Raw genomic sequence first — 107,500 nt, forward strand, 5'->3', positions numbered from 1 at the left:
CATGAAAAAATAAATAAATAACATCTCACCATAGCAAAAGTTTCTGAGATTATAGAAGGCTGTCTCGGTCATCTTGCTAATGTGGGGCTTTAGAAAGTTATTTTTCATCAATTTAATAACAGCTGATAGTTGTAGCAATGTTGAGGAGTACATCTCTTGATTGTGTGCAATGCTGTTATAGCTTTTTGAAAATGACTGTTTATGCATGGTCAAACCCCAATAAAGGAAGCAAAAATAATGCGATTACAAAATAAGATGTTTATGATGCATCATTGACATGGGATGCACAACAAATGTTACCGAAATGTTTACTTTACCAAGACAGAAGCAAATAAAAACGTACTTTGCACCAAACAGAACTTAGGAGGAACCCTTGTGTGGCCTGCCATGGCTCTAGCAGCAGAACTGACATTTTGAATCCTTGTCAGACACCATCAAAATGTATTTCAGCCCCCAATCACAGCCTTTAGCTGCAAAGCAACATCTTCCATCCATGAACATAGTAGATCTACAAGCTCACAACGCGACGCATTGTGAACTTGTAGATCGGCTGAAGTAATAGCTGAAGTAGTTCATGTATGTTTTGTAATAATAATCAAAATCTTCAAATTAACTAGAATTGTCGTGGAGTAAAAGTACAATATTTGCCTCTGAGATGTAGCGTGTAGAAGTAAAAGTATTGAGAATTGGATATACTCCAGTAAAGTAAAAATGGATCAAAATGGTACTTAAGTACAATACTTGAGTAAATGTACTTAGTTACTTTCCACCACTGCTGGCAATCATCCAAACCCAAGCAGAAATGACCTGGCCTGCTATTAGGATGTGTTGTGTCAGGAATCAATTTCAAATTGGAACAACGCGGGCAACATACCAGTGGGATAAAGTGGTAAGTGTGGTTTCTCCTATCAGGTCAAAGTCAAGCAGCATAATTAAATTGAAAATAATGATGCAAGTCATTAGACCTTTTTATGCAATTGAACTACATGACAAAGGGAGCACTCTTTGTACTTGAGAAGTTGGGGTGAATGCAGTATTGGCTGCATCAGTTGTAGGGAAGACTTTATATGTCAGTGGTTCTCTGGCATTTTCAGGTCAAGGACCCCCAAATTAACATGTATTTGGCCATGGACCCCCATCTTAAATATGTTGTGGTAATTGCAATTAAAGTAATCTGTGCAAACACTGGACCTTGTATGTCCAAAACTGTTACTTTTCAGGAAATGGGGAAAAAAAAACTGTGTTCCAATGGATCCAATGTAGCTATTATTTTAATCACAAGCTCTTGTTAATACGTTGGTTCAATATTTATAAGAACCCCACACACACACACACAAATAAAAACAATAAAAACAATTGAAAAACAGCAAAAAATAGGAGATCTACAAGCTCACAACACATTTTTGTGTGACACTGTAGAATGACAAAGTAGGGCATTAATTTAACAACAAAGCAGCAAAGAAGCACATTCATATCAGAAAGTTTAGGTGCAGAATGTTATTTAAAATTCCACCGGAGATATTCAAGCTTCTACTGCGTACAGTAGCTATAGTGTCGCTAATCAAATCCATAAATATCAATTCAGCCTTCATAACTTCAAGGTAATGTGTACAGATTATACCACTAGAGAAAGCACGTTTCTATGGAAAGATCCTGAAGTGATGATGAAATAAGGGCCACAACAAAAATCGCGCACAAATGATGAACTGTTTTGCTCATTGCCAAATGGGGACTTAGTCATTAGTATGCATGTTCCTTGTCACTGTGCATTTCGGGGGGAAATGTCTGCTAATGACCAGAAATAAACTTCAGGGGACTGTATGATGATTCATATAGGCTTCCTAAACACAAATGTGCTTTCACTTTACTTTATAAGCACAGGAATACTTTCAGATTATCAAATACAGAATGACAGGTTTAGTATGAAATGGACTGGTGGGGTGGGGAGTAGTATTATGTGTTTTGTGGAAAAAAAAACTATTCTAAATTCTAATTCGACTGCAACTTAAGTAAAATAATAATAACAATAATAAATAAATAGTTTTGAAAGACCTCAAGGAAACAGTTGGCATTCTCCAGTCTCCTCATTTGAGTTTTTTTGTAAAAACTCAATAAAATAAGACTGACTCAGACTGCAACTGTGGTGTATTCAGGACTGAAGGCCACTATTAAACATGAACTTATGAAAAGTCATTTTGACACTATAAGCACATTGGCTTATTATGATATAGCAAAGCCTAAAAACATGGAGACTTGAAGTCTCAGTCAAGGAGACTGAGTTTGCGTAACAAAGGGCATTCAGCCCTCAAATAGGCTCTATGCACAGCAGCCATATTGGAAAGAAATTGGGCCTCTTCCTTATTTCCTTCACAGGTTTTACCAATTGATACTAATTAAGGCACTGTTCCATTTAGTGTAGCACAGTGGACCCCCATAACTCTGAGAGTGTACAAATGGAACCAAATGGACCATTACGGGTCCATTTGGTTCCATTTGTACACTCTCAGAGTTACACACCTGTAAAGGGCCATTTGGGACCCCCTCAAGGAACCATGAGGGTCCCTGGACCACACTTTGAGACCCACTGGTGTTGCAGAGTGTTTCCAGTGAGCCAACATGCACAATATCAGCACCCTGACTCTGTTTGACCAGAATGGAACAGAGCCTTCATTGGTATCTGGTAACACCTGTGAAGGAAGTATGGAAGCGGCCCAATTTCTTTCCAATATGGCTGCTGTGCATAGAGCCTATTAGCATTGAATCAGGGTATGGTGAATGTTTCACACAGAGAGCCTCAACCACTCTGAGAAGATAGACAAAATGGTTAGTACCAATTTAAATATAGTATAATCACTCATGTGAGACCCTCTTTCTTACTAAATTCCCAGGATAATAAACCATTTGAAGTAGACAGCTGCTAGGAGTCATAAAACCAGGTCTATAAGTAACATAAATAAAATATCAAGTATTGGGCTACAGTGATTTCAGGACAGGAAGCAACTTAAGTTAAAAAAAGAAGAGAAAGAAATAGTTTTGAAAGACCTCAAAGAAACAGTTAGCATTCTCCAGTCTCCTCATTTGAGTCAGTGCACCTTTTAACTTGTTCAGGGAGGATGTTAGCACGGCTTTGTTCATGGAACAGTCCTTTGGGCATTTTAACATGAATCGTTCTTTTCTCTCTCTCTCTCTCTCTCTCTCTCTCTCAACATGGGAGATGGTTAGGTATTTATTTTGGTTGTTATTTCTCCTCTAGCTTGCTCATCCAAAGCACCTGCAGCAGAGAGCAGGATGGGGGACGAAGTGAAGGAGAGCGATGCAAACAATGTTGCACCCCAGTTAGAGAACCACAGCCCTATAGGAGGGAGGAGGTCAGAGCAATGATCCATCCCTGCTCCACAGTTGGTTGTCAGTGCTGGCCCCGCTTCACATCTGATCAATCTAAATGGAGCAAGATGGAGCACTTCAACTCCTTATGGAATGCAGTGTAGCACATGCCTGTTTCAATGAAATCGGTGTAGCTGTGTCGGGTAGACAGCATGATGCATGGTTGGTTCTGAGTCTAACACAGTGTTTGACGTGCTGCCCTTCTCGTCTGATAAATATGGCTTTGCTTATCCACCAATACCCACAATGCAGTGAGTTCCATGAAATATCCCTTTAATTGTCTCTGCCAGACCTGTCCGTCCGTCCGTCCGCCCTCCGTCCGTCCGCCCTCCGTCCGTCCGTCCGTGTGTCATTCTGTGTACAGCTAATGTCCGGCACCTGGATGCCAATTCAGAACCTCTGCCTCAAATTTTTCACATGGGCCTTTTATAGCGCCACCAGGAGGCCGATTTGTGCAAAAGCATTCTTTGACAGCACTCCTACAGATTTTGTCCAAAAATCCCGCAAATGGGTAGACAGTGTCTCTATAGTCATTAAACGAAATGGGTCTTTCAGATTTTTCATATTCCATCCTGATTGGCTAAAATTGTCTCCTAAAGTTTGCAGGAGTGCTCCATTTTGAGCAAAATGCCGCAAATCATGAACACAGCATGCAATTTCCGTGAAATTTTGCACGCACATTCCCACTAGGAAATGCCATTTGAAAAGGTTCAAATCAGCCCCAAGGTGGTGCCAGAACAGGCTGATTTGTGTTTTTACCTATAACAGCACCGATCTGTGTAAAACTTTGTATGCGCACTCCCAGGCCAAGGGAAAACTTTTGCCTTGCATTTTTCACATCTGTCTCCACCAGGAGGCCGACTTATGTAAAAAAAATATATATATATATTAACACATTGTGTGCCAAAAACGGTCCGGACCGTTTTTGAGAATCCATGCGTCATGTGCCACAAACGGTCCGGACCGTTTTTGGCCCATTTTTTTTTTATACGTGGGGCGCTCTAACAACATTTTGGGATCATCCAAGGAGTCTCTGAGAAGGAGAGGCCGGATGTGGATCCATGTAAAAGAATCCTTCCGGTCGGCCGCTCCAATGTTAACTCCTTGACTAAAAGCTTAACATCTCCATTTCTTTTTAACGTGGTGGAAGTGAGCCGTTTTCGATCGGCGATCACTCTGCATTGGAGGATCGCGTTAGAAATATTATTGTTCCAGGCGTTAGTCGGGACCCTCCGCCGTCTCGCACGCACGCTTTGTTTACATACACTTTTTCATATTGCATCCTGATTGGCGAATTCCGAACATTGCTGGCCCACAATAACCAACCTGACCTGGCGGAGACCTGTGCTCCGAGGAGCACTTTTTCTAATTGTATCTGAAGTGGAAATGCTGGTTCTTTGCAATTCGAGAGATTTATGCCTTCACTCAAATCACACGGCCGCCAATACATCACAGCAGATAGACACTCATGCAATTCATATCTTGTTTTTGTGTTTTGTTTGGCATGAATTGTTTTACAAAGAAAAAGATCTTGCATCTTACAGGATTTAGATATCCAGGTAAATCCTGTTGAGATGCAAGACTTTTATTCGAGGGATCTCTATCCCTGCCGAAGATATCTGAAAATGCACACGGCCCACGGTCACCTATTTCACCATTTAACACAGCAGCTGAATGGCTGCCATGTTAAGTGGTCAGACGGGTGGGCTGCATACACTTTCGAGGTTTAATCCAGGGCCCAGGCGCGACATCTCTGTACGTACCTGTACGTATGTCTGTAGTTCATGCATCTCCAGAACCCTTTGACCGACCGCCTTCCAATTCGGCACTCAGGTCGCAGGCAACCCGAGAAAGAGATGTGCACGGCGTCGAGTCGGTCGGATAGGTGGTTGTCCAGAACCGGTAGAAAAGGCTCTGGCCGTGGCCCAAATGAGCCTCTATGCACAGCAGCCATATTGTAAAGAAATTGGGCCTCTTCCTTGCTTCCTTCACAGGTGTTACCAATGATACTAATGAAGGATCTGTTCCATTTAGTGTAGCACAGTGGTTCTCAAACCTTTTAATTTCAAGGACCACCATAATTCTGAGAATTACACACCCGTAAGGGTAATGTGTTAATTATCTAATTGTATATTATAGGCATTAGTTTTTGTTTAAGAATTGTCATGGCTTTGGTTACTTTCATTCACCATTATGTATGATGGTGAATGAAAGTAATATTCAATGTTGGTGTGAAGGTGCCATTACGGCTAAATGTTATTAAAGATATTTATTATATTATTATACTAATTATACCATTTTCCCTTGGACATATATGTACATTTTTACAAAGTATTAATTTTACAGGAAACGTTGAAACGTATTCTTCTGTCAAAAGTGCAGCATTTTATAACTTCTATAATTGTAAAATGCATCTATACAATAACATTCATATAACAATTTTAAAGAAATGAAAACATGTTTCTTAAATAACTGTTTATTTATAAATAATAAAATGACAGAAAACAACAAAAAACAATTGTATTTGATATGATATAGACGTATTCATCCTCCTCCTCCTCGTGTATTGTCGCCATATCGTCACCTTATTAAACTAATGGCCCAAGTCATTTTTTCAAGGTTTTCAGGAAAAAAAAAAACTGATCCAGAACAAAACTATGATATTTCTTAATCATTTCACCCAAAATGTTTATAACAAATTATGACTATTTAAATAGAAATAACACTGTCTGTCAGTTATGTAACATAAGAGATTGAAATAGGTTTAAATAGGAACCTGACTTAGGCCAAAATAAAAAGCAAAACAAATTAACAAATGGCCTAAATCAGTAAATAATTTGGCTTAAGTCACAAAAACATGTGACTTAGGCCAAACAAAAGGCCTATTTTGTCCTAAGTCACACTAGGGAGTTAGGCCATTATACTAAAAGGGGCGTGAACAGCATGATCCTTTTCAATTAGGAGATGGGCCATTTTACCAGAGGTGGCCAGTGTCATGAGGACCTGACTTAGGCAAAAATATCATTTCCTCAAAAAATGACTTAGGCCATTAGTTTGATAAGGTGACGATATGCAGGTCCAGTTTGCGGTCTTCATCTGATAACTGTGGTGAATGGTTTGATGATCCTTGTGGAGCGGTAGAGGGGATTATAGAGGTGATTATGAAGTTTGATGTATGTTGAAATGTTCTGTGCCCAAGAGGTGCTCTTCAATCGTGTCGGAGTTGGTGAGTGTGCGTGCGAGGTGTTGTTGTGATGATAAATACTTGGTGACGGTGGAGTGAGGGAAAGTGAGTTGTTGTTCTGATGATTGTGTTTTTATTACAATAGTGCCTGATGTGAGTGCTTTGTAAGTGTTTTGTTTTTAGTTTTTTTACACATTGTGCAATTAGTGCATTTGTTTGTGGGGTTGTTAGGTAGAAAAGTGTCTATACATTTGTGGCAGTGTGAACATTCCATCTGTGTACTAAGGGTGCATGCAGTGATAGGTGCGGTGACGGTGGTGGTGATATTTGGTGGGGGAGTGGCTAATCGTGATGATAATTCTGATTGGGGAATGTGAATATTGGTGCTCTGTGCAGTGATGGTGCTCTCTGGGGTGGTGCTTAATGATGGATGGGAAAAGTTTTTGTATGTAACATGGGTGATGGTGTATGATGATCCTTCTTGCACTTGTTCTATTGCAGTTCCCCAGATGGTTAAGTGACATTTCCCTGTGGGGTCGGCTAGTTCGGCATTGTGTAAGTTAACGGGTCCTCTTGAAGTATGGGCAGGTTTCTTCCGTGTAGATGTGTAGAATTCTGCACTTGATTTCTCCAATCTTATGACAAAAGACAAAAGAAAAGACAAGATATTAGGTTATATTAAGTTATTTCCGATGCATTACTGATAGATGATCTTCAAAATACTTGCTGCACCGTCTCCTATTTTGATCTGTAGACCAGTGGTTCTCAAGCTTTTTCATGTCAAGGACCCCCAAATGGACACTTATTAGCCCGCGGACCCCCATTTGAAAAGACACATTTTAAGGACCCCCAGTTTGACATGCATTAGGGCTACGGACCCCCATTTAATGGCATTTCTATCTCTGGGACCCCAATTCGTGTTATAAAATCAATGTTATTTTAACTCTGAGAGTGTACAAATGGAACCAAATGGACCCGGGTCCATTTGGTTCCATTTGTACACTCTCAGAGTTACAGACCCATAAGGGTCCATTTGGTTCCTGTCCATCATTTAGCTGGGGACCCCCTGGAACCCCCTCAAGTACCCCTGGGGGTCCCCGGACCCCACTTTGAGAACCAATGCTGTAGACTACATCTACATACTAATAATACATGCTCACAGTCTCACAGATGTTACAATTGTGTATACGGCTTTCAGAAGTATCCATATATTTGATATTGTTGGATAAAAAAGTATTTGAATCCTATTAGTGGCCATTTCTCCACGATGCTTTCAAGTAAAACACCTTATTGGTTAGAAGATGTACTGCATTGTGATTGTATGAGAAAATTCCCACTGATCGGATTATAATGCTTTTTAGAACAATACGGAATATATAGTTACATCTGGGGGATCGGATTTAACTATAACACATGCGCTATGGAGTAAGCACTTTATATTTGAAATCGGAACGTTTATGTAGATACAAATGGGAAAAGTGCAAATACTATTAAACACATCTTTTTCCACACAAATTACAAACATTACTATAGGGCGTGGTCACACCAAACTGCAGTTACATTCTCATTGAAGAGCAATTGTTAGCAGAACATTGAAGTTAAACTTCTACGACAAGTGCGTTCTCTAATAAGTCTAATGATGAAGCATGAATTCAATACTTACACTGTACTTTTTGATTTATTTGCAGGTTTCCAATGTCCATGATATTGAATGGTTCGTCCTCGGTTCTCGGGTTCATTCTTAGAAAGGTGGCTGTTAAAACTTGGCTGTATGAGTTGAGTAGTTGTGTGTCTGTAATACAAATATTAGATAAAGACATTTAGTTCTTATGGTAATATTATGTAGGAAGAAAAGAAACAGAACAATGGGATTAAAAGTGATTTAACTGGTCAGGCAAATGAGATATCAGCATATAAGTGATCTTGCATTAACTGTAGGCCTACATCTGTTATTGAAATGTGTTTATCCCTTAAAATCACGCAGGCTAATTTGACCTTTGAGATACACAAATAAGTCGGTGTGTCCAAAAACGTAGTTATACTGCTTAGTAAGGCTGCTTTGTATAGGGCAGTAGTACAGGCCCAAACCATATGAAATAGCATTAATAAAAGATCAATGAAAATCATCAAAACACACACACACACACGGGTAAACTTACGTTTGTTGTATTGCTTCTTAATATTTCCCAGTTTTACGGCATGTCAAATGATACTCCATCTATGGTTTTCGGCTGTTTGAAATTGAAATGTGTTTCCATGCACAACATCACCCTGACTCTGTTTGGCCCGAATGGAACAGAGCCTTCATTAGTATCATTGGTAACACCTGTGAAGGAAGCAAGGAGAGGCCCAAATTCCATCCAATATGGCTGCTGTGCATAGAGCCTATAGATTGCCATGGAAACCCCAGCCTAAGCTTGATTTGCCAAATTCCCCACACCTGTCGAATTCCCCACACCTGCCATTTGATTGCTTAGTCAGCCCACTCTCCACAGTCAGTTTGCACTCTTCAGACATTCTCCAGACTACACACTCTCCACAGACTTTTACCACTGCACAAGGACTTTCCAGAACCGCTGATCCCCCCCCATAAGCCCATATATGGGTATGCCCATATATGGCCATATACTGATAACATAACAGGTAGACAGACAGAAACAGAGATATCCACCAGGGTTGCCAGATCTGCTTATTATAATTTCCCCGCAATATTTTTTTTGGAAAATAGCCGATCTACAAGCTCACAACGCGTCGCATCGCGACGCGTTGTGAGCTTGTAGATCTGCTATTTTCAAATAGCTGATGTATATGTCAAAGTGCTCGTTGGGGCCCATAGTCGCTTCTTTTGGGCTGGTTTTCCTAGACCTGGTTGCTTGTTTCTCTCAGAGAATCTGGCAACACTGATATCCATATATGGCTACAAAAGGCACACAGACAGATAGACAGTTATAACGGGTACTCGGTCTGGTATTATTTAAGAGACCTCAACGAGAACGAGAATACATCCCAAAAGTGCATTTGCTATACGAGTATAAGAAAAATTAAATGGATCTTCCAGGGGGCATTTGGTTACATTCGATTTTACTGTGCATGACACTGATTTAAATTAACACCTTTGGTTAAGAACAAAAGGGAGCTTTGTGATTGCCGTCAACTAGAAAGGTGCGTTAACTCCACCTGTGCATAATTCCATTGTCTCTGTGTGCAATCACGTCTCTCTGTGCATTGAAATGACAGCCAGTCTTTATCATGTCTTTACTGTCATTGACAGTGCTATAATTTCATTCATTCCTGTAGAATTCCACCTCAAAGGCAGACCCTCGGTCTGCAGATAGACAGCTTTGAGAGACAGGAGTTGCATTTGGTGTGTGATTCAAAGGGGGAAAAGGAAACGAAAATAAGGGGAGAATGTAATTAAATGATGCACAGTAACATGAGCCTCATTAGAGGTACTGAAATTGCCCGGGTTGGAAAAACGGATACACATGACAGTGCTCAAATACAAACTCGGGATTTTACAGTGTATACGTACATACACATAAAGATACATTTTAGTGAACATTTTAGAGAGATATGGAAATTTAGATAGTGTGCATGTGTGTTTTTCTACATGTGTCCACGTGACATGTGTTTGTGTGTGTTTGTGAGAAGGCAGGGAGTTGGGAATACAGTAGAGAGCCGGCACACCTGGCTGGTATCGTATACACGCGCATTATCGTCTTTTCGTCAATGTATGGGCGCACAGGGCGACGTGTGTGTATGCTCTCTTAGATCTTCAGATGCACAGATTGCACGTTCCCATCTGTCCTTTCCCATCTGCTGCACCCTCGTCTCTTTGCAAGTCTGCAAAATAATGCCCGCCTGTTCTTTAATGTTGTTGGTTTGCTGCTAGCCCAGTCTTTCTGTCTCCCCATGACACCCCGTTTTCCATCTATTGCTGCTCTATAATCGTACCGACCCGTGCATATCCACCAAGCCTGCAGCTATACTCTAGCTACGGGGTCATGACCTTTGGAGTGACACCCACTCCGGATCACCGATGGCGAGTATAGCAACTTGTCTTGGACTTGTCTCATTTCCAGTGGTGTAATGTAACAAAGTACAGTACATTTACTCGAGTACTGTACTTAAGTAAAATGTTGAGGTATTTCTACTTTACTTACAATGTTACTTCACTACATCTCAGAGGAAAATATTGTGCTTTTCTTCTCCACGACAATTATATGAAAACTTTAGTTATTACTTTACTTTGTAGATCTGTATTATTATTTCAAAACATACATTAACCACTTCAGCCCTGTATTCTGGCTACTTTCAAAAGATGTGTATACATCTTGAACATGTGAAATGGGACATGCTGCACAATGACTAGCCTACTATTACTTTTGTACTTTAAGTATATTTTGATGCCAATACATTTGTACTTTTTGACTCGAGCACATTTTTAATACAGGACTTTTACTCGTTACAGAGTAAATCTACTTTGCAGTATTGATCCTTTGACTTAAAGTAAAACATGTGAGTACTTCTTTCTCCCATCATCGCTGCTCATTTCCAGGGAGGGGAGGAGGAGGAGTGGTGGTGTGGGGGCCGTTTCCATGGCAACAGCTCATCTCTTCCCGTCTTGTCTGTACAATCTGATCTTGTTTATCGAGTCCTTCCAGAAGCAGCTGGATCCATGGAAACAACCCCTGCTGTCCCCCCTCCCTTAAGGAAGCGCTATTGTTGTCTACTTCCTTTCAAATCGGTCATATTCATGTCGTTCCTTTCTTTCTTTAAAAAAAATCCGTTATCTCATTTGATAAATGACTTGTGATTTGCGTTTTTGACTATTGTTCTGTGTAATACATTGAGAATGTAAGGTTCTCTTTTTTTTGTATATTATATAACTGTTAATGTATATGTTGTCTTGGACCTAACAACTAAGGGGATCCATTAAAAAAAAACTATTTAACAAATAAACAAATGAACCGCAGACGGATCTGAATAGAATTTGATCACAAAGGTAACGATTTATTATTTTATTCTCAAACAGTTTTCTTGTGGAATAGGCTCTATGCACAGCAGCCATATTGTGAAGAAATGCACAGGTGTTGCCAATGATACTAATGAAGGCTCCGTTCCATTCTGCTCAAACAGAGTCAGGGTGCTGATGTTGTGCATGTTGGCTCGCTGGAAACACTCTGCTACACCAGTGGGTCTAACGTTGGGGTTCAGGGACCCTCATGGTTCCTTGAGGGGGTTCCAAATGGCCTCTTACGGGTGTGTCACTCTGAGAGTGTACAAATGGAACCAAATGGACCCGTAAGGGTGCATTTGGTTCCATTTGTACACTCTCAGAGTTAGGGTCGTGGACATTACTGTGCTACTCTAAATGGAACAGAGCCTTCGTTAGTATCATTGGTAACACCTGTGAAGGAAGTGATGATATGGCTGCTGTGCATAGAGCCTATTCTGCATGGGCAAAGTAGATAAATACTTTGCCCTGTTCTTCATTGTTGTCGCCCTGCCAGGCATTAGCTATATACCCTTTTTCACCTGTCTCTGGCAACGTGCCCTCAGCTCTACGGTACCTGCTTCTGTAAGCAGTATTCACACCAGGACTCCCCAACTCTTACCCTGGACAGGGAGATTGTAACGATTTTCTGTCTAGGTCCATCGATGACACATCATATTTGGATGATCGGAAGATAGCAATGCTCTGGCGTTGGACCAACAAAATGGGGAGAACTATTGGCTACCATGACGGGAGCAAGGTTAAAGGAGACACACCATGAATTTAAAAAAAATATTTGATATTTAATATCATATGGTGTATGTCCCTCAAACCATTTTCAAAAGGTTTGAGCCTAAATCAACACTCAGATATACTCATCCCAAGTCAATTCTCTCAGGCTTATAAAGCACTTTCAGCTGCAATACCAAAACGTCCTGTTGGGCAGAGGGGTGCTACTGAGCAGAAGTTCTCAGTAGCACCCTGTCAAAATACATGGGCAGAAAGTTTCGTGATGTAAGCAAACTTGCCATTCTGAGATGGCCTGTTCAGACACGCCCATTCTGAAAATCTCTGAAATGAGAATGAATGACTGAATGTTAAAACAAAATATTTTTTGGGGTACAAGAGACACTGGGGAGCCCAAAAAATATATATATATATATAAAAAAAAAAGTGAAATTCATGGTGTGTCTCCTTTAAGCTCGCTTTGTCTCTCCACTTCCACTCGTCCGGCTAGGATGCTGCTCTGCATACCAAGCTTTTACCAAGCTATACACCTCGCAAACACATCCATTTATATTTGTCATGGCACATTACGGTGTTAAATCTGATAGGATAAATGCATGAATGACCGTGAGTGGAAAATAACAAGCTATGTGGCCTGTTTATTGGCCTGCATTAACGCGACCCATTTCCACTGTGTAATAGTTATATCTGTTCCCATGTTATCAAACTGTCATTGACACCATTGCTCAAGATATCAAACTGTTATTTTACAGGGTCTGTTTCCCATACTGTAAAGAAGAAACGGTCCAATTTGATGGTAATTGTCATGCCAGTGGCTGGCTTGATTGGCGTCAATGTAAGTCCAAGTACATTGAGTCCAATGTAAACAGGGCTCATAGCAATCAGTGTCATGCTGTCAGTAATTCCCTCACTGTAAGCTACACCTGGAACACAAACAAACAACATTTGTTTGCGGACATGCTGCTATAACCCGTCTCCTATACAAGGGCTGAATTCATTATGGGAGAGATAGCGGGCATTAATGGAAATTCATAATGCAAGTGTCGAGGGCATACGAAGTTAGCTGAGGTTAATTTCATTCTCTCCCCGCCTCTCTGGCAGCGAAATGCTATCTCCGCTTGCACACTTAAAAGGTGGAGTAAATTGAATCATTTGTGTATAGCAAAGGCATTTGAAGGCCACAAATCTGACAACCAAAGCGCTTAGTAACTTCTGCGAGAGAGACTCGGGGAGTTTGCTTCGGCTGCATTGTACAGAACACAGTTGTATAATTGACCATGATGTTAATGATTGTATTTTGTGCCTGAAAGGGGACCAAACAGCGCCCATTCCTATCTTTTCCCTACTTGTGATAAGTTTAGTGCTACTGCAGATTATTGTTTTGTGGTCTAGTCCATCCATGGGCAACTGGCGGCCCGGGGGCCCCCACCTTCACTTAATGCGGCCCTTAGGTTAATATCGGAATACTGACATATTATTGATTTCAGCTGTAACATGACCCGCTTTAATGACTTCAGTCTATATTAGTAGCTTAATGACTAGTATAACAATTCTATTGTCTTTTCTATGTCCAATGTATTTAAAGTTAACATAAGTATAACTAAATGCATATGAAACTAGAAAAAGTGCTCCTCGGAGCACAGGTCTCCGCCAGGTCAGGTAGGTTATTGTGGCTTCCTGTTGGCGCTATAATAGGCCAATGTGAAAAGGGTGGCATTTCTTCTTAGGCCTTGCATGGCAATCGGACACTGCATTCATGTTTTTAGGCATTTTGTTAAAAAAATGTGTTTTGCTAAATTCGACCTGCTGGTGGCGCTATAACAGGCAAATGTTAAAAGGGTAGTATTTGTTCCTCAACATAGTGTGAATGTGTGTGCAAAGTTTGACCGCAATCGGACGTTGCGTTCATGATTTGCGGCATTTTGTTCAAAACGGGCCACTCCTGCAAACTTTAGATGTGAATTTTAGCCAATCGGGATAGAATATAAAACATCTAACTGATCCGTATTGATCACATGACTATAGAGATCATGTGTGCCGATTTGTGTGAAATTTGGATCAAATCAGAAGGAGTAATGTAAAGAAATATGTTTTACATAAGTCGGCCACCTGGTGGCGCTATAAACGGCATATGTGAAAAATGCAGGGCAAAGGGTTTTCCTTGACCTCTAGGGAGTGCGCATACAAAGTTTTACACAGATTGGTGCAGTTATAGGTGAAAACACAAATGAGGCTGTTATAGCGCCACCATGAGGCTGATTTGAAAAATCTCAAGTGGTATTTCTTCCTCGGCCTAGTGGGAATGTGCGTGCAAAGTTTCACGGAAATTACATGCTGTGTTCATAATTTGAGGCATTTTGTTCAAAACGGAGCAGTCCTGCAAACTTTGGAAGCCATTTTTAGCCAATCCGGATGGAATATGAGAAATCTGAAAGACCCGTTTTGTTTAATGACTATAATAATAATAATAAACTTTATTTGTATAGCACCTTTCATGACATGAAATGCAGCGCAAAGTGCTTTACAGAGCAAGAATACAGTTACAGTTACAACCAATTTAACAATAAAGCAAACAAAAAATAAAATAAAATAAAAGCAAAAGCATAAAACATTAAAATAGGCAATACAGTGAGGACTTAAAAATCAACCAAAGAGTCAGCTAAAAGCAAGAGTGAAGAAATAGGTCTTGAGCTGTGCTTTAAAGCTATCGACAGAGGCTGCCTGTTTTAGGTGTAATGGGAGTTTATTCCACACTGTTGGTCCGTAAAAGCAGAATGCTGCTTCACCGTATTTTTTATATGTCATTTTAGGCACCTCGAGTAGGTCAGCACTTGAAGACCTGAGGGTCCGGTTTGGATCATGTCTCTCTAGGCAGTCATAGAGGTAGGAAGGTGCCAGACCATTTAGAGCTTTATAAACTATTAAAAGAATTTTAAAATCAATCCTAAAAACAACCGGGAGCCAGTGTAGTGAAGCTAGAACTGGAGTGATATGTTCTCTCATTCTAGTTTTAGTTAAAATTCTGGCTGCCGCATTTTGAACAAGTTGTAATCTGTCAGTTGTTTTCTTAGGCAGGCCAGAGTAGAGTGCATTGCAGTAATCAAGCCGAGAGAAAACAAAAGCGTGGATCAGCGTTTTTGCGTATAGAGATACTGTGTACCGATTTGTGTGACGTTTGGACAAAATCTGTAGGAGTACTGTCATAAAATGTGTTTTGGCAAAAGCGGCCTCCTGGTGGCGCTATAACAAGCCCATCTGAACATTTTGGGGCAGAGGGTCTGAATTGGCATCCAGGGAGTGTGTGTGCACAGTTTCGCTGCGATCAAGCCAACGGTGGCAGAGATTAGCTGTCCACAGACGGACGGACAGACAGACAGACGGACGGACGGACGGACGGACGGACGGACGGACGGACGGACGGACGGACGGAGGGTAAAACATACTCTCTCGCCATGCCTTCGGCCTGGCGGAGACAATTAAATAAAAATATTACTTTTCAGGATACCAATTCAAAAGTAGCAAAATAAAAATCAGGATTCCAATTCAAAAATAGCAAAAATAGCTTGTAGATTGGCTATTTTTGCTACTTTTGTGTGACAAAGATTGGCAGTAAAGTAAACCTTCTCTCCATATTCAATGTTTGCACATACATCCAATAGACCCCTGTGCTTTGGAACTATAGACTACAAAAAATATGATTATCAACCCAAGTTAGCAAGCGTGCGATCCTCCTTTGCCATCAGTTCTTGTATTTGAATGGAGCGGTTTTGCAACAACCTAACATTTTGTTCGACAGTTTTGGAGAAAATACAAATAGTACAAAAAGCAGGCATGATAGAATAGTGTCACGGAAATCAAACAGGGAACACGGAGGCCTGGAGCCCAAGCTGTGGCGCCGTTCACTGCCATCCATTCCGCCGCACACTCAAGTTTTCAAATGCTCACAGTATTTTTGACAGTTTGGGTAGAATTGCCAACAGATAGGGAGACGCCATGGAGTCGTGTATACTGTATACACAAAGCAACATGGTGGCCTTATCAAAGTGTCAGTTGCACAATAGCCATGTCCCCAACCAGTGTTGCCAGATTCTGTGAGAGAGAAACAAGCAACCAGGTCTAGGAAAACCAGCCCAAAAGAAGCGACAATAGGCCACATGAGCACTTTACCATGTACATCAGCTATTTGAAAATAAAATCTTGCGGGGAAATTAGGATAAGCAGATCTGGCAACCCTGTCTCCAACGCTGCTCATAACGCTGTGTCCAGTGGTGGAAAATAACTAAATACATTTACTCAAGTACTGCACTTAAGTACACTTTTTGAGGTACTTTACTTGTTAGTATTTCCTGTTTATGTACTCTATGTTTCTATCTTCACTACGTCTCAGAGGCAAATATTTTACTTTTTTACTCAACTACAACTATTTTGTATTTTTATTATTATTAAACGTTTAGTTTTAATAAGGCTGGGTGAGCAGAAAGAACTGCATTTGTCACAGACTGTCCTGGGGGCCAGTAGGCTACTGGATGGCCCGACATTACCAACAGAAATACTATTACTCCTAAATAGTATACCCAGGATAGTTGTGACTAAATACATTTACTCAAGTACTGTGCTTAAGTATGCTTTTGAGGTACTTCTACTTTCCTTGAGTATTTCCATTTTATGTACCCTATTTCTTCACTACATCTCAGAGGCAAATAATATGACGTGTTGTGAGCTTGTAGATTGGCCATTAAAAAAAAAGATATTGTATTTTGAGTATAGTTTGGTGCCAATACCTTTGTACCTTTACTAAAGTACAATTTAAAAAAAATCTGAGTACTTCTTCCACCACTGACAGTGTGTCAGGCATTATGCACTCCATCACAGTACTGGCTTGGCCCTACATTACCAACACGAACACAGTATGCCCCGGATTCCACCACCTGTTCCAGAAAATTAGAAGCAGAATTAAGGTCTCCTGTGCTTTCCATCAAGTTATAATACTATGCTTTTGAATTCACTTTTTTGCTTTTTAAAGGAAGGCCGACGCACACCTCAAAGGTTAGTGACAAGTGCGTAGGACAACCAGGATGGTCCAGATGTTCAGAAAGGGATCTTTCATATCAAATCAAAGAAAGAGGTCACGCACACCATCTGGAACTTGCAAAAAGGATGCTTTTTATAAAATCGATGTTTTGGGTCGTTAGACTTTCATCAGGACAAACAAGTTGCAAGTTCCAGACAGTGTGCCGGACCTCTTTCTTTGATTTGATATCAAAGATCCCTTTCTGAGACTTTACTATTGATGAATTTTCATCAGACACTACTGAATCAGCTCTTTAAGGGGGACTTAAAAGTGACATTTGAGCCAGTAGACTTTAGGTAAGCAGGTAGAGCATTCCACAGTAGCACAGCAGAATAATCTGAATGTATTTTTTCCTACACATGTTTTGTATCTGCATGGCACCAAGTCGGTGGGGCTCCCTCTGGTGGCGTGACTGTGAACATCTCTGACCTTTGTGAGGTAATCGCAGAGATAGTTGCTGAACTGAGTTGTTGACCATCTTCTGCACAACTTAATTAGTGACACCCTCTCTTCTACCCTGAGCCACTTGAGCTGACCACTTGAGCTGACCACTTGAGCTGACCACTTGAGCTGACCACTTGAGCTGGGAGGAGGTGAATCCTGGGATGGAGATGTAAAGTCAACCTGACTCATTTTTTTTTGTGCAGTTTGGAGTATATTTTTGAGGCACCTGGTTATGCGGTTATGCCTGTGTACCATGCATAGCCAAAATGCCATTGAACCAGGGCCTGGTTCACATAGTTGGGCATTCTCACTAGAAACTTCACTGTCTGGTTTATCTTAGAGATAACTTCTCACCTGACAACTTGTTGCCTTGGATATAGGCAAAGTAAGTTAATCTCCTCCTTTGCTGCGACCTCGAAGTCCCCCATGCAGAGGCAAATATTGCACTTTTACTCCACTACAATTATTTGAAAGCTTTACTGTAGTTACTAGTTACTTTTCGGATATAAATTATGATATTATGAAACATGCATTAACCACTTTAGCCCTATTTTATACCTAGGCTATTTGAAAATAGCCGATCTACAAGCTCACAACGCGTCGCGATGCGACGCGTTGTGAGCTTTTACTTGTAACAGAGTAGGCCTATTTCTATATAGTATTGGTACTTTTACTTAAGTAAATAATTTGAGTACTTTTTCCACCACTGACTGTTGATGGGGTGGGGAGGGATCATCGAGGGGCACCGTATGATACCGATACCATCAGCTAAAGTGCTTTCAGCACCTTGACGATGTGAATACATTAAACACAGCCATATCAGTTGTGGTGGAATGGAATAAGAAAGGGGTAGTGCTATTTTTATGTATTCATGCCGGCTCTTCAGGCATAATCCTAAATTGATTATCCTATCCCTTTGCTGCAATGACAAATACGAGACAAACCACCTTCTCAAAGACTCCACCAAGGCTAGAGAGACACACACACACACACTCAGTCTGTCTGTCTGTCTGTCTGTCTGTCTGTCTGTCTGTCTGTCTGTCTGTCTGTCTGTCTGTCTGTCTGTCTGTCTGTCTGTCTGTCTGTCTGTCTGTCTGTCTGTCTGTCTGTCTGTCTGTCTGTCTGTCTGTCTGTCTGTCTGTCTGTCTGTCTGTCTGTCTGTCTGTCTGTCTGTCTGTCTGTCTGTCTGTCTGTCTGTCTGTCTGTCTGTCTGTCTGTCTGTCTGTCTGTCTGTCTGTCTGTCTGTCTGTCTGTCTGTCTGTCTGTCTGTCTGTCTGTCTGTCTGTCTGTCTGTCTGTCTGTCTGTCTGTCTGTCTGTCTGTCTGTCTGTCTGTCTGTCTGTCTGTCTGTCTGTCTGTCTGTCTGTCTGTCTGTCTGTCTGTCTGTCTGTCTGTCTGTCTGTCTGTCTGTCTGTCTGTCTGTCTGTCTGTCTGTCTGTGTGTGTGTGTGTGTGTGTGTGTGTGTGTGTGTGTGTGTGTGTGTGTGTGAGAGAGCTTATTTTCTAACCAAGACATTCAGGAAACAGCAATGCAGTTCAATGCAATGTGGACATGAGGATATAGTTCCCCCAATGCATCCACTCAGGATCCATAACATTCCATGTTATGGGTGCTTGTGGTGTTGATGATTTGTGAAATACCCCCACAGCTTTTTTTGTGATTCTGTAAAACTTGCTCAGAGGCATATAGGGAGTATCTGCTGAAAATACATACAATTTAATGTGCTGGCCGGTTGTCACAGGATGTGTGAAGCACAATACTGCCATCTGATGGAAAAAGGATGTATATGGATGCTGGGAGAAATTAAATTAGCAAAGATGGGCATCATTTTGATGGTTGTTTTATACCTGGAATGGGAATGGATCATCTTTCAGTATCCACTGTTATTAAGTCCACAGGAGGTGGTTTGATATGAGAGATTTCTGTGGTGGTCTGGTCTATTAACCACAAAAAGCAGTTTGAATACACAATCCCCTCTTTTCTACCAGTTTGGTTTAGAACTCAAGCCTTCTCAAAATGCTTTAAAGCAGTGTTTCTCAAACTTTTATATTTCAAGGACCCACCCTAACCCTGACAGCATACAAATGGAATATGTATATGTATGTATGGGTATTCATGGGGAATACCCATATTAATAAGACATACCGGTATATGTTGCAGAGAATTGTAAGGACTGTATGATGAAACTTTGATGATGGAGAGGGCCACTATATTTCCACACTCACTCCAGAGGGCCACATTGCATATTACTGTCGGGCAGACACCTCTTATCTCCGTATTTAAACTTTTTTCGTAAATGAATGCTGTGCTTCGCCATTCTATGTCAAACTAAAGTAGCAAAAGTAGCCGACACGTTTTGAGCTTGTAGATCTGCTATTTTTGCTACTTTTGAATTGGAATCCGGATTTTTATTTTGCTATTTTTGAATTGGAATCCTGAAAAGTAATATTTTGTATTTAATTTCATATGCATTTAGTTATACTTATGTTAACTTTATGAACTTAAATACAAATACATTGGACATAAAAAAAGACAAGTCACTAGTCATTAAGCTACTAATATAGACTGAAGTAATTAAAGCGGGTCATGTTACAGCTGAAATCAATATGTCAGTATTCCGATATTAACCTGCGGGCCGCATTAAGTGAAGGTGGGGGCTGCATGTGGCCCCCGGGCCACCAGTTGCCCATGTATGCTCTAGAGACTCATCTTGGCTGAATTTCACAAGGCCACAATAAATCTTCCCTCACTTTACCCATTATGTATTTATAGTTATAGTTAGTTAGTTAGTTAGACATTTGCAAATAGACAAAACGGAAGAAATAAAATCTGGAATGATGACATTTAGGTTTTTCATGGGTGCCCTACCTTATTCAATCAAGTGACTGGCATAATGTATACTAACATTCATATATATTAACCATAAACTCCATCAACTTAAATCTCAGCAGTAGTATAGGGACTAAAGCCAGGTTTTAGACTTTCCACATTGCAAAGTTATTCAATTTGCGAGTCATTTTCCTCCCACCATCCCATTGTCCCAATCACATTAAGTTTGTCATGTCAAATAAAACACATCTTGACAATTTTGTAATTACACTTTTCTCCCCCAGCGCAGAGCACCTCGAAGGCTGTTGAGAGAGGCTCACGTTGTTCCTCTTGACACGTCACAGCATGATTATACAGCTAAGTTGTGACAAAAAAAAGAGAAATTACAGGTCAGGGTTCAGGGACTCAACACTTTTGATTAAGACTCAAAGGGGCCCCAGGGCCAAATATCTTTTTGACTTCATTGTACATGAGTGCGATGAGAAAATAGCCAATCTATATCTTTTTTGTCTCAGCCAGACCGAAAGGCATGGCGAGAGAGTATGTTTTACCCCCTGTCCGTCCGTCCGTGTGTCCTGTCCGTCTGCGACCAGCTAATCTCCGGCACTGTTGGCCCGGTCGCTGCGAAACTGTGCACACACACTCCCTGGATGCCAAATCAGAACCTCTGCCCCAATTTTTTCACATGGGCCTGTTATAGCGCCACCAGGAGACCGATTTGTGCGAAACCCATTTTTTTTATATTACTCCTACAGATTTTATCGAAACGTCATGCAACGTCATGCAAATCGGTACACAGTACCTCTATAGTGATCAACACGGATCTGTCCGATTTCCCATATTCCATGCTGATTGGCTAAGGTTGGCTTCCAAAGTTTGCAGGATTGGTCCGTTTTGAACGAAATGCCTCAAATTATGCACGCAGCTTGCGATTTCCGTGAATTTTCACACACACATTCCCACTAGGCCGAAGAAGAAATGCCACCCTTTTCACATTGGCCTGTTATAGCGCCACCAGCAGGTCTAATTTAGCAAAACACATTTTGGAACAAAATGCCTCAAATCATGAATGCAGTGTCCGAAGAAATGCCACCCTATTCACATTGGCGTCCGCCACCAGGAGGCCACAATAACCTACCTGACCTGGCGGAGACCTGTGCTCCGAGGAGCACTTTTTCTAGTTCCCCCTTATTTTTTTTGGGGGGGGGGGCTATAATGACGAGCCCAAAATAGAGATGCAAGGTTGAAAGTGGAAGATTCATATCTGTAATCAAGCAGGCACGATGACAGTCATAATCTGAATCCACGGTAGACCTGACTACAGCGGAACAGTTTTGTCTGTAAAGTTATTGCTATTATTATCCCAATGTGGCCACTTCCACATGGGACACGACAGTTAAGATTTTGCCCAAATGCTGTACCTGAAAGCAAGTGTCTGGTGTCAACTGAGTATCAGCTAGTTTCCAGGTGGCATATGGACAATCACCTGACTATTTGCGGAAACAAAAGAGGCGCGGAAGAAACTCGCATGCATTCAAGCTTGCTCATTTAGCATGCAAATGTATGCGTACTGTAATTAATTTGCCATTAATCCATTTAGACCGGGAACGCAGCTGTGTGGCATTTTAAGATTTCTTTGGGCTATTCAAAAATAGCAGATATACAAGCTCATAGCGCAGCACAGTGTGCCGCGCTATGAGCTTGTAGATCTGCTATTTTTGAAAAATTGTGAACACTTTGTGCAAATCTTTGAATATATGTATTTTTTTTTAAAGCGAACATTAACTAAAATCTTTGCTTCTGGTGATCTCTGGAACAAGATATTTTGAGATATATATATATTTTTTTAATATTCTAAATATTTTTCATGTAAAAAAAAACAAAAAAGGATTTAGAAAACATTTTTAGAATCGGCCTCAGGTCTTAATGGGTTAAGTCTGAATTGATGTCCCCTTTCTGATGCAGACAGCCGAGCTATAATTGCCCATGGACTTGCGTTCGCAGCTCTGCTTCATTACAGCAACAGATGCTCATTCAGCAGAGCAGCGTCAGGTTGACAGGTGTCAAGTGCGTCTCCAAAAGTGGCAGCCTGGTGTTCTACTGTTGTGATGATGTAAAGATTAGTGCAGGGGATTGTTGTGTCATCGTCAGTAGACGACCACAACAGGAATAAATGGGGATAACCATGTTGTGTGATAAACAAAGCAATCTGTTCAAATAAGTAAACTATGAAGCAGTGGTGGAAAAAGTACTACATTTCTTTACTTAAGTAAAACTACCAATGCTGCAATATAAAAATACTCCGTTACAGGTAAAAGTCCAGAATTCAAAATGTACTTGAGTAAAAGTACAAAAGTATTGGCATCAAAATGTACTTAACGTATCAAAAGTAAAAGTACTAAATATTTGAAAATAGCAGATCTACAAGCTCACAACGCGTCGCGATGCGACGCCTTGTGAGCTTGTAGATCGGCTATTTTCATGTATAAAATAGGGCTGAAGTGGTTAATGTATGTTTTATAATGTAATCATTTATATCTGAAAAGTAACTAAAGTTTTCAAATACATGTAGTGGAGTAAAAGTACAAATTTGCCTCTGAGATGTAGTGGAGTAGCAATAAAAGTATTGGAAATTGGAAATACTCAAATAAAGTACAGATACCTCAACATTTTAATTAAGTACAGTACTTAAGTAAATGTACTTAGTTAATTTCCAACACTGCTATGAAGTAACCGAATGCTTTGATTTCCCAGGGCAGCAATACTCTTTGTACTGTAGTTTTAGGCTCGTAGTTCTAAAAGATGTAGTCAAACCACACCTTACCAAAAATCACCAATACCTCAAATGTATATGTGACTGACAAAAAGAGGATATTTTAATTTGACATTGAATCATATTCATATCTTCAGTGAAAACATTATAAAGTAAAGATACAAATTGTTACTCTTTTATATAAATCACAAACAAAACTAAATGCATTCATTCAGTTCTTTCGTCTCATTAGCGGCCCTGTTCGGCATATTGTATGGTTGACGAGCATCTGTGGCCAGACTTATTACAATATACTCCTCAAGCCCATCTGCTGGATCTAGGATGGAGTTATGCACAGCGATTTAATGCAGGGCCAGTGGATGAAGCCACATCCTAGATGTTACAACAGCTGTGCAAGCTTTGTGTATGGCTTTTTGTTTTGTAATAGAGCACCGAAGTCTGACGTAATTTACTCATCCTACCTGGTTTGCGGTTTATTTCCCCCATTCAGAATCCCCATAGACTTGTTTAATATCGATATCCAATGAAATCGACAGGAAGTGGAAAACACACAGCCTAGGAAACAGGCCTATGCACAGCAGCCATATTGGAAAGAAATCGGGCCTCTTCATACTTCCTTCACAGGTGTTACCAATGATACTAATGAAGGCTCTGTTCCATTCTGCTCAAACAGAGACAGGGTGCTGATAGTGTGCATGTTGGCTCACTGGAAACATTATGCTACACCAGTGGGTCTCAAAGTGTGGTCCAGGGTCCCTCATGGTTCCTTGAGGGGGTTATAAATGGGCCCTTGCAGGTGTGTAACTCTGAGAGTTATGGGGGTCCTTGAAATTAAAAGGTCTGAGAACCACTGTGCTACACTAAATGGAACAGAGCCTTCATTAGTATCATTGGTAACACCTGTGAAGGAAGTGATAACACGGCTGCTGTGCATATAGAGCCTATAGTGGGGGTTCACATTTTCTTCACACGTTTCCTGGGTCTCTGGTTGAAGACGGGCGAGGTGCCTATCAGGGAGTCGGGCGAGTGCGAGGCGGAGCTGGCGTCTGACGCCGCGCCTCCAGGAGACGGCGCCATGGCTCCTCCCGACTCGCTCATGGTGGACATGGGACCCCCTTCCTCGAACACGTCGCCCCCGAGGACCCCGTGGTGGTGGTGGTGGTGGTGCCCTGAGCCTTGGCCCTCCTCCCCATCTTGAGGCTCCATTTTCACATGTGGCCACAAGGGAGAATTAGTGCCCGCGCCGCCACCTTGATGAGAGTGGGGAAAAGAGAGAGAGACGCAAGAGTAGAATTAATATGAATGAAGAGTGAAAATAAATGTGCCAACTTATCAATGGGCCACTTAAAGGGATAGTTCACCCCCAAAATGACTTTTTTTTTGTTTAGTCACTCGATGGAGACTTGAATTCATGGATATTTTTTTGTTTTTGTCGCATTCCTAAGCCAATAATTTGATGACCGGCAGCGGTTCCGGATGTCTTTGTGTCTCCTACCAGAACCACTGCCAACCGGTCCACTGGTCATTCAATTATTGGCATAGGAATGCGACAAAAAAAAAGAAATACCCATGAAGCCAAGTCTCCATGTTGTGACTAACGATAGAAAAAAAAGTATTTTTTTGGGTGAACTATCCCTTTAATATAGAATATATATTAAATTATTGGTCAGGCTCACGAACACCTCTTGCATAATTAGTGTAAATTATGAATGAATCTTAATGTAAAGGCTGGTCTAACCAGAGGCATGTGGCGATTGGTCAGCCTCCAGACCAGAGGCAAGTCTCTCGCCGTGGGCCCCCAGAACCCCCATGGGAAGGGCCTGATCACCGGAGGCCAGGTCTGCTTCGGGCTCCTCGCTGATGGGGAAGGAGATGTCGCTCATGGGCTCCTCTTTGATCTTTGGGGGCTTTGAGTCCTCCAGGGCCTTCTCTGGGTTCACCAGACGCTCGTATTCTTCCGACAGATCCTTGCTGACCTGAAGATGGACAATTACTACAGTATTATAATCAAAAAGGTACCCGTCTCGTAGGTAGGGTCTGGTGAACACAGAAAGGTTGATTCCTAGCTGATTAACTCAATGACGTATTTGTTTCAAGCATTTTTTGACTATTATGTGGTTTACACTATACATTTACAAAGTTTGTCTTTCCGTCTTCAATTACAGGCAATGTAAGGAATGAACATACCAAGTGCCGCGCTACGAGCTTGTAGATCTGCTATTTTAGAAAAATTGTGAAAATGTGTGCAAATATTTGAATATATATATTCTTTTAAAGCAAACATTAACTCAAATCTTTGCTTCTGGGGGTCCCTGGAACAAAATATTTTGAGATGGGGGTCTGCGGCCACTGATATAGAAACATACGTTTTTGCAGAATCGGAACCTCAGGCCTCAATGATGGGTTAAATAAATTCAGATCATTTGCTTTCTTTCCGAATGCAAAAGATATTTGGGAGCAGGAACAAGTACAAGACGGAAGACAAACCAGAGATCGACAATCTGAGAAGAAACTCCGTTTCAGGTGGCATTTCTACTCAAAAATAAATATTGATTCACGTAAAAGAAATCAAATGAAGCGTTGGTTCTCAAAGTGGGGTCCGGGGACCCCCAGGGGTACTTGAGGGGGTTCCAGGGGGTCCCCAGCAAAATGTCTTAATATAGCATCACAATAATTATGACCTTTTATACTTTGGCTATTCAAAAATAGCAGATCTACAAGCTCATAGCGCGGCACCGAGTGCCGCGCTACGAGCTTGTAGATCTGCTATTTTTGAAAAATCGTGAAAACGTGTGCAAACCTTTGAATATATATATATTTTAAAGCGAACATTTGTAACTCAAATCTTTGCTTCTGGGGGGGTCCCTGGAACAACATATTTTGAGATGGGGTCCGCGGCCAGATACATATCATTTTGGGGGTCCTTGACATGAAAAAGTTTGAGAACCACTGAAATGAAGAACCAAAAGAAAAAACAAAACAAAGATCCTCACCTGGAGCATGTAGCTGTGGTAGTCTTTGATGCGAACCTGCCAGAAGCGCTGCAGGGCCAGGACGCTGCCGATGCCCACCTCGTGGAACACCTGCTCCATCACGTCCGGGAAGGGGCTGGCGCCGAGGCGCGCCTCCCGGTCCACGGCCACGCGCAGCAGGCGGCTGAGGCGCAGGTAGTGCTCGTGGACCAGGTCGGTCAGGGTCTCCAGCACGCTCTCCTGGGCCGACTCGAAGCCGGCGTGGGCCAGGACGGTGGCCACCGACTGGTACAGGAGCTGCCTGCAGGACGGCCAGCTCAGCTCGGTGACCGGCTCGCCTTTACCCCTTTTAGGAGGGAGGAGCGATGAGGGCAGACGTTAACTTAAAACAGAAATTATAGCAGTGACATTAAAAAGGGATAGTTCACCCCCAAAATGACTTTTTTTTCCTATCGATTAGTCACCCCATGGAGACTTGAATTCATGGATATTTTTTTTTTGTCGCATTCCTAAGCCAATTATTTGATGACCGGCAGCGGTTCTGGTAAGAGACACAAAGAGTCTCCTTTGTTTCTCCTATCGGAACCGCTGCCTACCGGTCGGCTAGTCATCAAATTATTGGCTTAGGAATGCAACAAAAACAAACAAATACACATGAATTCAAGTTTTTTGGGTGAACTACATACGGAAATGTATATAGGGCTGAAGTGGTTAATGTATGTTTTGTGATAATAATCTAATTCTGCAAAGTAACTAAAGCTAAAAAAATCAAATAATTGTAGTGGAGTAAAAGTACAATATTTGCCTCTGAGATGTATTGAAGTCGAAGTAAAAGTATTGAAAATGGGAAACGCTCCAGTAAAGTAAAAATTCCTCAAAAGTGTACTTAAAGCACGGTACTTGAGTAAATGTACTCAGTCACTTTACACCACTACTCACTTATAGAAGTCGCTCTCGGGGTCGCTGTGGCGAAGCTGAAAGGGCTGGCGCGGCGCCTTGCTGTCCAGGGGCAACAGGTCGTCGGGCATGGCGGGCGGCGTCGGGGGTCGCAGGGGCAAGTTGGCCTCCGCCTCCTCCGTCTTGCCCCCGCCCCCTTCGGAGGAGGGCGGCGCCGCCGCCGCCGCGCCCTGACCCTGGCCGGCGCCGGCCAGCAGGCCGCGGAGGCGGCGGGCGTGCTGGCACAGCTGCACCGTGTGGATGGTGAGGCTGCAGGGCTCCGAGGGGATGTCCAGCATGGTGGTGGGCCGCGGGCGCTGCGCCGACGGCTGGTGCAGAGGCGGGTCCTGCATCTCCACCGAGCGGAACTCCCGCTGGAGCAGGTCGAAGGAGCTGCCGCGGCTCGGCGGGGCGCACCCCGCCGGCCCCGGGATCTCACCCCAGTATCGCATCATGATGTTGTTGATGTTGTTGTTGGCCGCCGCGGGTCGCCCATACGCGTTCGGGTCTGGGATATATGAGGAAGGCAGTGTGTGAGCACATAAACTAGCATTTGTTTTAAATTGTTCTATTGTGTTTTTTATTTCTTGCTTTAACCCATTTTACCCTTTAAGACCTGAGGTGATTCTTTAAAAAAAATCTAAATCCTAACAGTTTTTTTTCTCCAAGATTTTTCAAAAATAGCAGATCTACAAGCTCATAGCGCGGCACTCGGTGCCGCGCTATGAGCTTGTAGATCTGCTATTTTTGAATGGCCAAATAAATCTAAAGCGACACAGATGCGTTCCAGGTCTTAATGGGTTAAGACCTGGAACGCATCTGTGTCACTTTTTCATTTCGTATATATATATGATGTTTTTGCATATTATTAGTTTGTCTTTAAATGTTTCGATGAATTGAATACACAGGACCCCAACGGAAACAAGCCATATAGTGCTTTCTTGGGTTTAATACTTTTAGCATACTTATGTATGGAACTGTACCTATGTGCTTTTGCAAACTGTTAAGTATTCAATCAATCAATCAATCAATCTGTGGGACAAGTCCCAACATTTCACTGCTTGTAAAACGTCTTGAATCTTGAAAAGCATCAGAACCTGATGTGAGTTTTGCATTTCAAATATGACGACCTTTTTATGTTTTTGATCAGCATTCAGTCAACTATATTTAATTGAATATAAAGTTTAATCATGCTATAAACTGTCGGATTGTCGGCTGTCAAAAACGAATTATAAACCAGACTCGATTACACTTCAGCTGGACAATTTCCACGTCAAACCAAAGTTATACACTCTAATTAGCCGCAAGCCCCTATTTTTAATATCTGGAACGTAGTTGCAATACAAAACATATATGAAAAATATATAATAGACATAGCTCATAACATGTCTATGGTGGATTTTTATGAAACAAAAACGTTGCAGATAGAAAGAGGATAATTCAAGCTTTCCGTACAGCTGCAATGTTGGTGAGTTTAACGTCTTCTAATACATTGGTTCTCAAAGTGGGGTCTGGGGACCCCCAGGGGTCCTTAAGGGGGTTCCAGGGGGTCCCCAGCTAAATGATGGACAGGAACCAAATGGACCCTTATGGGTCTGTAACTCTGAGAGTGTACAAATGGAACCAAATGGACCCTTATGGGTCTGTAACTCTGAGAGTGTAAAAATGGAACCAAATGGACGGGTCCATTTGGTTCCATTTGTACACTCTCAGAGTTACATTAACATTGATTTTACAATATAAATTGGGGTCCCAGAGGTATAAATGCCATTAAATGGGGGTCTGTAGCCCTAATGCATGTTAAACTGGGGGTCCTTGAAATTAAAAATTGAGAATCACTGCTAGAGAGCCGTAAAAACCTTCTCTTATGGGGGTCCCTGGCTTATCTTTTCAAATGGGGATAATAAGAGTCAATTTGGGGGTCCTTGACATGAAAAAGGGTTAAGGGTTGGTATTGCAACTCTAGATTCCAGATATTAAAAATAGGAGAGTTGCTTGCGGCTACACTCTACTAGCCTTGGATCAAGATGTATTTGATCGATTTGGACATTTTATGTCAAAATCGATTGAAAAATAGTCTTGGTTCAAGGCTAATACTGTATAAAATGCACATATAGGCCTAAACGTAGAAGAATTAAACACTCACATTATTGCAGAGGGAAATCAAACGATATGCATCCATAAATAGCTTTCCGATCAGAAAGAGACTCCGTGATGACACATGAACGACTTGTAAACGTTCCGTAGCAAACGAAGTACTTAGCCATGGATCCAAGACGGTCCGTCGTGGATGAACTTCAAAATAGTGTTTGCACTTTATTCCATTTTGGCCCGTACATCTACATCAACGTTCAAATTTCAAATATATAGTACTTACTCCATGGACACGGATGTTATGATTATGTACGGGCCCTCATAAGTGCCCGTATCTTCCGTATTGTTTAATAAAAAGCATTTTCTCGTAGAGTTATAATGTACCATAGTGCAATACACCTCCCAACCAATAGGGTCGCATAGTTGAAAGAATATGGAGGAAATACGAAGAAAATGGCCACCGATTAGATTAACATGTTTTGTATTGAACAATACGGAAGATACGGGTACTTCTGAGGGCCCGTACATAATTGTAACATTTGTGGCCATTAATTAAGCACTTTATATTTGAAATTTGAATGTATATGTAGATGTACGGACTACGGACTAAAAAGGGCAAACATTATGTTGAAGTTCATCCATGACTGTCATATAGAACATCATGTATCAGGGCTAACAAAGTACATGCAGGCGGTCGTTGAATTAGAACAATGTTGTGCGTTTTATTTCAGGGAAAGCTTTAACCACAGACACTCTAACATACAAAATAATGTAAAATACATTTGTGTGTTTTGCAGTCTTTAAAAAAAAAACTTTCGCAATGCGATTGCTTTTGGAAGCAGCGTTGCCATGTCCGCTTATTATAAGCGACTTTGGGCTTCTTTTTCTGTGAAGTTGCTTGTAAATATTGATAGTTGCGGGTTGCGTTTTTTTTGGCTTGTTTCCTAATTTTGTTTAAACCAGTGGTTCTCGAACATTTTCATATCAAATATTTATTTGGGCTTGTTTTCCTAGACCTGGTTTTCTTATTTCTCTCACACAATCTGGCAACACTGTTTGGAAGAAGAGCCCCGGCCGGTCGGTCAGATTTAACGGTTACACCAAATAATAAATAAACATGGCAGCCTCCTCCTCGCCGCCAGAGTGTGAGATATTGATAAACAACACGGATCAAGAAGAGATGGACACAGACGTGATGATCAACAACACTGGCGACTCTGATCGTAGCGGCGATCTAAAGGAAGACAAAGCTGTGAACAACAGCGAGGTGGATCAAGGAGAAAAAGAAGATCCTTTCAAGAAACCAGCGCTGTTTGCAGCTCCTTCCAGACAGCGCGCTCCGTCCAAGAAGACACTAGTCACGGGTAGGGCCTGTACTGTCACAAGAATGATCACATAATCGTCTAATCCAGTGGGTTTCAAGTTCAACCAGGACCCCCAAATTGACACATATTTAGCCCACGGACCCCCATTTGAAAAGATATGCCAGGGACTCAACCATTTTTGATTTACTGGGGGTCCCAATCTATACTGTATCATCAATCATTTGTGTTCATTTAACTCTGAGAGTGTACAAATGGAATGGTTCCATTCACTACCCTCAGAGTTATAGACACATAAGGGTCAATTTGGTTCCTAACTATTCATTTGGCTGGGGGACCCCCTGGAACCCCCTGAAGGACCACTGGTTAAGAACCACTGGTCTAATTGCAACTATTTGGCAATTTTTTTTTGTAATTGACATATCATAATCGTTTGAATGTCACCTTCTTAAACTAATGGCCTAAGCCAAGGGTCTTCAACGTCTTCAGACCAAGGACCCCCCTAGCTAAGATGAAGCAGGGACCTGCTCTTTGTTCCCTCTTACACCTCTTTGCCAAAAATAGCCGATCTACAAGTGGGCTTGTAGATCGGCTATTTTTGGCTAAAGTTCTCCTCAGGAAAAGGGATGCTAGGGTTCAAGTGGTTAAGGTAAAACATAAAAATCATATCACACAAAGATTTGGCGGACCCCCTGTAGTAACTCTGAGGACCCCCTAGGGGTCCCGGAACCCCTGGGACCCCTGGTAATTTTTTGAGGAAAATTATATTTTTGCCCAAGCCAGCTCCTCATGACACTTCAATCTCCTAATTGAAAGGGATCATGTTGTTCCCTCCCCTAGTGTGACTTGGGCCAAAATAGGCTTTTTTTTGTTGGCCTAACTAAGTCACATGTTTGTGTGACTAAGTATGGAGTAAATCAGTAAATCATTTGGCCTAAGTCAGGTTTAATCCTATTTAAACCTATTTAAATCTCTTATGTTACATAACTGACAGTGTTATTTTTATGTTAATAGTCATAATTTGTTATAAAAGTTTTGGGTGAAATGATTAAGAAATATCATTTAGTTTTTTTTTTTAATTTGGATCAGTTTTGATTTTTATCTGCCCCTGTGCTTTTTTTTTATTACGAGGCAAACAGAAATGTGTTTTTTTGTATTCATATTATGTTCCGATGTTCAATGCCAAAAACACAAATTAAATCGTTAAACGCAATTATCAGTGTGACAATTAATCGTCAACTTGAATTTGTGATCGTGACAGCTGCCCTAGCCACGGGCTCTTCAGCGGAACCGATCCGTGCGACAACAGAGCCGCAAGCATCTCAGCAGGCGCCACCCGAGGTTCCTGCGAGTTCGGACGAGAGGGACACTTCTGAAGAGGGCAACAACGATGGGGAGGAACACCCCGACAAAGCGAAGGTAGTGTAGATTTCGTCGACTAAAACTATGACGAAAAATGTTCGTCGACTACCTTTTTTCACTGAGAAAACTAAATAAAGACAAAGCTACGATGACTAAATATATTGACAATTTTGTCAGCAAATAAAAACTAGACCAAAATGTTAGTGGGGGACTAGTGGAGAAGACATCCAATAGAACTAAGACAAGTTATTTTATGTTTGGTTGCGCTCGGGTGTTACGCTCTGAAAATAGCCGCTGTGAGCTTGTAGATCGGCTATTTTCAGCATGCAACCAAGTGTAAAATCAGCCATTACGACGCCATCAAGGCACCGCCAAAATACATTTTAGTCGACTAAATCAACTGTAGATTTAGTCGACTATAATCTTACGATATTTAGACGACTAAAACGAGACAAAAACGCATTTCAGACGACTCAAATATGACTGAAACTAAACAGAATTGTATTCAAAAGGCTTTGACTAAAACTGAATCGACACTGTCAAAATCAACACTAGGTGAAGGACGACGACGGAGCCGTCAGGAAGACCCGACAACAAGAGGCCAAACCCAGGGTCTCCCTTCCCGTCAGAGCAGTACCGTCCGCCACGGCGGCAGGGTTCAAAGCCCACCCCCCTGTCCCGTACACGGAGCCGCCGTGGGGCGGGCTGGCGGCGGAGGAAACCATGCCCTACGCCCTGGAGATCCTCAAGAACGGCACCATCGTGGACACGGTCCCGCTGGCGCAGAAGAGCTACTTCGTGGTGGGGCGGCTGCCCGTGTGCGACGTCTCTCTGGAGCATCCCTCCATCTCCAGGTATCCACGTGGTGTGAAATAACTAAGTACATTTACTCAAGTTACAATTTTGAGGTACTTTTACTTTGCTGAAGTATTTTCCAATTGTCTGATACTTTTACTTCTACTCCACTACATCTCAGAGGCAAATATTGTACTTTTTACTCCACTACAGTTATTTGAAAACTTTAGTTACTAGTTACTTTGCAGGTATAAATGATTACATTATAAAACATACATTAACCACTTCAGCCCTGTTTTATACCGAGGCTATTTGAAAATAGCCGATCTACAAGCTCACAACGCGTCGCGATGCGACGCGTTGTGAGCTTGTAGATCTGCTATTTTCATACATTATAGTACTTTTACTTTTTGGAACTTTTAAGTGCATTTTGATACCAATACTTTTCTACTTTTACACCAATACTTTGCTACTTTGACTCAAGTAAATTTTGAATTCCGGACTTTTTTACAGAGTACTTCTACATTGCGGTGTTGATACTTTTACTTAAGTAAAACATTTGAGTACTTTTCCCACCACCGCAGGTATCACGCGGTGATCCAGTACCGCGGACAGTCCGGCGAGGACGAGTGCGTCGGCGAGGAGAGAGGGTTTTATGTCCACGACTTGGGCAGCACGCACGGCACCGTTGTGAATAAAAGCAAGATTCCCCCCAAAACCTATGTCCGACTCCGAGTCGGGCACGTTTTGAAGTTCGGAGGGAGCACTAGGCTTTTTATTCTACAGGTAAAACATATTATTGTACTATTGTTGATCTGCTATTTTCTAAAGATTTGAAAACGTGTGAAATGGGACATTCTGCCTAATGAGTACTATCTACTTTTGGTACTTTTGAGTACATTTTGAGACCAATACTTGTGAACCTTTACTCAAGTAAATGTTGAATTCCGGACACTTGCGTATAACAGAGTATTTCTACATTGCAGTATTGAGACTTTTACTTAACCCTTTAAGACCGGGAAAGCATCATTTGTGTCATTTTAAGATTTCTTTGGCTATTGAAAAATAGCAGATATACAAGCTCATAGCGCGGCACCGAGTGCCGCGCTATGAGCTTGTAGATCTGCTATTTTTTTTAAATCATAAAAATGTGTGCATATATTTGATTTTTATTAAATTTTTTTCATACATTTTTAACTCAAACTTTGCTTCTGGGGGTCCCTGGTACTAGATATTTCACAAATGTTCGCTTTAAAAAATATATATTGCAAGATTTGTACACATTTTCAAGATTAGAAAAAAAAATAGCCAAAGACATCTCAAAATGACACAAATGATGCTTTCCCGGTCTTAAAGGGTTAAGTTCAGGGCATCACCTCCAATGCTCCCCGATCCACATTTTCTCCACAGGGTCCAGAATTCGACGAGGAGGAGGAGTCTGAACTGTCGGTCACACAGCTGAGGGAGCGCGCCCAGAAGCAGAGAGCAGAGCTGGAGAAGAGGATGATGGGGGAAGGCTCCGACGGCGACGACGACGAGGACGCCGCCGAGGGAGAGGGACGCGGCGACAAGGGCGAGAGGAAAGCGGCGAGCGCGGACTCTGGCTGCTCTTGGGGAATGGGTAAGCTCTATGTCCATGACTGGAAATGATCTGCCAGATTGTACTGCTCGCGGTATTTAGCTAGTTAGATCGGTGGTTCTCAACCTGTGGGTGATTTTGGAGGGTTCCCCAGATGGCAGTTAAGTGCAATTTAAAGGGATAGTTCACCCCCAAAATGACTTTTTTTTCTGTCGATTAGTCACCCCATGGTGACTTGAATTCATGGATATTTTTTTGTTTTTGTCGCATTCCTAAGACAATAATTTGATGACCGGCAGCGGTTCCGGTAGGAGACACAAAGAGTCTCCTTTGTGTGTCCAAAACCGCTGCGTACCGGTCCGCCGGTCATCAAATTATCCCTTTAAGGACTTTTAAGATCTTTTTAATACGTCCCAAAAAAAGAGATAAAGGCAATTACTGCATCAAAAGTAATCAACAAACTATACTATAAAAACTGGTCAAACATTGGCCAAATTGTCAAACAATATAAGGAAGAGCAAAGAGGCAAATATTGCGAAAATGGCCGCTTTGCGAGCTTGTAGATCTGCTATTTTCACTATCTGTGGGACCGAGTCAAACCTCAGCTCCTACAATTCCAAGTGCTTGTCAGGGTGGTGGTGGGGGGGGGGTCCCCTGTTCAAATATGATCATTTTTGGGGGGGGGGGGGGGGTCGCGGCCTCAAAAGGTTGAGAACCACCGAGTTAGATGTTAGACTCAACAGGAAAGGACTTCTACTGGGCTGTCTTTTGGAAGTCCACAAACAAGAGTAAGCGATCTCACGCCTCTCTCTCTCTCTCCTCCTGTCATTTCCCCTCTTCTCTGTCTCCACGACTCACCTGTAGGTGAAGACCCCGTTCCAGAGGAAGACGAGAACGAGGAGAACCCCTTCGCCACCGAGTTCCGCGAAGACCAGGAGGCCGCGTACCTCAAAGACCCCAAGAAGGCCCTGCAGGGCTTCTACGACAGAGAAGGTGAAGGCTCTCTGAACCGCCCAGCTGTGGTAAAGTGATAAGATAGATCAGCGGTTCTCACTCAGGCTTTTTCATGTCAAGGACCCCCAAAATGAATGATGTATTTGGCCGCGGACCCCCATCCCAAAATACTTTGTTCCAGCGACCCCCCCCCAGAAGCAAAGATCTCAGTTACAAATGTTCGCTTTAAAAAAATATATATTCAAACATTTGCACACATTTTCAAGATTTTTCAAAAATAGCAGATCTGCAAGCTCATAGCGCGGCACCGAGTGCCGCGCTATGAGCTTGTAGATCTGCTATTTTTGAAAAGCCCAAGTATAAAATATGGAAAAGGGGTTAAAATGATTGACTGAATATAATTGCTGTTGATTAATACGTTGAACTGTATCAGATGAGTTTAGTTTTATAACGGTCATTAAAAACACAGTGCATGGTGGGCACCGATGGCCTAGCGGTGAAGGCGCATACCACAGATAGGCTCTAATGCAGTCCGAAAGCCCAGCGGCGCCCAGCGGCCTTTGCTGCGTGTCACACTTTTCTCTCCGTTTCTAACATTCTTCACTGTACTAGGCAGAAAAGCCCCCAAAGAATTGTCAAGGATAGCGTGAAAAGTCAAACAATATTTCCATCGTGATCCTTGAGCTAGGAGCACTTGATTATGTCTTGAGTCAGTTTTCTACATTTTAAATCCTTGTCCCTGACCACGCAGCGTTCTTTTTCCTCAGGAGAGGAGCTGGAATTCGAGTATGAAGACCAAAACCATGGCACTTGGCTCTGCAGAATAAAGTACGTGGCAAAAACTGTCTCTTTACATCATGCATGTAATATTTGATATTTTATTGATTATTTATTGGGGTTATTATTGATTCTGAATTGAATTTTAACACACGCATTAATCATGTTACCAAGATTGCTTAATTTCATCTTAGAAATATTAAGCGAATTAGAGCCTATCTGTCGTTGGACGATGCAAAAACATTGATCCACGCTTTTGTTTTCTCTCGGCTTGATTACTCCAAAGCACTTCACTCTGGCCTGCCAAAGAAAACAACCGACAGATTACAACTTGTTCAAAATGCGGCAGCCAGAGTTTGAACTAAAACTAAGACGAGAGAACATATCACTCCAGTTCTAGCTTCACTACACTGGCTCCCGGTTGTTTTTAGGATTGATTTAAAAAATCTTTAACTAGTTTATAAAGCTCTAATAATAAAGGTCAAACACGCGCACACTGTTTTACTAATAGTTGGGATGGAAAGCATTTTAAGTACTGCATACTGTAGATGTGATTTAGAATTCAGAATGAATGGTCTGGTGCCATCCTTTAAATAAAACATTGCTGCCTGTTCAGTTGGTGTCGCATGATGACCATGATGATGATACCCCCCTTTTTCCCCTTATTAGGCTCCCGGTGGACGATGCTTTGGGCAGGCAGCTGGTGGCCGAGGTGACCCTCACGGGGAAGAAGAAAGACGCGGCCGTGCAGTGCTGCCTGGAGGCCTGTCGGATCCTGGAGGCCCGAGGGCTGCTGCGCCAGGAAGCAGGTGTGTCTCCAAACCAAAGGGAGGGGTTTTTTTTAGCCTTGAAACCAGACGAATCTGCTATAGGCTCTATGCACAGCAGCCATATTATCACTCCCTTCACAGGTGTTACCAATGATACTAATGAAGGCTCTGTTCCATTTAGTGTAGCACAGTGGTTTCCACGACCCCCATAACTCTGAGAGTGTACAAATGGAACCAAATGGACCCTTACGGGTCCATTTGGTTCCATTTGTACACCCTCAGAGTTACACACCTGTAAGGGGCCATTTGGAAGCCCATGAGGGTCCCTGGACCCCAACTGTAGACCCACTGGTGTAACAGAGTGTTTCCAGTGAGCCAACATGCACAACATCAGCACCCTGACTCTGTTTGACCAGAATGGAACAGAGCCTTCATTAGTATCATTGGTAACACCTGTGAATGTCTTCATAACATGGCTGCTGTGAATAGAGCCTATTGCAAAAAAAAACATTGCCCCCGGCAGATTTGGTCTGGCACCGCTCAGTTGTGATTGGATTTCACTCCCTCTGAAGTAGTGAGGGACCAATCAGGGCCCGGTATGCAAATACGGGGCGGGACACCAGAGACATCTTTTTAAATCCGCCCATTGGAAATGCAGGTTCCACACAGAGACTCCAGATTAATATCTACGCAGTGATATTAGTCTGGCCATGCCTTGGAGAGAATGCCCTGAACTTAACCCTTTAAGACCGGGAAAGCATCATTTGTGTCATTTTGAGACGTCTTTGGCTATTTTTGGGCGGTGCAACCGCCCCTATATGTGAGGTTTGGACATCGACATTCGCTCCACTGTCATTGGCCACCATTATACCCCCCTAACCCTGCACATTCAATGCAAATCACTGGCCACCATTGCACCCCCCTAACCCTGCACCGTGATTGGCCACCATTGTACCCCCCCAACCCCTATTCAGGACTGTGATTGGCTACTGAACACATGACACATGCCAGGCCATGAACTGCTGCTTGAACAGGATGTACATACTAATGTCAGAAGAGTACAAATGGGAACTAGGGATGCACCGATATATCGGCCACATATCGGTATCGGACGTCAACATCGCATTTTTTTAATTTACATTCTTTATTTTCGGATTTAAGTTACAGGAGTTAGGAGGCAATTATGTTGTGTTTCTGCAGAACAGAACAGTCATTTATAATAATAAAGATGTATTTGTTTACCTGGCACAAAAAGGGGAAATAATAACACCAAAAACGAAATAAACAAATATCGGTATCGGCTAAATTGTTATTTTGAACATCGTGCATCCCTGTTGGGAACCAAATGGACCATTTTTACACTCTTCTGAGGTAAATTAACAGTTCTGTCTGGCTTGTGATGAGAGTTGTTTCTTGCAATTATTACCTTTTTGAGCATTTGTAACCTCTAGTTGAATTTGAGTTACTCTGTTCCCGGTTTCCAATACCTCCACCCTAGTGTCCCGCAAGCGCAAAAAGAAGAACTGGGAAGACGAAGACTACTATGACAGTGACGATGACACCTTCCTGGACCGGACCGGCGCCGTGGAGAAGAAGAGGCAGGAGCGTATGAAGAAGGCTGGCAAGATAGAGGAGCGTCCTGAGACCTATGACTCACTGGTAATAACCATGTTTTAAATGTATTCATTTGAGTTTAACGAAACCGAGCTCTTCCCTTTGCACCGTGTTATTGTTAGAATACTTGCATGTCTACCAGTGGTGGGAAAAGTACTCAAATGTTTTACTTGAGTAAAAGTACCAATACTGCAATGTGGAAATCACTCTGTTACAAGTAAAAGTCCGGAATAAAAAATATACTTGAGTACCAAAGTTTTGGCATCAAAATGCACTTAAAGTACTAAAAGTAAAAGTACTAAAATGTTTGAAAATAGCAGATCTACAAGCTCACAACGCGTCGCGATGCGACGCGTTGTGAGCTTGTAGATCGGCTATTTTCAAATAGCCTATGTTTAAAATGGGGCTAAAGTGATGAATGTATGCTTCATATCATAATTATAATATCATGATTTATATCTGAAAAGTAACTACGTTTTCAAATAATTGTAGTGGAGTAAAAGTACAATATTTGCCTCTGAGGTGTAGTGGAGTAGAAGTAAAAGTATTGGAAATTGGAAATACTCAAGTAAAGTACAAATACCTCAAAATTGTACTTAGGTACAGTTACACTACTTTCCACCACTGATGTCTACCGAATAGAAAGTACAAGCATTGACACGGTAAATATCATTCCAATGTAGAAAGTGCTTTGGCCTAGCCTGCCTCTACGAGGCTTATTCTATGACACTTAATGCTGTTTGCGTTTTGTATGTGTTTAACTAACAAGGTGGCTAAACTGGCAGAGGTGGAGAAGGAGCTGGCAGAGACCCAGAGAAAGCTTAATGCCGGAGGCAGAGGTGAGCTGAGTTAACATTCTGTGCAATACACATCGTGATGTACTACGTTTGTAATGATCGATCTTAAGGAATTTAATGAGGTCTGTGGCGACAGGAAAAAAACAAAAAAACAACAATAAAACGCTGGCACTGGTGAGTACATTATGAGATTAAACGCTGGCATGGAATGTGTTAACACATTGACTGCCAATCGCGTAGATCTACGCGAACCTATTTAAAGCCGCCACGTGCCAGTCGCGTAGATTTACGCCAACTGGTCTTTTTTTTTTTTTTTTTTTTTAAGTTCACATTGCACTTTCTTCAATTTTCGATACGACACATTTCATTGTAGCACCACCGGAAACGGAATTATCCGGGATCCGGTTTTGCCGATCCCATCGGCCTCCATTCTAAAGCGGACACAAAAACGCCATTTTCTCGTTTGCAGTCTTTCTCCTCGCTGATCACTTTAACATAAACCGTTCTAACTACAAGATGGCGACCGTGTTTTTCAAATAGTTTCACTGCTCGACACAGACCGATCGTGGATGTGTTTACAAACTTAAGACCGAAAACACATCAGTGTCATTTTAAGATTTTATTTGGCTGTTAAATTGTTTTTTTTTGACAAATCTTGACAATTTGTGTAATTTGGCCGATTCTACATGTCTAAAATCCTTGCGTTTTTTTTTTTAGAAAAAACATATGTTGCTATATCAGTGGTTCTCAAACTTTTTCATGTCAAGGACCCACAAAATTACCTGTATTTGGCCGTGGACCCCCATCTAAAAATATATATTTAGTTCCAGGGACCCCCCCAGAAGCAAAGATTTGAGTTACAAATGCTTTGAAAAAATATATATTCAAAGATTTGCACAAATTGCCACGATTTAAAAAAAAAAAAAAGCAGATCTACAAGCTCATAGTGCGGCACTCGGTGCCGCGCTATGAGCTTGTAGATCTGCTATTTTTTTTAATAGCCAAAGAAATCTTAAAATGACACGGATGCGTTCCCGGTCTTAATGGGTTAAAACAGTCAAGTCTCTGTCCATTGTCTTGTCTGAGTCTCCTCATGCCCGGTCAAAATGCCTCTCCGTTTGTCCCACAATGTCCCAGATTCCTCCAGTTCGTCCACAGAGGACCCGCTGGACGCCTTCATGAGCGCCGTGCGAAGCGACGCGGCGATGGACGGTGTGGAGCGGAGGAAGCTGCACGTGCACGTGGCCGACCTGCGCAAAGACGCCCAGCGGCTGCGGAAGCTGGTGGAGCTCACGCGGCCGGCCCAGATGCCCTCGCTGCAACCGAGGTGAGGCCACGACGCAGCACACAACAACATGCCGGGGATTTGACTAAAAATGGATTGCCTTGACCCATTAAGACCTGCGGCCGATTCTACAAAAAAAGTCTTCTAAAGGGGGGTAACTGTTTTTTGAAAAAACCTATGTTTCTATAATCAGTGGTTCCCAAACTTTTTCATGTCAAGGACCCCCTAAATGATATGAATTTGGTCGCGGATCCCCATCTGAAAATATTTAGTTCCAGGGACCCCCCAGAAGCAAAGATTTGAGTTAAAAATGTTCGCTTTAAAAGAATATATATTCAAAGATTTGCACACATTTTCACATTTTTTCAAAAATAGCAGATCTACAAGCTCGTAGCGCGGCACTCTGTGCCGCGCAACAAGCTTGTATATCTGCTATTTTTGAATAGCCAAAGTGTAAAATAATGCTTTTTAGCTCAAATAAAATAGTGACACAGATGCGTTCCAGGTCTTAATGGGTTAAATAAAATGTATCCCTCTCATTAGATCTGATTTGTTTTTGAAAAGCAGTTTTCTTTGTTTTTTATTAAGCTTCTGCCAACAGATAGAGGCTGTGCTTCCGTTTACAAAATGTGTAGAGAAATACTTTTCTGTAACTTTTAAACTACATTGATGAGACAAAATCAACAGAAATCAGTGTTGGAAATGTATTTTATTATAAATGTTCCTATACAAGGCTGCCAATTATCAGTATGCTGTATCTTTACATCTCAGTGTGTGTGTGTGGTCGCCAAAACATTTCCCCCATAAAACGTTTTGCAAACATGAAAACTTAAACTGTTGTTTGTTTAAGCTGCAGTGGCACCGCAAATGAACAGAAGCCTAAGAAGTCCCTGCCATTGTTCGGGGCCATGAAAGGCGGCAGCAAGTTCAAACTGAAGACCGGTACTATCGGGGTAGGTAGTCTAGGTACGCTCTGGTATAACATGTAAGGCTCTGTTGTCCCTTGTCTTGTCATGTTTTGACTCTTCTGACATCACTCTCACGTCCTTACTCCCTGCCGACAAGATTTACCTTTACGTCTTTCATTCAGCGTTGCCAAGTCCGCTTATTACAAGCGACTTTGGGATTGTTTTTCTGTGAAGTCGCTTGTAAACATTGGTATTTGCGGGTTGCATTTTTTTGGGGGGCTTGTTTCTAAGGTGTAGTTGCTTATTTGAGCCTCCTTCCTGATGTTTTCTAAATCAGTGGTTCTCAAACCTTTTCATGTCAAGGACCCCCAAGTAAAAATGTATTTGGCCACGGACGTCCATCAAAAAACATTTTGTGTCGGCGACCCTTTTTTTTTTTTTCAGGATTTTCTTTTTAACTCATTTTGAGTATGTGCGGCCTCGTTGCTTTCTTTTGACCTCGTTTTCACAGACCTGGCGGCTTGTTTTTCGTGCTGAAAAGTCTGTGTCAACACTGCTCTCCTTCTCTCCGCCTCTCCTTGCAGAAGTTGCCCCCCAAGCGTCCCAACTTGCCCGCAGAGCTCTTCAACATGAAAGAGCTTCCGCCAGGGGGGGAGGAGGACGACGACGACGAGGAAGAGGTGGAGGAGAAGGAAGAGGAGAGAAACGCGGAAACGGACGAAAGCAGAAACGGTGAAGATGCCGCCGATCTGGACGGCGAGCATCCTCTGCGGTATGACGCACCCACGTCGCCAGAGAGCGCCTCCTCAGGCCAGGAGAGTGAACAGCAGACACGGCATTCACCTAAAGGTAAGGACAACATAATGATTTATCTATTTATCTATATACACAACTATAGGCAATGATAATGGAAGCAAACGGTAGATGTGTGGTATTTGTACGTGTGTGTCAACATTTCATCTGTGTCATTTTTAGATTTCTTTGGCTATTCAAAAATAGCAGATATACAAGCTCATAGTGCGGCACCGAGTGCCGCACTATGAGCTTGTAGATCTGCTATTTTAGAAAAATCGTGAAATTTTGTGCAATAACTGTTTTTGGAACGTATGTTGTTATAATCAGTGGTTCTCAAACGTTTTGCATGTCAAGGACCCCCAAAATGATATGTATTTGGCCGTGGACCCCCAACTCAAAATATGTTCCAGGGACTCACTAAAGTACTGACAATTACAAAAATATAATTTCTTATACAGTAGTTTCACCTAGCCAGACCTTCGTTTTATTGAAACACCTTATCATTGCCAGCGTGCGATGGCCGTGAAACTTTGCGCACACATTCCCACTATGCCGAGGAAGAAATGCCACCCGTTTTTCATATTGGCCTGTTATAGCGCCACCAGCAGGCCTCAAATCATGAACGGAGCATCCGATTGCCGCGAGAGGCCTAGGAAAAAACTGGCACACCCTTTTCGCATTGGCCTATTATAGCGCCACCAGGAGGCCACAATAACCTACCTGACCTGGTGGAGACCCATATTTAAAAATCCAGGTTAATGTTTTATGTACCTTTCACACTGGCTCTGATTACAGACGTTATTTAACTTACTTGTTCTTGTGGTTTCTCATCAGCGCAAAGTCACACACCAACAGGAGACGAGGTGCCGACTAAAGCAATGGAATGGAAAGGAATACCAGGCCAGAAGACCACGGCCTCTTCCGGTCTGGGTGGATGTCACGTTTAAATTGTTTATTTTTTACGGCAATTATCATTTTTAGGGATGATAATTGTTGTTATCGTTAATCATAAATACACAGTGGCGGAAAAAGTACTCAAATTCTTTACTTAAGTAAAAGTACCAATACTGCGTTATAGAAATACTCTGTTACAAGTAAAAGTCCAGAATTAAAAGTTTACTTGAATAAAAGTACAAAAGTATCGGTATCAAAATGCACTTAAAGTACCAAAAGTAAAAGTACTCAAATAGCCTATAAAATAAGGCTCAAGTGGTTAATATATGTTTCATTATATGAAACATATATTAACTCCACATAGGAGCCACTCCACTGTTAGACCTCGTCTTGTTTGTGTGTGTATCTTGTTTTTGTGTGTATCTTGTTTGTGTGTGTATCTTGTTTTTGTGTGTATCTTGTTTGTGTGTGTATCTTGTTTGTGTGTGTATCTTGTTTGTGTGTGTATCTTGTTTGGATGTGTATCTTGTTTGTGTGTGTATCTTGTTTGTGTGTGTATCTTGTTTGGATGTGTATCTTGTTTTTGCGTGTATCTTGTTTGTGCGTGTATCTTGTTTGTGTGTGTATCTTGTTTGTGTGTGTATCTTGTTTGTGTGTGTATCTTGTTTGGATGTGTATCTTGTTTGTGCGTGTATCTTGTTTGTGTGTGTATCTTGTTTGGATGTGTATCTTGTTTGTGTGTGTATCTTGTTTGGATGTGTATCTTGTTTTTGCGTGTATCTTGTTTGTGTGTGTATCTTGTTTATGTGTGTATCTTGTTTGTGTGTGTATCTTGTTTGTGTGTGTATCTTGTTTGTGTGTGTATCTTGTTTGTGTGTGTGTATCTTGTTTGTGTGTGTATCTTGTTTGGATGTGTATCTTGTTTGTGTGTGTATCTTGTTTGTGTGTGTATCCTGTTTATGTGTGTATCTTGTTTTTGTGTGTATCTTGTTTTTGTGTGTATCTTGTTTGTGTGTGTATCTTGTTTTTGTGTGTATCTTGTTTTTGTGTGTATCTTGTTTGTGTGTGTGTATCTTGTTTGTGTATGTATCTTGTTTGTGTGTGTATCTTGTTTGTGTGTGTATCTTGTTTGTGTGTGTATCTTGTTTGTGTGTGTATCTTGTTTTGTGTGTGTATCTTGTTTGTGTGTGTATCTTGTTTGTGTGTGTATCTTGTTTGTGTGTGTATCTTGTGTGTGTGTGTATCTTGTTTGTGTGTGTATCTTGTTTTGTGTGTGTATCTTGTTTGTGTGTGTATCTTGTTTGTGTGTGTATCTTGTTTGTGTGTGTATCTTGTGTGTGTGTGTGTGTATCTTGTTTGTGTGTGTGTGTGTGTGTGTGTGTGTGTGTGTGTGTGTGTGTGTGTGTGTGTGTGTGTGTGTATCTTGTGTGTGTGTGTGTGTGTGTGTGTGTGTGTGTATCTTGTTTGTGTGTGTATCTTGTGTGTGTGTGTGTGTGTGTGTGTGTGTGTGTGTGTGTGTGTGTGTGTGTGTGTGTGTGTGTGTGTGTGTGTGTGTGTGTGTGTGTGTGTGTGTGTGTGTGTGTGTATCTTGTTTGTGTGTGTATCTTGCACGCTCTTTGGTCACACTGACACTGAGGTTCTCATTCGCCCCCCGGCTCTGCAGATCCCACGGCTGGAGGGAAGGACAAAGAACCACAGACCAAACCCAGTGCAAAGAAAAGCGTGAAAAAGAAAGCCATTGGCCCCGCCCGGGTAAGCCCTCATACACAGTGAAATCCTGAGTGTTAAAATGGGTCCATTTGGTTCCATTTGTACACTCTCGAAATGAAATGAACTTTGAGCGTTGCACTGTGTAAACATGAATGGGACACTAAGGAAAGCTGTATTCTCCATACACACCACTAGGAGGCAGTAGCTCCTACTGGTGATGTGTCAACATCTCACTCTTATGCTCCTTCTGTTCCACAGCCTCCAGCGTCCCTGTCCGCTCAATACCCTGAAGATGACCCTGATTACTGTGTCTGGGTGCCTCCTTCAGGTACAACTGTGATTGTTTATTTGCTTCCATGGTGCATACTCAGTGGTGGAAAAACATGTTGTACTTACATTTAGACCTGAGGCCCATTCTAACCATAGTTTTCTGAAAACGTTGAAATTCTTACTAAAAATAAAAAATGATGTTACTATATTATAGCAACAACTAATGAGACACAGAGGTGGCAACAGGTCTCAATGGGTTAAGAAAAGGTATCAATACCGCAATGGAGAAATGCTCCCATTGCAAGTAAAAGTCCGGAATTAAAAAATGTACTTGAGTAAAAGTACAAAAAGTATTGGCATACAAATTTTACTTAAAGTACCCAAAGTAAAAGTACTCATTATGCAGAATGTCCCAGTTTTCAAAAAAGAATATTTTGAAAATGGCAGATCTACAAGCTTGTGGATCTTGTGGATCGGCTATTTTCAAATGGCCAAATTATATATATAGGGCTGAAGTGGTTAATGTATTTTTGTAATAATCCAAATCTACAAATGAACCAGTAACTCAAGTTTTCAAATAATTGTAGTGGAGTAGAAGTAAAAGTACTGAAAATTGGAAGTAAAAATACCTCAAAAGTTACTTTACACCACTGTGCATAGTTAGCATCTTGCTGTGAATGCTTTGGATCCAAGACTGCTCACATATCCTATTTAGCCCAGGTCAAAACCAACTAGCAATGTAGAAGTCATATTTTATAATAAAGCTGCAATACAGAACTTATTTGAATGAATAAAACATTATTTTAATCAACCTGTACGGTAGAGCGTGCTAATACGACATAACAAGCAGTGGCTGGAGGTGGTCTCCCTGCGCTTTTATTGAGAAATGTAAACCCTGGTGTCGGGTAGGAAACCTATTGGTTTTACTGGGGTCATTATCTCCCCTGGCCAAGCATGGCATTTCGTCTTGGCAGAGACTGGTGGAAGTGTGTCATCTCACACAGGACAGACACCCACGTTCGAATCCCGGGTAGGACATGAAATTACGGATTGCAGCTTTAACCCCATTCAATTTGGGAACGCATCTCTTGTCATTTTAGATGTCTTTGGCTATTCAAAAATCGTGAAAATATGTGCGAATCTTTGAATATATATATTTTTTAAAGCAAACATTTGTCAAATATTTTGTTCCAGGGACGCCCAGAGGCAAAGTTTTGAGTTACAAATGTTTGCTTTAAAAAATATATATATTCAAAATGTTCATCATTTTTCAAAAATAGCAGATTTACAAGCTCATAGCGCGGCACTCGGTGCCGCGCTATGAGCTTGTATATCTGCAATTTTTTTGAATAGCCAAAGAAATTTTAAAATGACACAGATGCGTTCCTGTTACTTAATGGGTTAAACCTCGAGTGTGTAACACACACTTCAATGAGGTATATGTCTGGTACCAAGAGATAAGATGACCTTTACAGCAGGCCAAAACATTCCTGTTTGGAACATAGGGTCCACTTCCTCAGGAGTGGCTTCACAGGACGAGAGCCTCTTTGTGCGTCGTGTTCCAATGCGGTGTCCGTAGGTAGATTACCTGTAAATGTCAACTTGACGTTGGAAGTTTATCCTGTTGCGTCCATCCAGGTGCATGTCAAGAACATATTTTTCCTCTCTCTTGGTAACAAGAGAGAGGAACGCTGTTGACCGAATGCTGTTGAGACCGCATGTTTCTGCTCTTCAGGGAAAACAGTGATGAGAATTGGAGGGAGGGGGTGCAATAAACAGGCTTTTATCTACCATTTGCACAAAGGAGAATTGCGGCATGTTTTTGTCAGCCGCCTAGGAATCTAAATCAAAGTCAAAGCGATGAGGTTGAAGTAAAATAACTTTGAAATGGCTGCCAAATGCAGCCTTGGATTCAGGGCCAAAACTTTGACATGCATTTTGCCGTTTGTTTACATCATATCGGGATGGTATGCATCCCAGTTTCATACTTAATTAATATAACTATATCATTGAAACCGCTGTGTAATATTGTGTGATTTCCTTTGAGAACCAAGCAGCGTTGATTTCGTCGACTAAAACGAATGACTAAAACTAAGACTAAATGTATTGACAATATCGTCAACAAATAAAAACTAGACTAAAACGTTAGGGGAAAAAAAGAAAAAGAAACGTTAGGGAGGGACTAATGGAGAAGAGATCCAGTAGAAATGAAAGACGAGTCATTTTATGTTTGGTTGCACTTGGGTGTTGTGCTCTGAAAATAGCAGATCTACAAGCTCAACGCGTTGTGAGCTTGTAGATCTGCTATTTTCAGCATGCAACCAAGTGTAAAATCGGCCATTACAACGCCATCGAGGCACCGCCAAAATACATTTTAGTCGACTAAATCAACTGTAGATTTAGTCGACTATAATCTTATATTTAGTCGACTAAAACTAGACAAAAACTATTTTCAGATGACTAAAATATGACTAAAACTAAATGGAATTTTATCCAAAAGACTATGACTAAAAACTAAATCAAAATTTGCGGTCAAAATCAACACTGGAATCAAGTTTGCTCTTCTGCATCCACAGATCAGTCTGGAGATGGTCGCACTCATCTAAACGACAAGTTTGGCTACTAAGGGAACCACCCGTTTCACCGAACTTCATACCGCCGTGAATAGCTGCAGCAAACACCAAGCCTTCAGTCTCCTCCATACCAGTGACGTTCTCCAAACCTTCAGCCCATCTCATATCTATGTTATGAACTGTCCTTGAGCCCCCATTGCAGCTCTTGTAATGTTGTACTATCACGATGCACCAACACCACGTTATGAGACCTTTAGGAGATATCACAATAGGCTCTATGCACAGCAGCCATATTGTGAAGACATTCACAGGTGTTACCAATGATACTAATGAAGGCTCTGTTCCGTTCTGGTCTAACAGAGTCAGGGTGCTGATATTGTGCATGTTGGCTCACTGGAAACACACTGCTACACCAGTGGGACTACAATTTGGGTCCAGGGACCCTCATGGTTCCTTAAGGGGTTTCCAAATGTCCCCTTAAGGATGTGTAACTCTGAGAGTGTACAAATGGAACCAAATGGACCCGTAAGGGTCCATTTGGTTCCATTTGTACACTCTCAGAGTTATGGGGGTCGTGGAAATTGATGGAACGATATACGATACGATAATACTTTATTGTCAGTTTGCACTGAAATTTGTCTTGCGACCCAGAAACAGCCATGTATGCAACATATAACAGTACACACATTTGACATGACACAAGAAAACAACAAAAAACAAATACATACATAAAGACATGCAAAGACAAGAGCAATGTCCACCACTCAGCCTACCCCTGGCTTATAACTCCTGATTAAGCCTCAATGTCGTCTGATGGACAAAGGACCTCTTCAGTTTGACCTTATTGTATGTAGGAACACTGTATCTCCTTCCTGAAGGCAGCAACCTATATTCTCCATACAAAGCATGGCTAGTGTTTGAAGTGATATTCCTTGCCAACCTTATCATACTGTTATCATACGTAGATGTATAGAGCCTCTGAAGTGGTTGTCCAACAATCTTTGAACAAATGTTCACTTGTTGCAGCAGTTGTGACTTTAAAGCTACAGACAGACATCCATACCAGGTGGTACTACAGTACTGCAGGACACTCATAATAACAGAAGTGAAAAACAAAAGAAGAATCTGTCTACTAGCACCAAAAGATCTCAGACGGCGAAGGAAATAGACTCTTTGTTTTGTCTTCTTACCCACTGATTCAATCTGGTCTTTCCATGACAAAAGGTGGTCTATTACTACTCCTAGGTATGTATACGAACATACCTGGTTGATCTGTTCACTATGAATAGTAATAGGGGATCTGTGTATCTCTAGTGGGGCACCAAAAACAATCTCTTCTGTCTTTTTTGTGTTAATGATAAGAGCGTTGTTATCACTCCATTCCACCACCTTATTTACTCAGGATCACTGGAACTATCCAAAAGAGAAATCAAAACTGTATCATCAGAGTACTTTAGAATGTATTGGTCTGGCTTGTCAGTGCGACATTCAGACAGACATTTCTCAGTACTACAGCTGTCAGTATAAAGGGTGAACAATACAGCTGAGCTTACACAACCCTGGGGAGCACCAACATTAGTGGTTAATGCTGAGGAGAGGGTTTTGTTCACTTTCACCCTCTGTACTCTGTTAGTAAGGAAGGAAGCATACCAGTGAATTAAGTATGGATTCAGTTCCAACTGTACCATCTTTGACACCAGAGCCTTCATTAGTATCATTGGTAACACCTGTGAAGGAAGTGATAATATGGCTGCTGTGCATAGAGCCTATAGCCTAAGAAGAAAAACAAATAGAATCGTGTGGATCTCGGACAGCACGCGGCCAGCCTGTGACGTCGTCTGTGACATATCCGTGACATTTGACTGCGAATGTGGGCAAGGTTTCAGCCTGATCCGACTGCCATTGACTTACATTGAAAAATATAAAAAAATATTGTAGCTGTCAGGCAGATAACCTCTTACCTCCATATTCTAAAGTTTTGTTTTTTTGTAATTTAATGCCCTACTTGATCATACTACAGCGTCACACAAAAGTATAAAAGCAGCATCTCTACAATCTTGCTGATCTGCTACTTTTTATCCTTTTGAATGTGAATCCTGAAAAGTAACGGTTTGGACACATACTGTACTGTATCCATAATATGTCCAAAACGGACGTTTCCATCCAACATAGACAATATAAAACATAATTACGTGAAGCAAAATGAGTGGAGTTACTAAGTTAGCCTACCGGCAGTGTGCACAAGAAACTGTGGCGGTGATGGGTTCAGCGGTTTGCGAGATTAGCTCCGGACAAAACGGACACGGATAAACACGCTGACCTGGAGAGCCACGCCGTAAAAAGGGAATTGTGGAGCCTGTGGTGGACTTGAACATAATGTCCCTACTGTTGTTTAACCCATTGAGACCTGTAACTGTCTCATTTTTAGATTTGAGCTAAAAAGCATTATTTTACACTTTGGGCTATTCAAAAATAGCAGATATACAAGCTCATAGCGCGGCACCGAGTGCCGCGCTAAGAGCTTGTAGATCTGCTATTTTTGAAAAATCGTGACAATGTGTGCAAATCTTTGAATAGATATATTTTTAAAGCGAACATTTTTAACTCAAATCTTTGCTTCTGGGGGTCCCTGGAACAAAATATTTTGATGGGGGTCCGCGGCCAAATACATATAATTTTGGGGGTCCTTGACATGAAAAAGTTTGAGCACCACTGATATAGAAACATACGTTTTTCAGAAAACTGTTGGGATTTAGGAGACATGTAGAATCGGCTTCAGGTCTCAATGGGTTAATGTGGGCTGTGTGGGGTTCTGAGATGGAGAAGCGGAGACGAGTGTTCACCGTCCTTTTATCGTTTGTCACTCTAAACCAGCTTTCAGATGTGTTTGTACTCTCAGGCTGCGTGATAATAAACATAGACCCAGCTCTTCAATTCACATTAGCTCAAATTGGCAGTGGTTGAGGAACGGTACTCCTTGGTGCAGTCACTGGGCAACGGGCCCGCTGGCACTCGATGATCAGTGGAAATAATGGGAAAGGATGGCACTTCAATTTTGGCCCCCTTGTTTGACCCCGGCCGTCAGCCAAAAAAGCACGCGGAAAAATAGTCGAGGACCACACAGGAGTGTTACATTTTAACTGACCTTGAGTCGGCCTTTTTGTACGTTTCGTCGCTGCCCTCGCAGCTTATTGATCCACCAATATCCAATCTGTATCCCTTCCTTAGTTAGCCTCAGTCGACTGCTGGCATAACCTTTCTGGTTTTGCTAAATGTGTGTGTGTGTGTGTGTGTGTGTGTGTGTGTGTGTTGGAGAGAGAGAGAGAGAGGGAGAGCAGTGAAGCAGCTTTTCTGACCATCTGGTCAGTTGGATAGCTTAATGGTTGAAACACAAGCTGATAATGAGTCAAGCTAAGTGTAGTGTGTGTGTGTGTGTGTGTGTGTGTGTGTGTGTGTGTGTGTGTGTGTGTGTGTGTGTGTGTGTGTGTGTGTGCGTGTGTGTCTGTGCATGTGCGAGCGCTTGTGTGCATGTACGCATGTCCCCTCTTCGAAGTTCTCCTTTTAACAAGATTTGTCTTTTACGGGTGACTCAGCTGTCGGGGGTGTGCGGGGTGGCGTGTTTGCCAAGGGCAGGATTACTCCGTGTGTGTGAAATCCCACACAGCACCGATGTTCACGTTGGTTTCATACCATCTCTATTTCCAATCCTCCTCCTCTAGTCCTTTTCTCAGCTCACATCTCCGCCTCTTAAACTTCGGGGGCTTAGAGATGTGAAAGAACAAAAAGTATGTATTTGGTTTCATATATTTGTATTAAAAAACTGTCTGTACATAGCATTTAGGGTGCGATCAGTTCTTTATGTTCAGCGCTGCCTGTTGACTAGGGCTGCGACCGTTGGTTCCTTTCTTGCCGATTATTCTATCAATAACTAATCAATTGATGAATTGAATAATAATGTGAAACACATTTTTTTTAAGCACAAATTGTTTTTTAGTACAATGGCAACGCACCAACAAAAATAGCCAATCTACATGTTAACACGTTGTGAACTTGTAGATCACCTATTTTTAGAAATGATTAAAACCGCAATTATTTTATTATTAAAATCAATAATTAGTTATAATTGATTAAATTGAATAGTTTGACTGTTGCAGGCAGCCCTACAGATATGACCCATGTTTTGTTTGTCATCTCTACCCCTCATGCTGTTCATGAGGGCCCCGTTTCTTCAAGAATCCATCCGTGCAAAAGGTGTTGAGTTTGTTAATTCAGCTCAGCATAATTTAACACCCACAGCATTGCATTTGTGTGTGTGATCTAGCTTTAAGAAACGTGATCTTCGGTGGGTTATTCTGGTGTGTGTGACCTAATGAGGGAAGCAACCAGTCCAACCAGACCAACCAAGTCCTGTGCCAATTCACCAGGCAGATGGTTAACACAAACACACACGCACAGACAGACACAAACATCAACGTCTCAGATAGGAATCATGAGCTCTCTGAAGGCCTGTCCCTGAGACGAAGATTAAATCTAAATGCACAGTGCAGTCTTTTTTTTCTTCTTTTTCTTCAGTGGGTAATCTTGATTTAAAAAAAAAATCGCATTAGTCTAAGCTTATCCAGGAAATTGGCCCTTAATGTATTACATCATACCGAAATAAAACAATGGGACGGTTTAGCAGAGGCTCAATTCGTATCCGTGAAGCAAATTGATTTAACCCATTAAGACCGGGAACGCGTCTGTGTGTCGTTTTTTAGATTTCTTTGGGCCATTCACAAATGGCAGCTCTACCAACTCGTACATCTGAGCTTGTAGATCTGCTATTTTTGAAAAATCTTGAAAATGTGTGCAAATCTTTGAATATATATGTATATATATATTTTTTTTTTAAAGCAAACATTTGTAACTCAAATCTTTGCTTCTGGGGGGATTCTACAAATGTCTTCTAAATCCTAACAGTTAAAAAAAAATAACGTATGTTGCTATAATATCAGTGGTTCTCAAACGTTCTCATGTCAAGGACGCCCAAAATAATATGTATTTGGCCGATGATTCCAATCTAAAAATAAGTTGTTCCAGGGACCTTCACGAAGCAAAGATTTGAGTTACAAATGTTCCCTTTAGAAAAAAAATAAAATATATATATATACAAATATTCGCATATTTTTTTTAAATAGCAGATCTACAAGCTCATAGCGCGGCACTCGGTGCCGCGCTATGAGCTTGTAGATCTGCTATTTTTGAATAGCCAAAGAAATTAAAAAATGACAAGATTCTTTCCCGGTCTAAGTGGGTTAAGGAGCTGGACTGGTGTGTCTGCAAGGCTATTGCTTCATCATGTACTGTGGCTCAACGGTTGGTACCTATACTGACAGATCCTTTTTAAATCTCCTACGTTTGACCCACACCCTTAGCAGCTGGGTATCCTGCTGTCCTGGACACATGCTGTACTGAGGCCCTGTGGGGGTCTATGGAAGTAGGGGCTCAATTTCTTTACTTAAGTAGAAGTATCAATACTGCAATACATATAAATACTCTGTTACAAGTAAAAGTCCGGAATTCGACATTTACAAAAGCATTGGCATCCAAATGTACTTAAAAGTACCAAAAGTAAAAGTAAGTTAAGTAAGTAAAGTTTCAAGTTTTCAAATGTGTACAAATCTTTTGAAAATAGCAGATCTACAAGCTCACAATGCGTCGCATCGCGACGCATTGTGAGCTTGTAGATCGGCTATTTTCAAATGGCCGAAATGTATATACAGTAGGGCTGAAGTGGTTAATGTATGGCTTGTAATGACAATCAAAATCTACAAATAACTAGTAACTAAAGTTTTAATATAAGTGTAGTGGAGTAAAAGTACAATATTTGCCTCTGAGATGTAGAGATGTAGTGGCGTAGAATTGGGCATACTCAAGTAAAACTCAAGCAAAATTGTACTTTAGTTTCCACCACTGGCTGCGACTATATTGATAATCATCTTAGCAATGATACTATCGATTACCTTTTTGAGGAGTGCGTTTTGTCTTTGTCATATCAACGAATTGATGCAAAACAAAATGAGATCATGGTACAGTTAGGAGTCGGACCAACTGCTATGTAGACTGAAAGAACGAGCCCAATCGATGGTCTTGAAGGGCGGAGCCAAACCCAGGCGCTGGATTCCAGCGCCTGGGTTTGGAGCACTCTGATTGGTTAGGAGATAACAAGGTCCTAAGACCAGCGTTCCTGCAAGGTTCTCCCAGGCTTTTTTTCTTTTGAAACAAAAAAAAGGCATGGGTTTCCGAGGCTAACTGCTATGCGACTCGTGTAGCTGTGTGGAAAAGGGGGCGAGATGTTGGCAGCACGCCCCAAAAAATCTAAAATGAGTCAAACTGCAGATGCAGGCATGTTTTCCCAGAACATTTGTAGCCGTAAATTGTTTTTTTTTCTCCACTCGCTGGAAATGATCTACAATATCAACAGGGTTGCCTCATGCAAAAGATTGTGTTTCTTCGTCAGAAATACTGAACAGTACATTTTCTGTTTTCGACTGTCCCAGCGAGGAGTTGAACTTAAAGCTGATGTTTTAACCAATCTGTGTGGTCTGTTAATACGATGGAACTAGTGCATCTGCACCCTGGTTGGAGGTGGTCTCCTTGCTGTCTCTTTTGAGACATTTAGACCCATGGTGGTGTTGGTTAAGGACATCTACTGGGTCACAAGTAGCCCTGCCTGAATCTCATAAACCCAGCGGTGGAAAAAGTACTCCATTTCTTTACTTGAGTAAAAAGGAACACAACATTTACTTGAAGAGGCGGTGCCATGGTTTTGCACTTTTTCTGTTTTTCATGTGTCTATGAGGTTGATAGAACTCCATTAACCCCCCTGGTGGTGTTTTTTATGGTGTTTTATGTCTTCTCTGACTATTTGGAGTTTCTACCTGGAGGCTGAAACCTTGAGGGTCAAACGTGCCAATAGAAAAACAGCACTTTAATGACATAGTAAAAACATACCCTCCCCCTCATTATCATAACACAACAGGTGTGGGCATGAGCAGGAGGAGGGACTAGGACAGGTGGGTGGTGCTAAGGTGGTGGAGGAGGTGCTAAGGTGAGAACCAGGTATACTTAATGAACTGGAGCCGTGTCCACATAAAAACATAATTTCAACACTTCCTGTACACTTTTTTGAAAAACATCCTCCTAGTATAACCATAATACCTGATGATTATGTTTTAGGGGGGGGGGGGGGGGGGGGGGGCAATCACTGAAAATCACGGCACCCCGTCTTTAAGTAAAAGTACAAAAGCATTGGTATCAAAATGTACTTAGAGTACAAAAAGTAGAAAGTACTCATTATGCAGAATATCCCATTTTTTCAAATGTATAAGATGTGTAAAAATAGTTTGAAAATAGCAGCTCTACAAGCTCACAATGCGTCTCATTGAGCTTGTAGATCTGCTATTTGCTACCGTCGAGAGCAATAACGGTAACCGTCAGATATAACATTACATAACGAACATGTGCGTCGATGTAAATGAAACTCACTTCCTAAATAGGAGGCCACAGGGCGTTTTATTGTTAATGCAACAAAGGACAAAGACATGTCACAATGTTACATTCACTCCAGCCAACCTTTGTTTACTGTGTGGTGACACTGTGTTTGATCTCACAAACAAAGCAAACGGCAAGAGATACATTCATATGCATTTGTAGGTCGTCCGCAGGTCATTCTGTTATTTGAGTAAAAAGTGTTCTCGCAGTTCTTCTTCCATCGTCTCCGGAGCCTCGTATCGCCTCAAGATTACATTCAGTACAACAGTCTTTTCAAGGCATTGAGAGATGAGAGCTTTTTTTGGAAGGGTTGTCTCGGACATACCTGTGGCCCTGTACTACCTAGAACGGAAGGTATAGTACTGGACAAAATGTGAAATGGCACGCAGTGCCTATATATGCGTGACATGCCCAGTGGTGGAAAGTAACCAAATACATTTACTTAAGTGCTGTACTTTAAGTCCAATTTTGAGGTATTTGTACTTTACTTGAGTATTTCCAATTTCCTATACTTTTACTTCTACTCCACTGCATCTCAGAGGCAATTATTGTACTTTTACTCCACTACAATGATTTGAAAACTTTAGTTACTTTGCAGATATGAATGATTACATCATAAAACATACATTAACCACTTCAACCCTATTTTATACTTAGGCTATTTGAAAATAGCAGATCTACAAGCTCACAACGCGTCGCATCGCGACGCGTTGTGAGCTTGTAGATCTGCTATTTTCAAATATTTGAGTACTTTTACTTATGGTACTTTAAGTACATTTTGATGCCAATGCTTTTGTGCTTTTACTCAAGTCAATTTTGAATTCTGGACTTTTCCTTGTAACAGCGTATTTCTATGTTGCAGTATTGGTACTTTTACTCAAGTAAAGAATTTGAGTACTTTTTCCACCACTGGACATATACCACCAGTCTGACATGTCATATATTTAGTGTACCGGATGTGTCTTGTACTTCCCTGTCTAGTTGCAGTAATACGCTTCGTTTACTGCAACACACAGAGGAATTCATGCGGGGAAAGGTTTTGACCTGTACCAACAGTCACATATTCATTAATAAGGATTACATCAAAGGTTAACTATTTAACTACAGTCGTACATTTCCTTATAGCTCACCGTGTACTGCGTGTTCAAATAGCATTTCCAACAAACGTAGCTATTCAGGCAAGCAAGTCCTACATTACAGCAATGTGACCACTGCCCTTGCACATCACCATCATAGCGTGTCCAGAAATCCCATCGAAAACAAAACCTGTGAACCGTTTGATTTAGCCCGGCAGCGCCGGACTGATCACGCGGGATCACAACCCTTGCCTGTGACCCCCCCCACCAGCGTTGCCAGATTCTGTGCGAGAAACAAGCAAGCAACCAGGTCTAGGAAAACCAGCCCAAAAGAAGCGACTATGCGCCACATGAGCACTTTAACATATCAGCTATTTGAAAATAGCAGATCTACAAGCTCACAACGCGTCGCGATGCGACACGTTGTGAGCTTGTAGATCGGCTATTTTCTAATAAAATCGTGCGGGGGAAATTATAATAAGCGCGATCAGTCTGGCGCTGCCAGGCTACTTTTGATTGTCGTACGTGCATTTCTCTTGAAAGTATCCGACCCCCAGACTAAAACCACCCGGGGGCTTTGTTGAGACTGCAGACAAATCCGATTTGTTTCTCAAATCTGATCTTTATTATTCTCTGTTATTTGCGAGTGATCAGATCGGATTTGTGTGTCCAGACATCTTCGATCTGCAGCGGTTGCTGTTTATTCTCTGTCATACGACACAGTGTCAAAAATCTGTTTTCATGTGTGTGGGTTTTTTTCTCTCTTCAGACTTCAGACAAAAATCTGATTTTGGGTTGCCAGTCTGAACATGAACCAAGTTATCCGTCGTCTTTGTCCCTTTTGTTTCGTACCACGCCGTCTGCGTCACCGCTCCGCACGTAAGGATAGTGTAGTAGTACTCCTCTACCAGGAAGTGTTTGTGAGAGAACCGTTTGTATGCAAAACCTGAAGTATCATTGAAACCGCGTTGCCTGATATTGTGGTTTTGACGACGTTATAGGCTCTGGTTTCCCTGCTGGTTTCCCCCCGTAGTAGTCGAGCAAGTTATCAAAGTGACGGCGAAAACGGAATGGAATTTACCTGAGTGTGCAAAAAATATTCAACCTTCATTCAACCGTCCGAAAAAAATGTTTAGTTTTTCTTTCCCTTCCCCCCTATAGCAGTCCTTCTTAAGACAGTTACTTCTTCTTGGTCTCGTCGTAGAAGCTGCGACAAAGCAGCAGTCCCGAAATGGGGGGTTGGGGGGGGTTTTTATGTGCAGGGAGGATCGTCGGAAGGCGTCATGGGGCTACGCGGCGGGGGCGCCGTGCTCAGGGAACGGAAGGCGAAGATGGAGGGGTCGTAGGTGTACCTGGGCGGAGGGCGAGCGCCACCGCCGGTCAGATTCTGTTGGAGAGAGACAAGGGAGGGGAGAGGGGGAAAAAAAACGTGGGTTAATGAGACCGATTGATGGGGTCAAAAAGTGGGATGCCAAGGGTTAACCACTTAAACCCATTAAGACCTGGAACGCGTCTGTGTCATTTTTAGATTTGAGCTGTTCAAAAATAGCAGATCTACAAGCTCGTAGCGCGGCACCGAGTGCCGCGCTACGAGCTTGTAGATCTGCTATTTTTGAAAAAAAAAATGTGTGCAAATCTTTGAATATATATATATTTTTTAAAGCAAACATTTGTAACTCAAATCTTTGCTTCTGGGGGGTCCCTGGAACAACATATTTTGAGATGGGGTCCGCGGCCAAATACATATCATTTTGGGGGTCCTTGACGTTAAAAAGTTTGAAAACCACTGACATAGCAACATTTTGTAGAATCGGAACCTCAGGCCTTAATGGGTTAAACCCTTAGTCGGCCGGTGTCACCCAGGGCTCCATGCTATGTCCACTACTATTGTCCCTCAACGCCAAATCTCACAACGGACGAGACGCGACGCAAGCTCGTAGATCACCTATTTTCGCCGAATGTTTGCCCCCAGAATAGGGACCCTAAAATGGACCGAAACGGCAGGTCAACATCATTACTGCTCATTTACAGGTCAGCAGCACTTGGGTTACTGTTGCTAGGAATGCAACACTGCGTATAGTGCCTTTTTTTTATATCCTTTTTTCTTGATAGCACACGTCTTTAGGCTTAACAGTCAAAGTCATGAGAATGCGGGAAAAGTGCCTGAAAACGACACTATAGGCAGAGCAACAAGTACACGCCGAGGGGGAGGAAAACAAAACGAGTGCTTCTTGTTACAATAGTGGACTTTTTCATTCATGGTGTAAGTTCAGTGAATGCTTTTCCACTCACAGAGCCAACCCCCCCCCCCACTCCCCCCCCCCCCCGGTAGAGTCTCACTCTTAGCAGCTCTCTGCAGGACCTGACCGTCTAAAATTAGCCCTGGTCATTTTCCCTCCCCGACAGGAAATGGCTTTGTGTGATTTGGCACAGTGAGGTAGTAGCACTCCCCCCCCCCCCCCCCCCCCGTTCCCTGCTGCGGGAGAGGGGGGAGGGGGGGGGGGGGGGGGCTTGTGGAAAGGTGGGCCGGGAGTGGGCCTTGAGATGGATCAGTAATAATCAGAAACTGACCTTACAGTTGTTTGTTTGTGTGTGTGTGTGTGTGTGTGTGTGTGTGTGTGTGTGTGTGTGTGTGTGTGTGTGTGTGTGTGTGTGTGTGTGTGTGTGTGTGTGTGTGTGTGTGTGTGTGTGTGTGTGTGTGTGTGTGTGTGTGCGTGTGTGTGCGCGCGTGTGCATGTGTGTGAGACAGTGGTGGAACAAATACGCAATTATTTTACTCAAGTAAAAGTATCAATACTGCAATGTAGAAATACTCTGTTACAAGTAAAAGTCTGGAATTCAAAATGTACGTAAAAGTGCAAAACTATTGGTATCAAAATGTACTTAAAGTACCAACAGTAAAAGTGCTCATTGTGCAGAATGTCCCGTTTGAAGTTTTCTTAATGTATACAAATCTTTTGAAAATAGCCGATCTACAAGCTCACAATGCGTCGCATCGCGACACATTGTGAGCTTGTAGATCGGCTATTTTCAAATGGCCCGAAAAATGAATATAGGGTTGAGGTAGTTAATGCATGTTCTGTAATAACAATCAAAATCTACAAAGTAACTAAAGTGTTCAAAGAATTGTAGTGGAGTAAAAAGTACACTTTTGCCTCTGGGAGGTAGTGGAGTAGAAGTAAAACAGTACTTGAGTACATGCACTTAGTTACTTGCTGCTGTTTGTGAAGCGCTGGGCACAAGGTTATAGGAAAAGTACCCGGGGTGGCACTGAGCCATATGTGGGCACAGCCAGCGCCGTAGGCAGCTTCTATGTTACAAGGCTAATAGCGCTGTTGCTATTGACTTCAGTCAATTGGGACTCGATGCTGACGACTGGGGCCAGCAAGCACGGCAACAAATTCCCCGTGCCGTTTAAGAGGTGTCTGACACACCGAGGTCGAAGTCGGTGTAAGGATAACACTATGAAAACACTATTCTTTGGCTATTCAAAAAGAGCAGATCTACAAGCTCGTAGCGCGGCACCGAGTGCCGCGCTACGAGCTTGTAGATCTGCTCTTTTTTTTTTGAAAAATCCAGATTTTATTTTTTTTGCAAATCTTTGAATATATATTTTTTTAAAGCGAACATTTGTAAATCAAATCTTTGCTTCTAACTAAATATTTTTAGATGGGGGGGGGGGGTCCGCGGTCCAAATGCATATCATTTTGGGGGTCCTTGACATGAAAAAGTTGGAGCACCACCGATGTAGCAACATACCGTTAGGATTTAGAAAACATTTTTAGGTGTGTGTTTGGCCGCGGACCCCCATCTCAAAATGTTTTGTTCGAGGGATGATTTTTCAGAGTGCCGCGCTACAAGCTTGTAGATTTACTGTTTTTGAATAGTCAAATAAATGACACGGATGCGTTCCCGGCCTTAATGGGTTAACCACTTAAAGCCCTATTTCATGCTTCGTCATACGGTGGTGTTGGGACGGCGAAAGCAACCGATCTACAAGCTCACGGCGCGTTGCAGCGCGGGCCGCGTTGTGGAGCTTGCGCATCCGCTGTTTTTGACGACGTTCGCGTTTTAACCCATTGAGGCGGCCTGAGGTTCCGATTCTACAAAATGTCTTGTGACAAACTCATGTTACTATATCAGCGGTTCTCAAACCTTTTCGTGTCAAGGACCCCCAAAATGATTTGGCCGCCGACCCCCCATCTGAAAATATGTTGTTCCAGGGACCCCCAGAAGCAAATAATTGAGTTAAAAATGTTCGCTTTAAAAACATATACACGAAAAGATTTGCACACATTTCCACGATTTTTCACAAATAGCAGATCCACAAGCTCATAGCGCGGCACTCGGTGCCGCGCTATGAGCTTGCGGATCTGCTATTTTTGACTAGCCAAAGTATAAAATAATGGTTTAAGTTGTTACACAGATGCGTTCCCCCGCTTAAACGGCTTAAATGACTCTCAAAACCGCGAGGCCAGGTTTAAAGTGGCTACGGAAGAGTTAATGATGGTATCGGCCCCACGGACGTGACTGGTTAAGATGTTTTCCATATGGTACTGTAGCTGTAAGTCAATACGATTGCTTTGGGAAAAGAGGAGCACCTCTTTAAAGCTGGATATCCCTGTTCACGTGTCACCCTGAGCATGTTTACCGTTCCCCACAGAGCCGTCCTGTGTACTCGCCCCGCACGCTGACAGACGTGTAAGGCCCAAAGGGTTCAGACTAAGTTCAAGACGCGTAGCCGAGTCACTGCAGACCCAACTGCTAATTACTGGTGGTGGACAGTAAACTAAGTACATTTACTTAAGTACTGTACTTAAGTACAATTTTGAGGTATTTGTACTTTACTTGAGTATTTCCAATTTTCAGTTCTTTCACTTCTACTCCACTGCATCTCAGAGGCAAATATTGCACTTTTACTCCACTACAGTTATTTGAAAACTTTAGTTGCTAGTTACTTTTCAGATATAAATGATGATATTATGAAACATACATTAACCACTTTAGCCCTATTTTATACATAGGCTATTTGAAAATAGACGATCTACAAGCTCACAACTTGCTTGTAGATCTGCCATTTCTGCTAGAAATCTGCTATTTTTAAACATTTTAGTACTTTTACTTTTGGTAAATGGTGCATTCATATATAGCGTTGTGAGCTTGTAGATCTGCTATTTTCAAACATTTTAGTACTTTTACTTTTGGTACTTTAAGTACATTTTGATGCCAATACTTTGGTAATTTTACTTCTAATTCCGGACTTTCACTTGTAACCGAGTACGTCTACATTGCAGCATTGATACTTTTACTTAAGTAAAACATTTGAGTACTTTTTATACCACGGCTAATTACACGCTATAAGAGCCAGATGAAAGGCTGAAGGAGTGTGTGTGTGTCTGTGCTAGCGCAGCGCGCCACATTCCTGCCGTTCTTCGCACGGAGTTCGTTTCTCGACTAGTTTGAGAGAGAAAACGGTCTCTAGTGTCAACAAGTTATAGCTCGAGAGGACATCTTGGGATTAACCTATTGTAGTCCCGCCCACTGGTCGCTAATCAAGCACCCACAGAGCCCGTCGTGCTGTTTTTCGCTCTTGAGACACTGAAGTAGGGCTGGGGCGATGTGGCTTTGAATCAATACCACCATTACTTCAAACTTTTGCCTCGATCACGATTAATGAGCGATGAGTGCCGTGGTTTTCAGTGATTCCCCCCCCCCCCCAAAGCATAATCGTCAGGTAGTACGGTTATACTAGGAGGAAGATTTTTTTCAAAAAAAGTGTACAGAAAGTGTTAAAATTATGTTTGTATGTGGACACGCCTCCAGTTCATTAAGTATACCTGGTTCTCACCTTAGCACCTCCTCCACCACCTTAGCACCACCCACCTGTCCTAGTCCCTCCTCCTCCTCCTCATGCCCACACCTGTTTGTGTTATGATAATGAGGGGGAGGGTATAATTTGACTGTGTCATTAAAGTGTTGTTTTTCTATTGGCACGTTTCACCCTCAAGGTTTCAGCCTCCAGGAAGGAAACTCAAAATAGTCAGAGAAGACATAAAAACACCATAAAAACACCACCATTTTATGTCCATTCATGCTCTGTCTCTCGACCAACCATCTCTCGCATCTCAGTCGCTCTGCCCTCAACCCCCCCCCCCCACCCCATGCTGGCTGAAAGCAGATAGGATCACCCCTCCGCTGCTACATCCTATGTGAACGCTCCCACCTCGCCCTGCCCATTCATCTCCAAAACAAAAACCTACAGCGCACACCAGCCAAGGTTCAGCATTGTCCTCCCGCCAGTGGTGTAAAGTAACTTAACCCATTAAGACCTGGAACTGTGTCATTTTTAGATTTGAGCTAAAAAGCATTATTTTACACTTTGGGCTATTCAAAAATAGCAGATCTACAAGCTCATAGCGCGGCACCGAGTGCCGCGCTACGAGCTTGTAGATCTGCTATTTTTGAAAATTCTTGAAAATGTGTGCAAATATATATTTTTTAAGCGAACATTTTTAACTCAAATCTTTGCCTCTGGGGGGTCCCTGGAACAAAATATTTTAATGGGGGTCCGCGGCCAAATACATATCATTTTGGGGGTCCTTGACATGAAAAAGATTGAGCACCACTGATATAGAAACATACGTTTTTCAGAAAACTGTTGGGATTTAGGAGACATGTAGAATCGGCTTAAGGTCTCAATGGGTTAAGTACATTTACTCAAGTGCTGTACTTAAGTACTGTTGTGAGGTATTTTTTTTTACTTTACTTTACTGGAGTATTTCCAATTTTCTGTACTTACTTTTTACTCCACTACATCTCTGAGGCAAATATTGTACTTTTATTTGAAAACTTTAGTTACTAGTTACTTTGCAGATATAAATGATTATAAAACACACATCAACCACTTTAGCTCTATTTTATACATAGGCTATTTGAAAATAGCAGATCTACAAGCTCACAATGCGTCGCATCGCGACGCATTGTGAGCTTGTAGATCTGCTATTTTCAAACATTCTAAGTAAAACATTCGAGTACTTTTTCCACTACTGCCTCCCCTGCTACCGCCACGGCCATCATCACCCCCCCACCGACACTGTCATCACCCGCTGCTCTACGGCCCCCATAACCACTCCCATCCCTCTGCGTTCCAGCTGCCTTCTGAGACGGGCCCCCCCCCCCCCCGTCTCAGAAGGGGGGGGGCCCATCCATCCATCCCTCGCCCCCCTTCCATGATCCGGTGTCTCTCCTCTGGACTGTGGCCAGGACACTGAGGAGGGGCTGACAGATAAAAAGACAGAGAAGCCAGAACTGGTGAAGTTATATGAGAGAGAGAGAGAGAGAGAGAGAGAGAGAGAGGGGGGGGGGCATATCACGGCGCACAGTAGTGGCACAAAAGAGAACGGGGTCACAGAGGTTTCTGGGGGCCCCCCCTGGGGGCCACACACGGCTCATCAGTGGTGTAAAGCGACTAAGTACATTTACTCAAGTACTGTACTTAATTAAGTACAATTCAGAGGTACTTTTACGTTACTAGAGTATTTCCACATTTCTGTACTTTTACTTCTACTCCACTACGTCTCAGAGGCAAATATTGTACTTTTACTCCACTACAATTATTTGGAAACCTTAGTTACTAGCTACTTTGCGGGTATAAATGATTACATTATAAAACGTACATTAACCACGTTAGCCCTATTTCATACCTAGGCTATTTGAAAATAGCCGATCTCCAAGCTCACAACGCGTCGCATCGCAGCGCGTTGTGAGCTTGTAGATCAGCAATTTTCAAACATTTGAGTACTTTTACTTTTGGTACTCTAAGCACATTTTGATACCAATACTTTTGTACTTTTAACTCAAGTCAATTTTGAATTCCAGACTTTCACTTGTAACAGAGTACTGCTACATTGCAGTATTGATACTTTTACTTAAGTAAAACATTCGAGTACTCCGCTGGAACGCGGCCAGCCGCCCATAGACGTCACTGACACAGCGACAACAACGCTCACTAACGGGACCAGCAGGAACGGGAGATAATAATGAGCAATATCTCCAACGTATCAGCGGAGCGACACAGCTATAGCAGCCGGCAGGGGCTAAAAATGGAAAATGACTTCATCCTGGCGAATGCGCCACAAGGGAACCGCATAACACCCTATACCTCCTCCTCTTCTTCCGGGCTCTTCTCCGTCTCATTGCCGCTCAAAAATAGCAGATCTACAAGCTCATAGCGCGGCACTCGAGTGCCGCGCTATGAGCTTGTATATCTGCTATTTTTTTTTATCGTGAAAATGTGTGCAAATCTTTGAATATATCTTTTTTTTCTTTAAAGCGAACATTTTTAACTCCAATCTTTGCTTCTGGGGGGTCCCTGGAACAACATATTTTGAGCTGGGGGTCCGCGGCCGAATACGTTAAATCTGGGGGTCCTTGACATGAAAAAGTTGGAGCACCACTGATATAGTAGCATACTGTTAGGATTAAGAAAGCATTTTTAGATATGTATTTGGCCACGGACCCCCCATCTCAAAATATGTTGTTCCAGGGACCCCCCCAGAAGCAAAGATTTGAGTTAAAAGCGTTCGCTATAATATTCAAAGATTTGCAAGAATTTTCTACCACAGATCTACCGCACTATGAGCTTGTAGATCCGCTATTTTGTAATTGCCAAATAAATCTTAAAATGACTCATGATGCTTTCGCGGTCTTGGTGGATTAAGTGGTGCCTCTCGGTGCAACTGGATGCGACTGGATCGGTGTACCCGAGGTTGTGCTGTCGGTACCGTACTGTACGCGTTCGTGGTCGCACAGACGGATGTCCGTGACACAAACAAGGCGCGTCATAAGCTTCAACAGACACCGTCCCACACAATGTGATAATAACGTCGCTTTTTTTTCTCACCACCAACACAGCATGTCCTTCTGGAGCAGCCATGGTCTGTGCCAAGGTATACCCAGGCAGGCTCCTTCCAACCGATGCGAGCTCTCTCCAACCCGCTTCCCTTACCCAGCAAACAAAACCAAAACCAGTGCACATCCTGTGTGTACAGATAGTGCAGAGACCAGTGGTGGAAAGTAACTAAGTACATTTACTTAAGTGCTGTACTTAAGTACACTTTTGAGCGATTTGTGCTTTACTTGAGTGTTTTCCAATTTTCGGTACTTTTACTTCTACACCACTACATCTCGATTATTTGAAAACTTTAGTTACTAGTTACTTTGTAAATTTACTGTAAATACATTTTGGCCATTTGAAAATAGCAGATCTACAAGCTCACAATGCGTCGCGATGCGACGCATTGTAAGCTTGTAGATCTGCTATTTTCAAAAGATTTATACACTTGAAAACTTGTGAAAGTGGACATTCTGCATAATGAGTACTTTCTACTTTTGGTACTTTAAGTACATTTTGATACCAATAATTTTGTACTTTAACTCAAGTAAATTTTGAATTCTGTGACTTTTACTTTTTACATTGCAGTATTGATACTTTTGCTTAAGTAAGAAATGTGAGTACTTTTGCCACCACTGGCAGAGACCAAACTTCACTCCACTTGGCCATGGGGGTTGATATTCTGCTCATGAGCTTCGGGCAGTACCAATTGTCAAACAGTAGACGTCCTAACCGACGCCAGGGTCTGCATTTCGCAAGGATAGAGCAGCACGACCACCTCCAACCGCTGCAGACGTGCCAAATTTTGTTCATTCAAATTATTTCCAGATTGCGGCTTTAATTTAACTCTGCAAGTGTAAGAAGTAGTCGTTTTAGTTCAATTAACACTCAGAAAACAGTCTGAGAATACATTAAAGCAGTGGTTTTCAACCTTTTTCGTGTCAAGGACCCCCCAAATTGACACACATTAGCCCACGGACCCCCATTTGAAAAAAATACGCCGGGACCCCCAATAAGAGAAGATTTTTTTTACGGCTCTAGCAGTGATTCTCAACCATTTTGATTTCAAGGACCCCCAGTTTAACATGCATTAGGGCAACGGACCCCCATTTAATGGCATTTATATCTCTGGGACCGCAATTTCTATTATAAAATCAATGTTAATGTAACTCTCAGAGTGTACAAATGGAACCAAACGGACCCGTTAGGGTCCGTTTGGTTCCATTTGTACACTCTCAGAGTACACTCTGATTTGTACACTCTCAGAGTTACAGACCCATTTGGTTCCTATCCATCGTTTAGCTGGGGACCCCCTGGAACTCCCTCAAGGACCACTGGTGGTCCCCGGACCACTGGTTGAGAACCACTGTATTAGAGGCTTATGAATGTATTCCTGTTCCCTCACAAGAAAGAAAGCTAGTGTAATAACTGTCAGAAGCAATAAATGGCTGACAGTTGTCAGACATTGTATCGTAGCATTGTTTGGCTGGGCTTTGATGTGTGCGAAAAGCAAACTCACGACGGACTGTCACATTACGTCTCAAGCGTGGCTCTGTCACCACAAGGGCATGGGAACAAAACATCGTTGCCAGATGCATGTCGTCCCAGCATGCAGTTGGAGAGGCATCAAGGTACTAGACTGGCCCGTTCACGAGGAAACCGAGTCAACCTTGCAACCTTATCGCCTCCGTAATGGATACCTAGATCTGGACTGCCTATTGTGGCACTGCATGAAAGAAAGGGACTCTCTCTCTGTGCGTGTGCGTGTGCGTGTGTGTGTGTGTGTGCGCGCGTGTGCAGATCTACAAGCTCATAGCGCTGCACCGAGTGCCGCGCTATGAGCTTGTAGATCTGCTATTTTTTGAAAAATAGTGATTTTTTTTTTCAAATCTTTGAATATATATATGTTTTTAAAGCGAACATGTTTTAACTCTGTTACAACTTCTGGGGGGGGGGACCCTGGAACAACGTATTTTGAGATGGGGGGTCCACGGCCAAATACATTTTTAAAAAATCACACCCTGTGTGAAGGAAGCGGTGCCTTTGGGGCGGGGCTTAACTCATTTCAGTTCGTCCCTATTGGTGGTCTGAGTTGACTTACCAAATTTGTACTTGGTAGCATGCTGCAAACTGGAATGATGGCTGTTTAAAGCCCAGCCAATGGGCAGACAGAGGGGGCGGGGCTTAAGTAATTACAGTTCGTCCCTATTGCTGGTTTTAGTCCATGTACAAAATTTGTACTCCGTAGCATGCTGCGAACTTGAGTTATGGCTGTTTGAAGGCCAGCCAATGGGAAGACAGAGGGGGCGGGGCTTCAGCAATTCATGCTGGTCCCTATTGGTAGTCTAAGTCCACATACCAAATGTGGACTTGGTGGCATGCTGCAAACTGGAGTTATAGCTGTTTAAAATCCCGTGCTCATCCCGTGCTCATACGGGCGCTGGGGGTCCCTGGACCCCTCTTTGATAACGTCAGCAAGTCATGTGCCTCGCTATTGGTGGTGTAAGTCCACATACCAAATTTGGACTTGGTGGCAGGCTTCAAACTGGAGTTATAGCTGTTTAAAATCCCGTGACCTAAACGGGCGGACGGACATAGCATACGCGGGGGGTCCCTGGACCCCGCTTTGATAACTTCAGCAATTCATGCTCGTCCCTATTGGTGGTGTAAGTCCACATAGCCAAATTTGGACTTGGTGGCAGGCTTCAAACTGGAGTTATAGCTGTTTAAAATCCCGTGCCCTAAACGGGCGGACTGACATAGCATACGCGGGGGGTCCCTGGACCCCGCTTTGATAACTTCAGCGATTCATGCTCGTCCCTATTGGTGGTGTAAGTCCACATACCAAATTTGGACTTGGTGGCAGGCTTCAAACTGGAGTTATAGCTGTTTAAAATCCCGTGCCCTAAACGGGCGGACTGACATAGCATACGCGGGGGGTCCCTGGACCCCGCTTTGATAACTTCAGCAATTCATGCTCGTCCCTATTGGTGGTGTAAGTCCACATACCAAATTTGGACTTGGTGGCAGGCTTCAAACTGGAGTTATAGCTGTTTAAAATCCCGTGCCCTAAACGGGCGGACGGACATAACATACGCGGGGGGTCCCTGGACCCCTCTTTGCTAACTTCAGCAAGTCATGCTCGTCCCTATTGGTGGTCTAAGTCCACATACCATATTTGGACTTGGTGGCATGCTGCAATCTGGAGTTATAGCTGTGTAAAATCCCGTGCTCATCATCCCGTGCTGATACGGACGGACGGACGGACATACGGACAAAGTCAAGCTTAGAGCGGTTGGCACCGCTAAAAAACCTGTTAGGATTTAAAAGACATTTTGCAGAATCCTCCCAGAAGCAAAGATTTGAGTTACAAAATGTTCGCTTTAAAAAAAAGATTCATATTCAAAGATTTGCCCACATTTTCACGTTTTTTTCTTAAAAAATAGCAGATCTACAAGCTCATAGCGCGGCACTCGGTGCCGCGCTACGAGCTATTTTTGAATAGCCAAAGAAATCTAAAAATGACACACAGAGGCGTTCCCGGTCTTAATGGGTTAATAACCACATTGGACCCATTGCAAAAGAACGTTTTTGGACATAGCCTACAAGGTTTCTGGCGGACAGCGACGAGACATACTGCATTCTCCCACCTCGCGCTCCCCCCCAAGAAGCCACATGCCACGCGGACGGGGCTCAGCTTGAGATAACGGCGTCGCGAGGGGCCTGTCAGAAAAAAATTGCGTGAATGAATGTTTAGAAATTGTGTTTTCTGCACTGGAGAGAGAGACGGGGAGTGGAGAAGAAAGGCGGCGCAGCATGGGACACACTGAACATCTCCCCCCGGGTGTATAGCTGAACCCGGCCTCCTCGTGTTCATGGGGAAGAGCGAGGGGAGGGGGGAATGGAGGGTGTTACCGCACTTCAAACAAACTCGGTGCCAGCGCAGCACTCGCCATTCTGCCTCGTTATCGTGGTCTTTTTTTTTGTTTTTCCTGTGCTTAAACATTAGCCTCCGGCTTCATTACCTTTGTGGCTGAGGGGAGGGTCAGGGTAATGGCTGGACTGGCTATAACTAAAAACCGCCCCAGACCGGCTGGGCTACACAGTAGTTCAGTTCAAGACTGTGTCATTTTAAGATTTCTTTGGCTATTAGAAAATAGCATTTCTACAAGCTCATAGCGAGGCACTCGGTGCCGCGCTATGAGCTTGTAGATCTGCTATTTTTGAATAGCCCGAAGAAATCAAAAAATGACACAGATGCGTTCCCGGTCTTAACACATCGGGTACCAGTCGCGTAGATCTACGCCAAACGATTTAAAGCCGCAGTGTGCCAGTCGCGTAGATCTACGCGACTCGCATTTCCCATGTTAAATCGAAAAAGTGCACATTCCGGAATTTTTTTCGACCCATTTCCGGTTCCGGGGCCGACCGGAAACAAAATAAAACTGGTTCCGGTTTTTTCGCTCGCATCCGTTTCCTGTCTGGGCGTCAGCTTAGAATGGATTTATCTCCCTTGTTGTTTTCCTCACCGCATCGTCCTGTCTAACGTTCTCGCCTGTAACTTCAAGATGGCGGCACGGATCGGCTCGGATTTTTTTGTTGTTGTTTTTCACGGATCCCGTGTTTGTGTCGAACCAAATGAACGCGGATTTTAAACGGATTTAGCGGGGGCTATGACGACATGAAAAAAACAAAAAAACAACAAAAAGAGCTTGGCACTGGTAGGTACATTATGAGATTAACCTCTGGCGTCCAATGTGTTAAAGGGTTAATACCACTTGCATGACCAAAAAGTACCATACATACAGTACATGAGGCACATGTGTGGTACTTTTTTGCAAAATACAACATGTTGCTTTATTCATGTGGGAACGTGTAACGGCTTCAATAACAACTGAACTCACCCGAATCTTTATTGTGCGTGTTTTCCCCCCGCAGTTCTTCTTCAGCAGCATTTTCTGTGGGGAACAAAAATACCCATGCAGTGAATTAATTCATATATTCACCATGGATAGTTTCTACATACATCCTGTCTTTGGCATTGAACGTTAAGAAAAGATACATTCCTGTTTGCCTTTTAGGCTTCATAAAACCCACAGGGCAGATATACAAAGAAATGACATATTTAATAACTTTATACTTTCAAACAAAAAAAGGAAATATAGTGGAAACAAGCCATCGTGATGTGTCAGCTTGTAGACCTAATATTTCCGCTATTTAAATATTTTTAAACATGGAAACAGTTATGACGATTATGCATAACAATTGAGATGATATAAAATATATGCAACTCGACAACTACAGTATCTAATAAATTGTGACAGGCATACACACACACACACACAGACCCTCTTCTAGACGACTCATCCCGCACGAGCCACGTCGTAAAAAAACACAGTCATGGTAATTGTTTGAGTGTCATTTCTAACGTCAAACGGGGTACATGTCGTGTATTCGGTTGCGCGGTTCAGGACACCGAACACCGAACGTATCAACTAATGCTGAATCAGGGTCGATCGAGGAAGTTCCGCGATTCCAGCCGTCTCACTGAAACCCAAACAGTGGGTCAATGAGGCTTATGTAATATCCTGTCTTTATAGGCTCCCCTGGCCTTCCACGCACGCAGCACCCGCTCATGCTCATAAACGGTGGGGGGGGGGGGGGGGGGGGGGGGTGTGGAGGCGGCTCACAATCAAGGAATTGTCTCGGGTCGGGGAGGTACTACTAGGCTTCCAAAAAAGGGGGGAAAGGGAAGCCCTGGGAAGAATAGGGCAGCACAAGACCCCTGCTGCTGCCAAACTGGGAGAGCCTGTGTGTGTGTGTGTGTGTGTGTGTGTGTGTGTGCACTGTGCTGTGCACTTGCCCTCACGCTTGTAACCCCCCCGCACGCACGCACGCACACACACACACTCACACAGTACTTTAGTACATGTACTTGTACATGTCTAAGCTATTTCTCATAGCTTGGACAGTCCCTTCATGTGCTTCAGTTTATTTAAAGCTGCAATCCGTAGGTTTCATGTTGTCCCACCTGGAATTCAAAAACCCTCTCTCACATGGGAAACCAAACATTTCCTACCACTCTTCCGGGAAGGAATCCTCGCTTGGTACGGGGAGATAGTTGTGCTTATGGGCTTCAGACAGTACTACTTGTCAACCAGTAAAGTGTCCCACCCGACACCAGGGTCTACGTGTCAATGGAGGCCCACCTCAAACCACTGCAGATGTGCTAGTTATATGGCATTAGCGTACTCTACCATACAGACTGGTTAAACCATTCTCAAAGTGGGGTCCGGGGACCCCCAGGGGTCCTTGGGGGGGTTACCAGGGGGTCCCCAGCAAAATGTGTTAATATAGCGTCACAATCATTTTAACCCCTTTAACCATATTTTATACTTTGGCCATTCAAAAATAGCAGATCTACAAGCTCATAGCACGGCACCGAGTGCCGCGCTATGAGCTTGTAGATCTGCTATTTTTTGAAAAATCGTGAAAACGTGTGCACATCTTTGAATATATCGCTTTTTAAAGCGAACATTTGTAACTCAAATCTTTGCTTCTGGGGGGGTCCCTGGAACGATTTTTTTTTAGATGGGGGTCCGCGGCGAAATACATATCATTTTGGTGGTCCTTGACATGAAAAAGTGTGAGAACCACTGGGTTAAAACTCACGTCAACTCACGTCATTAAAACTCACGTCATTAAAATAGGTTCCAGATTGCAGCTCTCTATGTCATCCCACTGCCCAGGAGCAACCTGTGGCGTATCGTATGAAATCACCAATTGTTTTCCCAAGCTGTCCAACCAGGGGAATTCCCATTTTTTTTCGTCCAATCGTCATTGACCAATCAAACCTAGCCACTTAATGACTTTGGCAACAAGTGTCCGCCCCCTTGCGGACACGCCCATTTCCAAGCACAAGATCAGTGTCTCCCAAACTTGTGAACCCGATCAGCAAAAAAAAAATGGACATCTGCCACGCAAAACTGTTTGTCATCCATGATAATCAGGGCCGACAAAACAATGGAGGGCCCACATCTGAGCAATTGGGGGGGCCGAGGATTAGCATGCATGATGGATTAACAGAGGCTGAAAGAAAACAGCCCCCGCTGCCCCCCTTGACCGCGCCTTTAACCCATTAAGACCGGGAACGCGTCCGTGTCATTTTATAAGATTTTGTTTAGGCTATTCAAAAATAGCAGATACACAAGCTCGTAGCGCGGCACCGAGTGCCGCGCTACGAGCTTGTATATCTGCTATTTTAGAAAAAACTTGAGGATTTGTGGACATTTTTGAATGTATATTTTTTTGAAGCGAACATTTGTAACTCAAATATTTTGCTTCTGGGGGGTTCTACAAATGTCTTCTAAATCCTAACAGTTTTTTTTTTTTTAAACGTGTGTTGCTATAATCAGTGGTACTTTTTCATGTCAAGGACCCCCAAAATGATATGCATGTGGCCGCGCATGAGCTTGTAGATCTGCTATTTTTTTAATAAGCCAAAGAAATCTAAAAATTACACATAGATGCGTTCCCGGTCTGAATGGGCTAAGAATATTATCAGATAAATAAATGTATCAGCAAGGTTGAAAGCTCACGCTGTTCTCGCACGCCCGGGGACCACGGCTGCACTTCGTGTTTGTCAAACCCACTGGCTGTATTGGACGTGTCCTACGTTTGGGCTGTGAACTTGAACCTTTTTCCCTCCCCGAGAGCCAGTCCTGAAGCCTCTCAGGTTGGATAAGATTTTCAAAAGCGTACATTTTGCTGCTTCTCGTTCTGCTTTTTGACAAACCTATATAGCAGTGGTGTAAATGTACTCAAGCACTGTACTTAAGTACAACTTTGAGGTAACTGTACTTTACTTGAGTATTTCCAATACTTTTGCTTCTACTCAGGGCCGGTGGAGGGCTGATTCCTTTGATGCGCCCCCGCGCGTGCGTTGGACCCTTGCGCCAACGCACCCTTGCACCCTTGCACGCGGTTCTGGGCGGATTATGATACTTTTTTTTGTGTCTTTGGTTACTTTATTTCGGTGTTAGGGTTAGGGTTAGGTTAGGGTTGTGTTATTTAATTCTGATTTTACCGATGTATTATCATTATTATTATTTTTTCCCGACTTTTTTTGCCGCCTCTCCAAACTGCCGCTCTAGGCGGCCGCCTAGGTCGCCTTAATGGGTGCGCCGGCCCTGTTCTACTCCACTACATCTCAGAGGCAAATATTGTACTTTTATTCCACTACAATTATTTGAAAACTTTACTTACTAGTTACTTTGCAATTATCAATTATTACATTATAAAACATACATTAACCACTTCAGCCCTATTTTATACCTTGGCTATTTGAAAATAGCAGATCTACAAGCTCACAACGCGTCGCATCGCGACGCGTTGTGAGCTTGTAGATCTGCTATTTTATTGGCCCATGAGCAGAGGGAGAGCTGGGTGACTGCACGGCAAAATCCTCAGTGTTAATTTAACCCTGAGGGTTAAAAAAAAAAAAACAACCACGGAGGACTTTACTGTGTGGACGTGGCTGAGCTATATGAGGGGTTAATGGTGGAGCTGAGCACCGTCTGCCTGTCTACCTCTGTAGGCCCCCTATTGTATTCCCTCACAGCACCTCCCATTCCACTTGACTGAATGCACACACACGCACACACACACACACACACACACACACACACACACACACACACACACACACACACACACACACACACACACACACACACACACGCACACACACAGATACACTCATACCCAGTGGTGGAGAAAGTACTCGAATGTTTAACTTAAGTAAAAGTATCAATACTGCAATGTAGAAGTACTCTGTTACAAGTAAAAGTCCGGAATTCCAAATTTACTTGCGCACAAGTACAAAAGTATTGGTACCAAAATGTACTTAAAGTACCAAAAGTAAAAGTACTAAAATGTTTGAAAATAGCAGATCTACAAGCTCACAACGCGTCGCATGGCGACGCGTTGTGAGCTTGTAGATCTGCTATTTTCAAATAGCCTAGGTATAAAATAGGGCTAAAGTGGTTCATGTATGTCTCATAATATCATAATTTATATCTGCAAAGTAACTAGTAATTAAAGTTCTCAAATAATTGTAGTGGAGTAAAAGTACAACATTTGTGAGTAAAAGTACCTCAAAATGGTATACTTAAGTACAGTACTTGAGTAAATGTACTTAGTTACTGTACACCACTGCACATACCCAATGATAAAGCGCCAAAAAAAAAAAGAAAATACTTAAAAGATCAACACACACTATATCTCACGGGCAGGCTGGCCAGATAGAAGAAAAGAAGGTATAGAAGAAGAGAAAAGAAAGAATACGCGCTCCAGTCAGTTCTTTCTGCCCCCCTTCCCACCCACCCCCCCCCCCCTCTCATTCACTGCCTGCTGTGTGTTGATCATCTGCTCTCTCCCTCTGAAAAAAAAACCCACATCGACATATGGACCTTTGAAACCTGTAGTTTAGTCTCCACGAGAGCACACACCATTATTATTATTACACTCAGTGGTGGGAAAAAGTACTCACGTGTTTGACTTGAGTAAAAGTATCAATACTGCAATGTAGAAGTACTCTGTTACAAGTAAAAAAAAAGTCCGGAATTCAAAAATGTGCTTGCGTAAAAGTACGAAAGTATTGGTATCAAACTGTACTTAAAGTACCCAAAGTAAAAGTACTAAAAATGTTTGAAAATAGCAGATCTACAAGCTCTCAACGCGTCGCGATGCGACGCGTTGAGAGCTTGTAGATCTGCTATTTTCAAATAGTCTATGTATGAAATAGGGCTAAAGTGGTTAATGTGTGTTTTATAATGTAATCATTTATATCTGCAAGGTAACTAGTAACTAAAGTAAAATAAATAATTGCAGTGGAGTAAAAGTACAATATTTGCCTCTGAGATGTAAAAGCACTGATAATAGGAAAGGACTCCAGTAAAGTAAAAAGTACCTCAAAGTTGTACTTAAGTAGCCTACAGACAGTACTTGAGTAAATGTACTCGGTTACTTTCCACCACTAAACATATTACACCCCCCCCGCCCCCCCCCTCCATCTACTAGCCCAGAGCCAACAAGTCCGCTGGGGGGGGGCTTCATCATCATCAACGATCAGCGCTGGAAGCAGCAGCTTCTCCATGACTCATTAGTGGCTGTCGTTTTTTTTCCCCCTGTTGTTTATTTAATCCTCTCCTCCTCCTCCTCCTCCTCTCCTTTGCCTCCTCCATCCCCCCCCCCCCCCCCCCTTTTGTTGAGAAAACCCAGGACGGGGACATCTGCCGTCCGGCGTGCCTCTCCCTCGCCTTCATCTCCTTCCAGCCCCGCGGACCACCGTGGTGTGGGGCAGGCGACCCAGGGCTATATGGGCAGGGGGGGGGGGGGGTTTGTCGCATTGTGTGTGTGTGTGTGTGTGTGTGTGTGTGCATACAGGGTATAAGGCTGGGGGGAGGAGGGAGGGAGGGGGGGGGGGGGGTCATCATTGTAGTTTGGGGTCTAATCCCGTCCTCTATGTGATGAACCATATAGTCTGCCTTGGCAGTGTGCGAGGTTTAACCCATTGAGACCTGAAGCCGATTCTACAGGTCTCCTAAATCTCAACAGTTTTCTGAAAAACGTATGTTTCTATGTCAGTGGTGCTCAATATTTTTCATGTCAAGGACCCCCAAAATGATATGTATTTGGCCGCGGACCACCATCAAAATACTTTGTTCCAGGGACCCCCCAGAAGCAACGATTTGAGTTGAAAATGTTTGCTTTAAAAATATACATATTCAAAGATTTGCACACGTTTTCACGATTTTTCCAAAATAGCAGATCTACAAGCTCGTAGCGCGGCACTCGGTGCCGCGCTACGAGCTTGTATATCTGCTATTTTTGAATAGCCCAAAGTGTAAAATAAGGCGTTTTAGCTCAAATCTAAAAATGACACAGTTCCAGGTCTTAATGGGTTAATACGACCATGAAAAGAAATAAAGATATGTTTGGTCTTTGATGACATTTAACAGCGGTGGAAGAAGTACTCAGATTATGCAATATCACACATGTAGAAATACTCTGCGGCAAGTAAAAGGCCTGCATTCCATATTTCACTTGAATAAATGTGCACAAGTATTGGCATACTTATGGTACCAAGGTTAAAGAGGCGGTGCCATGGTTTTGCACTTTTTCTGTTTCTCATGTGTCTATGAGGTTGATAGAACTTCATTAAGCCCCCTGGTGGTGTTTTTATGGTGTTTTATGTCTTCTCTGACTATTTGGAGTTTCTACCTGGAGGCTGAAACCTTGAGGGTCAAACGTGCCAATAGAAAAACAGCGCTTTAGTGACATAGTAAAAACATACCCTCCCCCTCATTATCATAACACAAACAGGTGTGGGCATGAGGAGGAGGAGGAGGGACTAGGACAGGTGGGTGGTGCTAAGGTGGTGGAGGAGGTGCTAAGGTGAGAACCAGGTGTACTTAATGAAATGGAGGCGTGCCCACATACAAACATAATTTTAACACTTTCTGTACACTTTTTTGAAAGAAATCTTCCTCCTAGTATAACCATACTACCTGATGATTATGTTTTAGGGGATGCCGGGGACCAACTGGGGGTTTTCCATTGATTGGGGGAGGCTCAGTGCTTACTAACCTGTTGCATCTTCTCCAGGTCCAGGCTGGGTCTGACGGACTCGGACCCGCCGCCGTAGCCGTGCCGGTGGTACCGCCTGTAGGGGGCCGCCGCCGACTGGTCAAAGTGGGTCAGGATGATGGGCCGCGCCGCCGGCTGCTGCACCACCTGCAGAGCAGTGGTGGAAAGTATCTAAGTACATGTACTGAAGTACTGTACTTAAGTACAATTCTGAGGGCATTTGTACTTTACTTGAGTATTTCCAAATTTCCAATAGTTTTACTTCTACTCAAGTACATCTCAGAGGCAAATATTGTACTTTTACTTCACTACAATTATTTGAAAACTTTAGTTACTAAATACTTATAAATGCAGATTTTGATTATTATTACAAAACATACATTAACCACTTCAGCCCTATATACATTTCAGCCATTTGAAAATAGCCGATCTACAAGCTCACAATGCGTCGCGATGCGACGCATTGCGAGCTTGTAGATCGGCTATTTTCAAAAGATTCTTGTGCATTTGAAAACTTGTAATGGGACATTCTGCATAGTGAGTACTTTTACTTTTGATACTTTTAAGTCCATTTTTGATGCCAATCCTTTTGCACTTTAACTCAAGTCCATTTTGAATTCCCGACTTTCGCTTGAGAGTACTTCTACATTGCAGTGTTTTACTTAAAGGACAACTTTGGTTTTTCACAACAAAGGTTTATATTTTAGCTTGTAATTAAAGTAAATAAAAGATGAGTGTTATTTTTTATTTATTTACTGCTTTCTATAATTTTAGCAATTTTAGCGATATTTCTTACAGTGGGCGGGGGCATTCTGTCCGGTGGCTAAATATGTCTTTTACACCATCCCATGTGTCCCATGGTCTTTGATGGCCAGATGTGAGTTATTGAGGGCTAGAAGAGCTACTGTAATTAATAATAAAGAAAACGCAGAGTTATTGTGTAAAAAAAAAAGACATATTTAGCCAACGGACAGAATGCCCCCGCCCACTGTAAAAAAATATGGCGAAAATTGCTAAAACTATAGAAAGCAGTAAATGAAAAAAAAAATACACTCATCTTTTATTTACTTTAATTACAAGCTAAAATATAAACCATGGTTGTGAAAAACCAAAGTTGTCCTTTAAAGTATTGATACTTTAAGTAAAACATTTTGAGTACTTTTTCCCATCCACTCACCTGCAGCTGGAAGCGCATGGGAGGAGGAGGAGGAGGGGGCTTGAGGCTGAGGCGCGGGGGGCTGGAGCTGAAGAGCACCGGGCTGGGAGAGGAGGAGGAAGCGGCGGCCAGTCGAGGTCCCGCTGGCGCCGGCGCCTCCACCGGCCTAGCGGGGGCGGGACTCGACCCGCCGCCGCCGCAGCCGCACAGGTCGCGCACCTCCTCGTCGCTGGAGGCGCCGCTCTGATGGTCGCCGTGGAGACGGTGGAAGGCCGCCGACGCCCACTTCCTGCTGTCGCCGATCCTCTCCAGCTCCTCCTCCTCGGAGGAGTGGCGGTCCAGGCTGGCGTCTAGGAGGAGGCGGAGGCGGCGCAGCCGAGCCGGGGAGGGGCGGGGGCCCTGGTTGTGCTGCTGGCTGGTCGCCAGCGGGGTGAGGGCGCCGTTCCTCCGCCTCTCTGAGGGGGAGATGGAAGAGAGAGAGCGAGGTCATTCATCAAGGTACCCTCCCAGTTCAGCACGTATAACGCATCCCTGTTTTTTGTCATGATGCGAAAAGAAAAAAATAATCTAAAACTTTCGAAATAGTGCAATTAGCTAAATCACGACGTGTTGTGAGCTTTCTTCATATATATTTTTTTCCACTATGGTTTGTCGCTAATTAAATAATAGAGAGTTGCAGCCCTACCTTAAAGGGATAGTTCACCCCCAAAAATGACTTATTTTCGATCAATTACACACCCCATGAAGCCTTGAATTCATGGAGATTTTTTTTTGTTCTCGTCACATTCCTAAGCCAATAATTTGATGACCGGAAAGATGCTAATGTCTCAAAAGTTGACACTTTGAGTCTCCCACCGGTCATTTAGCTGAAGACCCCCCCCCCCCCACTCTGAGAACCACTGATGTAAGAAACAGGTGGTGGGTGTGTGTGCACGTGTGTGCATGCAACATGAGAGACGGGATGCCAAGCGCAAAAGCATCTTTGCTGAGTGCAACTTGCCAATTTGTTTTAGACTTGAGCTAAAAAAACATTATTTTACACTTTGGGCTATTCAAAAATAGCAGATCTACAAGCTCGTAGCGCGGCACGAGCTTGTACATCTGCTATTTTTGAAAGATCGAGAACATTTTTGCAAATCTTTGAATAGATATATTTGTAAACCGAACATTTGTAACTCATATCTTTGCTTCTTGGGGGTCCCTGGAACAAAACATTTTGAGATGGGGGGTCCGCGGCCAACTACATATAATTTTAGTGGTCCTTGACATGAAAAGGTTTGAGCACCACTGATATAGAAACATACGTTTGTTTCGGAATACTGTTGGGATTTAGAAGACATTTTGTAGAATCGGCTTCAGGTCTTAAGGGGTTAATTAGAAAAGTGTGTACTTTCATTTCATTTTGTGGATACCGTAAACATGCACATATTTCAGCTTCATAAGCTGCCATGTGAGTATGAAATAAAACAACAATTTTCACGTGATTTTTATTAAGGATGACCATAATAAGCAATACGTGCCAAGAGTAATAGAGCGAGCAGTAACATTCCTTTGTAGACTGATGATGTTGTAATAATAATGGGGGAAAGGCACCTACCTCTGTCGATCTGTGCAAGTTCCTGGTTCTCACCCTCCGAGTCGTCGCTCTCCCCTCCCTCTCCACTGCCATGGTAGGAGATCTGCAAGAGGATTGGTCGGTTAGAGGCGAGTGGAAAAAGTACTCAAAATGTTTGACTCAAGTAAAAGTATCAATACTGCAATGTAGAAGTACTCTGTTACAAGTAAAAGTCCGGAATTCAAAATGGACTTGAGTTAAGGTGCAAAAGTGTTGGTTATCGAAATGTACGTAAAGTACCAAAAGTAAAAGTACTCACTAATGCAGAATGTCCTGTTTTACAAGGTATCATATGTATAAAATGTATTGAGATCTCTTGAAAATAGCAGATCTACAAGCTCACAACGCGCCGACGCGTTGTGAGCTTATAGATTGGCTATTTTCAAATAGCCAAAGTTTAAATAGGGCTGAAGTGGGTATTGTATGTTTTGTAATATTTATCAAAATCGACAAAGTAACTAGTAACTAAAGTTTTCAAATAATTGTAGAGGAGTAAAAAGTACAATATTTGTCTCTGAGATGTAGTGGAGTAGAAGTAAAAGTACAGAAAATTAGAAACACTGCAGTAAAGCAAAAGTACCTCAAAATTGTGCTTAAGTGCAGTACTTGAGTAAATGTACTTAGTTACTTTACACCACTGGTTAGAGGTCAGATATGGCATGATTAAGCAAGACCCGTTAAATTAACCGTGACATCCTTTATTTTGGTGAGGAGGAGTCGCAGCACCGCTAAATGAGACAAAGCCGCGATAGAAGGAGAGTTTAAGTCTCTCGCTTTGAATATTGAAGCAGTTATAGGCAGCAGAGTCTGCAGTCAGAGGTTTGCAGTTTCTTTGAAAGATTTAAACCACAAACGGCCTACCTACAAACTTCAGGAGCCATGCCTACTATATATGACCCAAAGTTCATTTCAAATACAAATGACTCAAGCGGGCTAAACCGAAGTTGCAAAACATAACAAATACTGGCACAAATCATACTGAACCTTGCACAAAGCTGCAATGTATTTTTCTGAACCCACTTTTTTTTACCAGTGGTGGAAAAAGTACTCAAATGTTTTACTTAAGTAAACGTATCAATGCTGCAGTGTAGGAGTACTCTGTTACAAGTAAAAGTCCGTAATTCAAAATGTACTTAAGTAAAAGTACAAAAGTATTGGTATCAAAATGTAATCAAAGTACCAAAAGTAAAAGAGCTAAAATGCTTGAGAATAGCCTGTGCTTCCAATGACGACCAAACATACTTGCATTTAGCTAATGTGTTTACTCAGAAGCTAACTGTTAAGCTACGGTAACCTTTTTTTTGTGTAACCTGAACCACACTATCTCTTTAAAAAAAAAAATCAATTCCTCGATTGAACTCATGAAACCCAGCAGACTGCAATGCTAAGAGTTAAGTAATGTGCATCACACTTGGTAATTACCACTCTGAGAGGCCCGGCCACGCAGCTGCCATCTGTGCTTGTGTGTGCATGGGTAAGGGCACGCGCATGGAGGCACACACACACACACACACGCACGCACGCACGCACGCACGCACGCACGCACGCACGCACGCACACGCACACACACGCCTCCTCTTCCTCTTGGCAACTTCACACAGAGGGAAAGAGGAGAAAGGATCCCAGGCTTCAAAGCCCTGACATGGGCAGACTGCATTATCATGATTCTCAACTCAAAGGTTTTTACAAGACTCTTCTGCAATATGCTTCCATGTTAAAGGAGCACTTCACCTGTTTTCAACCTATCTTCATATAACTGGTCCTCACTAATGCTATTAATGAGATGGCACCATTTATCTCTACTCGCCCTCTGTGCCTCGGAGGAGGGCTGTGGACAGTTCAGAAACCTGCCTACCAGTGACATCGTCGGTAGACAGGTTTGGTCATTTGGCAACACGATTTCAAACGAGTTTTTAATTAATGCAAGAACAATGGCTTCCATTTCAGTATGCTAACTATCGAGGGAAATGTCGATGATGTCATTGGTAGGCAGGTTTCTGAACTGTCTACAGCCCAAAAATGAGACACTGAGTGAGTGGACAGAAATAGTGCAATCTTATGATGAGCATTAGTGGGGACCAATTACTGTATAAGCATAAGTATGTAGGGTTTTTAAGGACCTTGCCATGTGAAACATGTACGAAGCGTGGCTGTCAGAGACAATTGCTGCTGACCTCGGCCTGAACGCACCAGCTACGCCTGTTGGGTGAACTGAAGGCAACGGTGAATGCCAGGGGGATCGTCTACTTATTATTTAGTTTCATCTCAGCCAACAATAGGCTCTATGCACAGCAGCCATATTGGAAAGAAATTGGGCCACTTCCTCCTTCCTTCACAGGTGTTACCAATGATACTAATGAAGGTTCCATTCCATTCTAGTCAAGCAGAGTCAGGGTGTGTGCATGTTGGCTCACTGGAAACACTCTGCTACACCAGTGGGTCTCAAAGTGTGGTCCAGGGACCTTCATGGTTCCTTGAGGGGGTCCCAAATGGCCCCTTATGGGTGTGTAACTCTGAGAGTGTACAAATTTGTACACTCTCAGAGTTACGGGGGTGCTTGAAATTAAAAGGTTTGAGAACCACTGTGCTACACTGAACGGAACAGAGCCTTCATTAGTATCATTGGTAACACCTGTGAAGGAAGTCAGGAAGGGGCCCAATTTCTTTCCAATATGGCTGCTGTGCATAGAGCCTGTTATTGGGCAGAGACAGCGCAAATTAGCAGCCTCTCCTTGATGATAAGTGCTCTAACATTGAAGTAGTTGTCATACATTTGACATAATTAGCTTTTAAAGGTCACGTTAAAACTGTTTTTCTCCAGCTTGATATGCAAGTGGGTGTGTGCATTCCAGGTGATGATGGTGGGTGGTCCTTTGGGTTTGCTCACACAAGTTGAGTGTGCGTCTTATGCCTGTGTGTGTGTGTGTGTGTGTGTGTGTGTGTGTGTGTGTGTGTGTGTGTGTGTGTGTGTGTGTGTGTGTGTGTGTGTGTGTGTGTATATGTGAACGTTTGTGATGAAGTGGTAAACATGGTTTTGTTGTACATCAGGTGTACATTAACGCCCCCTCAGAAAGACTCATGGACCTGTGGCGCTTTTGGTTCACGTGCCGCACAGCAAATGGCTCAGGTCTGTTTTTCCATTACACTTTCAGGGTTAAACTAACACGCTCCAGATCTTATAGTCCAGGAAACACATCCTTGATTCCCATGCTCACGTTCAGCAAGTGTAGCGGGAAAGGCAACGCACACCAAAGGCTGTGGTGAGGTGATGACCCCCCGGGAACAAACTTAAAGCGAGGGAAAAAGTGTCGCACACTCTGGCTCTACATGCAGTTTTTAACTTTTATCAACCCATTAAGACCTGCATCTGTGTCACTTTAGATTTATTTGGCTATTCAAAAATAGCAGATATACAAGCTCATAGTGCCGCGCTATGAGCTTGTAGATCTGCTATTTTTTTTAAATCTCAAATTCTTTTTTTTTTTCTTTTTGGATTTAGAAAACATTTTTAAGAATCACCTCAGATCTTAATGGGTTAATTGCCGTTTCGGCCTGGCCTGCTGGCCTACTCCAGAATTTTCTTCACATTCAAAAAGTGAACATAGTGATAGGAGGAATCCATTGCATTCTCCTCCAGCTACGTCCACTCCTCCAGCAATTTTAGATGGGTTAGTTAGTTGAAAAATTGTAAAACTGTAAATAAAACAAACCCTTGCATCTCATTCCAGAAAGCACTAGTTGTTAACAAAAGAAACAGTAAACACATAATATAATAATTGAATAAATGCTAAGTCTGTGTTGTATTGACTGCAGGATCAGTGGTCCCTCTGCACTGAAACGATTAGATGTTTGGATCCATGAGAGGTCAGTGTGGGTCATTCAAACACCCCGAGGATAGCGGCTCGTTTCAAAGTCTGATCTCAGTTTCCTCAGAAAGTCTCTGATAATATTGTACACAAGTATGTACTGTCTGGATTGACATACGTCTACTTTGTTGTATTCATTCCTCCCTCCCCCTACTGCAAAATATTTTCAGGTGGGTCTATTTAGGGCACTGGTTCTCAAAGTGCGGTCCAGGAACCCCCAGGCGTCCTTGAGGGTATTCCATGGGGTCCCCAGCAAAATGAGTTAATATATATGATCTATATATATATATCTGACTTCCAAATCTTTAACCATTGGTAAAACTTAAAATACCTCGCTAAAACAGTAAGCAAATCAGTTGTGCCTCACCGAATAGCAAATGCAAAGCTCTCTTTTTTTTCTCTCTTTCATTTTTGCTGACGGACATGCTGTGTCTGTACCACAGCATGTGCCCCTTGCAATATGCAGTAATGATATTTGCAGAAGAAGAATGTGCACAGGCCCAGTACAGACACAAACAATGAACCCATTCAATCCCCGGGACGCATCTACAAATGTCTTCTAAATCCTAACAGTTTTATGAAAACCGTATGTTGCTGTAATAATATCAGTGGTTCTCAAACTTTTTTTATGTCAAGGACCCCCAAAATTGCATGTATTTGGTCGCGGAACCTCATCTCAAAATATTTTGTTCCGGGGACCCCCAGAAGCAGAGATTTGAGTTACAAATGTTTGCTTTAAAAATATATATATTGAAAGATTTGCACACATTTTCATGATTTTTGAAAAAATAGCCAAAGTATGAAATAATGGTAATCTAGAATGACACAGATGCGTTCCCGGTCTTAATGTTAAGTATGGTGTTTCCAAAAAAAAAACACATTTGTGTTGATGTTCTGTAGTTAATCCATGCTTGCCTGACGGCCTGCCACAGTTTGTTATGGGAGAAAAACCTATTCAAATACTTGTACATACACACACACACCTTTAACATACACACCCAGTTGAGATTTGCATATTCTTATTTAGTTTTTACGGCCCAGTGACATACCACTGTGTGCGTGCATGGTGGTTCATCAGATTGTGGAACAGACTTGTTACTCAACTGGTCAGCAGCAGTATTGATAATACCATGGTAACCTGTTGAGTAAGGGAACTGAGGCACTGTAAATTGAAGGGTGTTTGTTTGGGAGGCTGACTCAGAAACTGAGACACTGTTTAACCGCAAACAAAACTGAATGACGCTATACACACACGTTTGTCCTGCCATATTGTTGTGAAACAATTGCTAAAGATTGTGACAGAAGTTGGACCACATTTGCAAGTTTGCTACTGTTATGCTAACCGTGAGCTGCGCGTTGGCGTTGCGCGCTGAAAATAGCAGACCTACACAAAGCGGTTACATGGTGCCTTTCCGACATGTCGCCTTTCCGACGTTAACGAACCCTATACCTAACCCTAACCCTAACCTTAACCGCACGCGGAAGCCACTAGTCGGAGTGGCGAGATGTCGAAATGGAAGGCGGTTACCACACAAAACAAGCTCTCGATGCATGTCATCTGTGGCGTGTTGTGAGCTTGTAGGTCGGCTATATTCGGTGTGCAATGTACAGTACGGATCTGACTTTGTTTTGGTCAGACAATACTGTATATATTGTACTGTGGTCTGCCAATTTGATATTCCACCTCACCCATTTTCAACCTTATCCAGTTGACTGAGGTCCCCCAGAGCTCTATACAAGGTCCACTCCACACAAAATCTCTTAGCCAAAAACAGCCCATCTACAAGCTTGTAGATTTCGGCAAAGTTCGCAGAATGTTCACCCCCAGATTCAGGGACAAGTGGTTAAGCAGCAATGTCTCTTGTGGTGTTCAGTGTTCGGTTAGTTGATGGAATCAACAAATCAGTAAAATTGTGTCTGATGCATCACACAGACACCTGCCTTCTCAGGTTGGTGAGGTTGAGAACTGCAACTCACACGACTATGAAAGTTATAGTTTGGCAGAATTAAAGGGTTATATAATATATTATATTTACAGTTGACATGATATTGTGCATGGAAAAAGCATTAAAAGCATTAAACTAACAAAGTCTTGGTCGACCAAACTGATTTAAACCAATTAATCAATTAATCGACTATGAGGCAGCCCTACCTTAAATCCAAGCCAATCAAAATAAACACTATGAGACAATGCCGTAATATTTTATATTTTCCATAAAATATGAGCTAGACTTTGTGGACTATGGACTGAACTTTTCTGTTCATGAATGATCATCACCATTTTGATAAATGATTGTTAAACCGTGTATGTCTATTGTCTGGTATGATGATATATCCCCTATATTGTAATGCATTTGGCACTCTTTATATACAGGCATAGAGTGTATGCCATTGTACTGTCACATGTTTGTAACTTAGTTATCATGTCACATGATGTAGCATTTAATAAGTGGAAGAGGAAGCCTAAAGGTAATTACCAGATGAAGACCATTTGATGTATTGAATGCTGTAGCAGAGTCTAGTTAGTTGTTTCCCCTTTTCTATTTGATTCTTTTTCACCCGACACCTGGCTTTGGATGTGCGGACATACAATCACTTCATAGTTGTGACTAAAGAGTAATAAATGACACTGAAAGCAAGAGAGGCATGCGTTAGCAGGAGCCAGTACAGCAGGTCTTCAGACAAATAACCACAGACTTAAACCTAATTCATACATTGTCATAAGACCGCATGACAAAAAGCATTGTAGAATTTGCATTTACATCTGATCTCCCCAGTAAATGTGGATGTTGAATGGGGGAATAGGCTCTGTGCACAGCAACCATATTGTAAAGAAATTAGGGGCCTCTGCTTTACTTCACATGTGTTACCAATGATACTAATGAAGGCTCTGTTCCATTCTGGTCAAACACAGGGGTGTTGTCAGGGTGCTGATGTTGTGCATGTTGGCTCACTGGAAACACTCTGCTACTAGTGATGTGTGTATCGATACTGGTATCGATATATCGATCGATTGTCTGAGTATCGCTTGAGTATCGATACTTAAAAAAAAATATCGATACGTTTTAATATACTTCCTTTCCGGTGTATGGTCATTTCCGTTTCCGTTTCCGGTACTTCAGTTTACGGTTTACGGCCATTTCCGGTTATGTTTCCGGTTCCGGTATCGGTATCGTATCGATATCGGAAAATCGGCCCCAAAAATATCGGTATGGTATCGAATTGAAGAAATGTGGTATCGGCACAGACTGCTACACCAGTGGGTCTCGAAGTGGGGTCCATACAATTATTTGTGAGAATTTCCACCTTTAATGAAATGCCTCAAAGAGGGACAACAGGTTGAAAGTGGTCAATTCACTTAATATCGCTATATATTTGGGGGTCCTTGGCACGAAAAAGTTTGTAGAACCGTAGCATTTTGTCGAATCGGGCCTCAGGTCTTATTTGGGTTAATGAGGATCACAGCAGGAGAGACAAGCTGATGGGTCAAATGAAGAACTGCTACGTGCCTGGAGTGAGAATGGCTGCTGCATGTTAGTGTGTCAAGAGCGCTTGAATGAAATCCTTGTCACTCACTCGCCATTCGCTGAGCAGCTTGCTAAGCTGGATCAATGGAAATCTTGGAACTCGCAATGTCAGTGTATACAGGCCTACAGGCTGTCCAGTTCACACACGCACGCACGCACGCACGCACGCGCACACACACACACACACACACACACACACACACACACACACACACACACACACACACACACACACACGAACACGAACACACACAGCACTGTCCTACACTGACATGAACGCATTCTCCTCATCCTCTGACAAACTCTTACACTCATGCAAACCCATTGCTGGGTCACGGTACAGCTTTGCTTGTAAATATTGCTAGTTAGTTGCCGGTTGCGTTTCTTTTTTGGGCTTGTTTCTAAAGTGTAGTTACTTATTTTGGGCTTGCTTACTTATGTTGTTTAAACCAGCAGATCTACAAGCTGCTCAAATAGCTGACGTCATGTATATTGCTTCTGTTGGGCTTGTTTTCATAGACCTGCTTACTTATTTCTCTCACACAATCTGGCAACGCCGTCTGCAACGGTCGTTGGCATTCAATCTCCCACCGGAAATGCTGCTTCAAACATGAAGGCAGGGAAACCCTTCCATTTTTTCCTTCCGAAGGAAATGAGGAAACTTTGGTTATTGCCAGAAAGTAGCTACACGTAATCAGTGGGGGGCGTATTCAGGTGAACACGGTCACCTCTCCAGTACAAACAAATGATTGATTATTACTCATTATAAATAATTGATGATTATTTAGGTTTGTATAGTTTTTTATTTGAGCTAAAAAGCATTATTTTACACTTTGGCTATTCAAAAATTGCAGATATACAAGCTCATAGCTCGGCACCGAGTGCCGCGCTATGATCTTGTAGATCTGCTATTTTTGAAAAATCGTGAAAATGTGCAAATCTTTGAATATGTATATATTATTTTAAAGCGAACATTTTTAACTCAAATCTTTGCTTCTGGGGGGTCCCTGGAACAAAATATTTTGAGATGGGGTCGGCATTCTAATTCATATCATTTTGGGGGTCCTTGACATGAAAAAGTTTGAGCACCGCTGACATAGAGACATAAGTTTTTCAGAAAAATGTTGGGATTTAGAAGACATTTGTAGAATCGGCTTCAGGTCTTAATGGGTTAAAATAGGTTAGGGTCAAAGTTAGGCCAAAAGTCGCCAACTGCACACAGATGCATAGAATATTACACCAATAAATGCGGTGTATCATGTTATTCGTCTGAAATTAAGCACGTAGTAAAGAACCTCTCAAGAACCGCACCGCTTTTGAACAAAACAAAAATAAAATCAATGCATTTTCCATTTCCCTCATTCATGAGATCCATGGAGGGATAAGACACACCTTACAATAACTACAGCAATCGTTCTCAATGTGGGGGGGTCCGGGGACCCCCCAAGGGGGCCTCGCAGGTGTTCTGGGGTATTCCCAGCAAAATGAGGAACAGTTTAAACCCATAATGTCCTATTGCATTTTTCGGCTGTTCAAAAATAGCTATATCTATAAGCTCTGTCCGTTTCGCTGAGACGTATTGTGAGCTTGTAGATCTGCAAATGTTTTTGTATCTTTCTTATGGGGGTACCTGGCACAACATCTTTTCAAATGGGAGTTTGTGGCCAAATGCATATCCATTTGGGAGTCCTTGACATGAAGATGTTTGAAAACGACATACAGTAACTTCTGTACGATGTATATAAGAGCAGCTAGTTGACAAAAGAGCTAAAGGCCTAAATTGTCAATTGTAAAACAACACACTGGTCGAAGACAAGTCAGTTCGACTCAGCGGTTCAGCTTTAATACGTACAGCATACAGCAGCATGTCAAGGACCCCCAAAATGATATGTATGTGGCTGCGAAAAGAAAATTGAAAAATAGCAGATCTACAAGCTCATAGCGCGGCACTCGGTGCCGCGCTATGAGCTTGTATATTTGCTATTTTTGAATAGCCAAAGTATAAAATATTAAAGTGGTTAAAATGCTTGCAACGCTATATTAACTCATTTGCTGGTACCCCTGGGGGTCCCCGGACCCAACTTTGAGAACCAATGGTATATACAGGATGGTATAGCTTGGTTTACAGTGCTTAGCGCTGCTACCTGGCAGAGGCAGACAGAAATCCCCCATTTTTCACAACTGCTGTGTTGATTTCATCAGGAGTTTGTTTGGAAGAAATGACAGCTGCATACCACTATGGTTAGTCTTAAGTTACTTCATAACCACACCGCATAAAACCCTCAGTGTTCGTTTAACTCTGAAATGGTTCCATTTTGTACACCGTCTAGAGTTTAAATGAACACCGGGGATTTTTTTTTTGTCAGCTGCCTCTCTTTGTGGAAGCCATTGGGGATGCAGAACTTACTTGCATACCGGTAGTTTTCCATGTGTGCCACACCGGGGTAGGACGCAGGCCATGCTGTTTGCATACAATTCCCTTTATTTTCACACTATATAGCCACATCCCATTAAGACCTGAGGCCGATTCTACAAATGTCTTCTAAATCCTAACAGTTTTTTTGTTTGTTGCTATATCAGTGGTTCTCAAACTTTTTCATGTCAAGGAACACGTATTTTCGCCGCGGACCCCCGTCTCAAAATATTTCGTTCCAGGGACCCCCCAGGAGCAAAGATTTGACATTCGCCTTAAAGAATATATATATTCAAAGATTTGCACCAATTTTTACGATTTTTCAAAAAATAGCCAAAGAAATCTAAAATGACACAGATGCTTTCCCCGTCTTAATGGCTTACATATACTGGGGGGGGGGGGGGGAGTCCGATTGGTTAGCTGCACAGCATGTAATATCAATGGTTCTCAAACATTTTCCTCTCAAGGACCCCGAAATGGTTATGCATTATTATGCCACGGACCCCCATCTGCAAAGATTTTGTGCCAGGTTCCCACATATACAGTAAGAGAAGATTTATATTGTTAAACGTTTTAAAACGTACTCGAAATGTTTCAATTTCTTCCAGTTTATTTTATTTTATTTATATAAAATATATATATAGCAGCTCTAGAAGCTCACAATCCATCGCAACACGGCCTGTGGGCGACTCCGGACCCCACTTAATACATAAATAAACAGCAGAGCCGGAGAGTGGACATGGCACACTTCCACCTGTATCCTTAGCAAGGCCATTGAACTCGGGCCCGCTGTGGCACAAAATGGCTCCTGTGTGTGCAGCTCCCCAACTGGTTGGCACACAAAGGTAGTGTGGATGGGGCAAGTTATAGTGACCCATACACAATGCAATACAATACAGTGAATACACCCTTCTGCCGACAAAAAAAGGGCCTTATGCAAAACAGAGCCGTAAACACATTCAGAAAACAACTGTTAAGGACTTAAGTTGACCCCCCCATCATGTATTGTCAGAGGGGGTCGAGAAAACTCTAGTTGCTAAACTTTGTTTTTTAAGACTGGATATCCATCCTGTGTAATAATTACATACGCTCCAGTTATGAAGCTTCCCATGCACACACACACACACACAAAGACCGCACACAGCACTCACAAATGTGTGTGTGTGTGTGTGTGTGTGTGTGTGTGTGTGTGTGTGTGTGTGTGTGTGTGTGTGTGTGTGTGTGTGTGTGTGTGTGTGTGTGTGTGTGTGTGTGTGTGTGTGTGTGTGTGTGTGTGTGTGTGTGTGTCAGTCACACACGCATGCGTACAAAAGCACTTTGAACAACATAATGTGGAGACATTACTGTATAGTGGAGACATAACTCCAGATTTCCCCTCTGAGGAGAAACAGATGTGTAATAAATTGTGTAAGCGAATGTGTGTGTGTGTGTGTGTGTGTGTGTGTGTGTGTGTGTGTGTGTGTGTGTGTGTGTGTGTGTGCGTGTGTTTGTGTACAGTATGTGTACAGTATGTGAATGAGAGAGTGTGTTTAAATGGTATAATTCATGTTTTCACTGCATTGTTTGTATAATTCGGTGCATTCCTCTTGCAAATGTCTGGCTACGAAAAGGCATGTAGTATAATTCCTTTTTATACCACCGTAATGGATGGTTTGGAAGGCGTATACACTCCCTGAGAAGAACACAACACATACTTCCAAAACACAGACTATTTCAGATGCTCCAGACTTGTTGTGAGTGCCTGTGTGTGTGTGTGTGTGTGTGTGTGTGTGTGTGTGTGTGTGTGTGTGTGTGTGTGTGTGTGTGTGTGTGTGTGTGTGTGTGTGTGTGTGTGTGTGTGTGTGTGTGTGTGTGTGCGTGCGTGCGTGCGTGCGTGCGTGCGTGCGTGCGTGCGTGCGTGCGTGCGTGCGTGCGTGCGTGCGTGCGTGCGTGTGCACAGTACTCTTACAAACACTTTCATTCAAGGCCAATGCAATGATCATAGTGAGAATACACTGAAGTCTGCCTATAGCCTTAATGTAATAACGTCTATAGCCTTAATGTAATAACGTCTATAGCCTTAATGTAATAACGTCTATAGCCTTAATGTAATAACGTCTATAGCCTTAATGTAATATGTCTATAGCCTTAATGTAATAACGTCTATAGCCTTAATGTAATAACGTCTATAGCCTTAATGTAATATGTCTATAGCCTTAATGTAATAACGTCTATAGCCTTAATGTAATAACGTCTATGGCCTTAATGTAATAACGTCTATAGCCTTAATGTAATAACGTCTATGGCCTTAGTGTAATAACGTCTATATAGCATTATAATCACAAGGCAAAGATAAACACACCTTCCACTAGCATGCTCATCTTCATTTGTTGTATTATGTGACATGTGGCTGCTGCTGACAATGAGAGCTCATTATATGAGTTAGTTGATTGAGCTGCAGCAATGAAATGAAGATATTTTCCCAGTGGTTCTCATATAGTGGGGTCCGGGGACCCCCAGCCTGTCCTTGAGGAGATTCCAGGGGGTCCTCGGCTAAACGAGTTATAGGCTAACATAGCATCCAAAGAAGTTGTATACACTTTAAACCTATGATGCATAAGGCTATTTGAAAAGTTTTTTTTCCAAGGCCAAACAGGCCTACGTGTTATTGGGGGTCCCTGGCATGAAAAGGCTTGAGAGCCACTGATCTATTCTACTGTAGGCTATAACAGTGGACTCTCTGGGTTCCAAATGGACCCTTGGAACCTGGTCTGTAACTCTGAGAGTGTACAAATGGAACCAAATGGACCCGTAAGTGTCCATTTGGTTCCATTTGTACACTCTCAGAGTTATATGGGGGGTCCTTGAAATGATAAAGTTTGAGAAACACTGGGCTATATCCCATGATCCAAATAACTTACCTTAAGTTGAAAGGGGTGAATCTCATTCAGTGAGTGTCTTCTCAACTTCTTAGTCAAGGTCTTCAGCATTGTTTTTCCTCCCTCCTGACTATCAGCTTGTATGGCTTATGATCCTCTTACAGTTGTTCTGTTGCTTTTGCTCTTAAACTGGGCTGAAGCCAGGTGACAACTACACAATCAACTCATTTAAAAATGGACAACTTTCTTTCTTCGCACGTAAAATAAAAAAAGGCATGCAGGACTCTGATCACTGCCGCAAAACAGCCATAATCAGCCTGATATCTGTAACACACAGGCTCAAAACATCATACCAAAAGGAAATATCAAACAGCTCTCTTGGACAAAGTGCTGTAAAGGCAGCCGATTGTACTTTTGTCGGCCACATGCAAGCAATCCGTGATCCGACCTCGTTTACATAGAGAAAATGTTCTTGTTGAAAATCCGTTACTTTGTCATAACAGCGTTATAACAGCGTTGTAACAGCGTGATCAGCGTATACGTATCTTTTTTTTTTGCTGCCCTGCCCGGGCAGTGATCATAGTGATCGAGTGATCAAGTGATCAAGTGATCAGTGGCTTGTTGTTGTTGAGCGTTCCTGGGGAGTTTTTTCGCTGCGATCGTGTCCGTTAAAGGTCGCTCTCAACCCGGGTGATCAGTTCAGATCTCACTCCCCCAGACTTTTACTTCAAATGACAAAAAAAAACGTGATTTTTGTAAAAGAATGATCAGAAAAAAAAGGAAAAAAAACTGTAATCAACTTGTTCACACGCATCCAACACCACGGCCACGCACACACATTCACACACATACACACGCACACTCACACTCACACTCACACTCACACACATACACGTACACACGCGCACAACAAACCAACAACTGCACTCACACACAATCTACATGACGAACACACACACACACACACACACACACACACACACACACACACACACACACACACACACACACACACACACACACACACACACACACACACACACACACACACACACACACACACACACGCATAGTACTCTCGGCTTGGGGCATGCTGCTCGTTCATTGGCTTCTCCGCGCAGTGATGTCATTGACTTTTTCCCAAGGAGGGGTGTGTGAGTTAAAGCCACACTACGGCGTCATTCAATCGCTGAAAATTGCAGATCTACAAGCACACAGCTTGTAGATCTGCTATTTATCAGCACTACACTCTGCCATAGGTGACGTATTGCAACTACATTCGAGGGACTTTAGTTTCAACTGCAGCTCCCATCTCAGAATACGTTATTTATTTAAATATTACCCCAACAATGTCATTTTATTTTATTTTATTTTATTTTATTTTATTTTATTTTATTTTATTTTATTTTATTTTATTTTATTTTATTTTATTTTATTTTATTTTATTTTATTTTATTTTATTTTATTTTATTTTATTTTATTTTATTTTCGTTAAAATAAACTTCTATCTTGGGGATCATCTATTTCAGTTCCTATACCACCTCCAACATGATTGAACTGTCCACTGACAAGGTGTTGAACTTGATGAATAGTTTCAATAGTTTCATATCGTGAATGGATGCTGAACTCCAGGATATTTGGGAATATTCATCTTTGCAAACTTTATTCTCTGGTATTTTGACCATGAAGAACAAGCAGAAATGAAAGATTATTTGTTGTTAAATGATGTACCTGTAGCTGCACTTGTATTATAGCAATAATAATCAATACAAAGATTTAAAAAAAATGTAAATAATTATTCAAAGTACTACGATAGATAGATAGATAGATAGATAGATAGATAGATAGATGGATGGATGGATGGATGGATGGATGGATGGATGATGGACCAGACAGACAGACAGACAGACAGACAGACAGACAGACAGACAGACAGACAGACAGACAGACAGACACATATGTCAACCGTATCTTTATCTACTGTATATCAGATATAAAGACAGAGAGAGAGAGAGAGAGAGAGAGAGAGAGAGAGAGAGAGAGAGAGAGAGAGAGAGAGAGAGAGAGAGAGATGGAAAAAGGTATAATTGGTATGAGTGAGGCCTCAGATTTCAATGATGTCATTCTCTACAACCGCTGTCTCGTGCAACATACATGGGCAGATGAGCAGTTGGCTGAGGATAAGTGCGTGTGCGTGTGGGTGTGCGCGTGCGTGCGTGTGCGCGCGAGCGAGCAATCAATATCTTGCACTGGGGCTGCAGTTGGTACTGTATTATGCTCCATCTTTGACTCTTAACTCAAACTAGAAGCTTTGATGTTTTTTCTTTTCTTTTCTTCTATAGAATGCAAAGAATATATATCTTACTATCTTACTACTGTATAATTGACAAAAGCTCGTCCGGGATTCGCAAGCACAGGATCACTCCACATGCCTCCAAGACCCGCCACAGACTGTTGATCAGAGCTATGGCTATGTTTTAGGCATCCTACCTCACCTGGATCAGTGATCAGACTCTCGGCTTGATTGATTCTCTGATTTGCCTATCAGACCCTCAGCCTGATCTGGCCGGTTGCCATAGCAACCAGATACAGGAAGTCTATTACTAAATCTACTATAATTGACAAAAGAAAACTATCTCTTAAAATAATTAATAGTTGATCAATATCACTGCACTATTCCCAGTCATTAGACTGACATCCTGAAGACTATACTTGTCTGCCATTTGATTTGAACCACTTTAACCCCAGCGTCCATAGTGTGGGGAAAGCTTTTGCAGAGAATAGCAGATCGACAAGCTTTTATATACAGTATATTCAGAGAAAGCTTCCCCCACAATAACAGAAAACAGAAAATACACAATACCATAGAGCCCTGAGGGAATGGTTAAATTGTTCATCCGATTCCAATCCATCTCAATAAAAAAAAACAATTTTGTTTTGCACAGATATAGGCTACTGTCAGGGTTGCCAGATCTGCTTATTATAATTTCCCCGCAACATTTTATTTGAAAATAGCCGATCTACTGTAGATCTGCTATTTTCAAATAGCTGATGTAGGCCTACATGCTAAAGTACTCATTTCCTAGACCTGGTTGCTTATTTCTCTCACAGAATCTGGCAACACTGGCTACTGTACTGAATGCACTGCAGAACCCCTGCTCAGAGACTGTGATATTTATTACAATTATATTGATTTGGTTTTCCTTTGCAGTTTGACAGATTAACATTTTCAACCTAGAATAAACGCCTCTTGCTTCTATTTTGACTCGATCGACATCTGTGTATCCTGTTACTGGCTGCTAGCCTGCTACATAACGACACATTTAGCCCTTTATCTTATTCATCAAATGTAATGTTTTCTCTTTTTTATGGAGTTCTCTTGCTGATGTTGGACGCAGACAACAAACAAGCAATGTATGTCTACAGCAGTGGTTCTCAAACTTTTCAGGCCTCGACCCCCCAAAATAATCAGATTTGAAGTGAGGACCCCCCAAAATAATCCTGTTTGAACTGGGGACCCCCCAAAATAACCATATTTGAACTGGGGACCCCCCCAAAATAATCATATTTGAACTGGGGACCCCCCAAAATAATCATATTTGAACTGGGGACCCGCCAAAATAACCATATTTGAACTGGGGACCCCCCAAAAATAATCATATTTGAACTGGGAGGCCCCCACACTGACAAGCACGTCACCATTTTTGCCTCTTTCTTATGTTATTTCGCAATTTGGCCAATGTTTGACCAGTTTTTATATTATAGTATGTTAGTATGTTAGTATTTTGGTTACTTTTGATGCAGTAATGGTATTCTTTCTTTTTTTTTAGGTATTAAAAAGGATTAAATTGCCACTTCACTGTCATCTGGGGGGACCCCCCTGGGGGTCCCGACCTACAGGTTGAGAACCACTGGTCTTCAGTACTACAGCTTTAAACATTTCAAACTGGCTTGTCTGTGTGTGAGAGAAGGCTTTCTTTCCCAACACCGATGACCCGGTAAACTTTACCAGCACCCTTGGGGCTTTGCTCCGGGTCAGTCTAGCTGAGAAACCTTAACCCCATCAACCCCATGCAGCATCATCCGTACTGTGGGGAAAGCTTTTAGCTGAAAATAGCAGATCGATCAGCTATTTTCAGCGAAAGCTTTCCCCACAGTAACAGAAAACAGAAAAGATACTAGTATTGAGCCCTGAGGGACTCCGGTTATCCATGTGGGGTTTAAGTGGTTAAGATAGACTCAGTACTTAACTGTACTTAAGTACAGTTTTGAGGTACTTTTACTTTACTGGTGTATTTACAATCTTCAGTACTTTTACTTCTACTCCACTACATCTCAGAGGCTCATTTTGTACTTGTACTCCACTACAATTATTTATTTGAAAACCTAGTTACTAGTTACTTTGCATAATATAAATTATTACTCTAAAATAATAAATACTATAAAACATACATTTACCACTTTAGCCCTATGTCAACGCGTTGTGAGCTTGTAGATCTGCTATTTTCAAACATTGTAGTACTTTTACTTTTGGTACTTTAAGTACATTTTTATACCAATACCTTTGTACTTTTACTCAAGTAAATTTTGAATTCCGGTCTTTTACTTGTAACAGAGTACTTCTACATTGCAGTATTGATACCAAGTAAAACATTTGAGTGCTTTTTCCACCACTGGTCTCATGGCATCGTCAACATACATGGGCTGTTCGCACTAATCCAACGTATTCCCTGCACTGCCAGTTTGAATGGGTCAATGTGCATCTTTAATAAGAGAAAAAGAAAACTGTATGTTTTATTATACATTCATGATTGTGTGTCAATCTTGTCACATTTGGGGTTTTGTGTGTGAAAGATAATACAGTCCTGTTGTTGTGACATATTTTGTCCACATGAGGGCAGCATTGGTATATGGTTTGGAAGCAGGAAATGATTACACTAAGTCAGATCATGATCATGGGCATTACAGCTCTGATCACTGTGTGTGTGTGTGTGTGTGTGTGTGTGTGTGTGTGTGTGTGTGTGTGTGTGTGTGTGTGTGTGTGTGTGTGTGTGTGTGTGTGTGTGTGTGTGTGTGTGTGTGTGTGTGTGTGTGTGTGTGTGTGTGTGTGTGTGTGTGTGTGTGTGCGCGTGCGCGTGTGTGTGTGCGCTACGTGCGTGCGTGCGTGCGTGCCTGCGTGGACAGGATGGTGTTTGTAATGGGGCTAGTTAGTTCAAATTAATTATTAATTCAAACCCAGCTCACCTGTTGCTCATCTACCAATTGTCCATTCATGCACAGACAACCTCATTACTGCTGGTTATAAAAAGCCAAGACTCCCTTATTTTTCAACTTAATTGCTGCCTGACATTCTCACATTCCAACAGTCTCACACACTTCAACAACAACTGAGATACAGTGGCTTTATAGAGAGAGTGAGTTGACCTTCTCCAAACACAGGTTATCAATGAAATGTCAATTATCTCCCAACATAATCAGTGTCCAAGATATATATCCAACCAGACACTGATAGGCTCTATTCACAGCAGGCAGCAGCCATATTGGAAATAAATTTGGCCTCTTCCTTAGCTACTTCCTTCACAGACACAGGTCTTACCAATTATACTAATTAAAGCTCTGTTCCATTCTGGTCAAACAGAGTCAGGGTGCTGATATTGTGCATCACTGGATCACTGGAAACACTCTGTTACACCATGGGTCTCAAAGTGTGGTCCAGGGACCCTCATGGTTCCTTGAGGGGGTTCCAAATGGCCCCTTAAAAAGCAGGAAAGCTGCGAACTCTGGTAAGTTTTTATTTTTTGATAAATGCACTAAATAATATTACTATCTGGTGTGTCCCAACCATAACATGTGAAGTCCGTCAGTCCTTCTAAATCCAAAAAAGGTGCAATTCTATTAGCATTAGTAGAACCAAAGCAACTTTGAAAAATAAATTGTCAACACACTACGACTGTGCTGTGGAATGAAAAAAACATAGCACTCCGTCAGACGTCAGATGTCAATTCCGTCAGATATGCCATATTTTATGGAGATGACACCCAAAAAACAAACTGTGGGAGGTTGGCCCTTTACATGGTTTAATAGTCAATGTTGATGTTAACCACATTAACCCTTGTGTCCCTATTTAGGACAAATTAAAAAAAAAATCTCAACCCTTTTAATTTCAAGGACCCCCAATTCGCAGACCACCATTTGATAAGAATTCTATCTCTGAACCCATATTCCAAGACCATTGTATTGTTAGGCATGATTTAGTCTGATATGGTCTGTCATTTGGTCATTTACTGTCTGCACTTTTACTCTGATAGAAATGGTTGTATATTACTTTAACATGAAATAACGGTGAAGATGAACTATCAGTCATTTAGCTGGGGACATGTCCTGGCGACACCTATTCTGAAAAAGTAGTTGCTCACCTCGCTAGTGCCCTTTGCCTCTCCCACAAATGACATAACCCCATGTCAGAGACAACATGTGCTGTGTTGTGACACCTTAAACATAATGACAACATTCTTAATCCTCAGAGACATGGTGCTTTTAAGGATCAGGAGGGAGACGTTCCCGTTTCTTATAGTGACTCACCGGTACTGGAAATAGCTCTAAAATGTATCATGCTGCGTATGAAATGGTGTAATACTTTGAAATGTAATACTATAGTGTAACACAAATACCGGTGTGTCAAAACAGATCAGTGCTTAAAAGGGACACTTTGATTCTGAATGCATTGTTCTAATGTGAGGAGAACTACAGTATAGTGTGAGACAGAATCCCTTATGTATGTAGACTGGTGCAGTGGTTCTCAAGCTTTTTCTTGTCAAGGACCACCCAAAATGATATGTATTTGGCCCACGGACCCCCATGTCCAAATGTTTTGTTCCAGGGACCCCCAGAAGCAAAGATTTGAGTTACAAATGTTCACTTCCAAAAATATTATATTCAAAGATTTGCACACATTTTCACGATTTTTCAAAAATAGCAGATCTACAAGCTCGTTACGAGCTTGTAGATCTGCTATTTTTGAATAGCCAAAGTATAAAAGGATAAAGTGGTTACAATCATTGTGATGCTATGTTAACACATTTAGCTGGGGACCCCCTGGAAGGAACCCCCCCCCAAGGACCCCCGGGGGTCCCCGGACCCCACTTTGAGAACCAACGGACTAGTGCTTGCTTATCAACATAACCCAGAGCACTGGCGCTCAGTGTGGGGTCTTGGGACCCCCAGGGTTCCCCAAACGGACGCTTACAGGTCCATTTGGTTGTACTCGCTGAGTTAAATGAGGATTTCACAGAGTAGATTGGGGTCCCAGTGATAAATAATCATATCAAATGGGGGTCCACCGTGGCCTAATGTTGAGCTGTGAGTCCTTGAGATTAAAAAGGTTGAGACTCACTGATCTAGGGTAGTAATACTGTAGCTCATAATGGAATATAATAAAGTAGTCAATTATCCATCTTCCAGTGATTATGACACACCATCTGAACAGACTACACATGCTTTCTGAAAAGCATTCGTATAAACAAATGCTAAACATATAACTGTGTTAATCACTGGTGTAGACCTACCATCAGTGGTATTGTTTTTACTTTACTGGAGTATTTCCAATTGTCTATACTTTTACTTCTACTCCTACTCCACTACATCTCAGGGAGAAATATTGTACTTCTACTCCACTACAAATATTTGAAAACTTTGGTTTAGTTACTTTGCAGATATAAATTATTAAATTATATGAAACATACATTAACCACTTTAGCCCTATTTTAAACCTCGGCTATTTGAAAATATTATAAATATAGATCTACAAGGCTTGTACTTTTAGTACATTTTGATACCAAAATACTTTTGTACTTGTACTTGTAACAGAGTAACTTCTACATTATAGTATTGATACTTATAAGTCAAACATTTTAGTACTTGTCCCACCACTGCTGGTGTACCATGCACCTGGTTCCGTAGGCTACAGCATGACCAAATAAGGCACGAACCCAACCTAAACCTAGTAAGAAATCAGACCATGGTCTATTGTTTTTTTGTTTTTTTTGCGGTGTGGTGTGTGATGCAATGAACGGAAGAATGCGGGGGCAAGGGGGATGGAAAACACAGAAGAACATGCATTGATGATGATGTCGAACATTCCAGTTGGCTTTGACATTCCTGGAATAGCTGGTGACACATTGACAGGCTGACCCCTTTCGGCGTCACCGGCGTGCCGTTTTTAGCCGGCGTTCTATTTCAGCACACACAGGCAGCGTTGCCAGAGTCTGTGAGAGAAACAAGCAAACCAGGAGGCAGTGTTGCCAGAGTCTGTGAGAGAAACAAGCAAACCAGGTCTAGGAAAACCAGCCCGAAAGAAGCGACAGTTGTCCACATCACGAGCACTTTAACATATACATCAGCTATTTGAAAATAGCAGATCTACAAGCTCACAACGCGTCGCGATGCGACGCGTTGTGAGCTTGCAGATCGGCTATTTTCAAATAAAGTCTTGCGGGGAAATTATAACCGGCAGATCTGGCAACCCATGCACACAGGCTCACTTGGCCTTGGAAGTACCCTGTCTTTCCCGGTGCCCCGCTGCCCTGCATCTACCCACGCAGCTCTCTCCAGGAGAGCAAGCGTATGGCCACAGCTCTCCTCCTCCTCCTCCTCCTCCTCCTCCTCCTCTCTTCTCTTTGGTTCTCCTTCCCTCACCCACTGACCCACTGGCGGAAAGCGTGGGGGCCATCTGTGTTGGAGAGGCTACTTTTAGAAACCAGGCCTTGCTATTTATTCTGCTCGCCATGTCAAAAAAATAAAAAAAGAATAGAGAAGGGAAAAAAAAGGAAAGGAAAAAAAGGAGAAGGGGCAAAAAACAAACAGGCTGGCGGCTTATGCAATGTCCCCTCTCTCTCTCTCTCTCTCTCTCTCTCTCTCTCTCTCTCTAAAAAGGCAGATCCTGTTGACATAAAGGTGTGCATGGCCTGTGGCAAAACATAAAGCTTGGTTGTCAAATAAGTCATAATTATGGAATTATTTCTTTGTTTAGTTCTTTTTTTGGTCTATTTTCTTTCTTTTTTCCCCCTTAAAAAAAAAAAATCACACCCTGTGTGAAGGAAGCGGTGCCTGTGGGGCGGGGCTTAACTCATTTCAGTTCGTCCCTATTGGTGGTCTGAGTCCACTTACCAAATTTTTACTTGGTAGCATGCTGCAAACTGGAATGATGGCTGTTTAAAGCCCAGCCAATGGGCAGACAGAGGGGGCGGGGCTTAAGTAATGACAGTTAGTCCCTATTGCTGGCTTTAGTCCATGTACAAAATTTGTACTCCATAGCATGCTGCGAACTTGAGTTATGGCTGTTTGAAGGCCAGCCAATGGGAAGACAGAGGGGGCGGGGCTTCAGCAATTCATGCTGGTCCCTATTGGTGGTCTAAGTCCACATACCAAATGTGCACTTGGTGGCATGCTGCAAACTGGAGTTATAGCTGTTTAAAATCCCGTGCTCATCCCGTGCTCATACGGGCGCGGGGGGTCCCTGGACCCCTCTTTGATAACTTCATCAATTCATGCTCGTGCCTATTGGTGGTCTAAGTCCACATACCAAATGTGGACTTGGTGGCATGCTGCAAACTGGAGTTATAGCTGTTTTAAATCCCCTGCTCATCCCGTGCTCATACGGGCGCGGGGGGTCCCTGGACCCCTCTTTGATAACTTCATCAATTCATGCTCGTGCCTATTGGTGGTCTAAGTCCACATACCAAATGTGGACTTGGTGGCATGCTGCAAACTGGAGTTATAGCTGTTTACAATCCCGTGCTCATCCCTTGCTCATACGGGCGCTGGGGGTCCCTGGACCCCTTTTTGATAACGTCATCAATTCATGCTCGTGCCTATTGGTGGTCTAACTCCACATACCAAATGTGGACTTGGTGGCATGCTGCAAACTGGAGTTATAGCTGTTTTAAATCCCCTGCTCATCCCGTGCTCATACGGGCGCGGGGGGTCCCTGGACCCCTCTTTGATAACTTCATCAATTCATGCTCGTGCCTATTGGTGGTCTAAGTCCACATACCAAATGTGGACTTGGTGGCATGCTGCAAACTGGAGTTATAGCTGTTTACAATCCCGTGCTCATCCCGTGCTCATACGGGCGCTGGGGGTCCCTGGACTCCTTTTTGATAACGTCATCAATTCATGCTCGTCCCTATTGGTGGTCTAAGTCCACATACCAAATTTGGACTTGGTGGCATGCTGCAAACTGAACATACATTGCATTTCACATTAACTAGTGGCAGTTGGAAAGACAAATAGCACAAGTAGCACATGTGCTAGTCTGTATATAACAGCTGTCGCAAATTGGATAACTGAAATGTTATCAAACCTTGGAAATACACCTGTGTGTCCTGTCCAGATATCTGGAGAAAGACAAGCGCCAATGAGAAGAGATAAATGCGTTATTTGCAGATTATGCATTTACTGTACTGACTGCACTGGCCGAAGTCTTGAGAAAAAGTGAAGTAATGTAAGTTACAGGTCAAACAGCTGATGAAGTCACTGTTAGTCTTCTATCTATATATATATACAGCCCTTTTGACCACAAGTCAGTCAGATGTTCTAGTCTAGACCATGTTGATGGTCAACCCATGACATCATTGAGGTCAACGCAAAAAAAGCAAAAAAGATGATTTGTTCTCTTGAATAAAATGAAACAGCTTTTTTTATTTTTCTATTTTATCCCGCAATTTTGTAACCGTTATTTTTCACCCGGTGCCAATTTTCTAAGTGATCCTGGGCGCTACACTCCCCCCACCAGCCTAGGGAGGCCAGGGCCGAGCTCATGCCTCCTTCAATGCATGTGAGCCAACTGACCTTCTTGTCACCCGACAGGGGGGAGTTTCCCTGGTCGGACGTAGCGCATGGAAGGAACACGTTATTCCAACCAGTTCCCTTCCCCTCCATCAGGCGCCCCAATCATGGGGGAGGCGGTATAGCGACCAGGATTACTACATGTTTTTGTGAGGGTATTAACTACCCTGAGAGACACGGGGAGAACATGCAAACTCCACACAGAGTAGGCCCTTTCGCCAACCCCACCTAGGGTATGGGCGCTGATGACGCAGGGGAGAAGACACCCCCCCAGCGCCCACATGGGACATCATTTCTGATATTGCATTATTATTGTCCCAGTTGGCGATGTCTATATACTTTTATGTCTATACTAACCTATTCCTGGATTATACAGTATAGCTACTTAACATGAATGTGAATTTAACCATATCATTTGCAGTTTCATCACGACTTTGATTATATGATTTCTTGATTATGGACAAATATATAAACCAGTAAAATCCCTTGCAGTATCAACAAACAAATGAAAGGTGAATAAATAAACATTTCAAACAAAGTACGTACAGTATCAAAGCATCAAAATGTTTAAATTAATAATGTTGTGAAATGGTTGAGAAGAAACCTGTGGAGTTGCCATCTGCAGGGAATTACAGGGAAAAGACAATGTTTCACGAGGAGAATGGAATAAAAAGGACCTCATCAAACTACATCATGAATTAGGCTGAGCAGAGACAACAATTTGGTGTGAATCAGCACCATTTGGTGTGAATTCAATGTGCATTCTCCAGTGGTCGAAAGTAACAAAGTACATTTACTTAGTACTGTACTTACGTACAATTTTGAGGTATCTTTTACTTTATTTGAGTATTTCCAACTTTTTTTCTATCCATTAATCACCCCATGGAGACTTGAATTCATGGATACTTTTTTTTTTTTTTTTGTCGCATTCCTAAGCCAATTATTTGATGACCAGCGGACCAGTAGGCAGCTGTTCAGGTAGGAGACACAAAGGAGACTCTTTGTGTCTCCTACGGAAACCGCTGCCTGCATCAAAAAATTGTCTTAATGAAAAAAAAAGTTAAATAGTAAAGGAACAACATGGGTACAGCAAAACGAACAGCACATAATGTAACTGCATATCAAATATGACCTGACACACTGCCAATCAGGTGTCTCAATGCAACTTCCATGGAGCGGGCCGGGGAGGCCAGTTAGCTTCCACTGAACAGTCCCAGGAGGTGTAACTTCCATGGAACAGCTCTGTTCCATGGAAGGGTGTTGTGCAAGGTTTGCTGGTCAGACCACCCTGCCTTAGACAGCAGAAAAAACATCCATTGCTCCCATTTTAGGAAGAAGCGATCTGATCTGTGATCAAACGCTTAAAGGATAACCTTCCACAAGCCACAACTCTGTCTATTTCTGTGATTCTAACCCTAAACCTAATTAGGAGATGGCTTGATCTGATTTCCATTATTGCACCATGCAGCGGTCTGCTGCCCGGCATGAGTGATGTCTGAACCCTCCATAAGAAGGGTACATGGCCTGTACATAGTTCTCAGTTCCACCTTACAAAGAACCTGAATATAAGAAAAGGTTATCCTGGGTATTGTAAGAGGAGGTTTGAGTTGGCTTTATACGGTGTGATTTAGAAAGGAAGTGGGAAAAAAAGTAGTGCCATAGTTACATCCCAAATTCAGCTTGAGGGAAAAAAACGGTATTTTGTGTGTGCGTGTGCGCGTGTGTGTGTGTGTGTGAGTCTGTGTGTGTCTCTCTCTTTCTCACACACACACGCGCGCACGCACGCACGCATGCACGCACGCACGCACGCACGCACGCACGCACACACACACACACACAATTAAGACACTAGACAGGTGGCCAATTTAAGGGTGATTTTAATCACCCCATAATACCGGTGCTGTTCAGTGTTCCTTAATGCGCCTCAGAGAACAATAGATGGCAGCAGAGTCTTCGGATGTGTTCACCGTTGCACTGGGGCTGCATGCGGCTCGCACAAACATATCTCTGACAAAGGAAATGGATCATGTTTAACGAGAGGAGTCGGAGGAGCACACAGTATGGTCCTGCACGGCTCTCGTCATTGGCCGGCCGTATAATCGCCGGGCTTAGACGAACCCCCGGCGGCTGACTAATCACGGCCAAGATGAACCGAGGCGGGAGGCCTTCGGGTGGTACATCCTCCCCTACCCTTGGCAGTGTGGGCATAATTGCTGAGGTTGCCTAGCGACCGGAAGCATGGAAACAGAAGGTGTCACTCGTTACCTCAGAGCCGGATTTAGCCAAATAGTGAAATGGCCACTGATGGGGGTCAGAAGAGGGCTCGAGTTTGCCAAAGATAACAGGCGGAAGGCAGGGGGAGGACGGGAGAGGGAGGGAGGGAGGGGGGTTAATATCAAGGATTAGGTCCTTGTTTCACAACTGTTTCATTCATGTCTTTTCTTTTTTACATTTTACATTTTGTTTCGTGTAACATATCAACTCAGTCAAAGGTTTACAGCATTTTTTTTATTATTTAAAAAAAAAAGAATATTCCATGATTTTTGTAACCCATCTTACCAGTGCCAACTAAGTAATCTTGGGCGCTACACTCCCTCTGCCAGCCTAGGTAGAGCCGAGCTCATGCCTCCTTCAATGCATGGTGTACAGCAAATTTAACGAACTCATCAACTAAATTAACCGTGATTAAGGGGAGAGTTTGCTGTAGGAAACAGCTGGTTGGTTTGACTTAGACGTTTGGAATTTATGAATTGACGTGTGACTGCATGACTTATACGTGGCATAATATTCCAGCGGTGGCCTTTCAGTCTAATCAATGGCACTTGTTCCTGCCTTCCTTATATTCCACTCTGCCTCCCTCTCTCTCTCTCCGTCTCTCCCCTGCATGCGTCCATCTCTCTGCTATTCTTATCTCTCTCCATTAAGCGTCCATTTCCTCTCCGTCTCTCCGCCCCTCACTTTGCATGTTCCCACTTATGTATACGTCTCTGTTCCTCCCTCTAATAAACCAATCCATCTATTCTCTCTCTCTCTCGCTCCCTCTTCTCATATACACCTGCGTATGGCTCCATCCATCCCACTGCAGCAGCGCTGCACAGCGGACGGTGGCGGCCCACTCATAGCCCTCTCAGGGAGCAGAAGGTTTGTCCACTCCCACTCAAGCTTTTGCGTCATGGAACACACAGACCTGAGAGAGAGAGAGAGAGAGAGAGAGAGAGAGAGAGAGAGGAGGAGGTGGAGAACAGATGGAGGGGAACACACTGGCTCTCAGTTTTATAACGCTGCTCTTATAGCGCTGTGTGGTCACTATTTATTCTGTTATTTACGTCCACTTAGCGGGCCATTATAGATGCATAAACAGGCCTATATGAGGGAATGCGGTGTATGAATTAACCAATTAAGACCTGAGGCGATTCTTTAAAAAAAATCTAAATCCTAACAGTTTTTTGAAAGAAAATGTAAAAAAAAAATCAAGATTTAAAAAAAAAATAGCAGATCTACAAGCTCATAGCGCGGCACTCGGTGCCGCGCTATGAGCTTGTAGATCTGCTATTTTTGAATAGCCAAAGAAATCTAAAATGGCACAGATGCGTTCCCGGTCTTAATGGGTTAAGAGTTTCTTTAGTGTGACATGTCGCATTGTGAGCTTGTAGATCTTTGCCATTTTATAGACTCTTTGAAAAAGTGTGTACACAAATCACCTATAATGATGTAACACCACTGACTTTGAATACCCTGTTGTGGTGATTTTGGCGGTAAATACCTAAAACTACTGGATGTATTATTATTTCACAGCACCACAAATTAAGCAAGGATTAAAACGGCCATTCATTTCGATGACACGAGCACACGTGGATCCCTGCTCTACGCTGCAATCAGCTCTGTTTAATGGCCTTTGTACTCCTATGCTTGAATAAAATAGGTCTGGGGAAAAAGCAGACCTGTTGCGTGTGTGGGATTCAATTTGAGGGCCTCACTATTGCTGATGGGTGTAACCATAGTGACTCGATGCACATCCGTGTGACATCACAGCGGCACAGCCAGCTTCCCCACTTGCGCATGTAGAGAGATCATTTGGAGCATTTTTTATTCATTCATGATGTGTGTATAGCGGCTCTTGTGACTATATTAAAGCAGAATTGCTTAGGCATTTTGCTACACATAATAAATATAAAAAAAGAAAAGAAACAAAAACAAAAAAAAGCGAACATTTGTCAAATATTTTTGTTCCAGGG

General features: G+C 42.5%; 3 protein-coding genes across 6 annotated transcripts; 1 reads left to right on the forward strand and 2 right to left on the reverse strand.

The window, feature by feature from the left end:
* Window positions 1-23,506: 23,506 nt before the first annotated feature.
* supt7l (SPT7 like, STAGA complex subunit gamma) lies at window positions 23,507-29,526 on the reverse strand. Its single transcript, XM_084045494.1, has 5 exons — window positions 29,482-29,526; window positions 27,339-27,843; window positions 26,421-26,745; window positions 25,166-25,403; window positions 23,507-24,677 (listed from the first exon to the last, which is right to left on the reverse strand). The coding sequence occupies exons 2-5, from the start codon at window positions 27,788-27,790 to the stop codon at window positions 24,382-24,384; spliced, it is 1,311 nt and encodes a 436-aa protein (XP_083901620.1). The 5' UTR covers window positions 27,791-27,843; window positions 29,482-29,526; the 3' UTR covers window positions 23,507-24,381.
* A 1,019-nt stretch (window positions 29,527-30,545) lies between these two features.
* slc4a1ap (solute carrier family 4 member 1 adaptor protein) lies at window positions 30,546-48,332 on the forward strand. 4 transcript variants are annotated; one of them, XM_084045252.1, is made up of 17 exons: window positions 30,546-30,793; window positions 32,013-32,170; window positions 32,669-32,967; window positions 33,493-33,694; window positions 34,319-34,529; window positions 35,352-35,480; window positions 36,209-36,269; window positions 36,888-37,027; window positions 38,487-38,647; window positions 39,372-39,441; window positions 40,537-40,726; window positions 41,535-41,637; window positions 42,177-42,441; window positions 43,222-43,311; window positions 44,945-45,033; window positions 45,250-45,319; window positions 47,838-48,332. In XM_084045252.1, the coding sequence occupies exons 1-17, from the start codon at window positions 30,547-30,549 to the stop codon at window positions 47,885-47,887; spliced, it is 2,535 nt and encodes an 844-aa protein (XP_083901378.1). In that variant the 5' UTR covers window position 30,546; the 3' UTR covers window positions 47,888-48,332. The 4 variants fall into 4 exon arrangements, 3 of the variants coding, with proteins under 3 accessions (XP_083901378.1, XP_083901376.1, XP_083901377.1); XM_084045250.1 differs by having other exon boundaries at window positions 43,222-43,317; window positions 47,838-48,330; XM_084045251.1 differs by having other exon boundaries at window positions 41,541-41,637; window positions 43,222-43,317; window positions 47,838-48,329.
* Window positions 48,333-57,695: 9,363 nt separating this feature from the next.
* On the reverse strand, window positions 57,696-93,346 carry LOC311036526 (uncharacterized protein; the record flags this gene model as incomplete). The annotated part of the gene is made up of 6 exons (XM_084045256.1): window positions 92,463-93,346; window positions 79,739-79,820; window positions 78,163-78,596; window positions 76,986-77,132; window positions 70,241-70,294; window positions 57,696-57,830 (listed from the first exon to the last, which is right to left on the reverse strand). Exons 1-6 carry the CDS (start codon window positions 92,529-92,531, stop codon window positions 57,696-57,698), a joined length of 921 nt encoding a protein of 306 aa, XP_083901382.1. The 5' UTR covers window positions 92,532-93,346.
* Window positions 93,347-107,500: the final 14,154 nt, after the last annotated feature.

This window comes from Gymnoscopelus microlampas (assembly GCF_963454915.1).
Source record: "Gymnoscopelus microlampas genome assembly, chromosome: 20".
Lineage (NCBI taxonomy): Eukaryota > Metazoa > Chordata > Actinopteri > Myctophiformes > Myctophidae > Gymnoscopelus > Gymnoscopelus microlampas.

Excerpts from the sequence above, each read along its gene's own strand:
- supt7l (XM_084045494.1), bottom strand. The coding sequence starts at position 27,790 with ATGATGCGATACTGGGGTGAGATCCCGGGGCCGGCGGGGTGCGCCCCG. Across the intron at positions 26,746-27,338 it reads CCCGAGAGCGACTTCTATAA|GGGTAAAGGCGAGCCGGTCA; the intron begins GTGAGTAGTGGT and ends CCCTCCTAAAAG. Across the intron at positions 24,678-25,165 it reads CCAATCGCCACATGCCTCTG|GTGGCGGCGCGGGCACTAAT; the intron begins GTTAGACCAGCC and ends ACTCTCATCAAG.
- slc4a1ap (XM_084045250.1), top strand. The coding sequence starts at position 30,547 with ATGGCAGCCTCCTCCTCGCCGCCAGAGTGTGAGATATTGATAAACAAC. Across the intron at positions 34,530-35,351 it reads TGGCTGCTCTTGGGGAATGG|GTGAAGACCCCGTTCCAGAG; the intron begins GTAAGCTCTATG and ends ACTCACCTGTAG. Across the intron at positions 39,442-40,536 it reads GCTTAATGCCGGAGGCAGAG|ATTCCTCCAGTTCGTCCACA; the intron begins GTGAGCTGAGTT and ends ACAATGTCCCAG.